The 127,052-nt window shown below is 46.7% G+C and overlaps 2 non-coding genes, 1 pseudogene and 7 gene segments (V, D, J or C); 9 read left to right on the top strand and 1 right to left on the bottom strand.

Moving 5' to 3' along the window:
• The first annotated feature begins 18,468 nt into the window (after positions 1-18,468).
• LOC102964770 lies at positions 18,469-47,245 on the top strand. The segment is given in 5 exon segments: positions 18,469-18,530; positions 18,645-18,991; positions 25,222-25,316; positions 25,680-25,800; positions 47,141-47,245. Coding segments are annotated over 5 exon segments (714 nt in total).
• On the top strand, positions 46,492-46,595 carry LOC122236250. Its single transcript, XR_006214333.1, has one exon. It is a non-coding gene; the product is annotated as a U6 spliceosomal RNA (small nuclear RNA).
• A 4,356-nt stretch (positions 47,246-51,601) lies between the features above and the next one.
• Positions 51,602-52,227, top strand: LOC122236243. The segment is given in 2 exon segments: positions 51,602-51,724; positions 51,836-52,227. Coding segments are annotated over 2 exon segments (438 nt in total).
• Positions 52,228-72,396: 20,169 nt separating this feature from the next.
• Positions 72,397-73,041, top strand: LOC122236248. The segment is given in 2 exon segments: positions 72,397-72,516; positions 72,628-73,041. Coding segments are annotated over 2 exon segments (438 nt in total).
• A 4,723-nt stretch (positions 73,042-77,764) lies between these two features.
• On the top strand, positions 77,765-86,318 carry LOC102951050. The segment is given in 5 exon segments: positions 77,765-77,881; positions 77,994-78,310; positions 85,762-85,780; positions 85,918-86,064; positions 86,215-86,318. Coding segments are annotated over 5 exon segments (633 nt in total).
• A 4,461-nt stretch (positions 86,319-90,779) lies between these two features.
• LOC122236244 lies at positions 90,780-94,155 on the top strand. The segment is given in 3 exon segments: positions 90,780-90,837; positions 90,950-91,273; positions 94,052-94,155. Coding segments are annotated over 3 exon segments (486 nt in total).
• A 4,982-nt stretch (positions 94,156-99,137) lies between these two features.
• On the top strand, positions 99,138-109,394 carry LOC122236245. The segment is given in 3 exon segments: positions 99,138-99,244; positions 104,631-104,947; positions 109,284-109,394. Coding segments are annotated over 3 exon segments (474 nt in total).
• Positions 109,395-109,816: 422 nt separating this feature from the next.
• Positions 109,817-114,568, top strand: LOC122236246. The segment is given in 3 exon segments: positions 109,817-109,970; positions 110,082-110,398; positions 114,539-114,568. Coding segments are annotated over 3 exon segments (393 nt in total).
• Positions 114,569-120,451: 5,883 nt separating this feature from the next.
• LOC122236247 lies at positions 120,452-120,972 on the top strand (annotated as a pseudogene).
• Positions 120,973-125,165: 4,193 nt separating this feature from the next.
• On the bottom strand, positions 125,166-125,269 carry LOC122236249. The gene has a single exon (XR_006214332.1). It is a non-coding gene; the product is annotated as a U6 spliceosomal RNA (small nuclear RNA).
• Positions 125,270-127,052: the final 1,783 nt, after the last annotated feature.

Below are 127,052 nucleotides of genomic sequence, written 5' to 3' on the forward strand. Positions count from 1 at the left end.
AGGAAGTCCGGGGGTTCACTGAATCCGAAGCAAATCTACAATGGGTAGCAGAGCAGGATTATGTGCATTGTCTGTGTCCTAGAGATACACTTCAGCAGCTGGGCCTGTCGTTCACACCGCTGAATGGTGTCTTGGAAGCTTCCGGCACTGAAAGTGGTCAAAGAGCATCCAGGAGGAGCTGTTCCCAGGACTCACTCTACGAAGCTGGACGACCTGAGCAGTGGAAGGCGTGCACTGTCGTCATACAATGGTGCCCACCCAGTAGCTGTGTCAATAACCAACAAGTCTCCTATGTCCTTGGGTAAGGGATCACTCAAGTTCACTAACTCTTCCAAAGGCAGCCTACCTGCAATGACTAACTGATGCGTGGCTCCCTGAGTTTGCCCTCTGATCTCCCACCAGGACGCAAAGGCCATCGCAGCGCCAGACTCACCACGAGAGTGACTGAGCTTGTTGCAACAGTATCACGGCGCAAGTCTTTCCTCAGTTCCATTACCCATTCATTCCTCAGTCCTGAAAAGCTGGTGACCCTGAGAGGGCGCCCCATCATCTCTGCGGACAAAATCTCCATTTCAGTGACTGCAGCTCAGGAAAATTATAAGAATGAGGAAAATCTGATACAGGGATGTAGGCTGAAGAATGACTATCCCATGAAGAGTGAAGTTCTGGCTGGGTTGTTGAGCGAGACCTTAGGGGCAGGGAGAGCGATACTCACCACCTGTGTGGATGTGTGGAGTAAGCACTCGGCTTGAAGAAGTCTCGCTTTATTTCAGAGAAGTCACAAAATACCTGTGACACATATCAGCATCTAACAAAGGATTGAAATAATGAGGAAAATTGAGGCAGAGACTTCTTTATTTTTTTAAGTTTATTTAATTATTGAGAGAGAGAGAGAGAGAGAGAGAGAGAGAACACGTGCACCCAAACGGGGGAGGGACAGAGGAAGAAGGAGGGAGAGAATCCCAAGCAGGCTCAGCACTTGTCAGCTCAGAGCCGGAGAACTCACGGCTGATCCATGAACCTTGAGATCATGACCTGGGCCAGGCTCAAGAGTCTGACGCATAACTGACTGAGCCAGGGGTCCAGGAGCCCCAAGTCAGACTTCTTTATGCATATTTGTTTCTACTGCAAATTTAAGGTGATTTGAGGAAATATCCAGTTTTTAATTAATTAATTAATTAATTAATTATTTTATTAAAAATTTTTTAAATGTTTATTTCATTTTTGACAGAAACAGAGTGCAAGCGGGGTGGGGCAGACAGAGAGGGAGACACAGAATCCGAAGCAGTCTCCAGGCTCTGAGCTGTCGTCCCAGAGCCCGATGAGGGGCTTGAACTCACAAACTGCGAGATCATGACCTGGGCCAAAGTCAGACACTTAATCGACTGAGCCACCCAGGCACCCCTCTAGGTGTTTAAAAGAGAAGTTTTCTCAGTAATAAAGAAAAAAAAATCTAATTAAAAATGTGAAGGATATGAAGAAAGATAATACACAGATGGCAAATAAGCTTGAGAAAAGATGTTCAACATCACATAACATTAGAAAAGTGTAAAATAATACAGCAATGAAATAGCATAGCACACGTATTAGAATGGCCAAGTTCAACAACACAGATGGCATCACATGCTGGCCAGGATGTGGAGCTGGAACTCCCTTTCGGTGCTGGAGGGAACACAGGATAGTACAGTCACTTTCAAAAAAGAGTTTGGCAGTTTTCTTTTAAAAGTATGTATCTCCTTACATTAACATCCGGCAACATGGCCCTTGGTATTTACCAAAAGGAGTTGAAAACAGTATGAACAAAATAAAAAAAACAAACAAACACAAGGACATTTACCGTGGCTTTGTTCATAACTGCCCAAATCTGGAAGCAGCCAGCTGGGATGCCTTTCACTAGGTGATGAATAAATAAACTATGGTGCATGCAAACAATGAATGGAATATTGATCAACACTAGAAGGATCTGCGCCATGAAGCCATGAGAAGACAGAGAGGACATTTAGATGCACGTTGCTACGTGAAAGAAGCCAACCTGAAATGGCCGCACGCTGTACAACTCCCGGAATATAACATTGTCAGGAAAGGCAGATCTATTTGAAAATAAAAGTATTAAGTGGTGCCAGGGGTTGGAGGTAGGAAGGGATGCACAGCTGGAGCACAGAAGAGTTTTAGGGCAGTGGGAGGGAGCTCTCTGTGTGAGACCAAAATGAACATATATCACTGTACGTGTCTTAAACTTCTCGAATGTACACACCAAAAGTGAGCCTTGCTGTCATAAGGTATAGACTTTGGGTCACAGTGACTTGTTGATGTTGGCTCATGGGTCAAAACAAGTGACCACACTGGTGCTGGAGGAGGACAATGGGAAAGACAGAGGTGGATGAGGGGGTTGGTGCGTGTGGGAACTCTGTAATTTACACTAGGTTTTTCTGTGACTTTCAAACTTCTATAAAACGTAAATTCTACTGCTGTTTTTAAGTATTCAGTGGACAAGACCAAACATATGGGCAACTCTGGGCCTCGGGCAGCAGGGGGCGCTGTGGTTTACTCTGAGCGCTGCGTGCTCTGTCCCTTCTGGGAGCCACCTGGCTCTGGTTCTCACCGGGGCTTAGCATCCGGGTGCCAACAGGCTCCTGGGGAGCCCCAGGCCAGGCCCCAATGCTCTATCTCCACCAGCTCCCACGATGAACTTTCTAGGCAGGGGTCGGATTCAGGGTTCAGGCTGGGGCTGGTCAGTCAGGGGGAGGCGGCTGGTTTGTATGAAGTGTTCCCCACCCCTCCCTGCCTCTTGGGCTCCTGGAGACAATAAGAGAGACACAGGGAGGCCAGACCCAACTATGGGACATTCAGAACACTCTGCTGAGCAGGGGTCTCCTCCATGGCCTGGGCTCCTCTCCTGCTCACACTGCTGGCTCACTGTACAGGCAGCTGGAGGCTAGGGTCAAGGCTGGAGATGAGAGGACTATGGAACCATCTATGGGCCCTGTCCATTGACCCCTCTCTCTCACCCCGTGCCTCTCTCCTGACATCCAGGGTCCTGGGCCCAGTGTGTGCTGACTCAGTCATCTGCAGTGTCCAAGCCTGTGGGTCAGACTGTCACCATCCCCTGCACTGGAAGCAGCAGCAATGTTGGAGCTGGAGGTGTATCTTGGTACCAGAAGCTCCCAGGCAGAGGCGCCCCCAAACTTGTCATCTCTAACAGCACTGCTAGACCCTCGGGGGTCCCAGCCAGATTCTTGGGCTCCAGGTCAGGGAACATGGCCTCTCTGAGCATCGCTGGACTCCAGGCTGAAGACGAGGCTGATTATTACAGGTCAGTGTGGGACAAAAGTCTCAATGCTCACACAGAGCTCCAGGCCTGAGGGAAGTGAGACACTTAAACCTGCTGTTGCCTTTGATAATATCACCAGAACTTAAGCCCTGGGGATTCTGGTTCAAAATGGCGTCCCACTATAACTGTTTCCTTTTCTTACACATGATACTCATGGAGACTCTAAAATTTCAAACAAACAAACAAACAAACAAAAATCTATATCAGTACTAAGAAACACTAATGTTACTAGTAAGTTCCCACTAGTGAAAGATGTGTAGAATGGACAGTGAAGTTCACCCAGGTAATAGCACCCAATATCATAATATATCTTTGGAAAGATTCCATACATATAATTTCAAGACAGACTGTAACCTGCAGCTTATCCCAGCCCCCAGGGGTTGCTTTTGCCTCCAAATGAGAAAGCCAAGGAAACTGCCGAACCTAATGAGGATCCTTCCTCCATAACAGAGATTTCATGGGAGATCAGTGTTTGTTCCCGCCCAGAACCACAAGCAGCCAGGAGCTTAGAAAATGCATTGGGTGAATGTGCTGCTTGTAAAATAAAATGCCATCTCTCTGTCAACTATGCCACTGCCCTGGCAGTTCTACAGAAGGCACTCACACAGGGTGTTATCGTTTCTTTCTGTTTTTGTTTTCTCCCCTTTGCTTTAGAGTCAAGCCACCCATCCCTGAGGGTCACAGAATACCCAGGACCCCTTCGATGGGCAGTAACCTTTTCCTGTAAAATAAAAGTTGTGTTTATCAATTTTGTGTGTTTGTGTGTTTCTTTAAAAGGTACCTCACTGTACTTTGCATCACAGGGTAAGTTTCTTGCTCCTTGTGAGGTCTCCTTGAAGCATGCTCTTGGTTTCTAATTAAAATACAGCAATGTTTTAGTTTGTTTTTGTGGCAATATTAAATCCTCTTGACAAAGCATAAGAGACTCTTAAAAACTGAGAGCAAGCTGAGGGTTGATGGGAGGTGGGAGGGAGGGAAGGGTGGGTGATGGGTATTGAGGAGGGCACCTTTTGGGATGAGCACTGGGTGTTGTATGGAAACCAATTTGACAATAAATTTCATATATTGAAAAAAAAAAAGATTGGGCTCCTTTTATTTGTTTAATTTTTTTAAAACTTTTTTTAATGTTTAATTTTGAGAGAGATAGGGGTGAGTGAGGAGGGGCAGAGAGAGGGAGACACAGAACTTGAAGCAGGCTCCAGGCTTCACGCTGTCAGCACAGAGTCCCATGTGGGGCTTGAACTCACGAACTGAGAGATCATTAGATGATCAACCGACTGAGCCACCCATGCACCCTGGCTCCTTTTAAAAGTGTTCAGTTCACTCATCCTAGAACCTGCAACTGTGCTTCATCCAAAGAAGAGAGACTTAGTAATCGTTGCTAAAATTCTCATGCAAGGGGTTTCTCCTGCAATAATCAACAGATGAAAGTGACAATGTGGCGATCCACACCTGGGGTTCAGCTGACTGTCAACACCACACTAGCTAGCTGAGTGCCCCAAATCAGTCTTTATTATTTTAATACTTAAGTCCCTATTTTATTTTTTTAATATTTTTTTAAATTTCTTTTTTTTAATGTTTTTATTTATTTTTGAGACAGAGAGAGACAAAGCATGAGCAGGGGAGGGGCAGAGAGAGAGGGAGACACAGAATTTGAAGCAGGCTCCAGGCTCTGAGCTGCCAGCACAGAGCCTGACACAGGGCTTGAACTCACAGACTGTGAGATCATGACCTGATCGGAAGTTGGATGCCCAACCGACTGAGCCACCCAGGCGCCCCATGAGTTTATTTATTTATTTTAAGAGAGAGAGAGAGAGAGAGAGAGAGAGAGAGAGAGAGAGAGAATGGGGTAGGGGCAGAGAGAAAGGGAGAGAGAATCCCAAGCGGGCTCTGCACTGTCTGCACAGAGCCTGATACAGGATTTGAACCCACCAACTGGGAGATCATGACCTAAGTCAAAACTATGAGTCCAGGGCTTAACCAACTCACCACCCAGGTGCCCCGCTGTTTTCTTCTAAAACAATTCATTTATTAAAAACTGGAATTCGGGTTGAGACATGGGTTCAGTATTCATTTTCTGTATTAGTACCATGATGGGAAATTACCAGGCAGGCTTTATATGTTTTGGTCAATTATTCTTTTAGTATTTTTCATTTTTATTTGTTGTTTCTTCCTGCCAATACATATGTAGGAATACTTCATTCCCTAACACAAATGATATTGAGCATCTGTTCATGCACTTATTTTCCCTCACTGTATCTTCCTTGGTGAACTTTGAGCATTTTCTTAAACAAGTGTATTGCTTATTTATTTATTTTTCCAGCTTGTTTGTGTTTTATTGACTCCTATGCTCAAACCTTGACCGTGGACTCCTGCAGCTGTAGGGCTGCTCCAGGGATTGGGGATTGGATGGACCTGAGGAGCCCCTGCATCAGGGATGTGGAATGGCCGTGAAGGAGACTGGGGGGGAGCCCCAGCAGATCTGAAGATCTCTGGGTGCAGAACTCAGGGTTGGCTACACACTGACCTGCACCCATCTCTTCCCAGTGTTCCCCACTTTATGCACAGGGGACAGGCAGGGACAGCGGAGGATTCTCTTTCTCTCTCTTCATATGCTAAGGTGTCTCCTCAAAGGATAGATCTGAGTCACACACACACACACACACACACACACACACACACACCAGGCCCCTGATCCATCTGCACTCATGCTTCCTTGGGCTTGTCCTCTCTGCACCTCCTTGTGCACCCAATATGAATATGAAGATTGTGAAGCTGAGAACCATGCTGGGGACAGTGGTGGCAGAGGTTCCGTGGCCTGGCAAGGTGCTGTCATGACACAGCCCCTCTCTGTCCTCAGTTGTTCTATAGACACGTGTCAAATCCTCTGTCTCCCAGGGAGAGACCAAGGCCCGCTAAACAGGACTACAAAGGAGATGCTGAGCATGCAGTTGGGGTCGTCACCCTCAGGTCCACTCAGAGACACAAAAGGTCAAGGCTGAAGGAGCTCATAGGTAAAACACCTTCTGGAGATGCAATAGGTGCCTGATTGACCCCCATTCCCTGTGGGTCTAGTACCCCTCACTCAAAAGCCAGCAGGGAGCTCCTGGGACATTCACAGATTCCAGCATGTTGGGAGTATGGTGAATAGACCTGTGGGAAACCTAGAACAGATGGCCCATAAGTTCAAGATGGTCTGCGGTAGAAGAGAACTGGGGGCTCGTTCTCCACAGCCACCAAATGTGGGGAGGAATGTGGTGCTTGCTCTGGGCCTCTGTGGGCCCATGGGGGAGAACCACTGGGAGATTCTTTCCATCTTGCTCCAGAGAGCCTCCCCAGGGTAGAATATTGGTCTGTAGGAATGCCCTGAATTTACCCATGAACCTGACTCTTGAGTTCTTTTCAATCCCCGGGCTGTTGTTCATTGAGATATGTTAACAAATACACCAGCCTGTTATGCTGAACAAGCTTGTCCTGGGGTGGGGTGGGGGGGGCGGGCAGTGTGGACAGGGCCTCTGAACTAGGAGTGTGTGCAGATTGCATGATTGTTTCTCTGTGGTCATTGTTTTTCTGTGACAGATTATAAACTCTTGTCCCTTTGTGGTTAGTCGTCACCTGCTGTCACTTGCTTTGGCCACAGATACAGTGAGAGGAATCTTGTGCTGCTTGTGGACAAAGTGTTAAGAGCCCATGCTCACCCCAATCCTGGGTCTCCCCTTCTGCTTCCCTGACCCCCATTATGCCAAGGATGGCTCCTCATCCACTTCAGCATGAGAGGCACCTGAGCATGTAGAGGCCAGAAGAGTCCACAGCTGCCTCAGTGGGTGGCTGGGCTGTTGTGTGCCATCAAGCTTGGGATGAAAGGGGTCCATGTGGGAATCCTCCTCTTTGTTCACAAGACACCCAGACAAGAGCATGCAAGTGCTGGGAAATCACTGGGAATCACGGAGGGCACCATACCGAGCAGACCCCGCCCTGGTGGGTCTGGGGACCTCCAGTCCTAACTGTGGGTGATGTGCAATGGCAGCGTCAATGTCATGAGAAGGCAAAGAACTCAAGAACCCAGGTCCTCCGAGTGGGACATCGGTCCCACAAGCAGATGAGCAGCTAAGATCTGGTGACCCGTCCCCTGAGGTGGCGACAGTCTTGAACGGGTGGTGGTAGCAGGAAGTTCAACATCTTGTGCCTCAGGATCCATCAGAACAGCAGTGACAGTAAGGTCCTCATGTCCCACTGCACTGACATTGCATTAAGGGAGTAGAGTGGCATCAGTAGGAAGATAGTGTAGAAGAGTTTCCAGTGTTCTTCTCCTTCCAGAAACATCAATTTGAACAATGATTCACATGCATAAACACCTCTGTGATAGGTAAGGGTTACAGGCAAGTCAGTAGAGCACCTGGGTGAAACAACAAATATGAAAATATGACAAAAGAGGTAAGGAAAGAGTTTCACATGATGCCCATAAGCCCTTCCCCAGGCCCAGGGCCCAGCTCAGAGAAAAGTCCTTCCCCTGGGAGGCAGAGTTACATGAGAACCTGACCTGACCACGGACCACAGGTCCTGCCCACACCAGGGACAGGCCAGCTCCCACGAACCCTGGCTCCCACATTCCATGGCTCTTGGATCACCCCTGTGCCCCAGCATCCTTTGAAGCCTAAGCAGTTCCTGAGGTCCTAGGCTTCCCACCCTTTCCCACAGAACCAAGCCCCATCTGGGCTGTAGTGAACACAGGCTCTTGCATGGTCCCAGACCAGACCAGTTATGGGGAAGCCAGTTTCCACAGACCTAGACTCTAAACCACTGACCACGGCTAGCTCCCATGCCAGGCTAGCTACATGCACCCAGGGGACAGGAGGGCCCCATCAGACCCAGGATCCCACCTGCCAAAGTACCAGCCCAAGGCCTGCAGCCCCAGGTTCATGCCCAATCTCAGATCCACCTGAGTGCCAGGCTGACCCTCATGGACTTAGTCTCCAGACTGGCTCTCTTAGAAACAAGCTCCTGGCCTGACCCAGTGTGAGGTTGGAACCCGTGGACCCAAACTCCCCACAGGCTCACCCAAATCCAGATTCTCAGCCCAGTTCAGCCCCAGGCCAGCCCCCACGGACCCAGACACTAGCCCTTTCCCCATGGTCCCCAGAAACTGGTCCCCCTGTAAATCCAAGATCCAGGCCCTCTCACATGGACCTAGGTCCCAGCCTCATCACTGCAGAACATGGAGACAGACATGATGTGCTTCCGGCTACTCAGTAAGAAAACGACAGGGAGGAGGTGGCCAAGAGTCAAATTTTGAGCACAGGAGACAACCTCCAGGAGCATATAAAGCACAAACCATGGTGACCTAGGTGATCTGGGTGATTGTCTGATATCATTTCACTGAAGAACATATAACCATTTGTCGTGCTTCTTCTTCCTTTTTTTTTTTTTTGCAACTGACACCTTTACAATTACATTTTTTTTTAATCCAAGAAATTGTTTATGATACCATTAGCAGAGATTTCAGGGTACCGTGTTTTTATATCATTCATTTAAGTTCAGAGTCTGTAAGACCCACAACATACATTTAGCAACTAATGTAGTAACAGGTTCCAGGGAGAAAACAAATGAGTAAATTCTAATTTGCTACAATTGTTTCTCTTTCTTAAGCTTGAAATGCATATGCTCTTGGGTCAGGCTGGAACCACACCCAGAAACTGTGGTCGGTACCATGTTCGGTCCGTAGCTTGAATGTTATAAAACTTGCACAACAGATTGGTGAATATGGATGAAAGATGTTGGAGGCTGCGAAACATAGAGTATTTTAGAAAATACATCACTTTAGGTCAGAGTATTGGTTTGTTATATGGCATGCATACAAAGAGAAACATTTGTTCATTTCACATGGGATACGATATCCTGCAATTTTACCCTCATTTCTACAGCCTCAGCAAACTGTAATTCACAGGCTGGCATGACTTCAGTGGGTGCAGACCTACTGAAGAAGAGATTTTTTTTAAGTTTCATTTATATTTTCTGCACCACACTATGAAGTGCCCCCGATGCTTTGTTTCTCAGGGGCAGGATTAGAGCACAAGACGGGAGAAGAAAGGCATGAAATTCTAGACTTGGAAACATTCAGTCAAGATTTATACTGTATCTCTTGTTACCTGGCGCCTCTATGATACCCTTCACTGGAGAATTTCAAAGCCCGTGATGCTACACAAGTGTATTAATAAGTAAAAATTTAGAACTATTGTCTCTGACAAGATTAATCAAACTACACTAGAGGTGAAATTAATGAGCAACTGAGAAGAGACATTTTGGGTTGTTGGTTTGTTTTGTCAATAAGATCTAACATCAAATAGGTCTGACCCAGTTGGAAGCATGGCAGCCTGAGTTCTTTCTGTTTACTTCTTCTTGGCTCTAGTCCAGTTAGGCCATTGACAATTAGGGGAAAAGACTACTTTCTCTCTCATGTGTCTTACATGTCTCCATGGTACCAAATAGTCTGTACCAGAACCACATCAAATGCTTTTATTTTTGGCTGGACTTTTTATACTTCACATTTTGGTAAATTATTTTTTTTAATTTACATCCAAGTTAGTTAGCATATAGTGCAACAATGATTTCAGGGGTAGATTCCTTAATGCCCCTTGCCCATTTAGCCCATCCCCCCTCCCACAACCCCTCCAGTAACCCTGTTTCTTCTCTGTATTTAAGAGTCTCTTATGTTTTGTCCCCTCCCTGTTTTTATATTTTTTTGCTTCCCTTCCCTTGTGTTCATCTGTTTTGTATATTAAAATCCTCATATGAGTGAAATCATATGATATTTGTCTTTCTCTGACTGACTAATTTCGTTGAGCATTGTACCCTCTAATTCCATCCACATGGTTGCAAATGGCAAGCTTACATTCTTTTTGATTGCTGAGTAATAGTCCATTGTATCTATATACATACCACATCTTCTTTATCCATTCATCTGTTGATGGACATTTGGGCTCTTTCCATACTTTGGCTATTGTTGATAGTGCTGCTATAAACATGGGGGTGCATGTGTCCCTTCGAAACAGCACACCTGTATCCCTTGGACAAATACCTAGTAGTGCAATTGCTGGGCCATAGGGTAGTTCTATTTTTAATTTTTTGAGGAACCTCCATACTGTTTTCCAGAGCGGCTGCACTACTGTGCAGTTTGCATTCCCATGTCATGCTTCTTTAATGTGTCACTGGTACAATAAATAAATTAGGTAATGATGGTAGATTAAAACACAAATAAATCGATATGAGAGTATTTAGAACCCATAGCTTTAATACACAGGAGATGGAACCCTATCTGTGAACCAGACACTGATGTGTGGAGATAGACAGGGACCTGGTGAGTCACAGAAACCCGCTGGGCTCACAGGGCTTTGGGCATCGTGAAGTCTGTGCCCTGTGACCAGCAGGGGGAGCTGTGGGACTGCCCCGTGGTCCTTACACAGTTGCTCGGTGAGGGCCATTCACTCAAGACTCTGGGCCTGGAGGCAGGGCCCTGTGTGACCTGAGGGGACTCAGGGAAGGGGGGGACCTGAGGGGACTCAGCAGCTGTGTCCCCTCCAGCCTAGCAGAGTCCCCTGAGCAGGGACCTGTGTGTTGCCTCAGCAGGTGCTTCCTCCCAGTCCTATCTCTGGGGTTGAAAGCAACCTCCATTCATCTCAGTATGTGGTATGAGATGAGTTCCAGCACAAGGGAGGGGCTGGGCAGTCACTGGATGGGACCCATTTGCATGGACAGTGTTATGCCCAGAATTCGTGATCCCCAAAGACCACTAGGGAGCCGAGTCCGATGCAAAAGCAAAAGAACCTTTATTCGAGCTAGCTCGAGCTCAATCCCCTACCTGCACCGACGCAGCGGTGAGATACCAGGGAGAGAGAGCGAGTTTCAAAAGCACAAAGGTTTTATAGGGGTCTAGGGGCAGTTGGTGAGGTAATGGCTGTGGCCTCAGCTGATTGGCTGGGGAAGGGTCGTGGCCTCGGCCGATTGGCTGGGGAAGGGTCGGAGTTCTGTTACGCAGGTCGCTGGGCGTGTTTTGACCAGGAAGTTTGAACGGGTGAGCGGGAGGTTACTCAAGGGGAGGAGGCGCAGTCTGAGGTTTCTGTGATTTTCCCGGAAAAGGGGTCATGTCGGGGACATAGTCACTCAAGGTGGAGAACACAGAACAAGATGGAGTCAGCCGGCGTAGGCCCGCCCTTTCATTCCCCCCTTGTCATGTAACTTACGGACCCAATCATGGGACCGGCTGCATTTATGGTGACAAGGGGAACAGAGTTTGGAGGTTTACGCTAAGTTCTGGGAAGCATGTGTCCCTGGGGTGGCTCTGGGAGGTCTAATTAAGTATTGTCTCTGAGCTGGTATCTATGATCTGCCAGGTGATGTTTTGGGGGGTGTGGGGACTCCCAGTAGCATGAGCAATGACAAGCAGAGTTAACAGAGTTACCAATATTAGGTGGGTCGAATGCGCTGTAGCTTGAGCTTGAGCTTGAGCGGGTTGTGTTGGTCCCGACTGATGGCCCATCGCGTGACGAAGTCCTTCCGGATCGAGGAGGGGTCCGCTGGCCGAACGTGGGTGTGATGGACCCAGGTCGCGATGCCGTCTACTTTGAGAGCGGTGGGGGTTGTCAGCACTACAATGTAGGGTCCCTTCCAGCGCGGCTCGAGAGTCGGTGGTGCCTCTTGACATAGACCCAGTCTCCCGGCTTGTACTGATGAGGTGTCGGGGTCGGGCCAGCCTCGTAGATGGCACGGAGGCACGGCCAAATGTCCTCGTGCGCCCTCTGGAGCCCTCTCAAGGAAAGAAAAAGTTCTTGATCTTTAAACTCTGCAAGAAGTTCAGCTCGAAGTCTGGGAATAACAGGGGGTGGCCTGCCAAACATGATCTCGTAGGGAGTAAAACCCAGAGTGTAAGGAGTGTTTCTAACCCGGTAAAGGGCGTATGGTAGGAGAGTCACCCAGTCCCCGCCAGTCTCCATGGTTAATTTGGTAAGGGTCTCTTTTAGGGTTCTATTCATTCTTTCTACCTGTCCTGAGCTCTGGGGCCTATAAGCACAATGTAATTTCCAGTTTGCCCCCACCGCCTTGGCTACTGCCTGTGTTACCTGAGAGATAAAAGCTGGTCCATTGTCTGATCCTACCATGGCAGGAAAACCATACCTGGGTAAGATGTCTTCTAGTAGTTTCTTAGCCACCGTCTGAGCCGTTTCATGCTTGGTTGGGTATGCCTCCACCCAGCCAGAGAAGGTGTCTGTAAATACTAAAAGATATTTATAACCATACTTTCCTGGTTTGACTTCAGTGAAGTCGACTTCCCGTTGGGCTCCCGGTCTGGTGCCTCTGAGCCTGGTTCCTTTTTTATTTGATGTGGCTCTCACGTTGGTGAGTTGGCAGGTCTTGCAGGCAGATACAACTTGCTCTATTTTGGTGTCCTGTTGGTGAATCTTGATTCCGGCATGTCGGATTAAGTCTTTTAATTTTCGGGCCCCCATGTGAGTAGACCGATGCATGTGCTCTAATATTGAGACTCCGAGCCGGTCTGGCAGCACGAGCTCCTTGTTAGGTGTATACCACCATCCCTTTATCTCCTGGGCCATGGGGAGTTTCTTGATCCGCTGTAACTCCTCCTGGGAGTATTTGGGCTGGTCTGGTAAAACTGGGTCTCCCGGGTCCGGTAGTTGTATGGTCATGGTGGGGACTGGAGTAAGGGCTACTGCCTTGGCTGCCTGGTCAGCCTTTCGATTACCTCTAGCTACTGGGTTATCAGCTTTTTGGTGCCCTTGGCAGTGGATAATGGCTAGCTTGGCAGGAAGCCATAAGACCGTAAGTAGGTTAAGTATCTCCTGCTTATTTTTTATAGTCCGTCCTTCTGCCGTCAGTAACCCCCTCTCCTGATAAATTCCCCCATGAATATGAGCTGTGGCAAATGCGTAACGGCTGTCTGTGTAGATGTTAAGCCGTTTTCCAGCTCCCAGCATCAGCGCCTTGGTGAGGGCTATGAGCTCCGCTCGCTGGGCTGACGTTCCGGAGGGTAGAGCCTCCGCCCATACGGTGTCCGTTTCGGTGACCACCGCTGCACACGCATACCTGTGTCCGTCTCGCACAAAGCTGCTGCCATCAGTGAACCAAGTAGCCTCGGCATCGGGGAGGGGCTGCTCGGTCAGGTCCATCCGGAATCCATGTACTTGTTCCAGGATTCCCGCACAGTCATGTAGTGGAGCACCTAGGTCAGGGTCGGGCAGCAGGGTTGCAGGATTGAGGGCTGCACTGGGGTGGAACCGCACTCGTGGAGGGTTGAGTAGGAGGCTCTGGTAATGAGTCATACGTGTATTGCTCATCCATCTATCAGGAGGCTGTTTCAGGACCCCTTCAATGGCGTGTGGGGTCGTGATCCAGATCTCCTGTCCTAGGGTCAGTTTGTCTGCATCCTTGACTAGGAGTGCTGTCGCCGCAATAATTCTTAGGCATGGCGGCCAGCCGGCAGCCACTGGGTCTAGTTTCTTAGACAGGTAAGCCACTGGGCGGTTCCAGGGGCCTAAGGCTTGAGTTAGAACCCCTTTTGCTATTCCCTTATGTTCGTCTACAAAGAGGTGGAAGGGTTTCGTAATGTCTGGTAGGCCCAGGGCTGGGGCACTTAGGAGGGCCTTTTTTAACCGATTAAAGGCAATTTCTTCTTTTTCAGTCCATTTAAATGTTTTCCCCTCTTTGGTAGCTTCATATAGGGGCCTGGCGATCTCAGCAAAACCTGGAACCCAGAGGCGGCAGTAGCTGGCTGATCCTAGGAATTCCCTCACTTCTCTTCGGGAGGTGGGAGTAGGGATCTTTAGGACAGTTTCTTTTCTGGCATCTGATAACCGCCGCTGTCCACCCTCCAGGATATATCCCAGGTAACTTACCCTCTCCCTGCATATCTGAGCCTTCTTCGCGGATGCCCGGTACCCTAATGCCCCCAGGGTAGCCAGCAGGTCCTGGGTCCCTCGCTCACAGTCTTTGGCCGTGTCGGCAGCAATCAAGATGTCATCTACGTACTGTAGAAGGGTGAGGCCAGGGTGCTCCCTTCTGTACTCACCCAGGTCCTCGTGTAGTGCCTCGTCGAAGATGGTGGGTGGATTTTTGAATCCCTGAGGTAGCCGTGTCCAGGTGAGTTGCCCACTGTAGCCCTCCTCCGGATCATGCCACTCGAAGGCGAACAGGGGTTGGCTCTGGGGTGCCAGCGGCAGACTGAAGAAGGCGTCCTTTAAATCTAGTACAGTATACCAGACCCTGGAGGGCGCCAAGGAGCTCAAGAGAGTATATGGGTTGGGAACAGTTGGGTATATGTCCGCGACCCTCTTATTTACTTCCCGGAGGTCTTGTACCGGTCAGTAGTCATTTGTGTGAGGCCTTTTGACCGGCAGTAAGGGGGTGTTCCAGGCAGACTGGCAAGGAACTAGTACCCCTAGGCTTCGTAGTCTCCGGATGTGTGGCTGGATCCCCTTCCGGGCCTCCTGTGACATGGGGTATTGTTTGATCCTTACCGGACTCTCTCCTGGCTTGAGCTCTACCAGGACTGGGGTCCTATGAGCGGCTAGTCCCATCCCCCCACCAGTCTCTGCCCAAACCGAGGGGAATTCTTGTAGCCATCTGTCTATATTATCCTCTCTCGGGAGCGCCTCCTGGTGGAGGAGGTATTCATCCTCCAGTTTCATGGTCAGTACCTGGATGGGGTGGCCCTTGCCATCGGTGACCTGAGGCCCCCCTTGTCTGAAAGTTATCTGAGCTCCAATCTTGGTCAGTAAGTCCCGTCCTAACAGCGGGTAGGGGCATTCTGGTATTACCATAAAGGAGTGGGATACCCGGCCCGTTCCCAAATCTACTGTTCTTCGGGTAGTCCATGAATACTGGCTCATACCAGTTGCCCCTTGTACCCAGGACTTCTTGCTGGCTAGTTTTCCTTGTGGGGTGCGGAGGACCGAATGTTGTGCTCCGGTGTCGACAAGGAAGTCAACAGGGGTCCCCTCCACTTTAAGAGTTACCCTGGGTTCGGGGAGAGGGTCCGAACCCCGACTCCCCTAATCACTTAGTTCATCTAGCTCTAGGACTTTTACTCGATCAGTCTTGCTTCCTTTCCCGCCAGCCCTTTTCAGACAATCTCGGGCCCAATGCCCTATCTCCTTGCAGTATGCGCACTGATCCTTCTGCAGCCTCTGCTTCCCCCCCTTGGTGGTTCTTTTACCTTTTCTTGCGTCGTCTGCCAGCTGCCGGAGACGGCGGTCTCGTTCCTCAGGGGAGTCAGCAGTGGTAGCTAGTAGTATTCTCGCCAGGTCTCGAGTCTGCTTACTGCTGGCAGCCGCCATGGCGCGAGCCTGCTTGTCCTCAGGAAGCTCCCGGTTATTATATACCTTTTCGGCTACCACCAGTAAGTCCTGCAGACTTTTTTCTCCTAGTCTATCTATTTTCTGTAATTTTCTCCTAATGTCTATGGCTGCTTGGTTTACAAAGGCCATGATAACAGCTGCCTTGCTTTCCGGAGCCTCTGGATCCATGGGGGTATAGGTACGGAATGCCTCCATGATCCGTTCTAAAAAGGCAGCCAGAGATTCATCTTTTCCCTGTTGTACATTTCCTACCTTGGCCAAATTGGTTGGCTTTCTAGCAGCCATTCGGAGACCCCCCATTAGAGTCTGGCGGTAGACCCGGAGCCTCTCCTTACCTTCTGCCGTGTTGAAATCCCACTGGGGCCGAGTTAAGGGGAAGGAGGCATCTATCTGAGCCTGGTTGGTGGTGGGATTCCCGTCTGTGCCCGGAACTAGTTTTCGGGCCCCATTGAGGATTCTTTCTCTTTCTTCAGTCGTGAACAGGACCTGCAAAAGCTGCTGGCAATCGTCCCACGTGGGCTGATGGGTAAAAAGAACAGAGTCTAATAAATCAATAAGCCCTGCCGGTTTCTCGGAAAACTTAGGATTCTGAGCTTTCCAATTGTAGAGGTCACTAGTGGCGAAAGGCCAATAGTGATGGGGCTGGTTCCCCTCCGCGTCTGGGGGTCCGGTGGCTCGCAGGGGCAGAATAGTGGAGTCAGCGGCGGAGGCGGATTGCTCCCTCTGAGCCCTTTGTCTGGTGAAGGGCGGGCTTCCCACTGGAGCATTTCCGCCTCCCGCTCTCGGAACAGCGTCTGCCTCCCCCGGAGGGGGAGGATGGTGTTCTTCCAGCATCCTAGAGGGGTTATACGAGGGAGGAAAAATTAATTCTTCTTCAGTACCCCCCTGTAAGACAGGTAGAGGGGTGCTGAAGGCTGGATAAGACTTTTCTTCTTCTTTGTCCCCTGCAAAGCAAGAATGGGTTTTGGCTCCGGAGGGAGCGGGCTAGGAAGGGCTTAAGCCAAGAGGGTGGGTCTTCTACAAGGTCCTGCCAAGTGATAATGTAAGGGAGCTGATCAAGATGGCCCGTCTTAGGCTGAGAGATGATACTCCTGACTCGGTGGATGGTAGGGAGGTCGAAGGTCCCCTCTGGTGGCCATCCGACATTGAAAGTTGGCCACTCGCTAGAACAAAAAAACTGCCACCGACCCTTTCGGACTTCCACACTGAGGTTGTTAGCTCTTCCCCTCACATCCTTAAAGTGATCAATCATAATACTTAGAGGAGTAGTCTGAGTCTGTCCCATAACGTCCGTCCAGTAAGTCCACAGAACAAAACAGAGAAACACAAAAACAGACAAACACAGGGCCCCTAGAAAATCTTCCAACTCCATGGAAGCAAAACTGAAAGCTAGCTTAGACATTTGAGGGGATTCCACGTCCCTCCAAAACCGATGAGGGGATTCCACGTCCCTCCAAAACCGATGAGGGGATTCCACGTCCCTCCAAAGACGACGGCCTCACGCTGACCAGCGGGAGCAACCCGCCTCGTCTCAGACCTTTGAGGGGATTCCACGTCCCTCCAGAAGGGAGAATCGGAATGTCTTCCGAAACTCCCGGCCCGTGGTCCTCCAGTGCGTCCACTTAGACTGCGTCGGGCACTACCAGAATTCCAGAAGTGAGCTCACACAGAAAAGACAGAACAAACAGACAGATACTAACCGTGGCCAGTCAGGCTCTCCGGGTCGGGGGTCCCTCGGGGGTCTTGGGGATCCCGGACGAGCCCCCAAATGTTATGCCCAGAATTTGTGATCCCCAAAGACCACTAGGGAGCCGAGTCCGATGCAAAAGCAAAAGAACCTTTATTCGAGCTAGCTCGAGCTCAATCCCCTACCTGCACCGACGCAGCGGTGAGATACCAGGGAGAGAGAGCGAGTTTCAAAAGCACAAAGGTTTTATAGGGGTCTAGGGGCAGTTGGTGAGGTAATGGCTGTGGCCTCAGCCGATTGGCTGGGGAAGGGTCGTGGCCTCGGCCGATTGGCTGGGGAAGGGTCGGAGTCCTGTTACACAGGTCGCTGGGCGTGTTTTGACCAGGAAGTTTGAACGGGTGAGCGGGAGGTTACTCAAGGGGAGGAGGCGCAGTCTGAGGTTTCTGTGATTTTCCCGGAAAAGGGGTCATGTCGGGGACATAGTCACTCAAGGTGGAGAACACAGAACAAGATGGAGTCGGCCGGCGTAGGCCCGCCCTTTCAGAACCCATGGCTTTAATACACAGGAGATGGAGCCCTATCTGTGAACCAGACACTGATGTGTGGAGATAGACAGGGACCTGGTGAGTCACAGAAACCCGCTGGGCTCACAGGGCTTTGGCCATCGTGAAGTCTGTGCCCTGTGACCAGCACGGGGAGCTGTGGGACTGCCCCGTGGTCCTTACACAGTTGCTCGGTGAGGGCCATTCACTCAAGACTCTGGGCCTGGAGGCAGGGCCCTGTGTGACCTGAGGGGACTCAGGGAGGGGGGGACCTGAGGGGACTCAGCAGCTGTGTCCCCTCCAGCCTAGCAGAGTCCCCTGAGCAGGGACCTGTGTGTTGCCTCAGCAGGTGCTTCCTCCCAGTCCTATCTCTGGGGTTGAAAGCAACCTCCATTCATCTCAGTATGTGGTATGAGATGAGTTCCAGCACAAGGGAGGGGCTGGGCAGTCACTGGATGGGACCCATTTGCATGGACAGTCCCTCCTGTGGCAGAGGGTGGAGGAGAAAAGGAGGCTTGGGGCAGCCCAGCCCACTGTGGGGACCAGAAGCTGTGCTACCATGGACTGGACTCCTCTCCTCCTCATGCTCCTGTCTCACTGCACAGGTTGGGACAGGCCCGGGGACACAGGGAGCCCCCAAATCTCTATTCCTGTGCTCAGAGTCCTGAGAATTCCTTTTTCCATTTCTAGCTTCATCACCCATGATTATCTGTTTGCAGGTTCCCTGTCCCAGCCTGTGCTGACCCAGCCGCCCTCCCTGTCTGCATCTCCGGGAACAACAGCCAGACTCACCTGCGCCCTGAGCAGTGGCTACAATGTTGGCGGCTACTACATAAATTGGTTCCAGCAGAAGCCAGGGAGCCCTCCCCGGTATCTCCTGTACTACTACTCAGACTCAGATAAGCACCAGGGCCCCGGGGTCCCCAGCCGCTTCTCCGGGTCCAAAGATGCCTCGGCCAATGTGGGGCTTCTGCTCATCTCTGGGCCACAGCCTGAGGATGAGGCTGACTATTACTGTGCTACATATCATGGCAGTGTTACTCACAGTGACTCAGATAACCAGGAAGTGAGATAAAAAACCTCTGGGTCCACAGATTTTGTCTCCAAGCCTCTTTTATTGAGAAGCTTCTGTGGAGGATCCTATAGGGGAGAGTCCTCTGTGGTGAGACCTGTCCTTGAGGAGGTTGAAGTGACACACAAGAAATTTAATAGTGAACATATGGGAATCAACATAGACCTAGAAAGTCAAAAGACACGCAGGCAAAACGAGATCTATGTTTTTGTGAATTACATGGAAGGAGGTAGGGGTCTAGTATTCAATGCAAAGAAATGCACTTCACAGACAGAAGAAGAAGAGTAGAGTAGATGTTTCATAAACAATGTGTGCAGGGCCCCTGGGAAATGATGGGACACAGAGGACTGTGACCAAACAGGCTTTGCTGGGTCCCCGTCTGCCCCACCTCGTTCATATCCTAGTGCAGTTGTCTGTGGTGCCAGCTGTCTTCCTGGGGCAGCTGCCCCCCCTGAATGTTTCAGTCAGTTGAAGAGACATGAAGAGCTTTTCCTGAGTGTATGGGCATCAACTGCTTTTTAACTCATGATAGTATTCATGTCAGTGTGGCCCATCCAGGGGTGGCCTGTCTTGTGCCCTGTAGTTCTAGTAAAAAGTTGCTAAGGCCAAGGTCAAAACGTTGCTGCCTGTGTTCTCCTCTAGGATTTTGATGGTTTCCCGTCTCACATTTAGGCCTTGCATCCATTTTGATTTTATTTTTGTATAGAAAAATAAGTGTAAGAAAGTGTTCCAGTTCTATTCTTCCGCATGTTTCTGTCCAGTTTTACCCCATGCCATTTGTTGAAAAGACTGTCTTTTTTCCATTGGATATTCTCTCCTGGTTTGTCGGACATGAACTGGCCATATATTTGGGTTTTCTATTCTGTTCCATTGATCTCTGTGCCTGTCCTGTGCCAGTAACCATACCGTCCTGATGACTCCAGCTCTGTAATCCAGCTTGAAGTCCGGAATCAGAGTCTCTTTAAATAGATGCTATATTATATTCACAGGCTATAAAATACAGACCCTGCTAAATATTTAATGTTATCAAGCTCTTGTGACTCCAGCGTGGCTTTGAGGCCGGTGACCTCAGTGTGATCTCCCTGTTTGCCTGGGTGACAGTCTCATGTTGCTGGACATGTGATGCCGCTGTTTCTGTCCTCATTTCCAGCAGCTTCCTTTCTTCAATGAATACAATTTGGTTCCCTCTGTTCCTTTCTACCCTGATGTCTAATTTGGTATCTGTTCAGACTCTGGTCACTTCATTCAGTACTTGTTTTATCCTATGTAGTTCAAGGTTTATTTTCTCATTTTCTGTTCTGAGGATGAAAATTCATAGCCTGAGGTCCAGTCAATCACCTCCTTGTGTCCCACGTGGGGACACACCCTTCCGCGTCCTGTGCTGTGCCACAGCTGTCCCTTCAGTGTCCCCAACCAGCTCTCGCTGTCACAAATTTTGCCTTCCCACAGAGCAAAATCTCTAATGAGCAGCGCTGATGGCAGGCAAAGCCTGGATAAAAAGTCTTTGGGAACATGGAGGGGAGATCACATGATGGCTCCATAGAGGTCCCTGCTGGATGCTCAGGCCCCGCTCTGTCCTCACACCTGCAAAAGCCTCATCTGAATTTGCTGAGTCCTGTCTGCCCTGCTCCAGACGGGCCTCACATCCTCACACTCTGTGTCCTCCTCTGTGAAGGTGTGTGTCCCTAGGCGAGCTCCTGTTCACACTCTACTCCCAGAGGCAGCTTGCCTCCTCTGAGCCTGTCACGGGGACAGATCCCTTCTGCTGTCTGCTCCCTTTGTCCTTTCTTCAGCTCCACAGTGGTTCACAGGCTCCCCTTGGTCAGGTCTGATCACGTCCCTCCCGCTAGTCCCCTGTCCACAGAGGAAGCCCAGTCAGGGAAGGCTCACCAGGACTGCACTTCCGTCCTTCCCTGGAAGATCACTCTCATCTGGTAGAAATACAGCCACCAGGGAAGTGGATGAAGGAGGGGTTTGGGGGGAGCAGGTAAAAAGGAGAGGTTTGCCCAGAGAACCACGGGAGGTGCTGTGAGATGGTGTCTAGAGGTTTCTGCAGGCCACGTGCTCCCAGCTGGGCAGCCCTCCACTGACGGTAGGCCCAAAGACTGGGCTTTTTACTTTCCGTGGGGACTGGGAAAGATTGTTCTCTCTGGGCCTGGCAGAGTCCCCTGCACAGGGGCCTGTGTCTAGTCCTAGGAACTGCTTCCTCCGGGCCCACTCATGGGGAAAACAGCTGCATAAGGCAGGCTCCCTTTCCAAGGGCTTCAGGCATAGTGAAGGCACATGGGGGAGAGGCAGGGGTGGTCTCAGTTGCATGTGAAGCCTCTCTGAGAAGGCCACAGGTAGCAGATAAGAGAGGCCTGGGACATCCCAGTCCCAGCCCTGTGGCCTAATAAGGGTCTGTGTCATTATGGCCTGGACCCATGTCCCCCTTATGCTCCTCTGTCACTGCGCAGGTAAGGACAGACCTCAGCACTCTAGGGTTGGCCTCCAGCCTGAGTCAGAATCCTCTGGCTCACATCCTCCAGTGTCTATACTCTGTCCCTTCTCCTCATTCTGATGTGTCTGTGTTTATACTTCCCTGTCCCAGCCTGTGCTGACCCAGCTGTTCTCCCTCTCCGCATCTCCAGAAACAATTGCCAGACTCGGTTGAACCCTGAGCAGAGACAGGAGTGTTGGTGGTTATAACATCTTCTGGTACCAGCAGGAGGCAGGGAGCCCTCTCCGGTCTTTCTGTTCTACTACTCAGACTCATACAAGCAGCTGGGACCTGGGGTCTCCAGTCATATCTCTGGATCCAAAGATGTCTCCACTAATACAGAAATTTTGCCCACGTCTGGGCTGCAGCTTGAGGACGAGGCTGACTATTACTGTGCTACAGCTCATGGCAGTGGGAACGGCTATCGTTACTCACAGCGTCTCAGATAAGGAGGAAGTGATGTAAGACCCCTGGATCCACAGACCTCGGCTTCAGCCTCTTTTCATTGAGAAACTTATGTGGAGGCACAAGCAGGGGTTACATAACTTCAGGAAGATCTGTCCTTGAACAGAGGAAAGAGACATACCCAGGTTATGCCTGCAACGCGGGACAGCACAGGGCATCCCAGGAAGACACTGACATTGACGTAACACAGCCCAACTTCACGTCCCCGTGGGGTCTGGATGATAAACACGAATAAATACTGCATCTGTAACTGAACGTGCTACCCAGCAAACATTCATCCACACATCAGTTCCACCATCTCATTCCATAAAGTGTGACCTTGTGTCACTACTGACGCATCCACAGCTGACATATTGACAATAACCCTGGTCATAGACACAGTCTCTTCTCTCTGAATCAGCTACACTTGAACTTGGACCAGACTCTACAGACTCTTCCTGATAACACTCCCCACACCCTCCCTTCTTTTCTCCTCTCTGCTCCCTCATCTCTCAGGCTTAGGCCTTCAGTCTCTCCATCTGGCTCTTCAGGTAGGAACTCCGTCTCCATGTTAGGATTTCAGAGGGAACTGGAAATGATCTTGCTGTAGTTTTCCAGTCTCCAGGGCCCAACTCTAGGGAGGAGAATGACCAGAAGATAGAGCTGTGTGAATCCTCTCATATTCTCCTTCCTGCTTCTGTCACTTGACAAGGCCCGGACTTCTGATTGAGGGAAGCGTTAAAAGGTCTGCTCTCAAAGGAGCCACAATTGCCTAATAAATCCTCCTCCAGTAGAAAAGGCTTTAAGAAACTGACTTTTAAATTAAAAATCCTGGGCCCTCAGATGGAGAGCCATCCCTCAGTGTGTGGAGAAGCCTTAAGAGGATTTAAGGGCAACTTGGCCTCATTTTTGGTCACATATGCGCATGCACGCGCCCACGTACAAACACACACACACACGCGCGCGCGCACGCGCACGCACACACACACACACAGAACTCCCTCCTGAGTCTATATTGTCCTGGACTCTGCAATTTCTGGGCTTCTTTGTCTCTCCAGAAGTCATGGTCAACCTGAGCTCACCCAGCCATTCTCAGTAAAACAGCCTCCAGGAGGCAGAACCCCAACCAGCATGAAACCCAGTGACATCGAGTGTAACTGAGGTCCTGTCACCAGGGCAGGATGTGCCCTGATCATCTGCTTTCTGGGACAAGTTTATGCTCAGGAATCCCAGGGCAAGTCTCCATCCATTGGGCAGTTCACCCCCCAACCATCTCTGGGCTCCAGTCACTGCCTGAGGCTGATCAGTAGATTGATTCTGAGACAGCAGAGTCAGTGCTGCTCCCATGGAGCTCAAGGCTCATGAGGACATAACACAGGCCCTCCCTGTACTCTCAGGGCTGGCTTCACTCCCCCAGACACTCCAGTGAACCCCCAGCCAGAATGGACCTGTACTGAAAAGTCTGTCCCAACTGAGGGCCACAGGGACTGTGACTTCAGGGACACAGCGCTCCTTATCTCCACCTCACCTGGAGTCACAAGTGGGATCTTCGAAAGAATTTTCTGGATCAGATTGGTCTTGGGTAATAGAAATTCATTCCTCTAGTCACCGGAAACTGAGTTATTACTCTATTGTGAACTTGCTGGACACAAGATACAGTGACTATTGTTCTACCCACCCCTGAGATGAGTCTGACCCCTAAGCATCCATCCTGGAAGCTCTGTGTGTTAATTCCATCACTGAGGTGGGTCTGAAGTTCACAGGAACTAGCTCTTCATGGTGTTTACCTGGGCACCACGTTGGGCTTTCCTACTCCTACTTGCAGGACAAGACCTAGTGTACAAAACTCACAATTAAAATAATAATAATAAAAACAATAATAAGTGAAATGATTTAGAAACAAGTTTATAGACCTCTATTCAACTGAGAACCAAAAGTCATATCATTTCATTATTTTTTCATCCATCTTTTTTCAACTACTATTTCAGTCCATATTGTCTCAGCAATAAGCACGAATCTGTGAAAATACACTGGTGATTAAATACCTGCATCTTCCCGTTGACAGTGTCGTTGAGTTTAAATATTCTTACTGAGCTGAATGTTGTATAAAATCACCCACGTTCATTTTGAGCTAACAGTTGTCCAAATGGTGACAGACACATGAAGTCTGTGACGAGGTCCCCGTCAGAGCACCCACGGCTGTCACTCCTTCCCTCCTGGAGCTTCCTGCAGGTTTGCCCTTCGTGTTCTGAGGTCAGAGCCACACTCGGGCTCCTGCAGATTTGGGCTTGTGTGCTGGGGGACAGATTCTAGGAGGGAATCACTAACCACAGTGTGTGGAGAACTGTTGTTTCATGGAGGTGGAAGTAGTGACACACGACGAAGATGGTCAGTGTAACCCCCCTAGGAAGGCACACGAGGGCGTCTACCCACAACCTGGAGAAAAGGGCTCCCTGTCTCTTCAGTGCTGAGGGAGCTTCTGGGAAAGAGAACTCTGAGCCCAGAGGGAACCAGGGAAGAGGGAAGAAATCAGCCTCCTGCACAGAACTGGCCATGTGTCAATGTGGACCCGTCGCTGCTCTGGCCCTGATCCTCATCTGTGTGGTTGTGCCAGAATCACCACCTCAGTCCTGCCCCATCAACAGCCAAGGGAACCGTGGACAGACTCACTACGTGGAGCCTGAGTAGAGCAAAGTGCACCCTGAGGTGATGGGAGGTCACATAGCAGGCATCCGGCCTGGCCTGAAGGAATGGGACAGTGGACAGAGCAGTGGGGAGGCAGGAGCTCTCTTTGATGGGCTCTGGTCGCCATGCCACATAAACGCTGTGTCCAGGCCTGGACACCAGGGGGTGCTCATCACGTGTCTGAGGAGTCAGGGATGGCCAGAGCTGGGAGTTTCCACCTGCCACTGCCTGTGCCCTCTGATCATGGGTCACAGCTGTGACGTTCCCACTCCTAGCTCTACATAGCACCTCTCTTGCTCACCCCCCGGACATCCTCAGGCAGAGGCACCTAAAGCAGGACCAGTTAGGGGGCAGAGAGCTGGGGTCTCATTTGCATGGATGGGCCCTCTGGAAGGGAGATATTGGGGGGGGCTCTTCTGCAGTGAGACCACAAAAGGCAGGATCAGTGATGACCCCCACCATGGCCTGGTCACCTGTCTTGCTCACCCTCCTCACTCTCTGCACAGGTAACTGTATGCAGGGATAGGGAAGGGGTCCTGGGAGGACACATGGACCCTGATCCCCTTCTTGCCTCCAGATCCCAGCATCCCCCTCTCTTTGTCTCTCCCACTCCTAGGGTCCTGGGAAGACGTTGGGCCCTGTCTGTGCTGACTCAGCCAGCCTCATTGTTTGTCTGGGTCCCTGGGCCAGTCACCATCTCCTGCACTGGAAGTGCCAACAACATCGTATTCTTAAATTTTTTTTTTATGTTTATTTATTTTTGATAGACACAGAGAGACAGAGAACAAGTGGGGGAGAGACAGAGACAGAGGGAGACACAGAATCTGAAGCAGGATCCAGGCTCCAAGCTGTCAGCACCGAGCCCGACGTGGGGCTCGAACCCACAATCCGCGAGATCATGACCTGAGCTGAAGTTGGACGCTTAACCGACTGAGCCACCCAGGTGCCCCAACAACATCGGTATTCTTGGTGTGAGCCGGTACCAACAGCTCCCAAGAAAGGCTGCCTCAAACTCCTCATCTATGATAATAGCAAACGACTCTCAGGGCTCCGTGACTGATTTTCTGGCTGCAGGTCTGATGACTCAGACTCTCTGACCATCACTGGGCTCCAGGCTGAGGACAAGGCTGATTATTACTGCCAGTCCTTTGACTACTGTATCAGTGTTCATCCAGTGCTCCAGGCCTGTGGGGAAGTGAGATAAAAACCTGTCCCACAGCAATGGGACTTGCCATCCAACCCTGACTTTTTGGCCAAGTCAGCTGTTTCTTTGTTTGTTTGATATAAACCGGGGTCTGAGACCCGCTCCAGGGAATATGTCTGTCTACAAAGTCTTTCCACATTCTTTTAAATTTCGGCTTGAAGCCTGTCCTTGGAAGCAATATCGTGTGATTTTTTTTCAAATTTAGCATATAGTCCAGGATGTCACTGGCAGGCTGCCTTAAGGGTAGAGTCCGTGACAGGTCAGGGCAGAAATAGGGACACCAAATGCAGCTCGGTCTGAGTCAGGACACATCAGGAGAGTCCAATACGTGTCCTGGTAACAACAGCTACCGCAAATGTGCTCCCAAATACTCATCTATTATGATGGTTAGACCCTCTAGGGACCCTGCTCCTCCCTGCCCCTCCTGGGACAGCATCTCGGGCTCACACAGAGCCCCAGGCCCATGAGAACTGAAAGCAGAACCCCTTTCTCATCTGCTGGGAGGGCGAGGCCCCAGCAGCTGCTCAGGTTCAGCCTGTGACTTCTGCTTCTGATGCTCCTGCTGCTGCCGCCATGGGCTCAGGTGCACACAGCAGCGCCACCTGGGAGTGAGGGCTCTGCCTTTCCTTAAGCCCCTTCCTAGACAAAGGGACTCAAGGGACACAGAAAACTCATCTCACCCATTAGGTTGAGACACAGGTCTCTTGTCACTAAAGTTCATGGACTGGGGTCCAGTGTGCCCCTTTCCCACCTGACCTCTCAGGATCTAGCATCTCCATCTTTGGCCATTTACCTATTTCTGGAAGTTTCCAGACCTGTGTAATCCTCTTATTAATCTTCACTAGGAATGCCTGTTCTTTTTGCTCTTTGGAGTGATTTCTTCTGTCACTGTTGCACCAGCCCTGGAGTATCTATGGGTGAATTGTGTTTTGCGGTCTTTTGAAATGAGTTCCTGTCCGTTCCCATCAGTGCTGAGATCCAACCAGTGATTTTTGTTATCCACTTGCATTGTTAATACTTACTTGCAGAAGGATGTTGAATGATAATGGTGTTTAGGTCACGTTAGCCTATTCACCTTGTAGAAATGTCCTTCCCACCCTCACCCCATTAGGTAATTTCCTGGCTGTGGGACTGAGTTCTATGTGTGTGGGAGAGAGTGTCTTATCACAGTATAAATGTCTCTGTTGCCATTTTATGTGTTTTCTATCAGGACTTTTCTTTCAATTTTGTAAAGGATCTTTCGTGTTCTAGTGAGATAATGATTTTCATCTGTTGATTTACAAATACGATGTCTTAGAGGATTTATCAACATATAATTCCACTCTATGTTTGCAATAAATCACATATGGTCCCAATGTAAGATTATTTTAGTCTGATAATGGAATCTCACTGCTGATATTTTACTTAGAGGATTTGCTTCCATATTTTATAATTTCCACAATTTTCATTTTTCTGTATTTTGTATATCAAGTGTATGGATCATTGCGACAGTTCTTTCTATAGTAATTTAAATTGTCCTTTGTTATTCATGATATATATATACATATATATGTGTATATGTATATATACATATATATACATATACATATATATACATATATATACATATACATATACATATATATACATATATACATATATATACATATATACATGTATATATGTATATATGTATATATATATATATATATATATATATGTATATATATATATATATATATGTATATATATATATACATATATATATATATATATATATTTCTTTGATATATATCAAATGAAACTATGGTCCCTGAAGGTTGTTGGTGTTTTTCGTGAAGTTAACCACATCTTACACATTTTTGTGGAAGAGTTCCTAATAATGTTGTCTATTTTATTCTAAGGAAAGTGGTCTGTTTTTCATTTTTTTAATGGAACCATTTTTACTTCCTAGTAAAGTACGCTTTTAAATTATTCTTATTAGACGTTAACAGTATGATTTTTTCACTTTTGATTTTTGTCCACATGCCATTTCTCATTCCCATACTTGTGTATTATCCATTTTCATGCAACGGTTAGTAAGTGAATTGTTCCCTCATTTAAAAACCTGATTTTGCAGTACCGATTAGATTTATATACAGATTATGATTCCGGGGACACTAGGGGGTGCTGTGCCTGACAAGAGAGCAGGGACTGATGCCCACCTCTCCCATACATGGGAAGAGCCTGAGCCTGCTTCAGTGGGACTGGGAACAATGACCCCACCCATGTGTGACTCTTCTGCACTGTGACTCCTGTAACCCATGGAGAAACCAGATGCTGGTCCTACCTCAGGCCTTCGGAAACCTGGTCATCTATTCCTTCTCTCTGTGACTAGAACCATCACCAGCACAGAGTGACGCAGGGACCAGCACGGGGAATGGCAGCCCCCTATTCGCATGAATGACTCCGTTCCCAAGAATGAAAGGAAAAAAGGAATGGGATCCTGTCCCCAGTCCCCAGGGTGGCCCTCAGGAGGCTGTGCTGTCATATTTCCGATACGGCTCCATGTTACTTTGCAAAATACAATGCGTATGAGAACACTCCTTGCTACCCAAGTGCCGCTCAGAGAGGAGCTCCTGCCCTCACTTGCAGGAGGTGGTTCCCCCCGCCCCGGACCGAGCCCCACCCTATTCACTATTCCAGAACTGCCATCTGCTCCTACTCTGGAATCCAGAGCAGCAGGAGCTGCAAAGTCAGCACAATTACGGTCCCTGCCCAGGTGACCAAATGTCAGGGAGGGCAGGTGGGGACGGGAATCTTCTGATGGGAAGAGAGGCTGTAGGGTGTCCTGAGAGGAGTGAGGAGGTGGAAGTCCTTCAAAATGGGAGACACAAGGTAAGTGACAGATGACAGCTTGTTCAGCTCACAAGGGCATCTCTGACCTGAGAGTAGCCTGAGCAGTGACTGGATCAATCTTCTTGCAGGTTCTCTGTGCCCGTCCAGCTTCTTCATGCCCTCAGCCCTTCCTTTCACCATATTCTGCAGGCTCCTCAGACAGCTCTCTTGCGGAGGGGCAGGGGCTCTGTGTGGAGAGTGTGGGATGAACCAGGCAGAGGGGGTCCTTTCTCTCTGCCTTAGAGGTTCCTCCCTCCCCCTTCACTTCCTTGTTTCACCTTCTCTCCTCTCCAGGGCATCCCCAAATCTTTGAGCTCCTTCCCATCTGGTGACTGACCCATTTCCTTTCACTCTAATCACTTGTCATCCCTAGGTGGGACAGACCCACATATCTCAGGAAGGACTGATGATATTTGGCAACCTCCTCTCCTAAGGATTCACATAAGTGGTCTCCATGACCCCTCAACATGAAATACCCTGAACTTTTGTCTGTGCACATGTCATACCCTACTGACACCTACGTATTTTAGATATTAACATACATTTCAAATACGATCTTGTATTTGAAAATTGCACTTTATTGGTCTTTTACTTATAGAGGACAAATACTGAATGATTTCTATAACTTGTGAAATTTTAATTGAAGATGTCTCAGTAATGCAGCACATGAGTCAATAAAATAAAAGTACAATTATCTGGGAATAACTTGTAATTTAAAATTTATAGGTAACTAAGTGCATAATCCCACTGTAAATATAAAAGAAAAGATGAATAACTGGAGTGGAATACGTTTTTTGTCTCCACCTTGAAATAATCCAACAGTCCAAGGTGGGTGTCAAAGCTGGAGGGCTTCTTTTAGATGATGTTGATCTAAGAGAAGAGGAATAAGGGTTCAGAGAGGAAGTGTGGGGAGATGCTGGAGGCTGGAGGAAGGAGTGAGAACTGGTCAGCCAGCAGAGAGGCGCTGGGTGCTGGGAGGTCTGGTGTCCTCTCCCAGGGGCCAAACCCTGAGGAAGCAGAGTTCTGGAAGCAGAGCTCTCCTCTCACTCCTGATAGAACCACTGGGTCAGGAACACAGGAGACAGGAACACAGAGCCGGCTCCTCCCTGACCCTCCGTGTTACTCCCCCATTGTACCCGTCAGAGAATAGTTGGTGCTTACGAAATCTATGTTTCACAAATAGCTAAAAAGTTCTGGAACATAGAAATGAAGTGTTTCTCAAACTTGAAAGGAAGTAAAGCTTTAGAATTTTCAGTTTCCATCATGAGTGGAGATGGCCTGGGTTCTATCTGGTTATTTACCTCCTCGTGTGCACAGTGTCTGCCATGTGAGATTGCTCATTTCATGGTCATGGAGGCAGAGCGTCACTTTCTCATTCCCTCCTGCTTCATTACTTGTTCCTACTGTTCCCACATAGGAAACAAACTCTTATTATAACCCTAAATGCTATCTATGTAGCATCTCCTACAAAAGTTCAAGTAGTAATTCTCTAGACTAATCAGGTGGCCTTCTCTATACCAACATTGAAGAAGCCCATAAGGATACTACAAAATTACTCCACTCAGGACAGCATCAAAAAGAACAAGACGTTTAGGAGTGAACTTAACCAAATGGCCAAAAGCCTTGGAATCGGAAAGCTACAAAAGATTGCTGAACATATTAAGCAGACTTACATATATGGGAAGACAGCACGTCCATAAGATGGATGACTTAATATTGTGAAGATATAACCAACACCATCCAAATCCATCTCCACATTCAGTGATGTCTCGCCAAGTGCTTACTGCCCCCAGTATAATCCAAAGAGGTCTACTGCTCACCCCCTCTGGTTCTTTGTTTGGAAAGATGTTGGATAAATGTCTGTTCTTTGGACTGAGATGTTAAACACCCAACCCTCATGAATTCCATGGAGTGCTGAACAAAAAATCTTGGTTAGGGTCCAATGCATGTAGAGCAACAGGTCATTACTACTCCAACATTTTCAGTGAAAGAGAAGTGGAGAACCCCTCAGAAGGGAAGAGGGCTCCATTTATATTAACGTTTTGTTTATGCCAGTACTCATACTGAATAAAATTATAAAACTGATATATCAAGTATATCAGAGTGTCAAATTTATAAGCATTTGTCAGGCTAAAGTTCAAGGGAAACTTGAACCCAGAAAAGTTATCAGGAACAGAAGACACATTTCTCTGACAGCATTCTATCCTCATGGCAAAGACAAGCATCAGAAGTCCTTAAGGTGTGGGTTGAAGGGACCTAGCAGGAGAATCTAACCCACAACAACAATGGTCAAACTGGAAGGCAAGTCCAAGTAGAATTATTTTGAGGCGTGAACCACCTTGGAACTCTAAGAACTTTAAGTCTTTCATTAGGTTCAAGATGACACTAGACTGGTTATGACCCCAGGCACCTCGAAGAGGCAAATTCTGATGTCAGGTAATACCTGGTAGCATTAACACTGTGCAATCGATACACCATGTATTTAACCACATGGAGGTCATTAGTGACCTGGAAAAAATACAACCAGTCCTAAAAAAGCACAGAGGGCACCTCTTCATCCCTCTGCACTCGTCAATGGCACCATTCTAGATCCCATTGCAAAAGTCTGGACACCATTCCAGGGGTGTTGGGAGGTGTCAGAAGGACTAGACCACTTAGTGTCTAAGCCCAGCAGGTGGCACTGTGGGACCTGTCCTGTTTGGACAGGCTTCTGGAGCTGACCAACTAGGGAACCACTCTAATAATTCTCGCACACTCGTCAGGCAGTGTCCTCACGGCAGTGTGACCCTGCAGGGACCCACATGAGCCCTCAGCTCTGACTCCCTCACTCCCATGTTTCATCCTCCAACCCCAAGGAGTCAATGCCCAGGTGGTGTTCAGGTAAGGACAGGTAATCCCACACCTGGAGAAGTTTGCATAATGAAAAAATCACCTGCAATATTCTCTGGTTCTAGAGCAAGGGACCCCTGGGGAGGGGAGGATGGGAATTCCAGCAACATATCCTCAGCCAGCAGAACTTGGGGCTTCCTTGGCCTGTCCTGATTTCTTTCTTTACCTCCTCTCACAGACAGGGAGTTAGCTTTAGGGCTGAAGAGAAAAGATGCTGGGTTGGCAGGTAGGGGAGCAACCTCCCCTGAAAGTATTCACGTGGCTTTCTTTCCATCGTCTGTGCATGGCTAGTCATCACCCCATTCTTTCTCACCTTGTAGCCTCCAGCTTTCCTTCAAGGGCCTCTGTCAGACTGTGCTACTTTGTCATCCAGGGCATCTGGGTCCTTGATAGGGGCAAAAAGAAATATATATATATATATATATATATATATATATATATATAAAATATTTATTATAAATAAATATTACATATTACAAAAGTATGTATAATATATAAGCAATATATAAACACATTTTAAATATGTGTAATATGTTATGTTGAATTATTACATGTGTAACTGTATTATATAACTATTAAATATAGGTATCTTATATAATATAAAACACTACAGATTGCATATACACATTATATGTATGTTCCATGTTGCAATTTACGTATCATATATTATAATTTATATATTTAAGTAATAGAACTTAGAGAGACAGGGAGAGGAAAATGAAGTTGCTGTCTCAGAACTAAGCTGAGTTCTTTCCACCCAGAGTGAAATTTAGAGACTGCCAGGTGTGTGGTCTCACAGAGGAAACTGGATTTGCAGCAAAATAATGAGATCACGAGGAATAACATGCAAAGCCTTGAGTCTCAGAGCAGGAGTGAGCAGGTTCTTTTTATTTAGTCATCGGGATCGATATTCAGAAAGGGGACTTTGTCACCCTGCGAAAGGTGGCCATCGTGTCTCACGGGCACACTTAGAAAACAGGACCCTACCTGCATCCTAGGTTATGTCCGTGCAGCTTGCGCTCCTCCTCGTGTGGAGACTGACATTATAACGAAGCAGAAGTAACCGTCCCGCAAGGGGAAGGGGCCAGGGGCCTGCTCCCAGAGCCAGTATAAACTGGAGGAGGTTTGGGCTCCTGACCTGGGGAAAGGAATGTAGGGCCTTGCTTCCTCTGACACAGCGCTGGGAGTTTGCCCTCTGCTGTGTTGTCTCTGATGTGGTGAAGCACTTTCCTGGCCTGGTGGAGATTGTTAACCTTTGTATTCCCTTTGTTCCCTTAAAAACCCTTAATTACTGATGTGTTGTTGCATTTGTTTGTAATTCTGACTCATGTTAAAAGCCACTAGGGGTTAGCTGGATCTTTCTGTCCCTTCCAACTTCGTGACGGACTCCAGGGACCTGGGTTCTTCTCCCACCTCCAGTTTTCCAATCCTTCCTGAAACATAGGCCTTCCCAGCAGGGAAGGATTTTCTGACTTGGGGTGCCTTAAGAATATCTGAGAGTTTCTTGGGTTGGCTCAGGGCTCCCTTCAAGGTCAGGGATCCCGGCTGATTAGTGTGACTCCCCAGTTTATTATGATAAATAAAGAATAAATTCATTAGTTTTCAAACTGCTACGATTTCAGTTGCTATTTCTAAGCAATATGATATTCGTCAATTATTTCTATATTTCATGGTGACTTATGGAAGCTGACACTGTATTTTTCAGATGTGTCAATTACTCCTTTTGATTCTTCCTTTTGTCTTAAGTTTTAGATCCTCCTTATATTTTACATTTGGTGCATATACAATTGTATCCTTTTTTTCCCAGTGTATCAAGGATTCCTTTGATAAATAGACACAAATCGATTGGGTAGGAACCTTTGGGTAATATAAGTTGGCTGTCAAATACAGAGAAGGAGAAAGGCAAACAGCAACCTTGCACATCATATGAAACAGACAGTGTACCACAACTCTGAAATGAATAAAAATCATATTTTATTTCACACTGTGATGAGCACTGATCTTACACTTGCGGAAATTACTTTAATGTGGGTTGAATGAAAGAATGAATGAATGAATTGAATGAATGAATGAACGAATGAATGGTGCAGACTAAGCCCTCAGTCAAGGAGTTACAGTAACACCCCCATCCTTCCTATGGGGGAGGAAAGGCATCCTTCAGCCCTGGTCGTCTGTGATGTTTCCACACCTGTCTAAATCATGGTTGCCATGTGACGCGGGGACAGCAGACCCCTCACCTGCCCTCCACCTGCTCTCCCACCTGACCTCACCTGTGTCAGTCAGGGCATCTCTGTCTCTCTGGGCATCAGCCTCCTTCCACAAGACCCTCTGGAACATCCCTCCATCTCCCATAGCTGAGGGTCCACTCTGTCACCTCCCTGTGTCCCACCCAGGGACATGTGTCATTCCCCCTTCCCTGTTTCCTCTGTTGTCATCTTTCTCCAGCTGACCCCCAGTGACATCTTCCAGGTCTCCTTGTCCCAAGTTCTGTCCTAGGATTTGCTGTGGAGCTAAATCTCTAATGAGTGGCATTGACCAGAGGCACAGCTGGGATTAAAAGTCTGAGACAAATGGAGGGAATAGCAGGGATCCCAGCAGTGATCCCTGTGGAGAATGAAATTCTCATTAAAAATAAGGAAATACACAAGAGGATATCCATGCCCAGTTCTCACAGGAGAAGGAAGGAAGGCAGGAAGGAGGAAGACTTCTCTAATCAATGGTTCACTCAGATTTTGTCTATCCTTCCAGATCCTTTTCCCTGAGGTCATATTCCTGACCTGCAGCTCCCTCTCCAGTGACCTCATCCCCTCCTTTCCCAAGACCACCATGCAGTCCATGCTTCTGTGACCCAGGACCCCTGGACTGGCCTTGGCTGTCACTGATAGACCTCTAGGCCTGGGGACAGGAAGGCGAGGGAAGGAGCTGAGGAGTAGCGGCTTTGGGTCTCAGCCCCTGTATCTACCAGCTTAAGAAGAATGGATAAATTCACATTTGTTAAAAGAGTTCTTCCCTCCATGGGGCCCAGAGCACCCCGGGTGACCTCTCCTCTCCCTCCCTTTCTCCACACTATCCAGCCACAGGGGTCTCAGGCACACACCATGTTCTCCTGAGATATCTTGGGGTGCAGGCTAAACCTTCCTAAGGACCCTGTATTGCACGAGCATTTATGACAGCCTTTGCCTGGGAGGAGCTGGACCCTCTGCTGTGACCACCAGCCATAATGACACCTGCCCAATGTCCTATACCCATTTCATTAATTGTCAGACCCTTGCATTCTGACTCTCCTGAAGTTTGAAATAACTTGCATACACACTGACTGTACCTGTCAGTGGCTTCTGGATCTGAATGACTTCTTCCCAGTTTCTTATGCAACGTATCAGAACTCTCAGGGAAATTAAAAACAGAAAAGGCAACAAAATAACGATGATAACACAGACACTTTGTCTGGTCAGCCACGTGTAAATATCAGAGCCTATTGAGCTGGCTTTTGTTCTCTTCACAAAGGCACATCAAATTAGTTTTCAGAGTGCAGGCACCATCCTGGCTGGTGGACAGTCCTCCACAATATGTACTCTGTATCTCCTGGGGTCAGAGCCGAGGCCCTCCCTTCCCTCCAGGCTCCTGTGCTCAGGGCTGACTGAGTCGCTGTGTGTTTCCGCTGGCCTGGCGCACTGGCTGGGTACCTGCCCTTCAGGTGTGAAGTCAGGAGATGGCGATTAGCCCTGGGAGGAGCTTTGGGTGTCAGGTTAGCAAACCTCCCAGTGGGGCTTATGAGGGTGAAGAGGAAGTACCACCATTGCTCCAAAATGCTGAGCCTGCTCTCGGGAAGGTGGGTGAAGTAGATCCCTCAGATGTGAGTTTCCCACAGCTGCCACCACCAGGGCCCAATGGGCACCCCTGTGGCTGGCGCCCTGAGCCCCCAAGGCACTGACTGTGTCCTATTCTCCTCTCCTCATCAGTGATCCCAGTAGTAGGAAGGCGGTGGGGTACCAGGAGCAGGATCTCCCCCATGTGTGCACAAAGGAAGTCAACCCCATGGGTCTTTCCAGGAGGAAGTCCTGTCATTAGAGACAGCTTGGACGAATGTGCAGGACATTGCCCTACGTGAAATAAGCCCAGCGGAGAAAGAGAAATACTGTGCCATCTCCTTTACGTGTGGAATCTGCAGCAAGAAAACAAATTTTTTAATTGCTGTAACTTGTTAGTGCTGGGGTGAGTTACAATAGGGGAGCACATATAAGGGTGGCAAGGGTATTTGTTTGACTATAGCTTCTTAAATATAATTTTGATTTTCAACTTTTAGTTAATAATTACAAAAATACACATAACGGTAAATTTACTAGTTTAATCATTCTCAGAGACGCTAAGTGTATTTGCAGTGTTATGTAACCGTCACAACTATCCATTTCTAGGACCTTTTCATCATTCCCCAAAGTAACAGTGCACCAGCAGGGGAATGGGTAACCTGGAATGGCAGCGGAACCAGGGCTCAGGACCCCGTGCCAACGCAGGAAGCAGCAGAGAAAAGAGGGCAGCTCCTGCAGCGGCTCTTGGCAGGTGTGCCCTGACCCAGCTGAAAGCGTCCTTTGGGCTGCGTTTCTTACCCCAGATTGACCATGTGGATGCACGCTGCCCACCATGGCATGAGTATCAATGTGTCCCATTGCACGGGGTCCGGCATTTCCAGCTGTCTCTCCCAAAATGTGTCAGGAAACACCAGTGAGAACCTGAGGATCTCATTTGGGGCATCTGCAGTATGATTCATGCACATTCCTGGCTGAATCCCCTTCAAAATCCACGTTAGCTCTCTTCCAGAGACCGTGCAAAGTCCTTGTTTTCAGCCTACATCCTCCCTGGTGGTCAAGGGGAACTTGCATTTATTTCTGGTCTCTTTTTTTCCTGTGGCATCTATCTATGTGTCTCATTCTACACCAGTACCACACTGTTTTCATGACTACAAAATTTGAAAGCAGAAAGTATGATGACTCCAGCTTTGTTCTTTGTGGGAGATGCAGGAGAGAAGCCTCCAAGGAAAAGACTTCAAAAGGGAAGGGCTGGAGAAGGTGCAAGGCTTTAGGACATGTTTACATAGCTGAACGTGTCCAAGGTGGATCCTCCTTCACATCTGACCCTTCCTAGTGATACAGAAACCAGTTAACTGGAAATTCAACCTTGAAAAGCTAGACCGTTAGGTTGAGTAACACACTTGCTTAGCTGACTTTATGTACATAGTCTTTAGCAATTATCCTAATAAAAAGAAGCTTCATTCTAGAGTTGGGGCCTCATCCCGACTCGAGTATGAGGACCTTCACTTAACGGCACTTCGTTTGCGGACTCATCTTTTGTGACTCTGGCCATACACCCTGCGACAGTTCATTCTCAAGATTGCTTTGGCCCCTGGAGGCTTTTCTGACTCGATACAAACTTCGGGACTTTTTTCTATTTCTGTGAAAAAATGTCATTGGACTTTTCATAGAAATTGTATTTAATCTATAGATTGATTTGGGTAGCATGGACATTTTAAAGTTACTTTTGCTGTGAAAAGCACCGGATTTAGGAATTACCTGGAGGTTATGAGTAAGGTATAAGGATGTGTCTAAGATGACACCCATGCCTGGGGGTAAGAATCTGGGTGGATAATGATGGCCCAAAATAAAATGGAGATATATGTTTTAGCCATAAGTTAAAGAAAGTGATATGTGTATATTTTTTTTCTTTTTTTATTCACTGATTTATTTTTTAATTTAAAAATATTGACTGAGCACCAGCTAAGTATCAACAAGCTCCACATACTGTGCTATAAGGAACAAACAGAATTGTGAGGTCATGGACATCTGTTGGGTTTTCATCTAACTCACTATGAAAGACAGTGATCAGATGTTTTATGTGAAGTTCAGAGAGAAACAGTAAGCATTTGTAGGAATAGGACATACAGTTCTATGTTAAGTGAGAGTGGTTGGCTAAAAGTGTGTATATATGTATACCCATATCTAATATTTCATGTAAGTAATTTGTGTTTCATATGTATGACCACACACACAAACACACACACATATATATATACTTAAATCATACATACACACACACAAGGTCAGGGCACAGGGTTATAGGGAATGAACTGCAAGAGTGGGAAATGTCTTGAGTTGAGAGAGAGATTGGCTTTCCCCTCAGGCCTCCCACATAGATGCTGTGGAGGGGCGTATGTGCCCTCTGCCCTTGTGCTCAGGTCACATTCTCCCTGATAGTCTGTGGGGGTCTAAGCTCGAAACCCAGGCCTGGGGCCCTACGTTGTGCCCTCTGCTCTGTGCTCACTGCAGCCCAGGAGAGGCCTCCCAGCCCCAACTCACATCCAGCTTTCCCCAAATTCAGTTCCGGCACCCCAGGGGATGGAATGACTTGCATGAAGGGTTCCACTCTGCTGTCCCAGGAGGGGAGCGAGAGGTTTGTGCAGGTGTCTCACTTGTGTGCTCAGAAGCAGAACCTGGTGCCTATCCTCCATGGCATGGACCCCTCTTCACTTATTTGCAAACCACCCTTGTATGGATGCCGTGCTAACTGATCTGGAAGATTCCCATTTTAATAAGAGGCTGTCTAAATAAGCATAATTTATTTTTCTTCAGCGCTCTATGAAGTAACTACAGATTTCATTTTTTTAATTTTTATTTTCCAATATCTGTTACCCCCTTGTCATTTTTAAACTGTGTATACTTTTGAAGATTCCATTTTTGTTCAAAACTTTAGCCAGTGACTCTTCCATTCTGTTATGAAAATTATTATGTGATTATTAGACAATTTTTCTAGTTTTTGTATCATACATTTTTGCTTTCCTTGTGGTAGGGAGGTGGGCTGTTTCTCTTTTCTCTTCTTTCTTATCCCTCGTGGCTGGCAGGTGCTTACTGTCTCCTTCCCCCTCTTTTCCCATCACTGAGGTGTTTCCAGAGCTGCTCTCCCAACTTTCTTGCCCATCTGCTCACAACAGTGCATCTGAGACCTCCTATCTCCCTCCTGCTCGCCCTGAATGCCCATCCTGTGGTCAGGGTCAGGTCTCCCCGCACTCTGTCCTGTGTCTTCGCACTCAGGGGACTTTCTCTTCTGAGGGTGGTTCAGGCTGCTGCTAACTTTCTCCTTCTCTCTTCACAGATGTTTCTGGAACTGACTTCTCTTTCCACTAAAGCTCATGACTTGTGGTGTGAGTGTGCGAGCAAGGCCACCAGGGTCCCTGCATTTACTTTTGCATTTGCATTTACTTCCTCATTTATTTCACTTCCATGCTGTGTGAAGATGATGCACGGTCTGTCTCATGTGTTAAAAGAGTGTGAGTCTTGTGTAGTTTCTTCTGCCTTCTTAATTATGCAGGTGTTTTTAAGAGCTGTCATGGATATTTCACCTCAGCTATCCGGAAATTCTCATGAAAATTTTGTTTAAATGTGAAAAAATCATATCAAAAGGGAACCTCCTTTAAAGAATACTTCTTAAGTTAATTACTGTTTTTATTTTTTACTGGATTCTAACATTGATATAAGGAGTAAAAACGATCAAATATATTTAGTTTATATGTATTGGCAATTTCTTATTAATACATTCAATAAATGTGACTAAAACCACAGGTAGAGTAGGGAGAATAAGCCAGGTTTTCTTGTTAAGGGATGAAATGTATCAGGTCCAAGTGTCACAGAACCACCATGAGTTCACTCCTTGGTGAGTCACAGGGGGAGAGGCTGCACTAGACGTCACACAAAGGAATCTTGATCTGCAGCCAGTAAGGAGATCAGGGGAGTAACTTCCAAAGCTGTGACTCCCTGAGTGGAGGGGAGTGGGTTCCTTTGATTCAGGGTTAGGATGGAGACCCAGAAGAGGGAGTTTTGTCATCCCACGTAAGGTGGCACCAGGTTGTGCAGGGGTCCTGAGAGCACGGGCCTGTGTGTGTATCCTGTGAGGTGTTAGCTGAAGCCTGTGCTCCTCCGAGAGCGGAGATTGAACATCATCCTGAGGCGGAGGTCCCTGGAGGACACGCCGGGGTCCATCTGAGCAGGTGGAGTTGGTGGAGGATGTACCTGGTCTAGGCTGCCAAGCCCGGCCTGCTGTTTGCCTCTGAAACAGAAGGTTGACTTTCCTGTGAAAAAAGAAGGGGTGTCAGTGCAGGTCCTGCTGGGGACAGTTCTAACCTCATTAACCCTTTGGGGCGCGGTTTGAACCCTGCAAAAACAACTCAAGAATGTGCTTTAGGTCAGCTTTACTTTTGAAACAACACTGGGTGTTACACCACTGAGTTTTTGTCTCTGATGTGGTCAGACTGTTTCCTGACCTCGTAGAGACTTAGTTTTCGCATTCCCTTTGTTTCCTTAAAATCTTCTATGACCAGGTTGTTGTATTTATTTGTTCCAACGCTTCCTAGAAGGTTCTGCAAGATGTGTACTGGGCAAGTAGAGCCTGCAGGGTATGGATTCCAGAAAACAGCTGGGGGCTGAAATTATTGCTTTTGGGTCAGGAAAGCTGTCTCCTCTTTTTCTGTCTTTATATTTCTTTTGTTTTGGTTTTGTTCTAGGGACCTCCAAACTTTCTGCTTATAGAAAGCTCAAGGTATTTAGATTAAAAATATTGCACTGATAAGAAAATTCAGTGGAGTCATCAGAAATATAAATTAAAGTTTCTATTAATTATTTCAATAATCTTTAAATAATGATACTTTTTCATAAGTTAAAAATAATGAAGGGATGGGGCTCCTAGGTGGCTCAGTCAGTTATTAAACATTCGACTTTGGCTCAGGTCATGATCTCATCATTCCCAAGTTTGAACCCTTGCCTTGGGCTCTGTGCTGACAGCTCAGAGCCTGGAGCCTGTTTCAGATTCTGTGTCTACCTCTCTATGCCCCTCCCCCACTTGCACTCTGTCTCTCTGTGTCTGTATCTGTTTGTCTCTCTCTCTCAAAAGTAAATAAACATTAAAACCTTTTAAAAAATTTTTTTAATGTTTATTTGTTTTTGACAGAGAGAGAGAGAGAGAGAGAGAGAGAGAGAATGAGCAGGCGAGGGGCAGAGAGAGAGGGAGACACAGAATCCAAAGCAGGCTCCAGGCTCTGAGCTGTCAGCACAGAGCCCGACACGGGGCTCGAACTCACAGAACATGAGATCATGACCTGAGCCGAGGTCGGACGCTCAACCGACTGAGCCACCCAGGCGCCCCAATAAACATTAACACTTTTAAAAAAATAATGAAGGGATGCCTGGGTCACTCATCTGTTAAGTGACTGACTGCTTATTTCATCTTAGGTTAGGATCACGGTCGTGAGATCAAGCCCCAGGTCAGCCTGTTGCCAGGCATGGAGCCTGCTTGAGATGCTCCCTCTCCTTCTCCCTCTGCCCCTCCCCTGCAGCCTCTCTCTCTCTCTCCATTCCTCTCTCTCAAAAAAATAATAATGAAAATGATTTTAATGTTATTACGAACAAAATAAAAGTGCTAATGTTACTGGACAAAGAACCAGTTCCAAAGTCGGGTTCTGCTATAGTCACTGAAAAATCAGTGCTGGAGAGACGAGTGATGGTGAGAAAGGAAGCCAGCAACCTGGGAAGACTATGGACAGATGTCTCAAAACCCATCTTTCTTGTCCAGGTGAAGCCAGAGGGTTCACCACGGGAAGGTGTCAAAATGGTAGGGGCTCTGTGCAGGAGAAGCAGGTGCCCAGACCATAAACCATATGAAGACATGACTCTGCATACACTTACTGACATCTGCTGTTTGACTTATCCTCTGGGAGCGTTTGGTCCTTCACTCCTCAGGCCAGTGGTCTGCAAATCTGAAGGAAAGTAGGATAGTTCTGCTATAGACCAAAAATCTTTGGTCAGCAAACGAAGAATGCATAAGCTTGAAGCAAGTTTTATTTTAAGAATAGTGGGAGTGCTGGGGCGCATGGGTGGCTCGGTTAAGCGTCTGGCTCTTTATTTCGGCTCGGGTCATGATCTCATGGTTTGTGATCTCATGGTTTTCACATTGGGCTGTGTTCTGACAGGGTGGAGCCTGCTTGGGATTCTCTCTCCCTCTCTCTGCCCCTCCCCCGCCTCTGAAAATAAATGTAAAAAAATGTTTTTAAATCTTAAAAAAAGACCAGTGGGAGCGCTATTACAATAAGAGCAAATATCCTGAGATGTGTGCAATCTGTATATTACGGGGAATTGTAAAACTCCCTGAAGAATGTGAAGGCACGTTTGAAAAAAGTGGTGAACATATTGTTGTTGTCTTTAAGAAGAAAACAAAATATAAGCATTGTAACAGTTCACAGGTGAGCTCCTGCAACTATCTTCTAGCTTCTGTTTCCAATTTGGGGTCTGGATGGGAGATACATTCTAACTTCAAGGAAATCGAGAAAAGTCTGACTATGTACTGTGGACGGGGAAAGACGTAACAATGGATTACAGAGAGGGATGGGAGAAATGGAGGATCACAGAGTGGCTGAGCTAGGGTCTCCCTAGAGGGAGTCTCATAAATTCAGAGCGAGAACAGTCAGCACGGCCACGTGCACCTGCAGCCACAGGCAGCTGGGGAGGAAGTGGCATAGTGGGTTCTGTGGGGGCTGTTAGCGAGGCAGGCAAGACTAATGTCGGTGGTTACAAAGAATACATTATGATGATAAGGATGATCCGTGATTTTAAAGAAGTGAGGAGGAACAGGGAGTCTAAGGAAATGAAAAAAAAGCAAGCAGGGTATTTCCCAGTACAGTGAATTGGGGCCCAGGTTGTTGGAGATAACAGGCCATGGGGGTCCTTATCCAGCAGTGGAAGAAGAATCTGTAATAAAGGCAAGGGTCCATTGATACACTTTATTTATATACAGTGTTCTTTTTATATCAGTCCTAATGTGCAGAGCAATTTTAAAATAGGCTTAAAGGTAATAGATACATCACTGCATCAGAAGAAAACTACGAATTGCCAAGAAAATACCAATAAGTACATTAAAACCCAGAGTAGGGTGCAAGGGCAGAAAATACTTTCCCCACCAGTATTGTAGTTTCATGTACAGACCGATGTTAGAGGCCAGGGCCTGTCCCCTGGGATTGAGGGAACCTATCAGGAGACCCTCACAAAACAACAGCTGCAACACATTTGGCACAACAGTAACATGTAAGAGAATCTGTAAGGGAAACCCATGCCAGCTGTAATGATGGGTGAACTTATAGGTCAGTCTGGGTCATTACATGCCTAATGTCTGTTTTTAGATAATCCTAGATTGTTAATCACCCAAGGCACCTGCCAGAAGCCAACTCACTGCCAGATTATGTGGAATATCTGTAGAGGTGACAAGTAGACGGGAGGAATGAGACCTGAACACCTTGGTTCTGTCCTGAATCCCTTGTATCTGAACAAAATCTCCCGTTTGGCAGCTGGTTTCCGGCATGTGTGGGCTCAGGGCATGTGTTCCTCAGGCCTCCAGATGGAATCCTCACAAGGACTTTTTCTACCAATGCTGGTAGTTGCTCCAGAGCAAAGTTTCTTTCCTTTTCCCCAAGTTATTAGAAGCACTGGCATATTTGGCCAACTTCAAAGGCAATGACTATGAGAGAAGATCACAGAGGGTTCAGGAGCATTGTAGCAGATGGAGAGCACCCGGCCCATGACTCATATGTAGTATGAGCTGACTGACTGGAAAATCTGATACTCAGTGTCTATACTATAAGAGAAGATGTGTACCATTTCTCCAGAGTAATGACAAAAATAAAATCTAATAGTGAAAACCAATAAACCAGAAACAGAATTTATTTCAGATCAATTGTCAAACTTCTGTACAGTTGAGCAGTACAAAATAAATGCACAAATAAATGTGTATGAGAAAGGAAAGAAAGAAAAAAGGATGGAAGGAAGTAGGGAAGAAGGGAGGGAGGAAGGAAGGAAGGAAGGAAGGAAGGAATGAAGGAAGGAAGGAAGGAAGGAAAAAGGAAGGAAGGAAGGAAGGAAGGAAGGAAGGAAGGAAGGAAGGAAGGAAAGAAATGAGGAAGGATAGATGGGAGGGAGGGAGGGAAGGAGGGAGGGAGGGAGGAAGGAAGGAAGGAAGGAAAGAAGGAAGGAAGGAAGGAACCATACAATGAACTTTTCAAACAAACAAGGTACAGGAAAACAAACAACCTGAATAGAAAATAAGTCAAAAACATTACCAGACACTTTGCACAAGATGATATTACCAAGGTCACCTGGACCCGGAAGTTCCCATCAAAGAACTCACATATGAGTGGTAGAGAGGTGGAGATAAGGGGGACTGTGTCCCTGAGGTCACAAGCCTTGTAGCTCTGGGTTGGAATAAAAAAGTTCGCTGTAAAGGTTCCCCCTCCCTGCCTGAGGGTGTCACTAAGGGAGTGACAGCCCAGCCCTGAGAGCAGAGAGAGATTATATGTCACATTCTTACGGGCCTTGGCCTTGTGAGAGCAGCACTGAGACTGCTTTCCCAGAATCAATGTACCAAACAGTATCAGCTGCAGATTGGAGCCCAGAGATGGTTGGGGACTGTGCTGCCCACGGGGACAGAGACTCAACCTGGGATGCTTGGTCATTGGCCTTGTTCCAGGAGAGCCCTCCTGCCCCCACACCACAGCCATCCCACAGTCCCCTGTGTCCCCAGGTGTCCACTGTGATGACTTTCAGTGGAAAAGGCTAAAACCTAGAACATAAGTGACAAGAGGAGAATGTTTCTCTGGAGGATCTACTGTCCAGATAGTTCTTGGGAAACAGATTCTGGGGCATAAGAAAAATGATTCTATATTCTGAAGTTTGCAGGAAGTCTCTGGAAGAGAATCACACCCCCTGAAAGGCTAAGGGAGCCCTGCTGTCATCTAGTTTTTAATAGTTCAACTATTATCACAACCAATTTTTTTTCTTGACACCTTGGTGTCAAGGTGACCAGGCAGGAGGCAGGGGGGGAGAGATAGCACCCCCTCCTGTCCAGGGTGAAGGTGAGTGGGAGGGTTTTTGGAATAGGAAAGAAACTGCATTTTCTCTTTCCCTTTCCCTGCTGATTTCTTCACTTCCTTATACCCCTTGTCCCTCCTCACTTACATCAAGTCATGGGTCACCATTATCCCCATACTCCATCCCTCATCACCCACCAAGGATTAGTCTCCTCACCTCACTAGCCCCCTCCCCACGCCCATGGAATCCACCAGGATGCTTCTTCTCCCCCTAAATCTGCCAGCTGACTGTGGCTGCAGGTGCACACGCCATGCTGACGGCTCCCACTATGGATTTATGAAACTCCCTCCGGGATGTCCCTAGTTCAGACACTCCATGACCCTTCACTTCCCACATTCTCTCCGTAACTCATTGGTATGTCTTGCCCTGTCTTCAATACATAGTCAGATTGCCCTCAACTTCCTTGAAGTTAGAAAGTATCTTCTATCCAGAATCCAAAGTAAAACATAGAAGATAGAAATGAGATCACCAGCTAAAAAGGTTAACATGTTTATGGTTAGTTTTCTTATTGAAGACAAAAGTAAACATTCGCCAGTTTTTTCAAATGTGCTTTCATATACTTCAGGGAATTTTACAATTTCCTTTAAAATACAAATTGCACACATCTCAACATGTTTATTCAGCACTTTACTTTTTTTGGTAATCTTATTAGGACTATTTTCATTATTTTTAACTTATGAAAAACTAAATGAATATAGAAAAAAATGGTACACATAAAAAAGAGAACAGAAGAATTAACTTAAAAGAAGTCCAAATGTGAACAGTAATTGCTTAAATAATTAAAGACATGAGTAAAAAAAAAAATGAGGGATTTAAAAAAGTAAAACTCTTATTTAAAATTTTATTAAAATAATACGTTTTATTTTACATACTTCTGATGATTTTACTGAATTGTTTTTTTCAGTAAAATATTTTTAAATTTAAATGCCCTGAGCCTTTTATATAACATATATCATTTCTCAAATAAAAACCTTATTCTTTCTTATTACACTTTACTTCTGTTTTTAGTTACATTCTTTTTGTATTCATAAGAAGTTGAAGAGAAATATGAAGTGTATTGGTCATAGCACTTAGCTCTGATAACTTTTCCTTTTATGTCAAAGTATATATAAAAGTATATATAAAAATTATATTTTATTTTATTAAAAATATGGAAAATTCTGGTGCTCATTATATTAAAAATATGGAAAATTTAGAAACAAAGAAATTGGAAATACCCATGACAGCTGTTAAAAACACACCAACAATTAAGAAGACAGAGGAAACTACACAAAATTCACACCTTCCGTAAAGCATGAGATGGACCGAGTTGCAACTTCGCACAACCCGGAAGTGAAAATCAGCAAATAAATAAGCGCTCAGACTGGAAACCCTGGCGGCTTCACTCCCGTGCTCACACTACAAGTCAGGAGCATCAGTGGGAAGAAAAGTGGGTTCCAGAAAAAGCTGCAGGAGACAGAAAGGGAAGGCGACTAGTGGCCTGAACCAGCATGAGAGGAGAAAGTCCCTTGAATGTGAAGACACAGGCCGGCATGTGGGGAGACCTGAGCCCTGACCACGGGACATGCATCCAGGAAGAGCAAGAGGGAGACAGGAGGTCTCAGTTGCAGAGCTGTGGGCACAGGGGGTGAGAAAGTCAGGAAGGGACTCTGGAAACACCTCAGTCAAGGGAAATGAGGGGCAAGAACATTTGGCATCCACCAGGCACGAGGGAATAGGAACCAGGGAAAGGAGACACAGCCTGCATCCTCTCCAAGGGTAAAGCAAAAATGCATGACACCAAAACCAGAAAAACAGTCTCATAACACACAGTATTATTTTTCATAACAGAATACAGCAACTACTGGCTAAATTGTTGAACAAAAAGAAGTATGTACAAATATATAACATAAATCATGGAAGGGGTGAATTGATATTGGAAGATAAAAATTGAAAAAGAATGAAATCCTTAATTATTGTATAAACCACTAAGGAAAAGTAAGTGATTACTGTTTTGACAGCCGATGCCATTAAAACTGGAACCATACAGATAGATCGGCATGGTCGCTGCACAAGAGTGACAAGCAACCAAGTGAAGCAATCCATATATTTACAGATGGTGGTGTTGATGTTCCCGCAACAATGCACACATTCTTAATGCCAGTGAGTGAAGTGCTTACAGTGGCACCTGTTCTGTGATTCAGCACCTGTGAAATGTGCGCAAGAGGGAAGTCACTGCAGACAGGAAGGAACCGGTGGTGACAAAGGGGTGAGTGCAGAGAGGGGCAATGGCGTGACTGCTAGTGGGTCAGCGCTTTTTCCGCAGGTGATGGAAATGTTGTCGATTCGATCATGATGATGTTTGCACAACTCTGTAAATATACTACAGACTGCTGGGTTGTATACTTGAAGGAGTGAACTCGGTGACATGCAAATTATCTCACTAGATTTGTTTTATTTTTAGGAAAAAGAACTTGAGGTGAGAGGCAGGGTGAGTCAAGCCCGGGTGGTGGTGTGTGTAAAGGCTGGAGGAAACACCTGAACATGTGGAATCCCAATGCCAAGCAGCCAGGTCCAAATCCAGATCTACTGACGTCAGGTACCCTGAAGGTGCCCATCCTGCCATCCACCACCTGACCACCCTGCCTGCCCTCCAGGCCCCTCTCCATCTCCTGCAGCAGCTCCCCGGGGGAATCCAGCTTTCTCCCCAGTGCACCCCCATCCTGCACCATAACCAGGGCATCCGGGAGGCCAACCCCTAGGTCCCTACCTACTCCCTACCCACCACCTGCTCCTGGCATTCCTCTTGTGAATCCCTTGGCACCTGGCATGGAAAACAGATGGAAAAGAAGACATGGAAGAAAATGAAGAAAGTTCTTACAGATATGCAAATACAACAAGCATGGTAAGCATTCCTCCTCCACCTCCTCCTCCTCCTCCTTCTCTTCAGACCGAGTACAGGGCCTGGACCCTTCCCTCAAGCCTTTCTGGTTCTGCTCTCCCACCAAGCTTTAGATGCGAACTTATACTGGAGAAAATTAGCCCCGTCCCTTCCCCCTTCACCCCCAATCTGAGCCTTACTCTGCTATGCAGCCCTACTGGCTGGGGAAATTGGATTAGAATGACCATGGGCCAGCAAAGACTGTCTTCTCACTACATGGATGGACGTTTCAGCCAATGAGTTTAGTAGAACTATTTTTGGCAGATGATGAGACTTCGGAGCTAACTACTCAAGACGAGTATAAGATCTGTCAAATGCGATTTTTTAAAACATTTTTTGTAATATTTGTGGTGTCATGGGAGGTGTTGTGGAGATTTAATTATGGAAAAGAGAAACTCTACCATTGTAGTGATGGTTGGCAAACGTTGGTGATTTACTGGCAAATACATTTCCCAGCAGGCCTTTATTGACCCTACTAACTGGAAGGCTGCTGGGAGGTGGAGTCCATTGGGTTGATAAGCTCTGCCTGCCCTTTTGGAACCTAATCTCACTGGAGTCTTGGGCCCTTCTCTTTCACCAGCTCTCATTTAATCCAAATAAAGCTCTTTATCCAAGGAAGAAAGGAAGGGAGGAAGGAAGGAAAGAGGAAAGGGAGAGAGATAGAGGGAGAAAGAGAAGGAAAGAAGAAAGAAAGAAAGAAAGAAAGAAAGAAAGAAAGAAAGAAAGAAAGAAAAGAAAGAAAGAAAGGGAGACAGGAAAGGGAGACAGGAAAGGAAGAAAAAACAAATGAGAGGCAACTACTGTCACTGACCCTTTAAATTTCCTCTGTGCTCAGAGTCAGACCCTCAGACCCTCCAGGGTCTCCAAGGCCTCCCTGTCTGTTTCTCACCGGCAGTCCTGGGGGTGACAGAGACAGCTTTCTGTCTCAGGTCCCCATGGGCCTGCAGCAGTAAGTCAGAACTGATGCTTCTGCCCCATGTTGAGCACTAACAATATGGCTCATCCTCAGGCTGCAGGCTGAGAAGGTCCTAGAGGCCTTGTTCCCAGAGTGGGAGCCAGAGAACCGAGCTGAGATCCCCGAGGGCCCATTTCTTCTGAGCACCACAGTTGTGGTAACGCTGAGAGAAATCTCTTGGAAGCAGCCCACATAATTTGCTCCAACACTGTTGCTAATTCCCGTACAGGTGAAGGTCACCTTGTGCCCCTGAAACCCTGACAGGGAGGCCTCCTGTGTCGGGGCACACTGTGCCCAGGACCCTGCAACAGAGCAGTGGAGACACGGACAGGCAGGTCCTGAGGGAATGCCTCCAGCTTGTTCTTCAAAAGAGGGGAAGAAGGAGCCCAGCACACCCCAGCCCATAATCACTCGCCTTGCTTTCCACAGCCAGTCACCTAAGCGGAGAACAAGGCGGGTGAGGAGGAGAGGGGTCCAGGTCAAGGTGGAGACAGCCCAGGCTGTGCCCCTGACTGAGCCCACCAGTGAGAGAACTGCACAAAGCCTCTCTCATCCCCTCCCCACTTTGGAGAGCAGAGAGGAATCCTTCATGCAAATCACTCCCCTCCTGGGTCCTGAAACCTACTCACTGAATATGGTGACAGCTGAGGGGGGGGGGGGGGGCTGGGGAGCCAATCGTGGGCCCCGGTGAGCATAGAGCAGAGGGTACAAGGCAGGGTTCCAGGACTGGGTGCCCAGCTGAGACACCCCCCAGCCATCCCTGCACCTCCCCCAATGCACAGGGACAGACCTCCAGCGCCCCCTGCTGTCTCAGAGTTCAGACTCACTTAGGACTGGGAGAAGGAACTAGAGTTGAGCAGAGAGGGACCCTCTGGACTTGAGCTTGCCTGGCACCCCATCCATCCCTACACAGGGTCGGGGGCTTCTGATCCCCCAAGTGCGACCTCCTGTGTGGCAGGCACCACCACACCTCAGTCCTTACTTCAGAGCTGTGGCTTCCTCAGCATGAATCACTCCATGCCCCCACCCCCCACCATCACTTAGATAGTTGTGTTGTTGGGATGTCAGGTGAGGGACCCCCTCAGGGAAGTTGTGTCCTGCACTGGAGGTGACTGGGTCACCTGCACCAGATGGGGCCCCCATCCAGACGGGATTGCCCATTTGGGAACCTGCAGAAGCTTGGGAATTGTAAGGACAGAGCTCATCCCATGACCCGAAGATCCTGGTGCTCTAAGCCCTCCTTTCTCAGTGTGCAATGTATTATAATTACTCACACCAGATCCCTCTCTAGTCCTTCTCTGTGTCACACAAGTTTCTACTCCTACTGTAAATATTCACACAATTATTTTCCCCAGTGGTTTATCTAATCCATCTCTGCACTGTTCATGACAATACATCTAGGATATATCTCCTGGGATTTATATCATATATATATATATATATATATACACACACACATATATATATGTATACATATATATATATATATATATATATATATATATATATATATATAACACAAACTACGTATAAATAATACATAAGATACAGTTATACACACACACACTTCTAGTCATCGACTCTCGGTTAACATAGTACCGTGTGCCCTAGTCCTATAAATATTCAATGCTTCCCATTGAATACCTCACATGAAACATCTCCTCCTTGTCTGTCATAGTGAGTCAGATGAAAACCCAACAGGCTCCACGACCTTGACAGTTTTGTTTGTCCTTGAGGCACTGAGTGTCTGCAGCCTACCGGTATTTAGCTGGTGCCCAGGAAAGGTTTTTGAATTAAAAAGAATACATCAGTGAATAAAAAAAGAAAAAATACACATATCCACATTCTTTACCTTATTGCCAAAACTAGTAACTCTTCTTTCATTTGAATCATCATAATCCATCCACATTTTTAAGCACAGAGATGGAGGTCATCTTAGACAAACCCTTAGACCTCACACACAGCCTCCAGGTAATTCCTAAATCCTGGGATCTCCACAATGAATATAATGCTAAAATGTGCACACTACCCAAAGCACTCTATAAATTCAATGCAATCCCCATAAAAAATCCAATGACGTTTTGCACAGAAATAAAAAAAAAAACACAAATTTTGTATAGAACCAGAAAAGACCCCAAATTGCCAAAGCAATCTTGAGAAGGAACAAACCTTGAGACACCATTCTTCACACTTTGAAATTATATTACAAAGCTGTAGTCATGAAAACCAACGTGGTATTGTTCTCAAGAGACACATAGGATGATGCCATAGATAAAAAGACCAGAAAGTCATTCAAGTTCCTCTTGACCACCAGGGAAGACATAGGCTGAAAACGGTCCTTTGCAAGGTCTGCAGAACAGAGCTACCATGGATTTGGGAGGGAATTCAGAAAGAATATACATGAATCCTAGAGCAGATGCCCCAAATGGGATCCTTAACATCTCACTGATATTTCCTGATGCACTTTGGGAGAGAAAACTGGAATGACTCAGACGTCTGACAATGAGCACATTGACATAGATGCCGGGATAGAGTGTGAATCAACACACTCCATCTGGGTAAGAAGCACATGTAAAGAATAATCTCATCAGGGTCAGGTCCCATCTGCCAAAGTTCCCCATGGGAGCTGCCCTCTGCTCTCTGCTGCTTCCTGCATTGGGATGGGTGCCTGAACCCCTGCCTCCGCTGTCATATCCAGTTAACTCCTTCCCCTATTGGTACACATTTACTGTTAGAGGAATGTGTGTAGAGACAACTCTTCAGTCCTGATCCATGAACTGTCAAGGGAGCCATGGACAAGCTCACCCCCAGGAGTCTGAGTAGAACAGAGAGTCTGCCCTGAGGTGATGGGGGGCCACGTTGGGAGACCTGGTCTAACGCTTAGAGGAGAGTGGCTAGAGCAGTGGGGAGGCAGAAGTGGTCTCTGATGGGCTCTGCTCATGTCATACAATGGCATGTCTGTGTCTGGACACTAAGGGGCACTCAAGGCCTGTTTCTGAGGGGTCACGGTAGATCAGAGATGAGAACTGCCACCTGCCACTGCCTGTGCCCTCTGCTCAGGCCTCACATCTGTGACCTCCCCACCCGCTGCCCTGAAATTGCCCCCACCCTGCCCATCCCCCTGACATCCTCAGGCAGAGGCACCCATAGAAGTCAGTGAGGAGTCAGAAAACAGGGGGGTCACATTTGCATGGTTGGGCCCTCCCCCTCTCAACAGATGAAGAGGTGAAGGGAGAGGTGAAGGGAGACTCTGCTCAGCTGTGAGGCAACAGAAGGCAGGATCGGTGCTGACCTCCGCCATGGCCTGGTCCCCTCTCCTCCTCACCCTCCTCGCTCACTGCACAGGTGACTTGATGTGGGGACACGGGAAGGGGTTCTGGAAGCACAGGTGTGGGCCTGATTCCTCCTCTTGTCTCTAGACTCCAGGAATATCCTCTCTGTTGTTTCTCTTCCCAGGGATTTGGGCTCAGTCGGGGCTGACTCAACCATCCTCAGTGTCTGGGGCCCTGGGCCAGAGGGTCACTATCTCCTGCACTGGAGTTGGTAGTTACGTGGATTGGTACCAACAAATCCCAGGAATGGCCCCCAAAACCATCATCTATGATAATAGCAACCGACCCTCAGGGGTCCCAGATCGATTCTCTGGCTCCAAGTCTGGCAGCACAGGCACTCTGACCATCACTGGGCTCCAGGCCGAGGACGAGGCTGATTATTACTGCTCATCGTGGTACAGCAGTGGCAGTGCTTACACAGTGGTCCAGGCCTGTGGGGAAGTGAGACAAAAACCTAGTTACTCATCTGTAAAGAGGGAAACACATCAGCAGTTGCCTCCTCAGCTTAGCCTGTGATTCTGCTCATTCGTGGCTGATGACTTGTACGCAGGTCCATGCAAGGGCACCTCCCGTGAGTGAGGTTCCTCCTGTCCTTTCTGTCCTCAAAGTCACTCTCAGAAAACCCTTCCGACACAGTCTTGATGGAAGAAAAATCTCTTGTTTTATCAGCTGAGGTATTTTACTTCTAGGCCATATCATATCAATTTTTCCTTCTGATATAAAAATAAATGACGCATTTTTATTTTTTCTCTGAACTCTACCCATGTGGTCCCTGAAGAATAAGTCAGCCTTATTTGCATCTGGTACTATTATCTCCATGGTAGCGGCTAGTCTTTTCTTCTTATCTATTATTTGTGAAAAAATGCCAATTTAAAATTGTAAAATTATGAAGATAAGTTTCAAAACTTTTGTCCATAGGAAAAACCCTGCACTTCAATGTTTATAACAACTGATTCCTAATCACAAAAGCCTGAAAGCACCCTAAACATGGCACATGGATATTTATTCTAGGTTTAAAATAATCACCCAAACCAGGAACTAACTAAGAGGACACCCAGGAGGTGCCACTTTTATAAATAATTTAATAATTATATCAAACATTGGAAGAAGCAAAACTCTGCAAACATCTGTAGGTCGTGGGGGTGCTAAACGCTGAAAAAGAATTAGTCGTGTGAACAGAGGAAAACATTCTGAGCCACAGAATTATTCTATATGATACTAATGGCACTTAAATGACACTCTGTCATTGTCTGGCATTGTCTCCCAAACAAACGCAAGCACATCAGCAGCACAACCACCATACATACCCGTATGAGCACACACACAAGGACAGGGTTTGTCTAGGAGCTCACGAGCCAACTTAAAGGGCCCCCATGAGGCAAAACTAGAAAGATTTCAACCACAGGAACATAAAAGGATTGGGTTGTAACTCAGTGTCTACACATGTATCTGCCGTCCATATTGTTAACTGATGGTATAAATAAATGGAATCAGATGAGACACATTCCCGTGCAGAGATTTCATGGAACAGGTGTAAACCCTTGGCTTGAATGACGTCAGGCATAACCCCCCACTCAGTAAGTATGCACAAAGGCACCAACAAGAGGGACAGTCTGAAGAAGTGTCACAGTAAGAGAAGCTTAAGGACAATTCACAACTCAATGTCACAAAGAATCATAAACTGGATCATACAACAGAAAAAAGGACATTAGGGAAAAAACTAAGAAATTCTGAATAAACTGTGGATATTAATTGTTACGCGTTGAACTGTGTCTCCAACAATTCATGTGATTAAAAGTTCTAAAAACTCCCATATTTCAGGATGAGACTCTATTTGGAAATGAGACTGTTGCCGATGTAATTGCCAGGGTGAGACCAGTAAACTGTAACTGCATGTGTTCTAGGCTTTCTCTGTCTTTGTTTTTCCTCTCACTCGGCCTGCAATGATTCTGAAAGGAATGTCACTCTTTTAGAGAAAAAAGCCTATGAACCCATCCTACCTTGTCCAGAGAACCCTGGTATTACCGGAAAAAATCTAGACATTTTGTTGTCTTTTCACTACTAACCCATGGAACATTTACCAAATAAGGATAATAGGGTTGAATGTGAGTGGGATTCCCTTTCCTGAATTCCCTTGATGGATGAGCAGAGAACAAATTTCTAAGAAGATAGTTTCCCTTGTACTGTATAATGGTTTATATCAATGTTCATCCTGAGAACACTTACAAAACCGGACCAATAGAGAGGCAAACGGGTCATAAGTTATACCAGAGAAGAAATTAAATTCCAGACTAAGTATAAAGGCCTGGTCAAAACCCAGATTGGGATTTAAGTACAGTGGATACTTCTCTGCGGAGAACAGGTAGTCTTTTGACAGAGACTTCAGATGCCCCAGAGCCTGTACCATGGAGGTGGTGGGGTAACAGGAGACTCTCACAATACAGCAACAACCGCAAAAAAGTATTCAAAGTTCAAGGATAACCCCCATGGACTTTTTATCACATATGAACCGGGAGTGAACCTGGGAAATATGAGGCCTTGAAATTGGTTTCAATTGGAGACTGGTAGGGGTGCCTGGATGGCTCAGTCGGTTAAACTTCAGACTTTGGCTCAGGTCATGATCTCGTGGTTCGTGAGCCGAAGCCCTGCCTGGGGCTCTGTGCCACAGAATCAGAGCCTGGAGCTTGCTTTTGATTCTGCGTCTCCCACTCTCTCTCTGTACCTCCCTGCTCTCTCTCTCTCTCTATGTCTCTCTTTTTTCTTTCTCTCTGTCCTCTCTCTCTTAAAAAAAAATAAACATTAAAACAAATTTAGATCGGAGACTGGTAGTGATGCCAGGCCCTCGCAGCAAGCAAACCCAATGTCAGGGAACACTAATATGTCCAGGAACGTAAACACTGTAAAATAAGCCCTATGTTGACCAGCCTGGACGTTGTCAGTGACCTGAAGAAAATTAATGTCTCCATCCCAAGCACCCGGAAGAGGATCTACTCATGCTCCTTCCCTGAATACTGAAAGCTCAAATATCCATCTGCAAAGGTCAGAGTGTCCTCTAGGGATGCTGTGCGTTGTCAGAGCAGCAGGTGACCAGGACAGGGGTCAGCGGTGGCCTGTTCACATTGGCACTGAGAGGACTGGGCTGTGAGGCAGGCCAGCAGGAAAATACCCGAACAGGTATTTTCCAGACAGACCTTACTACCCAACAGAGCTCAGTCCCATGACCCAGAAGTTCCTGGTGCTCTAAGCCCTCCTTTCTCAGTGTGCAATGTTTTATAATTACTCACACCAGATCCTTCTTTAGTCCTTCTCTGTGTCACACAAGGTTCTACTCATATGTAAATATTCACACAATTATTTTCCCCAGTGGTTTATCTAATGCATCTCTCCACTGTTCATGACAATACAACTAGGATCTATCTCCTGGGATTTGTATCTTATATATATACACACATATACATATATATGTGTATATATAAAAATGTATGAAAACACAAACTACATATAAAAAAAACATAAGATACAGTTACATGCGCACATACACACTTCTAGTCATCGACTCTTGGTTAACATAGAACCGTGTGCTCTAGCGTACAAATATTTAATCCTTCCCATGGAATACCTCACAAGAAACATCTCCTCCTTGTCTGTCATAGTGAGTCACATGGAAACCCAACATGCCCCACGACCTTGACAGTTTTGTTTGTCCTTGCAACACTGAGTGTCCGTAGCTTACGGAAACTTCGCTGGTGCTCAGGAAAGGTTTTTGATTTTTAAAGAATACATCAGTGAAAAAAAGGAAAAATGCACATATCCACCATTCTTTTACCTTATTGGCCAAAACTAGTATCTCTTCTATCATTTGAATCATGATAATCCATCCACATTTTTAAGCACAGAGATGGAGGTCATCTTAGACAAACACGTAGACCTCACACACAGCCTCCAGGTAATTCCTAAATCCAGGGATCTCCACAATAAATATAATGCTAAAATGTCCACACTACCAAAAGCACTCTATAAATTCAATGCAATCCCCATAAAAATTCCAATGAAGTTTTGCACAGAGATAAAAAAAAAAAACCTAAATTTTTGTTAGAACCAGTAAAGACCCCAAATTGCCAAAGCAATCATGAGAAGGAACAAACCTCGAGACACCATACTTCGCACTTTCAAATTATATTACAAAGCTGTAGTCATGGAAACAAATGTGGTATTGTTCTCAGGAGACACATAGATTCATGCCATAGAATAAAAACACCAGAAAGTCATTCAAGTTCCTCTTGACCACCAGGGAAGACAAAGGTTGAAAACAGGACCTTTGCAAGGTCTCTGGAACAGAGCTACCATGGATTTGGGGAAGGAATTCAGAAAGAGTAAAGAGTATACATGAATCCTAGAGCAGATGCCCCAAATGGGATCCTTAGGATCTCACTGATATTTCCTGATGCACTTTGGGAGAGAAAACTGGAATGACTCAGACGTCTGACAATGAGCACATTGATTGCATAGATGCCGGGACTAGAGTGTGAATCAACACACTCCATCTGGATAAGAAGCACATCTAAGAACGATCTCACGAGGGTCAGGTTCCCAATTGCCAAAGGCCCCCATGGGAGCTGCCCTCTGCTCTCTGCTGCTTCCTGCATTGGCACTGGCACCTGGAGCCCTGTGTCCGCTGTCATATTCAGTTAACTACTTCCCCTTTTGATACACCTTTACTGTTAGAGGAATGTGTGTAGAGACAACTCCTCAGGCCTGACCCATTAAGAGTCAAGGGAGCCATGGACAGACTCATGTCCAGGAGTCTGAGTAGAACAGACAGTCTGCCCTGAGATGATTGGGGGCCACATGTGGGGACACCTGGTCTAGCCCTGAGGCAGGGGAGAGTGGCTAGAGCAGTGGGGAGGTAGAAGTGGTCTCTGATGGGCTGTGCTCACCTCATACAATGGCATGTCTGTGTCTGGACGCTAAGGGGCACTCAAGGCCTGTTTCTGAGGGGTCACGGTAGACCAGAGCTGAGAAGTGCCACCTGCAACTGTCTGTGCCCTGTCTCAGGGCTCACATCTGTGACCTCCCCACCCGCTGCCCTGAAATTGCCCCTCCCTTGCCCATCCCCCTGACATACTCAGACAGAGGCACCTAAAGAAGTCAGTGAGGAGTCAAAAACCAGGGGGGTTGCATTTGCATGCTTGGGCCCTCCCCCTCTCAACAGATCAAAAGGTGAAGGGAGAGGTTAAGGGAGGCTCTGCTCAGCTGTGAGGCAACAGAAGGCAGGATCAGTGCTGACCTCCGCCATGGCCTGGTCTCCTCTTCTCCTCACCCTCCTCGCTCACTGCACAGGTGACTTGATGTGGGGACACAGGAAGGGATCCTGGAAGCACAAGTGTGCACCTGATTCCTCCTCTTGTCTCTAGACCCCAGGAATATCCTCTCTGTTGTTTCTCTTCCCAGGGATTTGGGCTCAGTCGGGGCTGACTCAACCATCCTCAGTGTCTGGGACCCTGGGCCAGAGGGTCACTATCTCCTGCACTGGAGTTGGTAGTTACGTGGGTTGGTACCAACAAATCCCAGAAATGGCCCCCAAAGCCATCATCTATAGTAATAGCAACCGACCCTCAGGGGTCCCTGATCGATTCTCCGGCTCCAAGTCTGGCAGCACAGGCACTCTGACCATCGCTGGGCTCCAGGCTGAGGACGAGGCTGATTATTACTGCTCATCGTGGGACAGTAGTCTAAAAGCTCACACAATGCTCTAAGCCTGTGGGGAAGTGAGACAAAAACCTAGTTACTCAACTGTAAAGAAGGGAAACACATCAGCAGTTGCCTTCTCAGCTCAGCCGGTGATTCTGCTCATTCTATGGCTGATGGCTTTGGCGCAGGTCCATGCAAGGGCACCTCCCATGAGTGAGGTTCCTCCTGTCCTCTGTCCTCAAAGTCACTCTCAGAAAACACTTCTGGCACAAAGAGTCCTCATGAAAGAGAAATCTCTTTTTTTATAAGCTGAGGTATTTAACTTTTAGGCCAGATCATATCAATTTTTCCTTCTGACAGTAAAATAAATGAAGCATTTTCAGTTTTTCCTCTGAACTCCACCCTTGTGGTGCCTGAAGAATAAGTCAGCCTTATTTGCATCTGGTACTATTATCTCATTGGCGGTGACTAGTTTTGTCTTGTTATCTATTATTTGTGAAAAAATGCCAATTTCAGATTATAAAATTATGAAGATAAGATTCAAAACTTTTGTCCATCGGAAAAACCCTGCACTTCAATGTTTATAACAACTTATTCTGAATCACTAAAGCCTGAAAGCAACCTAAACTTGGCACATGGATATGTATTCTGGGTTTAAATGTAATCACCCAAACCAGAAACCAACTAAGAGGTCACCTAGGAGGTGCCACTTTTATAAATAATTTGATAGTTATGTCAAACATTGGAAGACGCAAAACTGCAAACATCTGCAGGTCATTGAGGTGCTAAATGCTGAAAAGGAGTTAATCATGTGAACGGAGTAAAACATTCTGAGCCACAGAATTACTCTATATCATACTAATGGCACTTAAATGACACTCTGTCATCATCAGAATTCACTGAACACTGTACACGCCCCATGTCAGAAACTTAACGAGTACGTAGAAAAATGTAGGAATTTGGGGCACATGATGGAAAGTAGAAGGTGACAAAACTCATGTAGCTGCAGTAACACGTGTGAGCCCACGTCAGTGCAGGGGTGGAGCGAGACGCTGAGCCGAGTGGCTGAAAGTGAGTGGAGCCTCTATGTGTAAAGACATAAGAAACTGCACGAAAGTTCTGTCCTCTAGTAACTAAGGTTGTGTCCCGTGGTGGGGGGGGGGGGGCAGGTTGACGATCGTGACGTGACTGCACTGTGTACTGTCACCGAACAATGAAGTAAATGGATGGAATGTGGTGCTGGAGCCACAGTTGTTGCTTGAAAGGAAAGTCACAGATACAACCAAAGGAGGAGGCTGGGGAGAGGATGTGGTCATGGATTAGAGCCGCAGATGGCAGTCTGACGACGTGTGTAGTTTGATGGAGACAGAGACTTGCATGTGGAAACAGTCACCAATATGTCCACGGTCCTGGCTTAGTTTCCTCATGAATTTGTCCTTCATGCGTCAGCTGAGTGACACCGGAAGCAATGATGCCCCATAAGGCCTGAGATGCATTTTACCAGATATTACCTTCTAATACCGTTCTCCCGGGAAGACATAGGGCTTTCTCGGGGGAATCTTATCCCAGACAGCAATGGTGCAGGATGAGTACGGAGGACCTTAGTAGTGTCAGAAAACGAAAAAAGTGCAGGAAAAACCCTGCATTTTAATGTTTATAACAACTGATTCCTAATCACTAAAGCCTGAAAGCAACCTAAACTTGGCACATGGATATTTATTCTATGTTTAAAATAATCACCCAAACCAGGAACCAACTAAGAGGTCACCAAGGAAGGTGCCACTTTTATAAATAATTTGATAATTATATCCAACATTGGAAGAAGCAAAACTCTGCAAACATCTGTAGGTTGTGGGGGGTGCTAAACGCTGAAAAAGAATTAATCATGTGAACAGAGGAAAACACTCTGAGCCACAGATTATTCTATATGATACTAATGGCACCTAAATGACACTCTGTCATTGTCTGTCATTGTCTCCCAAACAAACGCAACCAAATCAGTGCACAACCACCACACACATGCACATGTGCGCACATACACAAGGGACAGGGTGTGTCTAAGAGCTCACGAGCCAACCTAAAGGGCCCCCATGAGGCAAAACTAGAAAGATTTCAACCACAGGAACATAAAAGGATTGGGTTGTAACTCAGTGTCTACACATATGTCTGCCGTCCATATTGTTAACTGATGGTATAAATATATGGAATCACATGAGACACATTTCCTTGCAGAAATTTCATGGAACAGGTGTAAACCCTTGGCTTGAATGACGTCAGGCATAACCCCCACTCAGGAAGTATGGACAAAGGCACCAACAAGAGGGACAGTCTGAAGAAGTGTCACAGTAAGAGAAGCTTAAGGACAATTCACAACTCAATGTCGCAAAGAATCATAAACTGGTTACTTACAACAGAGAAAAAAAAAATCAGGGAAATACTAAGAAAATCTGAATAAACTGTGGATATTAATTATGAGTTGAACTGTGTCTCCAACAATTCATGTGATTAAGAGTTCTAAAAACTCCCATATTTCAGGATGAGACCCTATTTGGAAATGAGACTGTTGCAGATGTAATTACCAGGGTGAGACCAGTAGAGTGTAACTGCATGTGTCCTAGGCTTTCTGTGTCTTTGTTTTTCCTCTGACTCGGTCTGGAATCATGCTGAAAGAATTTCACCATTTTAGAGAAAAAGGCCTATGAACCCATCCTACCTTGTCCAGAGAACCCTGGTATTACCGGAAAAATCTAGACATTTTTGACTCCCTCGATGTGTTCCATTTATTCGCCTGAGGGGCTCACAGATCTCAGGGAAACACTGACTCCTTTAGTCAGTTCATTAAAGATATGGTTGGGGACAGGGGAACAAGTAATGAAGAGCCACCTAGTGTCAAGTCTGGGAGCGTCTCGAGCACCAGAGCATCAGTCCCTGGGGAGTTGAGGTGCATCTCTTCTGGGAGTGGATGTGTTCGCCAAACCAGAAGATCTTCAAACACTGTACTTTGTGATTTTATTGAGGATTCGGGGAGACATGATCAGACATTAACTACGCTGTCAGCCTTTTTCCTGTCTGTCAAGTATGAGGGGTGAAGATTCCCAGCCTCTGACCAAGCCTTGGTCTTTCTGGGGACCAGCCCCATCCAGGAGGCTTCAGGGAGCCCACCCAGAGTCACATCATTAGAACTAGGATGTTTCTAGTGTTCTTTTCAGTTAGAAAATGACAAGAATTTCAGCAATTCGGTGTCAGCATCTAGGATGTAGAGACAGGTGTGTAGTTTCTGAGATCATACAGTACTGTTGTCTGGACTGAAAATGGTGACAGAGGTACTCACATTCATCACAAATCTCAAGCCGTAAAGTGTGTCTCTTGTGTTACTGATGACACAACCATATCTGACATGTTAATAAGCACCTTGATCAGAGACAATTTCCTCTCTCACCCATCTGACTAAAAGTGAGTCCCAAAGTCTTCAGACTCTCCTCACTGCACCCTCCCCCACACACACTCTGCTCGTCTCCCCTCTTCTCCTGCTTCCCTCAGGCCTTCTGTCTCTCTCTATGGCTCTTCAGGCCTGAACTCCACCTCTATGTTAGGATTTCAGAGAAAACTATAATCTTGCAAGAGTTTCCACTCTCCAGGGTCCATCTCTACAGAGACGATGCAGAAATGGACCAGCAGGAAATCACTTCCTCATGTGATTCCTGCTCTCATCTCTGATGGTAGTTTTCATGCCCCACCAACCTCATCAATCTCTGTAATACGACCACATGATTACCGTATTTCCGTGAAATGAATGTTCACCCAGTCTTTGAGTATTTGCACAGAGAAGCGTTATTCAATGCAATTACTTACACTCTTCAGAATGACCGAGGCTGCACACAGGGTTCAACTCTTTGCACATGGTGAAACAAAGGAAGGATTGGCTGCATATTTCAATTACTTGACAGCTTTTTCTTGGTCTTGAGAATATTGGTTTCTAAGACCAGCAGGACACTCACTCAGCCACAAACTTTGGCAACCAAGCAATTCACTGTGTCAAGCATTAACCATTTTGCAAAATAACAGTAGGACTCTAGCTGACGGTCACCACTTGGAAGGTGTATCTGGGGATACTGAGGCACTCGTGGGGATGGACTGTGATGTGATAGGGCATGAAGAAGGGGGCTGTGTGATCAGCCCCTATCTTGTGCTTCCGAAGACCTGAAGACCCCACAGCTATGGGAAATGTGTCTACTGGAAGGAGAATGGATAGAAGGCCCATCCACAAGGCCTAACATTCTGATTCAGTGAAATTCCTATAGAACTAATTCAGACCATATTCCTCCCCTTTGTGTAAGTTTCATACTCGTGCAAGAGAAGTGGCCTTCCAGACATTGGCCTTCTTGAGTTCCAAGCTCCAGAATGCTGGACGGTCATACAGAGAGCCAGCCCCAGGGATGGGTTTGCATGGGGACCAACACAACACTCAGCAAATGCAGCGAGGACATAAGGGGACAGGGATACACTTGTCTTCATATGTGTGGCCTCTGAAGGAAAGGTTTTCCATTCTCCCTCTCTTTCTCTCCCTCTCTCTCTCTCTCTCCTCTCTCTCACACACACACACACACACACACACACACACACAGGCACACGCACACACACACACACAGACACACACAAACAGGGTCCTCTCCTGTATCTGAGTATTTGGTGTTCGGGATTTTTGTAGCATCCTGGCTTCTCTTCCTCCCCAAAAACTCATGGTCAAACTGTGCTCTTCCAGACAACCTCAGGGTCAACAAGCACAGGAGGAAGCTTTCTCATCATCAGGAAACTCCAGCGAAATCCAGTGTAACCAGTGTCCTGTCACTGAGCAGCCAGGACTTGCCCTGATCACCTTCTCTCCTAAGACAGGTTGATGCTCTGGAATCCCAGGGTGAGTCTCTATCGCTGTGGGCAGCTTAGCCTCTGACCCCCTTGGGCTCCAGTCAGCACTTGAGGCTGATCAGTACATTGGTTCTGGATTAGCAGCTTCAGTGTTGCTCCCACACAGCTCAAAGCCCAGGGGAATGTTATCACACCCTCCCTGTGCTCTTAATGCTGGACTGTTACTCCCTCAGTACACCCAGTCGTGAAACCTACCAGCCAGGTTGGAGTTCTGATGAAAATTCTTCTGTCTCAAACTGGGGCCAACAATGCCTGTGACCTCAGGGACATAGTCCCCCTCATCTCCACCTCTCCACCACTCACATGTGGGATCTTTGACCGAAGATTCGTGTAGCCTTGGTGAATAGAAATTCACTCCTCTAGTCATGGTGGCTGGATGTGAACTTATGGCTCTCTCCTGAATATGCTGGACACAAAGAACACAGGTAGAGCTGTGCTTCACCCCAGAGACAAGTCTGACGCCAAATCGCTCGCTCCTAGAAAGCTCTGTGTGTGCTTAGTAATTGAGTCACTGAGATGGCTGCGGTTCACAGGAACAGACTCCCCCTGGGCTTTCATTGGACATCATGCCAGACTCACCTACTTATAGAACAATGCCACCATAGTAAGCTGGTGGCAAAGAAAACATGACTTTGCAAAAAGTTTATAGCAGGCATCCTTTTTGCATTGTTTTTCCATCCATGGTTTTTACCTACAATTTCTATCCATCTTTGCTCTGCAATAAATACCATTGTATGAAAACTATATATAGTGATTGTATCTGCATTTTCATAATAAAGATGTCATTGACTGAAATAAATATTACTGAGAGAAATTTTGTATAAAGGAGCACACACCCATTCAAAGGGCACACTGGGCTAAGTGCTGACTTAACACATAAACTGTGTCACCGGATCCTCGTCAGAGCACCTGCTGCTGTCGCTCCTTCCCTCCCAGAACGGCCTGCAAGTTTGTCTTTGGGCTCTGAGGTCAGTGTCACACTCAAGGCTCCTGTAGACTTGGGTCTCTTTGCTGGGAGAGCAGTACCTGGAAGGAATCACTGCACATAGTATGAGGAGAGCTATTGTTTTCAACAAGCAGACATAGTGACAGATGACAAAGATTTTTTTTGTGTAACGCCCCGAGGAATACACACGACTGTTTCTGCTCACAGCCTGAACAGAAGCTCTCCCCCTCTCCTCAGTGCTGTGGGAACCTTGGAGGAAGCTGAGCTCTGGCAACCCGGGAGAAATCACGTAACAGGAAAGGACACAGAATCCTACACAGAAGGGTCCACGTGTCCGGTGGTACTCTTCACTGCACTGGGCATGATCTTGATCTAAGTGGACTTTTGGTAGAGACACCACCTCATTCCTGACCAATGACCCATACAGGCGGCCACGGACTGACTCTCCCTGAGGAGTCTGAGTAGAGCATCCAGTCTGGCTTAGGTTATGGGAGATTCCCTAGAGGGACACCTGGACTGACCCTTGTCAGAGTGCAGTGACAGTGCAATGGGGACACAGGAGTTGTCTTTGGTGGACTTGCCTACCAGTTCAAACAATGGCGGCTCTGAGTCCGAACACCAGGGGGTTCACAGGACCCATTGCTGTGGGTTCAGGGCTGATGACAACTGAAACCTGTCCCCTGTACTGTCACAGTGCCCCCTGCACACAGGCTCACAACTGTGTCCTCCTCACCCTTTGGCCTGAAACAGCCCCCCCTCGACCAGCCCCCTGACATCCTCAGGCAGAGGGAACTGACACAGGCCCAGGGAGGGGTCAGAGAGCTGGGGTCTCATTTGCATGGAGGGGGCCCCTCCCTCCCTCAGAAGATGAAGAGGGGAAGGGAGAGGTTAGGGGAGGCTCTGCTCAGCCGTGAGGCACAGAAGACAGAATCGGTGATGACCACCACCATGGCCTGGTCTCCTTTCCTTCTCACTCTCCTCGCTCACTGCACAGGTGACTGGATGAGGGCACACAGGAAGGGGCTCTGGGAGGACATGTGGATCCTGCTTCCACTGTCTTGTGTCCATACCCCAGCATCACCCTCTCTTTGTTCTCTACCCTTTCCAGGGTCCTGGGCCCAGTCAGTGTTGACTCAGCCGCCCTCAGTTTCAGGGTCCCTGGGCCAGAGGGTCACCATCTCCTGCACTGGAAGCAGATCCAACATCGGGGGTGGTAATTATGTGAGCTGGTACAAACAAGTCCCAGGACCCGCCCCAGTCTCCTGATTTATGAGAATAACAAACAACCCTCCGGGGTCCCCGATCGATTCTCTGGCTCCAAGTCTGGCAGCTCAGGCTCCCTGACCATCACTGGGCTGCAGGCTGACGACGAGGCTGATTATTATTGTGCATCACTGGACAATAGTCTCAGTGCTCACACAGAGCTGCAGGGTCTGTGGGGAAGTGAGACAAAAAACCTGTCTGTCCCCACAGTGATGGGCTTTCCTTGTGTAGCTGCCACCTTTCTGCTTCCCTCTTTGTTTGAAGCAACACAGCTGCTTCCCTCTTTGTTTGACCTAAAACTGAGGCCTGAAAAAACCCAACGAACCTCCTCTAGTCTATGTCCTTTTTCCTGTCAATTCTGTCCCCAAAGCCTGTCCTTACAGGCACATATTTTCTGTTTTATACAAGCTGAGCAGAAATTCCTGCATGCTGGGGCCTGTTGTCCTGGGGACCAGTGTCCCTCAGGGTTGTGCCTGTCTGCTGCGCCTACCATATGACGATACCACAGAGTGAATGCCTACACCAAAGATAGTGAATTTCTCTCAGTTTGGAGCCTAAATGTCCACGTTCAAGGGGGTGGCAGGATTGATTTCCCCTGAGGTCACTCTCCTTGGCTTGCAAGTGGTGACATTCGTCCTGGGTTCTCACGTGGCATTCCCATGTGTGCTCACCCATGCTGCATCTACCTCTTCTGTAAAGACGCCAGCCCTGGTTTATGGGGGCAGCACCCTTATAACCTCATTATCCACGATTAAATCTTTTAATGCCTTTTCTCAAACAGTCACAATGTGGGTTCGGGTTTCCATACAGGGTTTTGAGGGACACAGATGAGTTCATATCAAGGTGTCAAGACAGACCCGGACACACAGTACAGCTGTGTCTGACTCTGAGGATAGTCATTGTCCACATGATATGCATGAATGGCATGTACTGAACCCTCACTACATGACCTATGTTGGTTTAGGAGCTCAAGTAGCAGTGCAGAAGTGACGGGGTGTGTCCCAGGCTCAGGGAGCCCAACACTGTCTGGGGAAGAAAGGGAACACACAAGCAATACGTTATGCCTCACCCTGACTTCTCACATGAGGACCGAATGTCTCCGCAGGCTCCGGTCACACCCACACGACACACCCTCTGCATGACACAGACTTGTTCTCCATCTCCCACCGATCAGCAGCCTCAGATTTCACGTGACTCGATCACATCACCCTCCATCTGCCCTGACGCTATTGGGCGACAAGGGAAGGGATTGTGCGATTAGTTTGGTTAACACAGTGCGTTGTCTTGTGGGAATTGAACTCAGTCCCTGACTAACCACGTAGCTTGGAAGTTTGGGGTCCAGATCAGAGAGGCAGATGATAGAACTTTGAACAACCAGGTCCCCACCATATGCATCGTCTTCCCTCCATCGTCTTTGTAATTCAGGTTGGGACATGGTCTGTGGGCTCCGGCATCTGAGGAGGAGACACAGGCCAGGTGGTTCCCATCTCATAAAACTACAGCTCGGGCCCCTGTCCATTCTGACATCTGCACCTGGTCAGCTCAGGCCAACACACACTCCCAGGCACAAGGTGCTGATGTGAAACGGAGGCAGGCCCAGGAGAGGTGGAGAGCATTAATAAAAGCAAATGCTTTGTTTTCTTAGAGACTTTAAAAAGAATTCAGAGTGTTCACTGTTTTTGATCCTAGGATAAAGATGTATACATTTCAAATGGCTCTGTAAGAAAACAATCACTGAATTCAGGTAATAACATAAAAGGTAATTTGAATAAATGGTGAAATATTTTCTTTCCTAAAGACCCTGGCTCAAAACTTTAGCAATAAGTAGACAGGTAGTACGAGCACTTTATCACTGCTTCTTTTTAGGTTTCCTTTGAGAAAGTGTGTGGGCAGGTACAAGCACGGGTACCATGCAGATCCTTCTGAGACTGGAACGGGGGAGAAGACGTGGCAAACCCCAGCGACTCAGTGTGCCACCCGGGACACCTGCTCCTTCTCTGAACAGGCTCTTTGACAGCAGAGACGAGCCTCACGTCCAGGCTTCATGGTCCTGAGGACTCAGAAGGCTGCCTAGTCTGGTTGTGGCAGTCACTTCTTTCTGCTTGGGAAAGTGTAACAAACTTTGGCGTGAAAAACATGGGCCGGCACTAACAGCTCCCGGGTGGAGGCCCCAGTTGGGTTTCCGGTGACACCCAGTCCTCAGTGTCTCCTCCTAGTTCTCTTGTTCCAGGTCAGGCTACTCCTCATCCATGCTACTAAATGTAAAAACTGCACAACAGTCAACATGTGAAATAGTCAATATGTGAAACAGGAGGCAAGAAAAGAGTGAGAAAGGAATTTAACTTCTTTAAATCTAAATCTGGATTTACGAAGAGAACAAAATAAGATAACAAAAATGATATTAAATTAAATATATTACATAAGGATATTAAATTATATTACATTTAAATGCACCAATTGTTCCAGTTACAGACATGGATTGACATAACGGATCAAAAAGGCCACTCTTCAAATAAAGATACATATGGGATGAATTTAAAAGAATGGTAAATGGGGTGCCTGAATGGCTCAGTCAGTTAGGTGTCTGACTTCGGCACAGGTCATGATCTCCTAGTTCATGAGTTCAGGCTCTGCGATGGGCTCTATGCTGACAGCTCGGAGCCTGCACCTGTTTCAGATTCTGTGTCTCCCTCTCTCTCTGCCCCCCCTTGCTCACACTCTGTCTTTCTCTGTCTCTCTAAGGTGAATAGACTTCAAAAAGTTTTTAAACTACAATAAAAGAAAAGAATGGTAGAGAAAAGTATATCTTGAAACAATGAAAGGACAGAAAGATGTGGTTAGATAAGTGTCACGTAAAGCGAAGGACTTGGTGGTTACAAGGGCTGAGTGCAGAGAGGGGGCAATGGCCTGACTGCTGGTGCGTCAGGTACCCTGAAGGTGCCCATCCTGCCATCCACCACCTGACCACCCTGCCTGCCCTCCAGGCCCCTCTCCATCTCCTACAGCAGCTCCCCGGGGGAATCAGCCTTCTCCCCAGTGCACCCCCATCCTGCACCATAACCAGGGTATCCGGGAGGCCAACCCCTAGGTCCCTACCTGCTCCCTACCCACCACCTGCTCCTGCCATCCCTCCTGTGAATCCCTTGGCACCTGGCAAGGTAAGACCAGGAATGCCGATGCAAAGAAGATGTGGAAGAAAATGAAGAAAGTTCTTACAGATATACAAAACCACAAGCATGGCAAGCATTCCTCCTCCTCCTCCTCCTCCTCCTCCTCCTCCTCCTCCTTCTCTTCTACAGCACTGTTTCTGACTGAGTACAAGGCCTGGACCCTTCCCTCAAGCCTTTCTGGTTCTGCTTTCCGACCAAGAATCAGATGCCATCTTTGTACTGGGGAAAATTAGCCCCATCCCCCTCCTCCTTCACCCCTCTCTGAGCCTTACTCTGCTGTTCAGTCATGACTGGCCGGGGGAATTGGATAAGAATGACCATGGTTTAGTAAAGACTGTCTTCTCACTACTTCGATGGACATTTCAGCTGATGAGTTTAGTAGAACTCTTTTTGGCAGATGATGAGTCTTCGCAGCTAACTACTGAAGACGAGTATAAGAGGTGTCAAATGTGATTTTTTAAACTTTTTTGCAATCTTCGTGGTGTCGTGGGAAGTGATATGGAGTTTTAATTATGGAAAAAGAGAAACTCTACCATTGTAGTGATGGTGGGCAAACATTGGTCATTTACTGGCAAATACATTTCCCAGCAGGACTTTACTGACCCTACTACCTGGAAGGCTGCTGGGAAATGGAGTCCATTGGGTTGATAAGCTCTGCCTGCCCTTTTGGAACCTATCTCACAGGCGTCTCAGGCCCTTTGCTTTCTCCAGCTCTCATTTAATCCAAATAAAGCTCTTTATCCAAGGAAGAAAGGAAGGGAGGAAAGAAGGAAAGAGGCAAGGGAGAGAGATAGGGAGATAAAGAGAGAGAAAGAAAAGCAAACAAAAGGAAAGAAAAGATGAAAGAAAGAAGAAAGAAAGAAAGAAGAAAAGAAAAGAAAGAAAGAAAGAAAGAAAGAAAAAAAGAAAGAAAGAAAGAAAGAAAGAAAGAAAGAAAGAAAAAGAAAGGACAGGAGAGGAAGAAAAAACAACATGAGAGGCAACTACTGTCACTGACCGTTTAAATTTCCTCTGTGCTCAGAGTCAGACCCTCAGACCCTCCAGGGTCTCCAAGGCCTCCCTGTCTGTTTCTCACCGGCAGTCCTGGGGGTGACAGAGACAGCTTTCTGTCTCAGGTCCCCATGGACCTGCAGCAGTAAGTCAGAACTGATGCTTCTGCCGATGTTGAGCACTAACAATAAGGCTCATCCTCAGGCTGCAGGCTGAGAAGGTCCTAGAGGCCTTGTTCCCAGAGTGGGAGCCAGAGAACCGAGCTGAGATCCCCGAGGGCCCATTTCTTCTGAGCACCACAGTTGTGGTAACGCTGAGAGAAATCTCTTGGAAGCAGCCCACATAATTTGCTCCAATTACTGTTGCTAATTCCCGTCCAGGTGAGGGTCACCTTGTGCCCCTGAAACCCTGACAGGGAGGCCTCCTGTGTCAGGGCACACTGTGCCCAGGACCCTGCAACAGAGCAGTGGAGACACGGACAGGCAGGTCCTGAGGGAATGCCTCCAGCTTGTTCTTCAAAAGAGGGGAAGAAGGAGCCCAGCACACGCCAGTCCATAATCACTCGCCTTGCTTTCCACAGCCAGTCACCTAAGCGGAGAACAAGGGGGGTGAGGAGGAGAGGGGTCCAGGTCAAGGTGGAGACAGCCCAGGCTGTGCCCCTGACTGAGCCCACCAGTGAGAGAACTGCACAAAGCCTCTCTCATCCCCTCCCCACTTTGGAGAGCAGAGAGGAATCCTTCATGCAAATCACTCCCCTCCTGGGTCCTGAAACCTACTCACTGAATATGGTGACAGCTGAGTGGGGGGGGGGGGGCCTGGGGAGCCAAATGTGGGCCCCGGTGAGCATAGAGCAGAGGGTACAAGGCAGGGTTCCAGGACTGGGTGCCCAGCTGAGACACCCCTCAGCCATCCCTGCACCTCCCTCATGCACAGGGACAGACGTCCAGCGCCCCCTGCTGTCTCAGAGTTCAGACTCACTTAGGACTGGGAGAAGGAACTGGAGTTGAGCACAGAGAGGGACCCTCTGGACTTGAGCCTGCCTGGCACCCCACCCATCCCTACACAGGGTCGGGGGCTTCTGATCCCCAAGTGCTACCTCCTGTGTGGCAGGCACCACCACACCTCAGTCCTTACTTCAGAGCTGTGGCTACCTCAGCATGAATCACTCGGTGCCCCCCACCACTTAGATAGTTGTGTTGTTGGGACGTCAGGTGAGTGACTCCCTCAGGGAAGTTGTGTCCTGCACTGAGGGATAAGAAGTGCAGAGGGCAGGCTCACCACTCCACAGGCTGTATCAGGAAGGCCTGAGGAGACATCCCATCTCTTTGTCATGTCAGGACACTTCCCACCCAGGCAAGCCAGTCCCATAATCCTCTGCACCTGCCCCCATCCTCACACTTCATGGGGCAGGGTCCGTTAACAAGAATGCACATGAGATTCTTCAAGGACAGACTGTAATTAGAAACAAGGGACATGTGCCTCTCACGTTTCCTTTTCCCAAGAGCACGCATAGGCGATAGTCAGCAACACAGTCATCCCAGGATGCAGCCAGGAAGCCCCAATGGTGAGGGAGACACTGGAGGTGACTCGGTCCCCGGCACCAGAAGGGTTTCCCTTCCAGACAGGACTGCATATTTGGGAACCTGCAGAAGCTTGGGAATTGTAAGGAAAGAGCTCATCCCATGACTCAGAAGTTCCTGGTGCTCTAAGCCCTCCTTTCTCAGTGTGCAATGTATTATAATTACTCACACCAGACCCTTCTCTAGTCCTTCCGAGTGTCACACAAGGTTCTACTCCTCCTGTAATATTCACACAATTGTTTTCCCCAGTGTTTATCTAATCCATCTCTGCACTGTTCATGACAACATCTAGGATCCTACATCTAGGATATATCTTCTGGAATTTATATCATACATATGTGTGTGTGTGTATATATACACATACATATTATATATATACATATATACATATATATATATATATGAAAACACAAACTACATATAAATAAAACATAAGATTGTTATACACACACACACACTTCTAGTCATCGACTCTCGATTAACATAGAACCCTGTGCTCTAGTCCTATAAATATTTAATGCTTCCCATTGAATACGTCACATGAAACATCTCCTCTTTGTCTGTCATAGTGAGTCACATGGAAACCCAACAGGCTCCACAACCTTGACAGTTTTGTTTGTCCTTTCAATACTGAGTGTCTGCAGTCTACCGGCACCTAGCTGGTGCCCAGGAAAGGTTTTTGAATTAAAAAGAATACATCAGTGAATAAAAAAAGAAAAAATACACATATCCACATTCTTTACCTTATTGCCAAAACTAGTATCTCTTCTATCATTTGAATCATGATAATCCATCCACATTTTTAAGCACAGAGACGGAGGTCATCTTAGACAAACACGTAGACCTCACACACAGCCTCCAGGTAATTCCTAAATCCAGGGATCTCCACAATAAATATAATGCTAAAATGTCCACACTACCCAAAGCACTCTATAAATTCAATGAAATCCCCATAAAACTCCAATGACATTTTGCAGAGAAATTAAAAAAAAAAACAAATTTTGTATAGAACCAGAAAAGACCCCAAATTGCCAAAGCAATGTTGAGAAGGATCAAACCTCGAGACACCATACTTTGCACTTTCAAATTATATTACAAAGCTGTTGTCATGAAAACCAATGCGGTATTGTTCTCGAGAGACACATAGATTGATGCCATAGAATAAAAACACCAGAAAGTCATTCAAGTTCCTCTTGACCACCAGGGAAGACATAGGCTGAAAACGGTCCTTTGCAAGGTCTCCGGAACAGAGCTACCATGGATTTGGGAGGGAATTCAGAAAGAATATACATGAATCCTAGAGCAGATGCCCCAAATGGGATCCTTAGGATCTCACTGATATTTCCTGATGCACTTTGGAGAGAGAAAACTGGAATGACTCAGACGTCTGACAATGAGCACATTGACATAGATGCCGGGATAGAGTGTGAATCAACACACTCCATCTGGGTAAGAAGCACATGTAAAGAATAATCTCATTGGGGTCAGGTCCCATCTGCCAAACTTCCCCATGGGAGCTGCCCTCTGCTCTCTGCTGTTCCCTGCATTGGCATGGGTGCCTGGAGCCCTGTGTCCACTGTCATATTCAGTTAACTACTTCCCCTATTGGTACACATTTACTGTTAGAGGAATGTGTGTAGAGACAACTCCTCAGGCCTGACCCATGAACAGTCAAGGGAGCCATGGACAGTCTCACCCCCAGGAGTCTGAGTAGAACAGAGAGTCTGCCCTGAGGTGATGGGGGGCCACGTGGGGAGACCTGGCCTAACACTTAGGTAGAGGAGAGTGGCTAGAGCAGTAGGGAGGCAGAAGTGGTCTCTGATGGGCTCTGCTAAAGTCATACAATGACTTGTCTGTGTCTGGACACTAAGGGGCACTCAAGGCCTGTTTCTGAGGGGTCACGGTAGATCAGAGATGAGAACTGCCACCTGCCACTGCCTGTGCCCTCTGCTCAGGGCTCACATCTGTGACCTCCCCACCCGCTGCCCTGAAATTGCCCCCACCCTGCCCATCCCCTGACATCCTCAGACAGAGGCACCTAAAGAAGTCAGTGAGGAGTCAGAAAACAGGGGGGTCGCATTTGCATGGTTGGGCCCTCCCCCTCTCAACAGATCAAGACATGAAGGGAGAGGTGAAGGGAGGCTCTGCTCAGCTGTGAGGCAACAGAAGGCAGGATCGGTGCTGACCTCCACCATGGCCTGGTCCCCTCTCCTCCTCACCCTCCTCGCTCACTGCACAGGTGACTTGATGTGGGGACACGGGAAGGGGTCCTGGAAGCACAAGTGTGCGCCTGATTCCTCCTCTTGTCTCTAGACCCCAGGAATATCCTCTCTGTTGTTTCTCTTTCCAGGGATTTGGGCTCAGTCGGGGCTGACTCAACCATCTTCAGTGTCTGGGGCCCTGGGCCAGAGGGTCACTATCTCCTGCACTGGAGTTGGTAGTTACGTGGGTTGGTACCAACAAATCCCAGGAATGGCCCCCAAAACCATCATCTATAATAATAGCAACCGACCCTCAGGGGTCCCTGATCGATTCTCCGGCTCCAAGTCTGGCAGCACAGGCACCCTGACCATCAATGGGCTCCAGGCTGAGGACGAGGCTGATTATTACTGCTCATCGTGGTACAGCAGTGGCAGTGCTTACACAGTGGTCCAGGCCTGTGGGGAAGTGAGACAAAAACCTAGTTACTCATCTGTAAAGAGGGAAACACATCAGCAGTTGCCTCCTGAGCTTAGCCTGTGATTCTGCTCATTCCGTGGCTGATGACTTGGGCGCAGGTCCATGCAAGGGCACCTCCGTGTGTGAGGTTCCTCCTGTCCTTTCTGTCCTCAAAGTCACTCTCAGAAAACCCTTCCGACACGGAGTCTTGATGGAAGACAAATCTCTTGTTTTATCAGCTCAGGTATTTTACTTCTAGGCCTAATCATATCAATTTTTCCTTCTGATATAAAAATAAATAAAGCATTTTTATTTTTTCTCTGAACTCTACCCATGTGGTGCCTGAAGAATACATAAGCCTTATTTGCATCTGGTACTATTATCTCCATGGCAGTGGCTAGTCTCTTCTTCTTAACTATTATATGTGAAAAAATGCCAATTTAAAATTTAAAATTATGAAGATAGGTTTCAAAACCTTTGTCCACAGGAAAAACCCTGCACTTCAATGTTTATAACAACTGATTCCTAATCACTAAATCCTGAAAGCAACCTAAACTTGGTACATGGATATTTATTCTAGGTTTAAAATAATCACCCAAACCAGGAACCAACTAAGAGGTCACCAAGGAGGTGCCACTTTTATAAATAATTTGATAATTATATCCAACATTGGAAGAAGCAAAACTCTGCAAACATCTGTAGGTCGTGGGGGTGCTAAACGCTTAAAAGAATGAATCGTGTGAACAGAGGAAAACACTCTGAGCCACAGAATTATTCTATATGATACTAATGGCACTTAAATGACACTCTGTCATTGTCTGTCATTGTCTCCCAAACAAACGCAAGCACATCAGCGCACAACCACCACACATACCCGTGTGCGCAGACACACAAGGACAGGGTTTGTTTAGGAGCTCACGAGCCAACTTAAAGGGCCCCCATGAGGCAAAACTAGAAAGATTTCAACCACAGGAACATAAAAGGATTGGGTTGTAACTCAGTGTCTACACATATGTCTGTCGTCCATATTGTTAACTGATGGTATAAATATATGGAATCACATGAGACACATTTCCTTGCAGAAATTTCATGGAACAGGTGTAAACCCTTGGCTTGAATGACGTCAGGCATAACCCCCACTCAGTAAGTATGCACAAAGGCACCAACAAGAGGGACAGTCTGAAGAAGTGTCACAGTAAGAGAAGCTTAAGGACAATTCACAACTCAATGTCACAAAGAATCATAAACTGGATCTTACAACCGAAAAAGGACATTAGGAAAAAACTAAGAAAATCTGAATAAACTGTGGATATTAATTGTTACGCGTTGAATTGTGTCTCCAACAATTCATGTGATTAAAAGTTCTAAAAACTCCCATGTTTCAGGATGAGACCCTATTTGGAAATGAGACTGTTGCAGATGTAATCACCAGGGTGAAACCAGTAGAGTGTAACTACATGTGTTCTAGGCTTTCTCTGTCTTTGTTTTTCCTCTGACTCGGCCTGCAATGATGCTGAAAAGAATCTCACTAATTTAGAGAAAAAAGCCGATGAACCCATCCTACCTTGTCCAGAGAACCCTGGTATTACCGGAAAAAATCTAGACATTTTGTTGTCTTTTCACTGTTAACCCATGGAACAAAACCAAATAAAGATAATAGGGTTGAATGTGAGTGGGATTGCCTTTCCTGAATTCCCCTAAATGGATGAGCAGAGAACAAATTTCTAAGAAGATAGATTCCCTTGTGCTGTATAATGGATTATATCAATGTTGACACTGAGAACCCTTACAAAACCGGACCAATAGAGAGGCAAATGGGTCATAAGTATACCAGAGAAGAAAATAAATTCCAGACTAAGTATAAAGGCCTGGTCAAAACCCAGATTGGGAATTCAGTGGATACTTCTCTGCGGAGAACAGGTAGTCTTTTGACAAACAGAGACTTCAGATGCCCCAGAGCCTGTACCATGGAGGTGGTGGGATAACAGGAGACTCTCACAATACAGCAACAACAGCAAAAAGTATTCAAAGTTCAAGGATAACCCCCATGGACTTTTTATCACATATGAACCGGGAGTGAACCTGGGAAATATGAGGCTTTGAAATTGGTTTCGATTGGAGACTGGTAGGGGTGCCTGGATGGCTCAGTCGGTTAAGCTTCAGACTTTGGCTCAGGTCTTGATCTCGTGGTTCGTGAGCCGAAGCCCTGCCTGGGGCTCTGTGCCACAGAATCAGAGCCTGGAGCTTGCTTTTGATGCTGCGTCTCCCGCTCTCTCTCTGTACCTCCCTGCTCTCTCTCTCTCTCTATGTCTCTCTTTTTTCTTTCTCTCTATCCTCTCTCTCTAAAAAAAAATAAACATTAAAACAAATTTAGATCGGAGACTGGTAGCGATGCCAGGCCCCCGCAACAAGCAAACCCAATGTCAGGGAACACTAATATGTCCAGGAACATAAACATTGTAAAATAAGCCCTATGTTGACCAGCCGGGACGTTGTCAGTGACCTGAAGAAAATTAATGTCTCCATCCCAAGCACCCGGAAGAGGATCTACTCATGCTCCTTCCCTGAATACTGAAAGCTCAAATATCCATCTGCAAAGGTCAGAGTGTCCTCTAGGGATGTTGTGTGTTGTCAGAGCAGCTGGGTGACCAAGACCGGGGTCAGCAGTGGCCTGTTCACACTGGCACTGAGAGGACAGGGCTGTGAGGCAGGCCAGAAGGAAAATACCCGAACAGGTATCTTCCAGACAGACCTTACTACCCGACAGAGCTCAGTCCCATGACCCAGAAGTTCCTGGTGCTCTAAGCCCTCCTTTCTCCGTGTGCAATGTATTATAATTACTCACACCAGATCCTTCTCTAGTCCTTCTCTGTGTCACACAAGGTTCTACTCATATGTAAATATTCACACAATTATTTTCCCCAGTGGTTTATCTAATCCATCTCTGCACTGTTCATGACAATACAACTAGGATATATCTCCTGGGATTTGTATCATATATATACACACATATATATGTGTATATGTATATATATATATATATATATATATATATATACACACACACACATATACATATATGTGTATATATAAAAATGTATGAAACACAAACTACATATAAAAAAAACATAAGATACAGTTACATGCGCACATACACACTTCTAGTCATCGACTCTTGGTTAACATAGAACCGTGTGCTCTAGCGTATAAATATTTAATCCTTCCCATTGAATACCTCACAAGAAACATCTCCTCCTTGTCTGTCATAGTGAGTCACATGAAAACCCAACATGCCCCACGACCTTGACAGTTTTGTTTGTCCTTTCAATACTGAGTGTCTGCAGTCTACCGGCACCTAGCTGGTGCCCAGGAAAGGTTTTTGAATTAAAAAGAATACATCAGTGAATAAAAAAAGAAAAAATGCACATATCCACATTCTTTACCTTATTGCCAAAACTAGTATCTCTTCTTTTGTTTGAATCATGATAATCCATCCACATTTTTAAGCACAGAGATAGAGGTCATCTTAGACAAACACGTAGACCTCACACACAGCCTCCAGGTAATTCCTAAATCCAGGGATCTCCACAATAAATGTAATGCTAAAATATCCACACTGCCCAAAGCACTCTATAAATTCAATGCAATCCCCATAAAAATTCCAATGAAGTTTTGCACAGAGATAAAAAAAAAAAACCTGAATTTCGTATAGAACCAGTAAAGACCCCAAACTGCCAAAGCAATCTTGAGAAGGAACAAACCTCAAGACACCATACTTCGCACTTTCAAATTATATTACAAAGCTGTAGTCATGAAAACAAATGTGGTATTGTTCTCAGGAGACACATAGATTCATGCCATAGAATAAAAACACCATAAAGTCATTCAAGTTCCTCTTGACCACCAGGGAAGACATAGGCTGAAAACAGGACCTTTTCAAGGTCTCCGGAACAGAGCTACCATGGATTTGGGAAGGAATTCAGAAAGAATATACATGAATCCTAGAGCAGATGCCCCAAATGGGATCCTTAGGATCTCACTGATATTTCCTGATGCACTTTGGGAGAGAAAACTGGAATGACTCAGACGTCTGACAATGAGCACATTGACATAGATGCTGGGATAGAGTGTGAATCAACACACTCCATCTGGGTAAGAAGCACATGTAAAGAATAATCTCATCAGGGTCACGTCCCATCTGCCAAAGTTCCCCATGGGAGCTGCCCTCTGCTCTCTGCTGCTTCCTGCATTGGGATGGGTGCCTGAATCCCTGCCTCCGCTGTCATATCCAGTTAACTCCTTCTCCTATTGGTACACATTTACTGTTAGAGGAATGTGTGTAGAGACAACTCTTCAGTCCTGATCCATGAACAGTCAAGGGAGCCATGGACAGGCTCACGCCCAGGAGTCTGAGTAGAACAGAGAGTCTGCCCTGAGGTGATGGGGGGCCACATGTGGGGACACCTGGTCTAACCCTGAGGCAGGGGAGAGTGGCTAGAGCAGTGGGGAGGCAGAAGTGGTCTCTGATGGGCTGTGCTCACCTCATACAATGGCATGTCTGTGTCTGGACGCTAAGGGGCACTCAAGTTCTGTTTCTGAGGGGTCACGGTAGATCAGAGGTGAGTCCTGCCACCTGCCACTGCCTGTGCCCTCTGCTCAGGGCTCACATCTGTGACCTCCCCACCCGCTGCCCTGAAATTGCCCCTCCCTTGCTCATCCCCCTGACATACTCACACAGAGGCACCTAAAGAAGTCAGTGAGGAGTCAAAAAAACAGGGGGGTCGCATTTGCATGATTGGGCCCTCCCCCTCTCAACAGATCAAGAGGTGAAGGGAGAGGTGAAGGGAGGCTCTGCTCAGCTGTGAGGCAACAGAAGGCAGGATCGGTGCTGACCTCCGCCATGGCCTGGTCTCCTCTTCTCCTCACCCTCCTCGCTCACTGCACAGGTGACTCGATGTGGGGACACGGGAAGGGGTCCTGGAAGCACAAGTGTGCGTCTGATTCCTCCTCTTCTCTCTACACCCCAGGAATATCCTCTCTGTTTGTTTCTCCTTCCAGGGTCTTGGGCTCAGTCGGGGCTAACTCAACCATCCTCAGTGTCTGGGGCCCTGGGCCAGAGGGTCACTATCTCCTGCACTGGAGTTGGTAGTTACGTGGATTGGTACCAACAAATCCCAGGAATGGCCCCCAAAACCATCATCTATAGTAATAACAATCGACCCTCAGGGGTCCCTGATCGATTCTCCGGCTCCAAGTCTGGCACCACAGGCACCCTGACCATCACTAGGCTCCAGGCTGAGGACGAGGCCGATTATTACTGCTCATCGTGGGACAGCAGTGGCAGTGCTTACACAGTGGTCCAGGCCTGTGGGGAAGTGAGACAAAAACCTAGTTACTCAACTGTAAAGAAGGGAAACACATCAGCAGTTGCCTTCTCAGCTCAGCCGGTGATTCTGCTCATTCTATGGCTGATGGCTTTGGCGCAGGTCCATGCAAGGGCACCTCCCGTGAGTGAGGTTCCTCCTGTCCTCTGTCCTCAAAGTCACTCTCAGAAAACACTTCTGACACAAAGAGTCCTCATGAAAGAGAAATCTCTTGTTTTATAAGCTGAGGTATTTAACTTTTAGGCCAGGTCATATCAATTTTCCTTCTGACAGTAAAATAAATGAAGCATTTTCAGTTTTCCTCTGAACTCCACCCTTGTGGTGCCTGAAGAATAAGTCAGCCTTATTTGCATCTGGTACTATTATCTCATTGGCGGTGACTAGTTTTGTCTTGTTATCTATTATTTGTGAAAAAATGCCAATTTCAGATTATAAAATTATGAAGATAAGATTCAAAACTTTTGTCCATCGGAAAAAACCCTGCACTTCAATGTTTATAACAACTTATTCTGAATCACTAAAGCCTGAAAGCAACCTAAACTTGGCACATGGATATGTATTCTGGGTTTAAATGTAATCACCCAAACCAGAAACCAACTAAGAGGTCACCTAGGAGGTGCCACTTTTATAAATAATTTGATAGTTATGTCAAATATTGGAAGACGCAAAACTGCAAACATCTGCAGGTCGTGGAGGTGCTAAATGCTGAAAAGGAGTTAATCATGTGAACGGAGGAAAACATTCTGAGCCACAGAATTACTCTATATCATACTAATGGCACTTAAATGACACTCTGTCATTGTCAGAATTCACTGAACACTGTACACGCCCCATGTCAGAAACTTAACGAGTACGTAGAAAAATGTAGGAATTTGGGGCACATGATGGAAAGTAGAAGGTGACAAAACTCATGTAGCTGCAGTAACACGTGTGAGCCCACGTCAGTGCAGGGGTGGAGCGAGCCACTGAGCCGAGTGGCTGAAAGTGAGTGGAGCCTCTATGTGTAAAGACATAAGAAACTGCACGAAAGTCCTGTCCTCTAGTAACTAAGGTTGTGTCCCGTGGTGGGGGGGGGGGGGCAGGTTGACGATCGTGACGTGACTGCACTGTGTACTGTCACTGAACAATGAAGTAAATGGATGGAATGTGGTGCTGGAGCCACAGTTGTTGCTTGAAAGGAAAGTCACAGATACAACCAAAGGAGGAGGCTGGGGAGAGGATGTGGTCATGGATTAGAGCCGCAGATGGCAGTCTGACGACGTGTGTAGTTTGATGGAGACAGAGACTTGCATGTGGAAACAGTCACCAATATGTCCACGGTCCTGGCTTAGTTTCCTCATGAATTTGTCCTTCATGCGTCAGCTGAGTGACACCGGAAGCAATGATGCCCCATAAGGCCTGAGATGCATTTTACCAGATATTACCTTCTAATACCGTTCTCCCGAGAAGACATGGGGCTTTCTCGGGGGAATCTTATCCCAGACAGCAATGGTGCAGGATGAGTACGGAGGACCTTAGTAGTGTCAGAAAACGAAAAAAGTGCAGGAAAAACCCTGCACTTTAATGTTTAAAACAACTGATTCCTAATCACAAAAGCCTGAAAGCAACCTAAACTTGGCACATGGATATTTATTCTATGTTTAAAATAATCACCCAAACCAGGAACCAACTAAGAGGTCACCAAGGAGGTGCCACTTTTATAAATAATTTGATAATTATATCCAACATTGGAAGAAACAAAACTCTGCAAACATCTGTAGGTTGTGGGGGTGCTAAACGCTGAAAAAGAATTAATCATGTGAACAGAGGAAAACACTCTGAGCCACAGATTATTCTATATGATACTAATGGCACCTAAATGACACTCTGTCATTGTCTGTCATTGTCTCCCAAACAAACGCAACCAAATCAGTGCACAACCACCACACATGCACATGTGCGCACATACACAAGGACAGGGTGTGTCTAAGAGCTCACGAGCCAACCTAAAGGGCCCCCATGAGGCAAAACTAGAAAGATTTCAACCACAGGAACATAAAAGGATTGGGTTGTAACTCAGTGTCTACACATATGTCTGCCGTCCATATTGTTAACTGATGGTATAAATATATGGAATCACATGAGACACATTTCCTTGCAGAAATTTCATGGAACAGGTGTAAACCCTTGGCTTGAATGACGTCAGGCATAACCCCCACTCAGTAAGTATGCACAAAGGCACCAACAAGAGGGACAGTCTGAAGAAGTGTCACAGTAAGAGAAGCGTAAGGACAATTCACAACTCAATGTCACAAAGAATCTTAACCGGATCTTACTACAGAAAAAGGACATTAGGTAAAAAACTAACAAAATCTGAATAAACTGTGGATATTAATTATGATTTGAACTGTGTCTCCAACAATTCATGTGATTAAGAGTTCTAAAAACTCCCATATTTCAGAATGAGACCTTATTTGGAAATGAGACTGTTGCAGATGTAATTACCAGGGTGAGACCAGTAGAGTGTAACTGCATGTGTTCTAGGCTTTCTCTGTCTTTGTTTTTCCTCTGACTCGGTCTGGAATCATGCTGAAAGAATTTCACCATTTTAGAGAAAAAGGCCTATGAACCCATCCTACCTTGTCCAGAGAACCCTGGTATTACCGGAAAAATCTAGACATTTGGTTGTCTTTTCACTGTTAACCCATGGAACATTTCCCATATAAAGATAATAGTGTTGAATGTGAGTGGGATTCCCTTTCCTCAATGCCCCTTAATGGATAAGCAGAGAAAGAATTTCTAAGAAAATAGAGGTCCCTTGCACGGTATAAGGGTTTCTATCATGTTCATCCGAGAACAATTACAAAACTGGACTAATAGAGAGGCAAATGGGTCATGGGTATACCAAAGAAGAAAATTAAATTCCAGACTAAGTATAAAGGCCTGGTCAAAACCCAGATTGGGAAGTGAGTACCCTGGGTACTCGTTTGCGGAGAGCCGGTAGTCTTTTGACAAACAGAGATTTCAAAGGCCCCAGAGCCTGTACCATGGAGGTGATGGGATATAACAGGAGATCCTCATAATACAGCAACAACAGCAAAAAGTATTCAAAGTTCAAGGATAACCCCCATGGACTTTTTATCACATATGAACCGGGAGTGAACCTGGAAAATATGAGGCCTTGAAATTGGTTTCGATTAGAGACTGGTAGCGGTGCCTGGGTGGCTCAGTCGGTTAAGCTTAGGAATTTGGCTTAGGTCATGATATCGTGGTTCGTGAGCCGAGCTCTGCCTTGGGCTCTGTGCCACGGAATCAGAGCCTGGAGCCTGCTTCTGATTCTGTGTCTCCCACTCTCTCACTGTAACTCCCTGCTCTCTCTCTCTCTCTCTGTCTTTCTGTCTCTCTATGTCTCAAAAAAAATAAACATTAAAACAAATTTAGATTGGAGACTGGTAGTGATGCCAGGGCCCTGCAGCAAGCAAACCCAATGTCAGGGAACACTAATATGTCCAGGAACATAAACACTGTAAAATAAGCCCTATGGTGAGCAGCCTGGATTCTGTTAGTGACCTGAAGAAAATTAATGTCTCCATCCCAAGCACCCAGGAGAGGATCCACTCATGATCCTTCCCTGGACACTGAAAGCTCAAATATCCATCTGCAAAGGACAGAGCGTCCTCTAGGGATGCTGTGTGTTGTCAGAGCAGCTGGGTGACCAGGACAGGGGTCATCGGTGGGCTGCTCAGACTGCCCTGAGAGGACTGGGCTCTGGGCCAGGCCAGCAGGAAAATACTCGAATGGCTCTCATCTACTAAGGCAAACAGGGTCCACATTGTAGTGTGACTGTCCCTCACCTGGGCCTCAGGGGCCCCGGGAGTGCTCAGCTCTGACTCACTCCCTTACATCACCTTTCTCCCTCCAACCCAATGGCACCCTTTCCCAGGCCTGAGGCCAGGCACCGACGTCTGGGCCATTGCACAGAACAAAAATGTTTGCAGGAAGAATCTTGAGCGGGACCACAGTCAGGGAGGTGACTACTAGAAACACTGGGGAAGAGGGGTCTTGTTTTATTCTACTGGTCTTTTTATTCTGTCGCATCAATCCATGTGTTTCTTTCTAGGCCAATGCCCTACTGGTTTTCATTACTATAGCTTTGTAATATAACTCAAAAGCAGGAAGTCTGGTGCCTCCAGCTTTGTTCTTCTCTCTCAATATTGTTTGGCAATTTGGGGTCTTTCTGGTTGTGTATGAAAGTCAGGAGATTTTTTCCATTTCTGTGAAAACTGTCTCTGGAATTTTCATGGGAATTGCATGGAGTCTATAGATTGCTTTGGGCGCTGTGTACATTGTAACATGGCTTTTGGTTTGGAAAACGCTGGGTTTAGGAATTACGTGGAGGCTGTGTGTGAGGTCGAAGGATGTGTCCAAGATGACACCCGTGTCTGTGGTTCACAATTTGAATGGATGATGATGGCCCAAAAGAAAGACCCAATGCCAGTTTTAGCCATAAGGTAAAGAATGTGGATATTTTCATTGTTTCCTTTTTTAATTCACTGATGTATTCTTTTTAATTCAAAGCCATTTCCTGAGCACCAAGGACGTAGCAGTAAGCTGCAGACACTTAGTGCTACAAAGGACAAACTAAACTCTCAAGGTCATGGAGTATGTTGGGTCATCACCTGACTCACTATGAAAGACAAGGATCAGATGTTTTACGTGAAGTATTCATATATTGTGGCCCTTGAATATATGTACATTCACACACATGCACAGCGAGTCAAACCAGATTTCAGGGTTAAGGAAGGTATATTTCTCTTCCTAGGTTTGCCTTTCGATTCCATTTGGAGATGCTGGATTCAGGTGGTCAGTTGGCCTACCTCTTAGACCTCCAGTGGATGTCCACTAGAGTCATCAACAAGCAGCCACCCCTCTTTCTCGGGCCTTGACACATGCCCTGACCTCTGACCCAGGGCTCCTCCTCTTAGGGATCCATTGGCTCACCCTAAAGTTCCCCCTTTACGTACCGCAGCTCTGTAAAGAACTCTTTGTCCCAGCTCCCCTGCACGCCGCACATGCACACGGGCTGTGTCCCCATATGTGTGTCCCAGCGACACCCCTTCGCTGTCCTTACATTTACCACGGGCAGCATCTGTGAACAGGAGACACAGAGCAGTTCTGGGGATACTGTTGGCAGAGATGGACATTTTGAACCAAATCACAAGCTTCCACTGAGATACTTTTCCAAACGTGAGAGTGTCATGGTTCCAATAAGGGACCCAGAAAGGCCCTTTTGTACTCCGCTCCCATGGCTCACAACATCAGTACGACTGCTGTCCAAATGAACATTCTGCTTGGTGTGCAGAGGGGATCACAGCAGGTGGAGGACATGTTGCCTAGGGCAGCAGGGGAGCAGAGCGAACAGGGGCCTGCAGAGTGAGGGTCAGCAGCTAAGCTGCCTGGGGGGCAGTAGGCACACTGGAGCCTCAGGGCTATGTGACCTGCCTCCACCTGGGAGTGTCCATTGCCCTGTGAGCCCCTGCATCTGGCTGCGTCACCACATTGCTTCCAACATGGATCACTTCTTCCTTTTTCCCTCTGGCGTCTGGAAAATTGCAGGCTTATACACAAGGCATAGACAGAGCGCATTTCCCAGGAGGAAGTGGGCTCTCAGGACCTGCCCAGAGGATAAGGCAGCTTGTGGGCAGAATCCCTTCAATGGAACCTCAGGGAACAGAGCCCTGTGTGGTGTCCACTGTGTCCTGGAGTGTCTCCTTCAGTCCTTTATACAGGGAGACTTTGCCAGATTTTACAGAAAGCAGTCCCTGAGGTCACACAGGACATGCTCTCTCCTCAGTTCATCAAGGAGCAGGGGCAGCAATACCAGACTCACAACCCGTCTCTTAGTAAACTGGTCACTTGAGCCAAGGTCCCCACTGGAAACCTCTGCAATATGCACTATCCTGGGTGTGGGACAGATGCCCCATCAATGTGAAGCTTGACATCGTATAGGATGCAGCCAGAGTGGGAGGAAATAATCACTTCAGATCCGGGGTCACTGCCCCACACCTTGCAAAGGGCTCTTCACCCGCTCACGTGGGACAAGACCTCTTCTCTGCTGCGTTTGTTCCACCCATCGTGTCTCTGGTACCAAGTGTCACCAGTAAGTCACCAACACTGAGACTAATCACTCACTAAGATCTCTGCTGTCACTGCTGCCACAGCACGGCCCTATCTAAGGCCATGAAATCCATCTGGGACTTCAAGAGTGACCACTTTCCTTTCCCATCCATGCAAAGTAGTAACCATCGATTTGGCTTTTTAGTTACATTGTCTAACACGTGAGGAATAATGTTGCAAAATAATGGACGTGAAGATTCCCTTTGCAAGTTCTTGATCCTTGTGGAACTGGTCCCCTCGCTACTCCATGAACAAGGATGCCGGCCTCAGGACCACATCATAAGTGTGTGAGAGTGTGCGTTTTACCATGTTATAAATGGATCTGTTTTTGTGTTTATGTGGCTCTTATTAGGATTTGGTGTGAAATTTGGCCAAAAGCTCTTTGAGACCAATTGGGGCAATATGATCGTATCTCTTAATGTAATAAGATGGTATGTAAGTAAAGATTTTCTTACTATCATTGGAGTAAATCACACTTAATAATTGTGTATCAATTTATAATATGGTATTGAGGTCTCTTTGTTAATATTTTATACAGAGTATTTCTATCACTATTTAATAATAATGGTCTGTAATTTTCATTTTTGTGCAATGTTTTTTGAAAGTGTACTTTTGAGTTTTATAACCCTTGTAAACGAACTAAAAAATATTATATACCTTTTGATATTATGAAAAAACAAGGAGCAAATAAAAAATATTCTACTCAATTCTGAAGTTTTGTTAGTTGTCCCCTGTGAAAACATCTGTATCTTATGCATTTCTATGGAGTGCTTCTAGAAAAACATTTTCCATTTTTCAATTAAAGTTGGTCTATACACTCAGTATATTTTTAGTATAGCCAAATTGTAACTTTTTGAGAAAGTATGCATTCAATGTATTCTTAATAGGAGCTATCTCTCACAAGTTGCTTCCATTCATTTTTCATGTTTCAACATGAGTTCAATAGGATGTGCTTGCAACAGCCCTGTGGACCCTACAGTGCTGGTCAGTGACGACCAGTCACCCAAAGGAGCCCAACCTGGAGGCTTTGAGCTATGTCAGCATGTGCTTGTTCCAGAGCTCTTCCCGGGGTTTAGTGGAAACTGCACCCTCCTCAGTGTGTGGTGTGGGCTGGGCTCCAGCACCAGGGCTCAGGGAGGGGCTGGACTGTCACTGAATGGGACCCATGTGCATGGACAGCCCCTCCTGTGTCAGGGGTGGAGGGGAAATGAGAGCCTGGGGCAGCCCAGCCCAGTGTGGGGACCAGAGGCTGTGCCACCATGGCCTGGACTCCTGTCTTCCTTAAGCTCCTCCCGCACTGCACAGGTAGGGACAGGCCTTGTGGACACAGGGTGGGCTCCAAATCACTCTTTCTGTCCTCAGTGACCTGAGAGATGCTTTTTCTTTTTCCTTTCTAGCCCCATCCCCCCTGAGTGTCTGTGTTCGCATGTCCCCTATCCCAGCCTGTGCTGACCCAGCCGCATCTGCATCTCCAGATGCTTCTGCATCTCCAGAAGCAATGGCCGGACTCACCTGCGCCATGAACAGTGGATTCCGTGTTTGCAGCTACTACATAGACAGGTTCCAGAGAAGCCAGGGAGCCCTCCCTGGTATCTTCTTTCGTTCTCTTCACACTCAAATAAGCACCAGGGTCCGGGGTCCCCAGTTGCTTCTCTGAATCCAAAGATGCCTGGGCCAATGCAGGAATTCTGCTCATCTCTGATGAGCAGCCTAAGCACGAAGCTTCTATTGTGCTACAGATCCTGGCAGTGGGAGCAGCTTTCCTTACAGTGTCTCAGACAAGGAGCGAGTGACACAAACACACTTGGAGCTGAAAGCCTTGTCTCTGAGCATCCTGTACTGAGACACTTGTGTGGACGCTCCTGTAGGAGGGAGTCCTCTGAGGGGTCACGTGTCCTTGAGGAAGAAGGAATAACACACAGATCATGCTGTTGCCGGAGACAGCACAGGTGTCCCAGGAGCGCACACAGGTGAGGGAATAGAGCCCGATGGCACAGGCCTATGGGGTCTGGAGAATAAATACTTTTACAGCATAAACCTCAGTCTCTCTCTCTCTTGTTGTCTCTCCTTTACTAGTCTCAGAATAATTCACTTTATACACTCCTGGTCACTGATTATATGTTTGTCTGTTTATGTGTTTTCCCACAACAAGGAACTCTCTGGGACATGTGGAAAGTGTCCTCAAATTTACCTGAATTTCACACCGAGGTTTATCTGCCAGGAAACGGTGACATGTGCACAGGTGAAGGGCTCAGCACCAGGAGGCTGCTCCCCATTTTGATGCCAACAGCAGCTAGTAGCTCACCTGTACCCTCTGTCCAACGTGCGACAAATTGGAGGTTCCCGCAACTCCCTCGATGCGTTCCATTTATTCGCCTGAGGGGCTCACAGATCTCAGGGAAACACTGACTCCTTTAGTCAGTTCATTAAAGATATGGTGAAGGGGACAGGGGAACAAGTAATGAAGAGCCACCTAGTGTCAAGTCTGGGAGCGTCTCGAGCACCAGAGCATCAGTCCCTGGGGAGTTGAGGTGCATCTCTTCTGGGAGTGGATGTGTTCGCCAAACCAGAAGATCTTCAAACACTGTACTTTGTGATTTTATTGAGGATTCGGGGAGACATGATCAGACATTAACTACGCTGTCAGCCTTTTTCCTGTCTGTCAAGTATGAGGGGTGAAGATTCCCAGCCTCTGACCAAGCCTTGGTCTTTCTGGGGACCAGCCCCATCCAGGAGGCTTCAGGGAGCCCACCCAGAGTCACATCATTAGAACTAGGATGTTTCTAGTGTTCTTTTCAGTTAGAAAATGACAAGAATTTCAGCAATTCGGTGTCAGCATCTAGGATGTAGAGACAGGTGTGTAGTTTCTGAGATCATACAGTACTGTTGTCTGGACTGAAAATGGTGACAGAAGTACTCACATTCATCCACAAATCTCAAGCCGTAAACTGTGTCTCTTGTGTTACTGATGACACAACCATATCTGACATGTTAATAAGCACCTTGATCAGAAACAATTTCCTCTCTCACCCATCTGACTAAAACTGAGTCCCAAAGACTTCAGACTCTCCTCACTGCACCCTCCCCCACACACACTCTGCTCGTCTCCCCTCTTCTCCTGCTTCCCTCAGGCCTTCCGCCTCTCTCTATGGCTCTTCAGGCCCGAACTCCATCTCTATGTTAGGATTTCAGAGAAAACTATAATCTTGCAAGAGTTTCCACTCTCCAGGGTCCATCTCTACAGAGACGATGCAGAAATGGACCAGCAGGAAATCACTTCCTCATGTGATTCCTGCTCTCGTCTCTGATGGTAGTTTTCATGCCCCACCAACCTCATCAATCTCTGTAATACGACCACATGATTACCGTATTTCCGTGAAATGAATGTTCACCCAGCCTTTGAGTATTTGCACAGAGAAGCAATTCATGCAATTACTTCCGCCTTCAGAATGACCGAGGCTGCACACAGGGTAACTTTTGCCATGGTGAATGAAGGAAGGATTGGCTGCATATTTCAATACATGACAGCTTTTCTTGGTCTTGAGAATATTGGTTTCTAAGACCAGCAGGACACTCACTCAGCCACACACTTTTGCACCAAGCAATGCAGTGTCAAGCATTAACCCTTTTGCAAAATAACAGTAGACACTATCTGACGGTCACCCAATGGAGGTATCAGGGGATACGAGAGGCACAGTGGGGGAGGGCTGTGATGTGAAGGGCATGAAGAAGGGGCTGTGTGATCAGCCCCTATCTTGTGCTTCTGAAGACCTGAAGACCCCACAGCTATGGGAAATGTGTCTACAGGAAGGAGAATGGATAGAAGGCCCATCCACAAGGCCTAACATTCTGATTCAGTGAAATTCCTATAGAACTAATTCAGACCATATTCCTCCCCTTTGTGTAAGTTTCATACTCGTGCAAGAGAAGTGGCCTTCCAGACATTGGCCTTCTTGAGTTCCAAGCTCCAGAACGCTGGACGGTCATACAGAGAGCCAGCCCCAGGGATGGGTTTGCAAGGGGAACAACACAACACTCAGCAAATGAAGAGAGGACATAAGGGGACAGGGATACACTTGTCTTCATGTGTGGCCTCTGAAGGAAAGGTTTTCCATTCTCTCTCTCTTTCTCTCCCTCTGTGTCTCTCACATACACACACACACACACACACACACACACACGGATCTCTCCTCTATCTGAGTATATGGAGTTCTGGATTTTGTAGCTTCCTGGCTTCTCTTTCTCTCCAAAACTCATGGTCAACCTGTGCTCATCCAGCCAACCTCAGGGTCACAAGCCCAGGAGGAAGCATTCTCATCATCAGGAAACTCCAGCGACATCCAGTGTGACCAGTGTCCTGTCACTGAGCAGCCAGGACTTGCCCTGATCACCTTCTCTCCTAAGACAGGTTGATGCTCAGGAATCCCAGGGTGAGTCTCTATCGCTGTGGGCAGCTTAGCCTCTGACCCCCTTGGGCTCCAGTCAGCACTTGAGGCTGATCAGTACATTGGTTCTGGAATAGCATCTTCAGTGTTGCTCCCACACAGCTCAAAGCCCAGGGGAATGTATCACACCCTCCCTGTGCTCTTAATGCTGGACTGTTACTCCCTCAGTCCCCCCAGCGACACCTCCAGCCAGGTTGGAGTTCTGATGAAAATTCTTCTGTCTCAAACTGGGGCCACAATGCCTGTGACCTCAGGGACATAGTCCCCCTCATCTCCACCTCTCCACCACTCACATGTGGGATCTTTGACCGAAGATTCGTGTAGCCTTGGTGAATAGAAATTCCCTACTCTAGTCATGGTGGCTGGATGAACTATTGCTCTCTCCTGCATATGCTGGACACAAAGAACGCAGGTAGAGCTGTGCTCACCCCAGAGACAAGTCTGACACCAAATCGCTCGCTCCTAGAAGCTCTGTGTGTGCTTAGTAATTGAGTCACTGAGATGGCTGCGGTTCACAGGAACAGACTCCCCCTGGGCTTTCATTGGACATCATGCCAGACTCACCTACTTATAGAACAATGCCACCATAGTAAGCTGGTGGCAAAGAAAACATGACTTTGCAAAAAGTTTATAGCAGGCATCCTTTTTGCATTGTTTTTCCATCCATGTTTTTACCTACAATTTCTATCCATCTTTGCTCTGCAATAAATACCATTGTATGAAAACTATACTAGTGATTGTATCTGCATTTTCATAATAAAGATGTCATTGACTGAAATTAATATTGCTGAGAGAAATTTTGTATAAAGGAGCACACACCCATTCAAAGGGCACACTGGGCTAAGTGCTGACTAACACATAAACTGTGTCACCGGATCCTCGTCAGAGCACCTGCTGCTGTCGCTCCTTCCCTCCCAGAACAGCCTGCAAGTTTGTCTTTGGGCTCTGAGGTCAGTGTCACACTCAAGGCTCCTGCAGACTTGGGTCTCTTTGCTGGAAGAGCAGTACCTGGAAGGAATCACTGCACATAGTATGAGGAGAGCTATTGTTTTCAACAAGCAGACATAGTGACAGATGACAAAGATTTTTTTGTGTAACGCCCCGAGGAATACACACAACTGTTTCTACTCACAGCCTGAACAGAAGCTCTCCCCCTCTTCTCAGTGCTGTGGGAACCTTGAGGAAGGTGAGCTCTGGAAACCCGGGAGAAATCATGTAACAGGAAAGGACACAGAATCCTACACAGAAGGGTCCACATGTCTGGTGGTACTCATTACTGCACTGGGCATGATCTTGATCTAAGTGGACTTTTGGTAGAGACACCACCTCATTCCTGACCCATGACCCATACAGGCGGCCACGGACTGACTCTCCCTGAGGAGTCTGAGTAGAGCATCCAGTCTGGCTTAGGTTATGGGAGATTCCCTAGAGGGACACCTGGACTGACCCTTGTCAGAGTGCAGTGGACAGTGCAATGGGGACACAGGAGTTGTCTTTGGTGGACTTGCCTACCAGTTCAAACAATGGCGGCTCTGAGTCCGAACACCAGGGGGTTCACAGGACCCATTGCTGTGGGTTCAGGGCTGATGACAACTGAAACCTGTCCCCTGTACTGTCAGTGCCCCCTGCACACGGCTCACAACTGTGTCCTCCTCACCCTTTGGCCTGAAACAGCCCCCCCTCGACCAGCCCCCTGACATCCTCAGGCAGAGGGAACTGACACAGGCCCAGGGAGGGGTCAGAGAGCTGGGGTCTCATTTGCATGGAGGGGGCCCTCCCTCCCTCAGAAGATGAAGAGGGGAAGGGAGAGGTTAGGGGAGGCTCTGCTCAGCTGTGAGGCACAGAAGACAGAATCGGTGATGACCACCACCATGGCCTGGTCTCCTTTCCTTCTCACTCTCCTTGCTCACTGCACAGGTGACTGGATGAGGGCACACAGGAAAGGGCTCTAGGAGGACATGTGGGTCCTGCTTCCACTCCCTTGTATCCAGACCCAGCAACACCCTCTCTGTGTTTCTACCCCTTCCAGGTTCCTGGGCCCAGTCAGTGTTGACTCAGCCGCCCTCAGTGTCGGGGTCCCTGGGTCAGAGGGTCACCATCTCCTGCACTGGAAGCAGATCCAACATCGGGGGTAATTATGTGAGCTGGTACCAACAAGTCCCAGGAACGGCCCCCAGTCTCCTGATTTATGAGAATAACAAACGACCCTCCGGGGTCCCCGATCGATTCTCTGGCTCCAAGTCTGGCAGCTCGGGCTCCCTGACCATCACTGGGCTGCAGGCTGACGACGAGGGTGATTATTATTGTGCATTGTGGGACGATAGTCTCAGTGCTCACACAGAGCTCCAGGCCTGTGGGGAAGTGAGACAAAAACCTGCTGTGCCCACAGTGAAGAGCTTTCCTTCTTCAGCCCCACTTTCTGTCAAAACTGTTGTTTCCCTCTTTGTTTAGCCTAAAACTGACCCTGAAACCAAACCCAATGAACCGCCTCTAGTATCTGTCCTTTTCCTGTCAATTCTGTCCCCAAAGCCTGTCCTTACATGCACACATTTTCTGTTTCATACAAGTTGATCAGAAATTCCTGGATGCTGGGGCAGGTTGTCCTGGGGACCAGTGTCCCTGAGGGTTGTGCCTGTCTGCTAGGCCTACCATATGACGATACCACACACTGGATGCCTACACCAAAGATAGTGAATTTCTCTCAGTTTGGAGCCTAAATGTCCACGTTCAAGGGGGTGGCAGGATTGATTTCCCCTGAGGTCACTCTCCTTGACTTGCAAGTGGTTACATTCATCCTGGGTCCTCACGTGGCATTCCCATGTGTAGTCACCCATGCTGCCTCTACCTCTTCTGTAAAGACGCCAGGCCTGTTTATGGGCGAAGCACTCTTATAACCTCATTACCACGATTACATCTTTTAATGCCTTTTCTCAGTCACATTGTGGGTTCGGGTTTTCATACAGGGTGTTGAGGGGCACAGATGAGTTCATATCAAGGTGTCAGGACAGACCCGGACACACAGTACAGCTGTCCGACTCAGGATAGTCATTGTCCACATGATATGCATGAATGGCATTTACTGAACCCTCACTACATGACCTATGTTGGTTTAGGAGCTCAGGTCGCAGTGCAGAAGTGACAGGGAGGGTCCCCAGGCTCAGGGAGCTGACACTGTCTGGGGAAGAAAGGGAACACACAGCAATACATTGTGCCTCACCCTGACTTCTCACATGAGGACCGAATGTCTCTGCAGGCTCCGGTCACACCCACACGACACACCTTCTGCATGACACAGACTTGTTCTCTGTCTCCCAACGATCAGCAGCCTCAGATTTCCCGTGACTCGATCACATCACCCCTCCATCAGCCCTGACGCTATTGGGCGACAAGGGAAGGGATTGTGCGATTGATTTGGTTAACACAGTGCGTGTCTTGTGGGAATTGAACTCAGTCCCTGACTAACCACGTAGCTTGGAAGTTTGGGGTCCAGATCAGAGAGGCAGATGATAGAACTTTGAACAACCAGGTCCCCACCATATGCATCGTCTTCCCTCCATCCTCTTTGTAATTTAGGTTGGAACATGGTCTGTGAGCTCCGGCATCTGCGGAGGAGACACAGGCCAGGTGGTTCCCATCTCATAAAACTAGAGCTCAGGCCCCTGTCCATTCTGACGTCTGCACCTGGTCAGCTCAGGCCAACACACACTCCCAGGCACAAGGTGCTGATGTGAAACGGAGGCAGGCCCAGGAGAGGTGGAGAGCATTAATAAAAGCAAATGCTTTGTTTTCTTAGAGACTTTAAAAAGAATTCAGAGTGTTCACTGTTTTTGATCCTAGGATAAAGATGTATACATTTCAAATGGCTCTGTAAGAAAACAATCACTGAATTCAGGTAATAACATAAAAGGTAATTTAAATAAATGGTGAAATATTTTCTTTCCTAAAGACCCTGGCTCAAAACTTTAGCAATAAGTAGACAGGTTGCGCAAGCACTTTATCACTGCTTCTTTTTAGGTTTCCTTTGAGAAGGCATGTGGGCAGGTACAAGCACGGGTGCCATGCAGATCCTTCTGAGACCGGAACGGGGGAGAAGACGTGGCAAACCCCAGCGACTCAGTGTGCCACCCGGGACACCTGCTCCTTCTCTGAACAGGCTCTTTGACAGCAGAGACGAGCCTCACGTCCAGGCTTCATGGTCCTGAGGACTCAGAAGGCTGCCTAGTCTGGTTGTGGCAGTCACTTCTTTCTGCTTGGGAAAGTGTAACAAACTTTGGCGTGAAAAACATGGGCCGGCACTAACAGCTCCCGGGTGGAGGCCCCAGTTGGGTTTCCGGTGACACCCAGTCCTCAGCGTCTCCTCCTAGTTCTCTTGTTCCAGGTCAGGCTACTCCTCATCCATGCTACTAAATGTAAAAACTGCACAACAGTCAACATGTGAAATAGTCAATATGTGAAACAGGAGGCAAGAAAAGAGTGAGAAAGGAATTTAACTTCTTTAAATCTAAATCTGGATTTACGAAGAGAACAAAATAAGATAACAAAAATGATATTAAATTAAATATATTACACAAGGATATTAAATTATATTACATTTAAATGCACCAATTGTTCCAGTTACAGACATGGATTGACATAACGGATCAAAAGGGCCACTCTTAAAATAAAAATACATATGGGATGAATTTAAAAGAATGGTAAATGGGGTGCCTGAATGGCTCAGTCAGTTAGGTGTCTGACTTCGGCACAGGTCATGATCTCCTAGTTCATGAGTTCAGGCTCTGCGATGGGCTCTATGCTGACAGCTCGGAGCCTGCACCTGTTTCAGATTCTGTGTCTCCCTCTCTCTCTGCCCCCCCTTGCTCACACTCTGTCTTTCTCTGTCTCTCTAAGGTGAATAGACTTCAAAAAGTTTTAAACTACAATAAAAGAAAAGAATGGTAGAGAAAAGTATATCTTGAAACAATGAAAGGACAGAAAGATGTGGTTAGTTAAGTGTCACGTAAAGCGAAGGACTTGGTGGTTACAAGGGCTGAGTGCAGAGAGGGGGCAATGGCCTGACTGCTGGTGCGTCAGGTACCCTGAAGGTGCCCATCCTGCCATCCACCACCTGACCACCCTGCCTGCCCTCCAGGCCCCTCTCCATCTCCTACAGCAGCTCCCCGGGGGAATCAGCCTTCTCCCCAGTGCACCCCCATCCTGCACCATAACCAGGGTATCCGGGAGGCCAACCCCTAGGTCCCTACCTGCTCCCTACCCACCACCTGCTCCTGCCATCCCTCCTGTGAATCCCTTGGCACCTGGCATGGTAAGACCAGGAATGCCGATGCAAAGAAGATGTGGAAGAAAATGAAGAAAGTTCTTACAGATATACAAAACCACAAGCATGGCAAGCATTCCTCCTCCTCCTCCTCCTCCTCCTCCTCCTCCTTTTCCTTCACCTCCTCCTCTTCCTCCTCCTCCGCCTCCTTCTCTTCTACAGCACTGTTTCTGACTGAGTACAAGGCCTGGACCCTTCCCTCAAGCCTTTCTGGTTCTGCTCTCCGACCAAGAATCAGATGCCATCTTTGTACTGGGGAAAATTAGCCCCATCCCCCTCCTCCTTCACCCCTCTCTGAGCCTTACTCTGCTGTTCAGCCATGGCTGGCCGGGGGAATTGGATAAGAATGACCATGGGTTAGTAAAGACTGTCTTCTCACTACTTGGATGGACATTTCAGCTGATGAGTTTAGTAGAACTCTTTTTGGCAGATGATGAGTCTTCGCAGCTAACTACTGAAGACGAGTATAAGAGGTGTCAAATGTGATTTTTTAACCTGTTTTGCAATCTTCGTGGTGTTGTGGGAAGAGATATGGAGTTTTAATTATGGAAAAGAGAAACTCTACCATTGTAGTGATGGTGGGCAAACGTTGGTCATTTACTGGCAAATACATTTCCCAGCACGACTTTACTGACCCTACTAACTGGAAGGCTGCTGGGAAATGGAGTCCATTGGGTTGATAAGCTCTGCCTGCCCTTTTGGAACCTAATCTCACTGGCGTCTCAGGCCCTTCGCTTTCTCCAGCTCTCATTTAATACAAATAAAGCTCTTTATCCAAGGAAGAAAGGAAGGGAGGAAGGAAGGAAAGAGGCAAGGGAGAGAGATAGGGAGAGAAAGAGAGAGAAAGAAAAGAAAACAAAGGAAAGAAGTAGGAAAGAAAGAAAGAAAGAAAGAAAGAAAGAAACAAAGAAACAAAGAAAGAAAGAAAAAGAAAGAAAGTTAGAAAGAAAGAGAGACAGGAGAGGAAGGAGAGGAAGAAAAAACAACATGAGAGGCAACTACTGTCACTGACCGTTTAAATTTCCTCTGTGCTCAGAGTCAGACCCTCAGACCCTCCAGGGTCTCCAAGGCCTCCCTGTCTGTTTCTCACCGGCAGTCCTGGGGGTGACAGAGACAGCTTTCTGTCTCAGGTCCCCATGGGCCTGCAGCAGTAAGTCAGAACTGATGCTTCTGCCCGAAGTTGAGCACTAACAATAAGGATCATCCTCAGGCTGCAGGCTGAGAAAGTCCTAGAGGCCTTGTTCCCAGAGTGGGAGCCAGAGAACCGAGCTGAGATCCCCGAGGGCCCATTTCTTCTGAGCACCACAGTTGTGGTAATGCTGAGAGAAATCTCTTGGAAGCAGCCCACATAATTTGCTCCAACACTGTTGCTAATTCCCGTCCAGGTGAGGGTCACCTTCTGCCCCTGAAACCCTGACAGGGAGGCCTCCTGTGTCGGGGCACACTGTGCCCAGGACCCTGCAACAGAGCAGTGGAGACACGGACAGGCAGGCCCTGAGGGAATGCCTCCAGCTTGTTCTTCAAAAGAGGGGAAGAAGGAGCCCAGCACACCCCAGCCCATAATCACTCTCCTTGCTTTCCACAGCCAGTCACCTAAGCGGAGACCAAGGGGGGAGAGGAGGAGAGGGGTCCAGGTCAAGGTGGAGACAGCCCAGGCTGTGCCCCTGACTGAGCCCACCAGTGAGAGAACTGCACAAAGCCTCTCTCATCCCCTCCCCACTTTGGAGAGCAGAGAGGATTCCTTCATGCAAATCACTCCCCTCCTGGGTCCCTAAACCTAGTCACTAAATATGGTGACAGCTGAGGGGGGGTGGGGCTGGGGAGCCAAATGTGGGCCCCGGTGAGCATAGAGCAGAGGGTACAAGGCAGGGTTCCAGGACTGTGTGCCCAGCTGAGACACCCCTCAGCCATCCCTGCACCTCCCCCAATGGAGAGGGACAGACCTCCAGTGCCCCCTGATGTCTCAGAGTTCAGACTCACTTAGGACTGGGAGAAGGAACTGGAGTTGAGCACAGAGAGGGACCCTCTGGACTTGAGCCTGCCTGGCACCCCACCCATCCCTATACAGGGTCGGGGGCTTCTGATCCCCCAAGTGCGACCTCCTGTGTGTCAGGCACCTCACCACCTCAGTCCTTACTTCAGAGCTGTGGCTTCCTCAGCATGCATCACTCGGTGCCCCCACCACCACCACTTAGGTAGTTGTGTTGTTGGGACGTCAGGTGAGTGACCCCTCAGGGAAGTTGTGTCCTGCACTGAGGGATAAGAAGTTCAGAGGGCAGGTTCACCACTCCACAGGCTGTATCAGGAAGGCCTGAGGAGACATCCCATCTCTTTGTCATGTCAGGACACTTCCCACCCAGGCAAGCCAGTCCCCATAATCCTCTGCACCTGCCCCCATCCTCACACTTGATGGGGCAGGGTCCGTTAACAAGAATGCACATGAGATTCTTCAAGGGCACACTGTAATTAGAAACAAGGGACATGTGCCTCTCACGTTGCCTTTTCCCAAGAGCACCCATAGGCGATAGTCAGCAACACAGTCATCCCAGGATGCAGCCAGGAAGCCCCAGTGGTGAGGGAGACATTGGAGGTGACTCGGTCCCCGGCACCAGATGGGTTTCCCTTCCAGACGGGACTGCATATTTGGGAAAACACAGAAGCTTGGGAATTGTAAGGACAGAGCTCATCCCATGACTCAGAAGTTCCTGGTGCTCTAAGCCCTCCTTTCTCAGTGTGCAATGTATTATAATTACATCAGATCCTTCTCTAGTCCTTCTGTGTGTCACACAAGGTTCTACTCCTTCTGTAAATATTCACACAATTGTTTTCCCCAGTATTTATCCAATCCATCTCTGCACTGTTGATGACAATACATCTAGGATATATCTTCTGGGATTCATATCATATATATATGTGTATATATATACATATATATATGAAACACAAACTACGTATAAATAAAACATGAGATATTGTTATACACACACACACAACTTCTAGTTATCGACTCTCGATTAACATAGAACCCTGTGCTCTAGTCCTATAAATATTTAATGCTTCTCATTGAATACCTCCCATGAAACATCTCCTCCTTGTCCGTCATAGTGAGTCACATGAAAACCCAACAGGCTCCACGACCTTGACAGTTTTGTTTGTCCTTTCAACACTGAGTGTCTGCAGTTACCGGCACTTAGCTGGTGCCCAGGAAAGGTTTTTGAACTAAAAAGAATACATCAGTGAATTAAAAAAGAAAAAATAGGGGCGCCTGGGTGGCGCAGTCGGTTAAGCGTCCAACTTCAGCCAGGTCACGATCTTGCTGTCCATGAGTTCGAGCCCCGCGTCAGGCTCTGGGCTGATAGCTCGGAGCCTGGAGCCTGTTTCCGATTCTGTGTCTCCCTCTCTCTCTGCCCCTCCCCCGTTCATGCTCTGTCTCTCTCTGTCCCAAAAGTAAAAATAAAAAAACGTTGAAAAAAAAAAGAAAAGAAAAAATACACATATCCACATTCTTTACCTTATTGCCAAAACTAGTAACTCTTCTTTCATTTGAATCATCATAATCCATCCACATTTTTAAGCACAGAGATGGAGGTCATCTTAGACAAACCCTTACACCTCACACACAGCCTCCATGTAATTCCTAAATCCAGGGATCTCCACAATAAATATAATGCTAAAATGTGCACACTACCCAAAGCACTCTATAAATTCAATGCAATCCCCATAAAAAATCCAATGACGTTTTGCACAGATATTAAAAAAAAAACAAATTTTGTATAGAACCAGAAAAGACCCCAAATTGCCAAAGCAATCTTGAGAAGGAACAAACCTCGAGACACCATTCTTCACACTTTGAAATTATATTACAAAGCTGTAGTCATGGAAACCAATGTGGTATTGTTCTCGAGAGACACATAGATTCATGCCATAGATAAAAAGACCAGAAAGTCATTCAAGTTCCTCTTGACCACCAGGGAAGACATAGGCTGAAAACGGTCCTTTGCAAGGTCTCTGGAACAGAGCTACCATGGATTTGGGAAGGATTTCAGAAAGAATATACATGAATCCTAGAGCAGATGCCCCAAATGGGATCCTTAGGATCTCACTGCTATTTCCTGATGCACTTTGGGAGAGAAAACTGGAATGACTCAGACGTCTGACAATGAGCTCATTGACATAAATGCCGGGTTAGAGTGTGAATCAACACACTCCATCTGGGTAAGAAGCACATGTAAAGAATAATCTCATCAGGGTCAGGTCCCATCTGCCAAAGTTCCCCATGGGAGCTGCCCTCTGCTCTCTGCTGTTTCCTGCATTGGCATGGGCGCCTGGAGCCCTGGCTCCGCTGTCATATTCAGTTAACTCCTTCCCCTATTGGTACACATTTACTGTTAGAGGAATGTATGTAGAGATAACTCCTCTGGCCTGACCCGTGAACAGTCAAGGGAGCCATGGACAGGCTCACGCCCAGGAGTCTGAGTAGAACAGAGAGTCTGCCCTGAGGTGATGGGGGGCCACATGTGGGGACACCTGGTCTAACACTTAGGTAGAGGAGAGTGGCTAGAGCAGTGTGGAGGCAGAAGTGGTCTCTGATGGGCTCTGCTCATGTCATACAATGGCATGACTGTGTCTGGACACTAAGGGGCACTCAAGGCCTGTTTCTGAGGGGTCACGGTAGATCAGAGATGAGAACTGCCACCTGCCACTGCCTGTGCCCTCTGCTCAGGCCTCACATCTGTGACCTCCCCACGCCTGCCCTGAAATTGCCCCCACCCTGCCCATTCCCCTGACATCCTCAGGCAGAGGCACCTAAAGAAGTCCGTGAGGAGTCAAAAAACAGGGGGGTCGCATTTGCATGGTTGGGCCCTCCCCCTCTCAACAGATCAAGAGGTGAAGGGAGAGGTGAAGGGAGACTCTGCTCAGCTGTGAGGCAACAGAAGGCAGGATCGGTGCTGACCTCCGCCATGGCCTGGTCCACTCTCCTCCTCACCCTCCTCGCTCACTGCACAGGTAACTTGATGTGGGGACACGGGAAGGGGTCCTGGAAGCACAAGTGTGGGCCTGATTCCTCCTCTTGTCTCTAGACCCCAGGAATATCCTCTCTGTTGTTTCTCTTTCCAGGGATTTGGGCTCAGTCGGGGCCGAATCAACCATCCTCAGTGTCTGGGGTCCTGGGCCAGAGGGTCACTATCTCCTGCACTGGAGTTGGTAGTTACGTGGGCTGGTACCAACAAATCCCAGGAATGGCTCCCAAAACCATCATCTATGATGATAGCAACCGACCCTCAGGGGTCCCTGATCGATTCTCTGGCTCCAAGTCTGGCAGCACAGGCACTCTGACCATCACTGGGCTCCAGGCCGAGGACGAGGCTGATTATTACTGCTTATCATGGTACAGCAGTGGCAGTGCTTACACAGTGGTCCAGGCCTGTGGGGAAGTGAGACAAAAACCTAGTTACTCATCTGCAAAGAGGGAAACACATCAGCAGTTGCCTTCTCAGCTTAGCATGTGATTCTGCTCATTCTGTGGCTAATGACTTGGACGTAGGTCCATGCAAGGGCACCTCCGTGAGTGAGGTTCCTCCTGTCCTTTCTGTCCTCAAAGTCACTCTCAGAAAACCCTTCCGACACAGAGTCTTGATGGAAGACAAACCTCTTGTTTTATCAGCTGAGGTATTTTACTTCTAGGCCAGATCATATCAATTTTTCCTTCTGATATAAAAATAAATAAAGCATTTTTATTTTTTCTCTGAACTCTACCCATGTGGTGCCTGAAGAATAAGTCAGCCTTATTTGCATCTGGTACTATTATCTCCATGGCAGTGGCTAGTCTCTTCTTCTTATCTATTATTTGTGAAAAAATGCCAATTTAAAATTATAAAATTATGACGACAAGTTTCATAAATTTTGTCCATAGGAAAAACCCTGCACATCAATGTTTATAACAACTGATTCCTAATCACTAAAGCCTGAAAGCACCCTAAACATGGCACATGGATATTTATTCTAGGTTTAAAATAATCACCCAAACCAGGAACCAACTAAGAGGTCACCAAGGAGGTGCCACTTTTATAAATAATTTGATAATTATATCCAACATTGGAAGCAGCAAAACTCTGCAAAAATCTGTAGGTCGCGGGGGTGCTAAACACTGAAAAAGAATTAATCATGTGAACAGAGGAAAACACTCTGAGCCACAGAATTATTCTATATGATACTAATGGCACTTAAATTACACTCTGTCATTGTCTGGCATTGTCTCCCAAACAAACGCAAGCACATCAGCACACAACCACCACACATACCAGTGTGCGCACACACAAAAGGACAGGGTGTGTCTAGGAGCTCACGAGCCAACGTAAAGGGCCCCCATGAGGCAAAACTAGAAAGATTTCAACCACAGGAACATAAAAGGATTGGGTTGTAACTCAGTGTCTACACATATGTCTGTCGTCCATATTGTTAACTGATGGTATAAATATATGGAATCAGATGAGACACATTCCCGTGCAGAGATTTCATGGAACAGGTGTAAACCCTTGGCTTGAATGACATCAGGCCTAACCCCCACTCAGTAAGTATGGACAAAGGCACCAACAAGAGGGACAGTCTGAAGAAGTGTCACAGTAAGAGAAGCTTAAGGACAATTCACAACTCAATGTCGCAAAGAATCCTAAACTGGTTCTTACAACAGAAAAAGGACATTAGGTAAAAACTAACAAAATCTGAATAAACTGTGGATATTAATTATGAGTTGAACTGTGTCTCCAACAATTCATGTGATTAAGAGTTCTAAAAACTCCCATATTTCTGGATGAGACCCTATTTGGAAATGAGACTGTTGCAGATGTAATTACCAGGGTGAGACCAGTAGAGTGTAACTGCATGTGTTCTAGGCTTTCTCTGTCTTTGTTTTTCCTCTGACTTGGTCTGGAATCATGCTGAAAGAATTTCACCATTTTAGAGAAAAAGGCCTATGAACCCATCCTACCTTGTCCAGAGAACCCTGGTATTACCGGAAAAATCTAGACCTTTTGTTGTCTTTTCACTGTTAACCCATGGAACATTTACCATATAAAGATAATAGTGTTGAATGTGAGTGGGATTCCCTTTCCTCAATGCCCCTTAATGGATAAGCAGAGAAAGAATTTCTAAGAAAATAGAGGTCCCTTGCACGGTATAAGGGTTTCTATCATGTTCATCCGAGAACAATTACAAAACTGGACTAATAGAGAGGCAAATGGGTCATGAGTATACCAGAGAAGAAAATTAAATTCCAGACTAAGTATAAAGGCCTGGTCAAAACCCAGATTGGGAAGTGAGTACCCTGGGTACTCGTTTGCGGAGAGCCGGTAGTCTTTTGACAAACAGAGACTTCAAAGGCCCCAGAGCCTATACCATGGAGGTGATGGGATATAACAGGAGATCCTCATAATACAGCAACAACAGCAAAAAGTATTCAAAGTTCAAGGACTTTGAATAACCACCATGGACTTTTTATCACATATGAACCGGGAGTGAACCTGGGAATATGAGGCCTTGAAATTGGTTTCGATTAGAGACTGGTAGGGGTGCCTGGGTGGCTCAGTCGGTTAAGCTTAGGAATTTGGCTTAGGTCATGATATCGTGGTTCATGAGCCGAGCTCTGCCTTGGGCTCTGTGCCACGGAATCAGAGCCTGGAGCCTGCTTCTGATTCTGTGTCTCCCGCTCTCTCACTGTAACTCCCTGCTCTCTCTCTCTCTCTCTGTCTTTCTGTCTCTCTATGTCTCAAAAAAAATAAACATTAAAACAAATTTAGATTGGAGACTGGTAGTGATACCAGGACGCTGCAGCAAGCAAACCCAATGTCAGGGAACACTAATATGTCCAGGAACGTAAACACTGTAAATTAAGCCCTGTGGTGAGCAGCCTGGACGCTGTTAGGGACCTGAAGAAAATTAATGTCTCCATCCCAAGCACCCAGGAGAGGATGCAATCATGCTCTTTCCTTGGGCACTGAAAGCTCAAATATCCATCTGCAAAGGTCAGAGTGTCCTCTAGGGATGCTGTGTGTTGTCAGAGCAGCTGGGTGACCAGGACCGGGGTCAGCGGTAGCCTGTTCACACTGGCACTGAGAGGACGGGCTGTGAGGCAGGCCAGCAGGAAAATACCCGAACAGGTATTTTCCAGACAGACCTTACTACCCGACAGAGCTCAGTCCCATGACCCAGAAGTTCCTGGTGCTCTAAGCCCTCCTTTTTCAGTGTGCAATGTATTATAATTACTCACACCAGATCCCTCTCCAGTCCTTCTCTGTGTCACACAAGTTTCTACTCCTCCTGTAAATATTCACACAATTATTTTCCCCAGTGGTTTATCTAATCCCTCTCTGCACTGTTCATGACAATACATCTAGGATATATCTCCTGGGATTTTTACCATATGTATATATATATATATATATATATATATATATGAAACACAAACTACGAATAAATAAAATATAAGATATAGTTATACACACACACACACTTCTAGTCATCAACTCTCGGTTAACATAGAACCGTGTGTTCCAGTCCTATAAATATTCAATGCTTCCCATTGAATACCTCCCATGAAACATCTCCTCCTTGTCTGTCATAGTGAGTCACATGAACCCAACATGCTCCACGACCTTGACAGTCTTGTTTGTCCTTGCAGCACTGAGTGTCTGCAGCTTACCGGTTAGCTGTTGCTCAGGAAAGGTTTTTGATTTTTAAAGAATACATCAGTGAAAAAAAGGAAAAATGCACATATCCACATTCTTTACCTTATTGCCAAAACTAGTATCTCTTCTTTTGTTTGAATCATCATAATCCATCCACATTTTTAAGCACAGAGATGGAGGTCATCTTAGACAAACCCTTACACCTCACACACAGCCTCCAGGTAATTCCTAAATCCAGGGATCTCTACATTAAATATAATGCTAAAATGTCCACGCTACTCAAAGCACTCTATAAATTCAATGCAATCCTCATAAGAATTCCAATGAAGTTTTGCACAGAAATTAAAAAAAAAAACCATGAATTTTGTATAGAACCAGAAAAGACCCCAAATTGCCAAAGCAATCTTGAGAAGGAACAAACCTCGAGACACCATTCTTCACACTTTGAAATTATATTACAAAGCTGTAGTCATGAAAACCAATATGGTATTGGTCTCAAGAGACACATAGATTGATGCCATAGAATAAAAAGACCAGAAAGTCATTCAAGTTCCTCTTGACCACCATGGAAGACATAGGCTGAAAACAGTCCTTTGAAGCTCTCCAGAACTGAGCTACCATGGATTTGGGAAGGAATTCAGAAAGAATATACATGAATCCTAGAGCAGATGCCCCAAATGGGATCCTTAGGATCTCACTGATACTTCCCAATGCACTTTGGGAGAGAAAACTGGAATCACTCAGACGTCTGACAATGAGCACATTGACATAGATGCCAGGATAGAGTGTGAATCAAGACAAATATCAGGGTAGGATGCACATGTAAAGAACAATCTCACCAGGGTCAGGTCCCATCTGCCAAAGGCCCCCATGGGAGCTGCCCTCTGCTCTCTGCTGCTTCCTGCATTGGCACGGTCGCCTGGAGCCCTGCCTCCACTGTCATATCCAATAACTCCTTCCCCTTTGATACACCTTTACTGTTAGAGGAATGTGTATAGAGACAACTCTTCAGGCCTGACCCATTAAGAGTCAGGGGAGCCATGGACAGGCTCACGCCCAGGAGTTTGAGTAGAACAGGGAGTCTGCCCTGAGGTGATAGGGGGCCACATGTGGGGACACCTGGTCTAACCCTGAGGCAGGGGAGAGTGGCTAGAGCAGTTGGAGACAGAAGTGGTCTCTGATGGGCTGTGCTCACCTCATACAATGGCATGTCTGTGTCTGGACACTAAGGGGCACTCAAGGCCTGTTTCTGAGGGGTCACAGTAGACCAGAGCTGAGAAGTGCCACCTGCAACTGTCTGTGCCCTTGGCCTAGGGCTCACATCTGTGACATCCCCACCCCTGCCCTGAAATTGCCCCCACCCTGCCCATCCCCCTGACATCCTCAGGCAGAGGCACCTAAAGAAGTCAGTGAGGAGTCAAAAAACAGGGGGGTCGCATTTGCATGGTTGGGCCCTCCCCCTCTCAACAGATCAAGAGGTGAAGGGAGAGGTGAAGGGAGGCTCTGCTCAGCTGTGAGGCAACAGAAGGCAGGATCGGTGCTGACCTCTGCCATGGCCTGGTTCCCTCTCCTCCTCACCCTCCTCTCTCACTGCGCAGGTGACTTGATGTGGGGACACGGGAAGGGGTTCTGGAAGCACAAGTGTGGGCCTGATTCCTCCTCTTGTCTCTAGACCCCAGGAATATCCTCTCTGTTGTTTCTCTTTCCAGGGATTTGGGCTCAGTCGGGGCTGAATCAACCATCCTCAGTGTCTGGGGCCCTGGGCCAGAGGGTCACTATCTCCTGCACTGGAGTTGGTAGTTACATGGGCTGGTACCAACAAATCCCAGGAATGGCTCCCAAAACCATCATCTATGAAGATAGCAACCGACCCTCAGGGGTCCCTGATCGATTCTCCGGCTCCAAGTCTGGCACCACAGGCACTCTGACCATCACTGGGCTCCAGGCCGAGGACGAGGCTGATTATTACTGCTTATCGTGGTACAGCAGTGGCAGTGTTCACACAGTGGTCCAGGCCTGTGCGGAAGTAAGACAAAAACCTAGTTACTCATCTGTAAAGAGGGAAACACATCAGCAGTTGCCTCCTCAGCTTAGCATGTGATTCTGCTCATTCTGTGGCTGATGACTTGGACACAGGTCGATGCAAGGGCACCTCCCGTGAGTGAGGTTCCTCCTGTCCTTTCTGTCCTCAAAGTCACTCTCAGAAAACCCTTCTGACACAAAGAGTCTTCATGAAAGTGAAATCTCTTGTTTTATCAGCTGAGGTATTTTACTTCTAGGCCAGATCATATCAATTTTTCCCACTGATATTAAAATAAATGAAGCATTTTTATTTTTTCTCTGAACTCTACCCATGTGGTGCCTGGAGAATAAGTCAACCTTATTTGCATCTGGTACTATTATTTCCATGGCTGTGGCTAGTCTCTTCTTATTATCTATGATTTGTGGAAAAAAATGCCAATTTAAAATTATAAAATTATGAGGATAAGTTTCATAAATTTTGTCCATAGGAAAAACCCTGCACTTTAATGTTTATAACAACTGATTCCTAATCACTAAAGCCTGAAAGCAACCTAAACGTAGCACATAGATATTTATTCTAGGTTTAAAATAATCACCCAAACCAGGAACAAACTAAGAGGTCACCCAGGAGGTGCCACTTTTATAAATTATTTGATAATTATATCCAACATTGGAAGAAGCAAAACTCTGGAAACATCTGTAGGTCGCGGGGGTGCTAAACGCTGAAAAACAATTAATCATGTGAACATAATAAAACATTCTGAGCAACAGAATTATTCTATATGATACTAATGACACTTGAATGACACTCTGTAATTGTCTGGCATTTTCTCCCAAACAAACGCAAACAAATCAGTGCACAACCACCACACATACACGTGTGCGCACACACACAAGGACAGGGTTTGTCTAGGAGCTCACGAGCCAACGAAAAGGGCCCCCATGAGGCAAAACTAGAAAGATTTCGACCACAGGAACATAAAAGGATTGGGTTGTAACTCAGTGTCTACACATATGTCTGCCGTCTATATTGTTAACTGATGATATAAATATATGGAATCAGATGAGACACATTTCCGTGCAGAGATTTCATGGAACAGGTGTAAACCCTTGGCTTGAATGACGTCAGGCATAGCCCGCACTCAGTAAGTATGCACAAAAGCACCAAAAGAGGGACAGTCTGAAGAAGTGTCACAGTAAGAGAAGCTTAAGGACAATTCACAACTCAGTGTCGCAAAGAATCATAAACTGGATCATACAACAGAAAAAGGACACTAGGTAAAAACTAAGAAAATCTGAATAAACTGTGGATATTAATTGTTACGCGTTGAACTGTGTCTCCAATAATTCATGTGATTAAAAGTTCTAAAAACTCCCATATTTCAGGATGAGACCTTTTTGGAAATGAGACTGTTGCAGATGTAATTACCAGGGTGAGACCAGTAGAGTGTAACTGCATGTGTTCTAGGCTTTCTCTGTCTTTGTTTTCCCTCTGACTCGGCCTGCAATGATGCTGAAAGGAATCTCACTATTTTAGAGAAAAAAGCCTATGAACCCATCCTACCTTGTCCAGAGAACCCTGGTATTACCGGAAAAATCTAGACATTTTGTTGTCTTTTCACCGTTAACCCATGGAACATTTACCAAATAAAGATAATAGGGTTGAATGTGAGTGGGATTCGTTCCCTGAATGCCCCTTAGTGGATGAGCAGAGAACAAATTTCTACGATAGATTTTCTTGTACTGTATAATGGTTTATATCAATGTTCATTCGAGAACACTTACAAAACTGGACTAATAGAGAGGCAAATGGGTCATGAGTATACTAGAGAAGAAAATTAAATTCCAGACTAAGTATAAAGGTCTGGTCAAAACCCAGATTGGGAAGAGAGTGCAGTGGGTACTTGTTTGCGGAGAGCCAGTAGTCTTTTGACAAACAGAGACTTCACAGGCCCCAGAGCCTGTACCATGGAGGTGATGGGATATAACAGGAGATTCTCATAATACAGCAACAACAGCAAAAAGAATTCAAAGTTCAAGGATAACCCCCATGGACTTTTTATCACGTATGAACCGGGAGTGAACCTGGGAAATATGAGGCCTTGAAATTGGTTTCGATTGGAGACTGGTAGGGGTGCCTGGGTAGCTCAGTCGGTTAAGTTTAGGACTTTGGCTCAGTGCATGATCTCGTGGTTCGTGAGCCGAAGCCCTGCCTTGGGCTCTGTGCCACGGAATCAGAGCCTGGAGCTTGCTCTTGATTCTGTGTCTCCCGCTATCTCTCTGTAACTCCCTGCTCTCTCTCTCTCTCTCTGTCTGTCTTTCTGTCTCTCTATGTCTTAAAAAAAATAAACTTTAAAACAAATTTAGATCGGAGACTGGTAGTGATGCCAGGGCCCTGCAGCAAGCAAACCTAATGTCAGGGAACACTAATATGTCCAGGAACATAAACACTGTAAACTAAGCCCCATGGTGAGCAGCCTGGACGCTGTTAGTGACCCGAAGAAAATTAATGTCTCCATCCCAAGCACCCAGGAGAGGATGCAATCATGCTCTTTCCTTGGGCACTGAAAGCTCAAATATCCGTCTGCAAAGGTCAGAGTGTCCTCTAGGGATGCTGTGTGTTATCAGAGCAGCTGGGTGACCAGGACCGGGGTCAGCGGTGGCCTGTTCACACTGGCACTGAGAAACTGAGCTGTGAGGCAGGCCAGCAGGAAAATACCCGAACAGGTATTATCCAGACAGACCTTACTACCCAACGGAGCTCAGTCCCATGACCCAGAAGTTCCTGGTGCTCTAAGCCCTCCTTTTTCAGTGTGCAATGTATTATAATTACTCACACCAGATCCCTCTCCAGTCCTTCTCTGTGTCACACAAGTTTCTACTCCTCCTGTAAATATTCACACAATTATTTTCCCCAGTGGTTTATCTAATCCCTCTCTATACTGTTCATGACAATACATCTAAGATATATCTCCTGGGATTTATATCATATATATATATATATATATATATACACACACATATATATATGTATGTGTGTATATATATATATATACACATATATATGTATATATATATATATACACATATATATGTGTATATATACATATATATACATATACACATATATATGTGTACATATATATATACATATATATACATATACACACATATATATATACACACACACACATATATATATATATAAAACACAAACTTCATAAAGATAATACATAAGATACAGTTATACACACACACTTCTAGTCATCAACTCTCGGTTAACATACAACCGTGTGTTCTAGTCCTATAAATATTTAATGCTTCCCATTGAATACCTCACAAGAAACATCTCCTCCTTGTCTGTCATAGTGAATCAGATGAAAACCCAACAGGCTCCACGACCTTGACAGTTTTGTTTGTCCTCCCACACTAAGTGTCTGCACCTTACCGGTACTTAGCTGGTGCCCAGGAAAGGTTTTGATTTAAAAAGAGTACATCAGTGAAAAAAATAAAAATAAAAAATGCACATATCCACATTCTTTACCTTATTGCCAAAACTAGTATCTTTTCTTTCGTTTGAATCATCATAATCCATCCACATTTTTAACCACAGAGATGGAGGTCATCTTAGACAAACACTTAGACCTCATACACAACCCTCAGGTAGTTCCTAAATCCAGGCATCTCCACAATAAATACAATGCTAAAATGTCCACACTACTCAAAGCACTCTATAAATTCAATGCAATCCCCATAAAAATTCCAATGACATTTTTCACAGAAACTAAAAAAACCCGAATTTTGTATACAACCAGAAAAGACCCCAAATTGCCAAAACAATCTTGAGAAGGAACAAACCTCGAGACACCATACTTCCCATTTGAAATTATATTAACAAAGCTGTAGTCATGAAAACCAACGTGGTATTGTTCTCGAGAGACACATAGATTGATGCCATAGAATAAAAAGACCAGAAAGTCATTCAAGTTCCTCTTACACCCAAGGAACGCATAGGCTGAAAACGGTCCTTTGCAAGGTCTCCGGAACAGAGCTACCATGATTTGGGAAGGAATTCAGAAAGAGTATACATGAATCCTAGAGCAGATTCCCCAGATGGGATCCTTAGGATCTCACTGATATTTCCTGATGCACTTTGGGAGAGAAAACTGGAATGACTCAGACGTCTGACAATGAGCACATTCACATAGATCCCAAGATAGAGTGTGAATCAACACACTCCATCTGAGTAAGAAGCACATGTAAAGAACGATCTCATCAGGGTCAGGTCCATCTGCCAAATTTCCCCATGGGAGCTGCCCTCTGCTCTCTGCTGCTTCCAGGCACCCATGCCTGGAGCCCTGCCTCCGCTGTCATATCCAGACAACTCCTTCCCCTATTGGTACACCTTTACTGTTACAGGAATGTGTATAGAGACACCTCCTCTGGCCTGACCCATGAACAGTCAAGGGAGGCATGGACAGGCTCACCCCCAAGAGTTTGAGTAGAACAGAGTCTGCCCTGAGGTGATGGGGGCCAGATGTGGGGACACCTGGCCTAGCCCTGAGGCAGGACAGAGGCTAAGCAGTGGGGAGGCAGAAGTGGTCTCTGATGGGCTCTGTTAATGTCATACAATGGCATGTCTGTGTCTGGACGCTAAGGGGCACTCAAGGCCTGTTTCTTAGGGGTCATGGTAGACCAGAGCTGAGTCCTGCCATCTGCTACTGTCTGTGCCCTCGGCTCAGGGCTCACATCTGTGACCTCCCCACCCCCTGCCCTAAAGTTGCCCCTCCCTTGCTCATCCCCCTGACTTCCTTAGGCCGAGGCACCTATAGAAGTCAGTGAGGAGTCAAAAAACAGGGGGGTCGCATTTGCATGGTTGGGCCCTCCCCCTCTCAACAGATCAAGAGGTGAAGGGAGAGGTGAAGGGAGGCTCTGCTCAGCTGTGAGGCAACAGAAGGCAGGATCGGTGCTGACCTCCGCCATGGCCCGGTCCACTCTCCTCCTCACCCTCCTCGCTCACTGCGCAGGTGACTTGATGTGGGGACACGGGAAAGGGTTGTGGAAGCACAAGTGTGCGCCTGATTCCTCCTCTTGTCTCTAGACCCCAGGAATATCCTCTCTGTTGTTTCTCTTTCCAGGGATTTGGGCTCAGTCGGGGCCGAATCAACCATCCTCAGTGTCTGGGGCCCTGGGCCAGAGGGTCACTATCTCCTGCACTGGAGTTGGTAGTTACGTGGGCTGGTACCAACAAATCCCAGGAATGGCCCCCAAAACCATCATCTATAGTAATAGCAACCGACCCTCAGGGGTCCCTGATCGATTCTCCGGCTCCAAGTCTGGCAGCACAGGCACGCTGACCATCAATGGGCTCCAAGCCGAGGACGAGGCTGATTATTACTGCTCATCGTGGTACAGCAGTGGCAGTGCTTACACAGTGGTCCAGGCCTGTGGGGAAGTGAGACAAAAACCTAGTTACTCATCTGTAAAGAAAGGAAACACATCAGCGGTTGCCTCCTCAGCTTAGCCTGTGATTCTGCTCATTCTGTGGCTGATGACTTGGGCGCAGGTCCATGCAAGGGCATGAGCCTCCCGTGAGTGAGGTTCCTCCTGTCCTTTCTGTCCTCAAAGTCACTCTCAGAAAACCCTTCTGACACAGAGTCTTGATGAAAGTGAAATCTCTTGTTTTATCAGCTGAGGTATTTTATTCTAGGCCAGATCATATCAATTTTTCCTTCTGATATAAAGAAATGAAGCATTTTCATTTTTCCTCTGAACTCTACCCATGTGGTGCCTGAAAAATAAGTCAGCCTTATTTGCATCTGGTACTATTATCTCATTGGTGGTGTCTAGTGTTGTCTTGTTATCTCTTATTTGTGAAAAAATGCCAATTTAAAATTATAAAATTATGAAGATAAGTTTCAAAACTTTTGTCCATAGGAAAAACCCTACACTTCAATGTTTATAACAACTTATTCCTAATCACTAAGGCCTGGAAGCAACTTAAACTTGGCACATGGATACTTATTCTAGGTTTAAATGTAAATACCCAAACCAGGAACCAACTAAGAGGTCACCCAGGAGGTGCCACTTTTATAAATAATTTGATAATTATATCCAACATTGGAAGAAGCAAAACTCTGCAAACATCTGTAGGTCGTGGGGGTGCTAAACACCGAAAAAGAATTAATCACGTGAACAGAGGAAAACACTCTGAGCCACGGATTATTCTATATGATACTAATGGCCCTTAAATGACACTCTGTCATTGTCTGGCATTGTCTCCCAAACAAACGCAAGCAAATCAGCGCACAACCACCACACATACCCATGTGAGCACACACACAAGGACAGGGTTTGTCTAGGAGCTCTCAAGCCAACCTAAAGGGCCCCCCTGAGGCAAAACTAGAAAGATTTCAACCACAGGAACATAAAAGGATTGGGTTGTAACTCACTGTCTACACATGTATCTGCCGTCCATATTGTTAACTGATGGTATAAATAAATGGAATCAGATGAGACACATTCCCATCCAGAGATTTCATGGAACAGGTGTAATCCCTTGGCTTGAATGACGTCAGGCATAATCCCCACTCAGTAAGTATGCACAAAGGCACCAAAAGAGGGACAGTCTGAAGAAGTGTCACAGTAAGAGAAGCTTAAGGACAATTCACAACTCCATGTCGCAAAGAATCTTAAACTGGATCTTACTACAGAAAAAGGACTTTAGGGAAAAACTAAGAAAATCTGAAAAAACTGTGGATATTAATTGTTACGCATTGAACTGTGTCTCCAACAATTCATGTGATTAAAAGTTCTAAAAACTCCCATATTTCAGGATGAGACCTTTTTGGAAATGAGACTGTTGCAGATGTAATTACCAGGGTGAGACCAGTAAAGTGTAAGAGCATGTGTCATAGTCTTTCTCTGTTTTTCCTCTGACTCGGTCTGGAATGATGCTGAAAGGAATCTCACTATTTTAGAGAAAAAGGCCTATGAACCCATCCTACATTGTCCAGAGAACCCTGATATTACCGGAAAAAATCCAGACATTTTGTTGTCTTTTCACCGTTAACCCATGGAACATTACCAAATAAATATAATAGGGATGAATGTGAGTGGGATTCCCTTCCCTGAATGCCCCTTAATGGATGAGCTGAGAACGAATTTCTAAGAAGACAGAGGTCCCTTTTACTGTATAATGTTTTATATCAATGTTCATCCTGAGAACACTTACAAAACTGGACTAATAGAGAGGAAAATGAGTCATAAGTACACCAGAAAAGAAAATTAAATTCCAGACTGAGTACAAAGGCCCGGTCAAAACCCAGATTGGAAAGTAAATACAGTGGATACCTCTCTGCGGAGAGCAGGTAGTCTTTTGACAAACAGAGACTTCTAAGAAAAGAGTAATAAAGGAACTTAAATTGTTTAAATCTAAATTTAGATTTAAGAAGAGAACAAAATAACAAAAATGATATTAAACTTAATATACTACATAATGATGTTAAATTATATTGCATTTAAATGGACAAATTGTTCCAGTTACAGACATGGATTGACCTAACAGAGCATGATGGTTAAAATTTAAAAAAAAGTATACCCTGTAACCATGAAAGTACAAAAAGATGTGGTTATATAAGTGTCACGCCAAAGACTAAGGGAGGAAATTTTCTAGAAAACCAGTGACACATTTAATAGTGATAAAATAATCTATTCAAGAAAAAAAAGAAGCTCAAATATAATAACATACCTTTGCAAAACTATCTGAAGAATAAATTATAGAAGCAAAGAGAGGAATAACTAGTCCACAATTACAGTTGCAGATATTAACACAATGGTCTTAGTAACTGAATGAATACAGAAAAAAAAATAGTACACATTAAAAAGAGAACAGAAGAATTAAAAGGAGTACAAATCTGAACGGTAATTGCTTAAGTAATTACATAAAGACAGGAGTAAAAAAAAAAAACTGAGGGATTTCCTGATTTACTTCTAATGGATGTGTACGCTTTATCTTGGTTCTGTGAGCAGGGGTGCTCCCTGCGTTTCCTTCTTATTCCTTTTTTTCATCTTCCCCCCTCTCTTATCTTCTCCTTTCCTTACCACTGACCCGGAGCTAGTGCACAGCAGGAAGCGATGCTCCGGCCACTGCACTGGGAGGACGGACTTGGCATATCTCACGTTCTTGTTCCCACGTAGTTCCCACATGCCCACCTTTACACATGTGACACAAACCCCTTTAACTGTCCTCAACCTTATTTTTCCCTCTCATGTCCTTCCCGACAGTGCACACAGCTGGAGCCCTCAGCTCATCCTTTCCCTCACCCTCAGTCCAGGGCCACGGTCACCTCTCCATGCTCTTCCTTGTGGGCCCTACTTGCTCATCTTCCTCCTCCAGATTCCCCGTATACTCAGCCCTCAGGCCCTCCGGACACGGCCTTGCCTGCTCTGTTGTCGTCAGGCACATTGTTGAAACTGACACCACAATGTCTGTCTAAAGTATAAGTTTCTTAGTTAATAATACTGTACTGTAGATTTGAAATTTGCAGACAGGATAGATCTTAAGGGTTCTCATAAAAGAAAGAAAGAAAGAAAGAAAGAAAGAAAGAAAGAAAGAAAGAAAGAAAGAAAGAGAAAGAAAAGAAAAGAGAGAGGAGAAAGAAAGAAAGAAAGAAAGAAAGAAAGAAAGAAGAAAAGAGAGAGCGAAGAAAGGAATGAAGGAAGGAGGGAGGGAGGGAGGGAGGAATAAAAATAGAAAACTGGCATGTATACGAAGTGATAAATGTATTGATTAGCTTGGTTGTTTCACCTCACAATTTTAATGGATATCCAATCTCCATTCTGTGCCTTAAGTGCATACAATGTTTGATTTTTTATTATACTTGGAAAAGCTGAAAAGTTAAACAGAATTAATAATAAAAACAATATGTTGCATTTCAACAAAATTTCTCCCGTTTTCAATCTCTAAGAAATACAAATAAAATAAAAGCCAAGCACCTCACTCTGACATAGAAGTACTTTTACACTTAGGCGTCAAACGTCCTCACCCCTTTCGCACTTACATTCCATTTGCTCAAAGCTGCTGTCAAATGACGTAGTTTCCGTCCCCTCAACACATCATATCTGATGCCCCACCCACCTCCAATTCCATCTTTCTTCTGGGAAGGTAGTGTGTTTTATTTGTCCTGCTGTAGGAACCCTGGTCCCAACTCTCCACCCAGAGAACCAGTCTCCTCCCTCACGTGGCCCACCTGAGACAGCAGCTCAGGTGTGTTCTTCCAGAAACCGCTGCATTCTCAACCCACTGCGGCCCCATTCACGGTGCTTGGTGGTGATTCACCACATTTCTTTCTCTGACAAACACAGAAATTCTTGGTGGGAAGGCTGTTTGTTCATATGAGTTACCTTGGGCACTAGGGCATATGGCACGTGGATGCTTGTGGTCTGACAGTGGCCAGGCTGTCAGGTCAGTGTCCCTGACATCCTTTCCAGGGACAGACTGAAGCTTGACCTGTGGGCAGCAGGGGGCACTGTCGGCCTCCCCAGGAAGAGCACACTGGGGGCCCCCTGCTGTGTACCCTACAACCCCCCTTAGGGCGCCCACACTTTTGCCTATGTGTGCTAGTGAGGACTCAGCAGCTGTGTCCCCTCTGGCTGGGAGGGGTCTCCTGCTCACAGGTCTGTGGAAATTTCCGGCAGCTGCTTCTTCCCTGGTCCCTCCCAGGAGACAAACTCTGAGTCTCTGTGGAAATCAGCCCCCTCTTTCTAAGGGACTAAGCTGACACTTCAGCTAGTAGGCAGGATGGAAATCTGTGTGAACAGCCAGTCCCCATGAGTCCATGGAGAAGACAAAAGAAACCGCTACATGCCCGCCCTGATCTGGGGCTGCAGGAAGAGCATCCATCATGGCCTGAACCCTTCTCCTTGTGCTCCTGGTGCTCCTGGCTCACTGCACAGGTAGGGACATCTCCAGATCCATGGCAGCTCTTATTTTTTTTTTTTTAATTTTTTTTTCAACGTTTTTTATTTATTTTTGGGACAGAGAGAGACAGAGCATGAATGGGGGAGGGGCAGAGAGAGAGGGAGACACAGAATCGGAAACAGGCTCCAGGCTCCGAGCCATCAGCCCAGAGCCTGACGCGGGGCTCGAACTCACGGACCGCGAGATCGTGACCTGGCTGAAGTCAGACGCTTAACCGACTGCGCCACCCAGGCGCCCCTCCATGGCAGCTCTTGAGTGGGTGTCACCCTCACTGTCACAGACCACCAAGCAGCTTCACCTTTTCCGCTGCCCCGTTTCCCATGAGGGTCTGTGTTTACAGGTTCCCTGTGCCAGCAGGGGATGACCCAGCTACCCTCCTTCTAAAGACTTCCACTGTGCTCCAGATCTATGGGGAAGTGAAACAAAAACCTGGCCTGCACCCTCCTGACCTGGTGTGCCCTTCACAACAGGGGCTCTACCCTGCCTGGCTTAGGGGGTCAATGGCATTGTCATTTCTTCTGTCAGCACCTAAGTTTCCTCAGTCCACTTGATCTGATAATATCACATACTTTTCTTCAGATCAAAATTTGGATTAATCCATTGATAATATAGTCTCACCCTGTTAATGTTGCACTGGAAATAATCCCATGCTCAGAGATTAATAGCTCTTAATGAAGAAATTGGATAAGAATGAAAAGGCTGATTCTGGCCATGCTCTCTGGAGAGTGTAGAGTGACTCAGATATGCTTCTGGTCCGAGTGTTTCCATTTGGGGTGGGGATGCAATCCCCACACACACGTGGGAATTGTATTATCTATTCTAGCATCAACCTCCAAAGATGAAAATTAGAAATAATATCATCTACAATAGCATCAAAAATATGAAACATATAAGGAAAGATCTGAAAGAATTTGAGAATTTTATGCACTAAAAATTATAAACTATTCAAAGGGAGATTAAAGGTTTAAATACATGTACAGATCTATGTGGCTTATGGGTCTAAATATTCAACTTGGGGGCACCTGGGTGGCTCAGTCAGTTAAGCGTCTGACTTCAGCTCAGGTCATGATCTCGCGGTCCGTGAGATCGAGCCCCACGTCGGGCTCTGGGCTGATGGCTCAGAGCCTGGAGCCTGCTTCCGATTCTGTGTCTCCCTCTCTCTCTGCCCCTCCCCCGTTCATGCTCTGTCTCTCTCTGTCTCAAAAATAAAATAAAAATAAACTTAAAAAAATTTAATCTTAAATATTCAACTTGGTAAAGATGTCAATCCTCCCAGAATTGACCAATACAATCATTGTAATAGCTTTGGTAAAATGTCCTTGAAATGGTGGGGAATTTTAGAAAAGAAAAAAGAAAAGAAAGTAGAAACACTAAGAAAACATGTGACTGGAATATAGCCCTGGGAGAATCCTGCCCTGTGTCCTCAGGCCAGCTTGTCTCTGAGGAGGATAAGGCCCAGGAAGTTGGTCTGAAGTCAGAAGAAACAAGTCAGGGTGAGAGCACAGACATGCAGTGTCAACCAAGGACACGGACCGGGTAGAGGACCCTCTGTCCAAAGGCCGAAGCACAGAGTGTGAGTGCAACAGGCCTGTTGCTGGGGACCCCTGGCGATGAGTCTATATAGTGCCCCCCACAGTGTGCATCTGGGGCGATGGTTTCTGTTCATCACTTCAACCTGGCGAAGGACTCTGTGACTTGTAACTTGTTGGAGAATTGGGGCCAGAAGACAGGTACATGAAGAGGGCAGCATGTGATCTCAGAAACTCTGTATTTTCAAGGGTTACAAGTGGAACTTGCATCCATAATTCCTGGGAAGACAGTCTGAGGAAACTGATCAAAAATAGGTCACCTCCAATGGCTGCCTTGGCCTCTCTTGGAAGGCATGTGGGTGTATCCCTACCCCACATGGGATGTTGTTTGCCTGGTCTTGTGGAGGCATATGTAGTGGGAAGTCATGCCTACTGGAGAAGTCTTGTGTGCTGAAGTTCTTGACTGCAACTTAAGGATGAATTTGAACCCCACTGACCAGCACAATGAAAGGCCCCATGTCCCAGGCCTAGGAGGAAATGAGATTCTAGCTCCTTGAGCACCCACTCCCAATTTCATCTGTCTACAATGACAGTTTTCATGGATTCTTTCTACTAACTTGTCAATGTAAGGCAAGATCTACATGATCTTGTAAGGAATGATCTGATCTGTGAGGAAATTTAAAATGAGTGTGTATCTTAGCAAATGTGTATCAAGTCTCCTGCACCGATGTAGCAGAGGAACGCCCAGGGTTTCGCTCTCAATTTGTATTCAGATTTATTTTCTCTTTTCTGCCATTCCCTCCCCATTCGCTAACCTTGCTGGCATCCCGAGCTTTGTGCTCTGAATCCCCAAAGTGAGTTAGGCTTTGGACCAAGTAATAAGGAACTCCAAATATCCCTCCCCCCTATATTTTCTGTAATTTAGGTTCCTGTTTCCAGGATCTACAGACTCATCCATCCATGAGGTTGGGGTCAGATCTCAAGGACAAAATCATCTGTAGCAGAAAAAGCAGCAACATGAGATGAAATTGTGGCCTGGCACAAAACACATATGTGGAAGCCATAGAAATATGGACTGAGGAGATCTTGTCTCATTGTTATCTGAGATGAAACCTCTGGCTTCAGGTCTGCCAAGGCATGATTTCTTAGGTCCTGTCCTAAGACAAGTCTGACCACTGGGTCCAGACATGGGGCCATCTGGACAAACACTGTTCCAGATCAGTGAAGAATCAAGATGCAGCCTCCCTCCTCCTCTTGTGGGCCCTTCACTCTCTGGACACTTATTGCATCTAACTGTACATAATTTACAATCTGTCCTCATCCTCTCAAACTATGTCCCCAAATCCAGTCCTTGGCAACACATATTGTGATACCGTCTCACATTGAGCAGAAATCCCTTGATGCAATGGTCAGCCTTCCCTGGGGGCCAGGTCCATGAAGTGTCAGGTTGGAACCAGAGACACAGGAGTCCAACTGCATTTGACTTAGGACAGTTGACTCACCAAGAGTTCCTTCGTCCCACACTATTTACTAAAACATACTTGGTACCACACTTGGTCTAGAGGCTCAGGATACAGTGTAGGCAAGACAGGGATTGCCCCTGTCCTCAGGGAGCTGACGCTATCTGGGACAGGGAAAACAAACCAGGAAAAGCATAAACACATGTAAAATGTTACCATGGAGTGAGGGGAGTTGAGTATTGTAGGTGGATACAGGAGCCACTGGAGCATTTAACAAAAAGACACAGGATCTAATTCAAGCTTATGAAGAAAAGTCCAGATGTTTCAGTGAACATGAATGAGGAGGAGGGAGGAAGGAAGCCAGTGGGAACACCGGTAGCTGTTAGAGGATAATGGGCAGATTCAGCAAGTTTGGGGAGGAAGGAGGCACCGAAGAAGGGGGTGTGGCTTCGAGCTAACCCTTAGGAGCTGGATGGCATGTGAGTGAGCTCCTAGGGAGAACATTCTTGATCAGAGGTATGGAGATGAGGTCCCAAGTTCACCCCCATGATGGAAGCGTCAACAACCTCCCTGTCTTGTTCAGTGGTAACATGGGGATATTTCGGGGTGTCTGGGTGGTTGGGTCGCTTAAGCATCTGACTCTTGATTTCAGCTCAGGCCATGATCTCACGGTTTGTGAGTTCAAGCCCCACGTCAGGCAGCTTTGCATTGGCAGTGTGGAGCCTGCTTGGGATTCTCTTTCGCTCTCTCTCTGCCCCTCCCCTACTCATTTTCTCTTTCTCTCTCTCTCTCTCTCAAAATAAATAAATAAATAAAACTTAAGAAAATAAAACACAGGCATATTTCCTCTCCAGATAACAAGAGGGAAATCCTTCAGGACTCACTCTTCTTTCTCTGATAGTTATCTGAGATGACCCTTCTCCATGACCCCCATGTCCCCAAGCTGATTTCCCAAATAGGAACAAAATGCCTCTGCATTCCCATGTATTGCATCCACACAACAAGCCATCCAGAATAAGAGATTCTCGTCATCCTGGACCCATTGATCAGGAATCCCAGGCTTCAGGACTGGACCAGATCTCTTACACCATCTTCCCTGCCATCAACATGGTACCAGAAAGAAATTCATCTGATTTCTCCCAGAAACATGAGGTTCATCCCAGCATTTGGAGCCAGGATCAATCACGTTCTGACAGCATGACTGGAAGATGTGGGTCTGGATAGGAGAGGAAAAGGTCAGACGGTTTGTGCAAGCATCCCCACCTTGTATATCACTCAGCTCTTTATTACCAGCTCTGCCCTCCACCCTCATAGCTGGTTCATGTTTGAGTTTTGTGTTGTGTACGTTAAGAGCTGAGCAGGGGACACAGACCATGGGGTTTCTGTCTCATACGGTTGTAATTCTGACTCCCAGAGTTTTCTAATGTCTTATAAAACATAAGACATCCCATGACCACCTGCGGTTTTCTCCTCCATCTGTCCCTTCCTCAGGAGAGGATCAGTCCCAGAGGCCCAGCACAAGATGCTCTGTACACATCCCATGATGGTTCCTCATCTGCTCCAGTCCCCAGTAAGTGCCACCCCAGGCCACCTCAGGATCATTGCTGAGAGACTCCACCTCACAGGGAGGTCACAGAAGGCACTGACACATTTAACCTTTTCTGTGTCCTGGGAGTGGGATCAGAATTAGCCAGACTCAAAAAGCCAAATATCTGATTCTCATACAAATACAAAATGAACAAGTGTAAAATATGTTACTCAACTCATCTATTAGTGAGAAGACCAATAAAATGGTGAATCTTGAATAAAGATCAGATAAAAAACAAAAATACTTACAGTTCACCAGGAAAATGGACTTTGAAAAAATATTTTTTTTTGTGTGTTGGAGATACACTGCTAAATTTGTAACAAGCAAGGAATCACATAAGAGGAAAAAACATGTGTCCTGCACAGAAAGAGACACGTCTTCATGGGGGTAGCACAGTGCTCTGGATTTGATCCTGACTGAAAAGGAATCTGAGCCGAGACGCCACCTCGACCCTGACCCATGAACAGCCAAGATAGCCATGGCCAGACCTTGAAGAGTCTGGGTAGAGTATACAGCTTTCCTTGAGGTAATGGGAGGCAACATAAGGGGATACCTGGCCCTAAAGCAGGGGATAGGGGACAAAGCAATAGGATGTCAGGAGGTGTGTCTGACTGGCTCCAGTCACATGTCACACAATGCTGTGTCTGGGCTTGGACCACCAAGGGACACATACGGCCCATTTCAAGGGTTAAAAGGTGATCAGAGCTGGGACCTGCCACCTGGAACTGCCTGTGCCCTATGTTCAGGGCTCACAACGGTGACATCCACACCCCTGGCCCCACACAGCCCCTCCCATACCCATCCCCTTACCTCCTCAACAGAGAGACCTGACCCAGGGCCAGTGAAATGTTAGACAGCTATGAATCTCATTTGCATGGACAGATCCTCCCCCTCTTAGAGAATGAAAAGGGGGAAGAGACCTATTAGGGGAGGTCTGCACACCGTGGGTTACAGAAGGTAGGAACAGTGATGACTTCCACCATGGCCTGGACCCCTCTTCTCCTCACCCTACTTGCTCACTGTACAGGTAACTGGATGTGAGGCCAAGGGAAGGGGCCCTTGGAGGACATGTGGGTCCTGCTTTTTCCTCTTGTCTCTAGACCCCGGCATCACGGTCTCTGTGTCTCTCATTTGCAGGGTCCTGGGCCCAGTCTGTGCTGACTCAGCCACCATCAGTGTATGGGACCCTAGGCCAGAGGATCACCATCTCCTGCACCGGAAGCAGCTCCAACATCGGGGGTGGTAATGCTGTGAGCTGGTACCAACAAGTCCAGGAATGGGCCCCAAAACTGTCATCTATTGGGATAACAGCAAACCCTCGGGGGTCCCAGATAGATTCTCTGGCTCAAAGTCTGGCAGTTTAGGCACGCTGACCATCACTGGGCTGCAGGCTGAGGACGAGGCTGATATTACTGCTCAGCATGGGATGATAGTCTGAGAGCTCACACAGTGCTCCAGGCCTGTGGGGAAGTGAGACTAAAACATGCTGTCCCTGCAGTGATGGGATTTCTTTTGCAGCCCCCATCTTCTGCCAAGATAGCCGGTTCCCCTTTTGTTTGACCTAAATCTGAGGTCTGAAACCCAACTCAGGGAACTTTCTCTAGGATATGTGTCCTTGTCCTCTCAATTGTGTCTCTGCAGCCTGTCTTGCAGGTACACATTTTCTGTTTCATGCTAACTGAGCAGAAATTCCTGTACGCTGGGATATTGCCCTGGGGACAGAGTCCCTGAGGCTTGTGCCTGTCTGCTAGGGCTACCATAACATAACCGTAGACTGTGTGGCTAATCCAAAAGATATTGAATTTCTCACAGTTCTGGATGCTGAATGTCCAAGTTCAAGGTGTTGCCAGCTTTGATTTCTCCTGAGGTCTCTCTCTTTGGCTTGCAGATGGTGGCGTTCTTCCTGGGTGCTTACATGGCCTTGTTTGTGTTTTCTCCTCTGGTGTCTCTACCTCTTCTTATAAAGACATCATCCCTATGTTTTAGGACACCACCCATATGACCTCGTTAATCCATAATTACATGCTTCAATGCCTTATCTGCAAACATCACAATGTGGGTTAGGATTTCCACATAGGGTTTTGAAGGCACACAGTTCAGTCCTTATCAAGGGGTCAGGACAGAACCAAGACTCAGAGTCCAGCTGTGTCTGGCTTAGGATAGTCCACTCTTCCAATGGTATGCATTCACACCCTTTACTGAACCCTTGCTACATGGCAGACTTGGGTCTAAGGGGTCATGACACAGCAAAGGAAACACATGGAGGGCACACCTGCTCAGGGAACTGACAGTGTCTGGAAGTAGAGAGAAGAAACAGAAGTAAAACATACTGTGTCTCAGGCTGACTTCCCAGATTGGGACAAATGTCCCTGCAGTCCCAGAATGAGGTCCATACAACACACCCTCTGGACGAGAGACTTGCCCTCCATGACCCATTGACCAGAAACTTCGGTTTTCAAGTTGCCTGGACCAGATCACTCCACCATCTCCCCTGAAATCATCATGGTGACCAGGGAGGGGATTGTCCAAGTGGCTTGGGTATACAGTGGCTATCTGGTTGGAACTGGGCTTAGTCACTGACTAATCACATGGCTGGGGATTTGGGGTTCAAATAGGAGAAGAAAATGATAAGTTTCACCAAATATGGCCGTGCCTGCCACCTCTTCTTCCCTCTACCCTCTTTGTTATTCAAGTTGGGACATGGACTATGGACACTGGCATCTGGGCAGGGGACATGGGCCAGGTTGTTTCCATCTCATAAAATCATAGCTCAATCCCATGACCATTCTGATGTCCATGCACCTGATCAATTCCAGACCAACACACACTCACTCCCAGGCACGAGGTGTTGATATGAAATGTAGGCATTCACATGAGAGTTAGAAAGCAGAAAGTATAGGGGGGCCTGGATGGCTCAGTTGGTTAGGCGACTGACTTCGGCTCAGGTCATGATCTCACAGATCGTGAGTTCAAGCACCGTGTCAGGCTCTGTGCTGACAGCTCAGAGCCTGGAGCCTGCTTCAGATTCTGTGTCTCCCCCTCTCTCTATCCCTCCCCTGCTCACACTCTGTGTCTCTCTCTCTCAATAATAAATAAACATTTAAAAAAATTAAAAAAAAAAAAAGAAACAAAAAGTATATTACTCACATGATGACCTTCTCTTCCCAGAGGTAGAAAGAAGGTGAAGAGTTGCAAGAAACTTCAATGGTGGTCACTTCCCCAACACCTGACACCTGTGATCACTTTGTGATCATGATTTCTCAAGGTCTTTGCAGGACCTAGAGCACAGACTTAGCATTGCCTGATCAGCTGTCTTGATCCCTCTGTAGAACTGAACCATGCAAAGGGCTAGAAAAAAACAAAGAATAAGACTGAGATTTGGATAAAGGACTGCACATGAGTTAGGGTTCTCCTGAGAAACAGAACCAATAAGATGCATGTGTGTATGTATGTGTAATATAATGTATGTATATGTGCATGTCTATGTGTGCATATCAATCTCTCTGAGATATTTATTTTAAGGAATCTTATCCATTGTTGTAGTGGTTGGCAAGTCCAAAATCCACAGTGTGGGCTGGAAGGCCACAGACCCAGGAGAGGAAGTGTAGACGTTGTAGTTTTGTTCTGAGGGCAATGTGTTCCCAGAATCCCTTCTTTCTGTGCAAGGTCAGTCTTTTCTACATCAAGGCCTTCAACTGATTGGATGAGGCACATTCACATTATGGATGGTAATTGGCTTTAATAAAAGTCTACTGACTTAATTCCATTTTTTAAAATTTATTCCTTTATTTGAGAAGAGAGAGAGCACAGTGGGGTGGGGGGAGGCAGTGAGAGAAGGGAAGAGAGAATCCCAATCAGGCTTCATGCTTTCAGCTCAGACCCCAATGCAGAGTTCAATCTTATGAACCGTGAGATCATGACCTGATCTGAAATCAAGAGTCAGTTGCTTAACTGACTGAGCCACCCAGGTGCCCCTACTCATTTACTTCTTAATATCATGTGAAATATATATTCGCAGAAACTACTAAAATCATGTTAGACCAAACATCTGGCTCTCATGGCCTACACAAGCTACACGTAATTTAACCATCACAGACCCAATTCCTCAGGGTGTGGAATGGAGTAAGAAGTGTGAGGCAGGTGTGCCCTCATTGGCGACTTAAGGATCAAGGTGTCAGATCGTGGCCACCACAGACTGAATGCCCCTAGTCCTCCTGTTCTTACTTACCACCCAGATGAATGCTTCCTGAGCTCCAGCAGGGATCCTACCCTAGCCCCACTCTCTGAAGTGTTGACCCTGCCCTGTGCTCACAGATCTCCACACCTCTCCCTGCTGATCCAGCCTCCATCAGGGACAGAGACCCCAGGACAGAAATGCACTCTCTACTGCCCCCCGAAGGAGCAACAGCAGTGGACAGAATGACATGATTTTGACACATCACTACCGGGATATCTCCTCAAATCTCTGGACTCAACCAGAGTTGAGCCAAATCATTGACTCAACCATGTACCCTGGGACCAAGGTTCCTTTTTTGTCTCCACATCATGCTACCTCATCAGCACTTGTTTCCAATCCATAATGAAGCCAGACATCACTGACCAACACAACCCAAAGGTCGTAGTGCTCCTCCAGTGACCCAGGCTCAGGAACATGAGATCCAACCTTTCTTGGGCCCCACAGGTCAATCCACTCCATCCTGCAGTGCTAACTACAGGTTGACTACTTCTTCCACTTTGTCCTCTCCTTCTCCTTCTTCTTCTTCTGTTTTTTTCTTCTTCTTCCTTGAGACTCCCCTGTCTGTGTCTCCACTGCTCTGTTACAGGGTCCTGGGCACAGTCTCCACTGACATAGGAAGCATACACATCAGGGTCTGTGGGACAGAAGGTCACCCTCACCTGCACTGGAAACAGTAACAATGTTGGAACAAATTATGTGGGCTGGTACCAACAGATTTCTCACGGTGGCCCCAAAAACTGTGATGCTCAGGACACAGTAGGCTCTCACAGTTCCAGATCTCTGGCTCCCACTCTGGGAACACAGCCTCTCTGACCATATTGGGCCCGCAGCCTAAAGGACGAGGCTGATTATTACTGCTCAGTGTGGGATGATGAAAGCATCAATGCTGACAACAGTGCTACAGGCCCATGGGGACCTAAGACAAAAACCTGCCCCTGCCCCTCGTGGTCACCCCCATTATTGCCTGTGACAAACAAACAGGGAGACCACAGACACCCTAGAAGTTGTGAGGGTCTGCTCTGAGCACAGAACGACCTTAAAAGGTCGGTCACAGTTGCTCTCCCTCGTATTGTTTTTTTCTAAAAACAAAGCAAAACAAAGCTATTGAGATAATTTGCATGCCACAAAGTTCATTCATTTACAGTGTACAATTCCATGGTCTTCAGTATAGTTACACAGCTGGACAACCTCTATCATGACTGAATTTACCACATTTCCATCACCTGCAGAGAAACCTTGGACCTACCAGCAGTGAAGTCACTGTCGCCACTGCACTGCGCCCTTTGTAGCCACAAATTCCATTCTGTCTGCAGTGATTTATTGTGGGCATTTCATGTGCACTGAAACACTGAACATGTGCCATTTTAAGTGCCCCATTCACCCACATTAGGTGCATGCACATTGCTGTGGGAACATCACCATCTGTAAATGTATGGAATGCTTCACTTAATTGCATATCATCCTTGTGTGGAGCCCATGCTAATCTATCTGGAAGGTTCCAATTTTATTGCATAGGCTGTCAAAACAAACGTGTGATTGCCTTCTGTTGCTGAATCTTAGGTGTAATATGTTTTTGAGGTCCATCTAGTTATATCTGGCTCTGTAGTTCACTTTTTTAAATTGGTGACTAGTATTTCACTGTATGGATGCACCATATGTTCATTATCTATTTATCAGCTGATGGACATTTGTGTCATTGACACCTTCTGTCTATTATGCATATTGCTGCCATAAACACTCCTATACAAGCTGTTTGTGTGGACATATATTTTAGTTTCTTTTGGTTTGATACCTAATAGCTGAATTCCTGGGCCCTATCATGACTTTATTATACACTTCTGAATAAAGTGCCAGACTGTTCTCCAATGTGGCTGCAAAGGATTGCATTCCCACTAGCATACATGAGGTTTCAGATGACCATCTCTTCATAAAGCTGAAGTGGTATGTAAGTGGTTTTGATCTTCATTTCCCTAATGAGTAGGGATGTTGAGCTCCTTTTCATGGTCTCTACTGTTTCTATCACATTACCAGGAGCCTAGGCTCTGAAACTCTCCAGGAAGCATTGACTTTAAGGAGCTTTAGTCTGAGCTATTGTTGAAATTGTAGGCTCAGCCTGCTCACGTGAACACAGCAGAAAATCCTTGCTCAGGAAGATAATTCTCTCAGAGACACTAGAATGGGGAGACTGAGGGATGTGAGGACCATAGTTAGGAATGTCCTGTGGAATCTGCCTGTGCCAGGCACGGCACGCGCAGGACTTCAGACCTGTTCTGGAATCTCTTCCTGACCATGCCGTTCACTAGTCAGTACAGGAGGCAAACTTCAGGCTCAGCAAGTCTCCCCATGGCTCAGAAGAGAAGGTGCCCCTGGGAAACAAGGAATGGTGGCAGCCCCTTCTTCCCTGCCAACACACAGCGGCAACTTTATGAACCCACACATTCCACAGAGACTCCAGCCCATCCCTGACAAAAAATGCATAAACTCTAGGAAAACATGAAAAATCCTTTCAAAAAGATAGAAAAGGACTTGCATAAATAGAAAGATAAACTTGTTGGTAGTTTGGCTTAATGATTTTTTTTTTCCTAATATTTATAAGGACAATTTTAAGGACAGAAATAGTCTAGAGCATTTTGCAAATGAATGGACAAAGAAGTAGGACATAAATTGTTGCATACTGAGACATTTGTTAAAGCTAAAATAATTTAACCAATGTGATACTGATATAAGAATAAAAAATAAGATACGTATTAGCATCCAAGAAAATAATCTATGCATGCAATGCACTTAAGAGTGATGTTTGAAGCACCATCCAGCAGTTAGGCAAAATAACCTCACACATGAATAGTTTACTTCTGAATTCTAGAAAAGTGAGATTTTCCATGAGATATATGAAAAACTAATTTTTATGTAAATTTAAAATGGTTCCGGCTATGATGGAAAAACCCAGGAAGGAGGTCAACCACCTGAAATTCTGGTCACCAATTCCAGTGTGGTAAGGGATTTCCCCACACCAGCAAGCCATACTGGGACATCAGCTGGGTGCCCTACAAGTCAACTCAATTCACACTACAAGACACTCAGTGCTGGAGATTACACAGATCCCACAGGGCAAGGGCTCAGTCCTGCAAGAATGCCCTCCGTTTGGGGTGCCAATCACAAGTATTGGGTGTTTCCTGAGCTTTGGGCCCACTTGAAGTAGGGGTTTGGCAGTTTCCAATCACCTCCTACAGGGATTTGATTAATTTGCTTAGAGTGGTTCACACAATTCATAAGAAAATGTCTTTTTTTTTCTGACAAGATTACTGATTCATTA

This window comes from Panthera tigris (assembly GCF_018350195.1).
Source record: "Panthera tigris isolate Pti1 chromosome D3 unlocalized genomic scaffold, P.tigris_Pti1_mat1.1 chrD3_random_Un_scaffold_91, whole genome shotgun sequence".
Taxonomy (NCBI): Eukaryota; Metazoa; Chordata; class Mammalia; order Carnivora; family Felidae; genus Panthera; species Panthera tigris.